Source organism: Aegilops tauschii, chromosome 2, assembly GCF_002575655.3.
Source record: "Aegilops tauschii subsp. strangulata cultivar AL8/78 chromosome 2, Aet v6.0, whole genome shotgun sequence".
Lineage (NCBI taxonomy): Eukaryota > Viridiplantae > Streptophyta > Magnoliopsida > Poales > Poaceae > Aegilops > Aegilops tauschii.
The window spans coordinates 223,725,220-223,869,398 of NC_053036.3; the positions used below are offsets into that span (position 1 = coordinate 223,725,220).

General features: G+C 48.1%; 1 long non-coding RNA gene across 7 annotated transcripts; it reads right to left on the reverse strand.

Annotated features, from left to right (window-relative positions):
* Positions 1-58,252: 58,252 nt before the first annotated feature.
* On the reverse strand, positions 58,253-107,584 carry LOC109761839 (uncharacterized). 7 transcript variants are annotated; one of them, XR_012202336.1, is made up of 3 exons: positions 106,759-107,584; positions 106,531-106,646; positions 58,253-59,001 (listed from the first exon to the last, which is right to left on the reverse strand). It is a non-coding gene; the product is annotated as an uncharacterized lncRNA (long non-coding RNA). The 7 variants fall into 7 exon arrangements; XR_012202335.1 differs by lacking the exon at positions 58,253-59,001 and adding an exon at positions 63,948-64,671; XR_002232604.4 differs by lacking the exon at positions 58,253-59,001 and adding an exon at positions 68,595-68,853.
* Between the last annotated feature and the right edge of the window lie 36,595 nt (positions 107,585-144,179).

The following is a 144,179-nucleotide window of genomic DNA, read 5'->3' on the forward strand; positions in this document are numbered from 1 at the left end:
GCGTTGCACGGAACATCAAGATGCATTTATACGAGCTGTTCATCTCGTGGGAGACAAAGATAAACGAGGGAATGCCTTATCTGCAAATATGGAGAGGGGTGCGAGTATCTTTTTACAAAATTGCCATAGTTTGCTTTCTATCCATCAGATATAAATTGGACCGTCTTTATTGCAGGATGGCGTGCACACCATCATCACCAACTCGGTTTTTTATAATTTTTCTTATTAATTTGTTTGTTTCACCCTCTGACTGGTGGGACCCAAAGTACTACGTGGAGAGGGGTAAGGTGACTAAGCCTGCATTATTTCTGTACTACCAATACTGCTTGAAATCCCAAAAGACCTTACCACCAAAGCCACATGACACGATTATGACATAAATCCCAATGACTCGCACGCAAAAAAACACGGCATGCTTGTCACACGAATGCAGGAATGTATAAAAGGTTATTTTCCTCTCGTTGAACATAATAGGAGGGTGGTCTAGCTGGTTAGCCTCTTCACTCATCAAACTTGAGGTCTCGGGTTGGATAACTACACTTGAGCATAATTTTGTTTTTGTTTGACTTCTTACTTCCACCCAATGGCAGGTAGGCCCCGCATGACAGAGAGAGAAAGTGATCTGGGGCGGTGCTAGGAGGATTCTCTGTCGGTGTACAAAAGAAGGGGCGCACCTTTGTACCCCTTTACTTGTGCACGGACAGTCAGAGCCGCGCCCACGGCCGCACCAAGCAGAACAGGGGAGGTGAACCGAGGTAAAACCGAAGCCCAAGACAGCCAGAGCAGCGCCAAGGGCGAGACCACAAAAGAGCAAAGAGACGAAGCAGGTTCCCCCGGCAAGACCCTTGCCAGGGCAGCCTCCGCGGCCCCGGCAAGGCCCTTGTCGGGGCGGCTCGTCCAACACCAGCGGAGCGCACCACCCTTGAGCCCACGGTCTCCAACACCATCAACAACGTTGGGCCAGGGCTCGGGAGGCACCTCCATGGTGGCATGCAGATCTTTGTGAAGACAAGGAATATTCAAGATCAGATGAGGATTAAAAGACAACGATTGTCGGCAAGATCCTTGCCGAGGGGAGCCACAAGACCTCCGGAAAGATCCTTGCCGGGGACAACAGCACGCCACGGCGACGCCCTTGCCGGGCCACCCGGCAAGGCCCTCGCCAAGGGCGCCAGCAGGGCCACCTCCAGGCCCGCACCAGCCAAGTCTCCACCGCCGTTCGCATCCAGCTGCCAGCCCAACCAGCTGGGCAGGCACCTGCGTGGCAACATGCAGCTCCCAGGCCAACTCAGCAAGCGCCTGCGTGGCGGCATGCAGATCTTCATGAAGACTTTGCCACCGCGCCACCTCAGCTGCCTGCCTGCCTACATGGCGCTGCATGCATCGCTGACCAGGGTGCGTGTCGAAGCAAGGAAGAGCGGCGATGGACGGGACGGGCCTCGTTCTCGTCCCCAATAAAGCAAGGGGACACCTAAGCGATGCATTAAATGCGTCTTGTCCTGTAACACGAGTGATAAGCTCGTAGCACTGTATGCCATTCCACCTCCTGTGTGCCACTGTGGCAGCCCCTTTCGACTATAAAAGGAGGCCCATGGCGTACTGGAGAAGGATTCGGCTCTTTGGAACGCCCCAGCCACCGTGGCTAGTTGGAAGGCTCAAGAACACTCAATACATCCACCAAAGCAGGACTAGGGTTTTACGCATCCTCGCGGCCCGAACCTGGGTAAATGATCCTTGTGCTGATTACTAATCCTGGTCTTCTTGCAACCCTGCACCCCGGCAACCGTAGTAGGGATTCTTGTGATCTCATAGGTGTCTTTTCCCACTAACATCTTTGGCGCGCTAGGTAGGGGGTGCGCAATTGTGAGAATCTGGTCTAGTAGTTAGCCTAGCGTTTCTTCATCGCCATGGCTCCCAAGAAGAAGACGGCCACGGCGATCGGCTCGTCAGGGGCCGAATGACCCGTGCCAGTACGGGCGAGCAGCGGCCCGGTCACAGACAGAACCCGAGCCGCGGTCCATGAGCACCAGAATCGCCCTGGCTGTCAGAGCCTGGCGAGCGGCGCCGTTCGCGTGCCAGGCGACGGGCCGCACATCACCAAGTCTCAAGATGGGGCTGGGCACCCCGTGGGCTCCGCGGGCCCTCCAGGAGTGTCGTTGTGCCACCCGCGGGCGGCGCAGCAACCTCCAAGATGCCCACGCCGGCGATCACTGCGCGCTCTTCCCATGGTGTGTGCGACGAGCAGCGTCACCACGCCAGTGACCCTGGGCACCGCCGTGCGAAGAGCCCTGTGCATCATCCGCGGGATGAAGGAGTTCAGCATGCCCGCTGAAGTGCTGGAGAAAATGGCGCGCAGCCGCTGGTCATGATGGAGCTCCTTCTAATGTGGTTAGAAGTCGAAGCGCGCCATGGTCCACGCAGCTATCGCCGCCACCCATGCCAGCAGAAGCTTTGGCGCGCGCGCAGCTGCTCCTCGACTTTCCTCCTGCTGCGGAGAAGCTCGACAAGTGGAGGGCCACCATCCGGAGCCTCGTCGCCATCGCCAACAAAGACGATCCGCGACCGGCAGGACCCTCGGGCCGGCGCTCCACCGAGCCACCACATGCCAGCGCTGGGAGGACCGGGGGTGCTGCGGTCATGGTGCACTGACCTCCTCCTCGCCAGCCGCCGTGGACGTCGGCCCGTCGTGACGACGCTTGTGATAACATCTTTGTAGCGTCATCCGACACACGGACCCACCGCGACCAGCGCCAAGTTCTTCGAGAACAAGCTCACGAAGACGCGGACCCACCGAGACCCGCTATGGACCACCCAGCACCGGGGGGCTCCGGCGGCCTACCTTACGACGTGGGCTGCCCGGCCTTTACCTGCGAGCTGCGATAGTTGCAGTGGCCGTCCCACCGCACGTTCAAGCCCGACGTCGGCGAGAAGTACACTGGCAAGACCCATCCGTGCGATGTAGGCTGCCGGAGCTCGCGATGACAAGGTGCTTGCCAATTATTTCCCGCTGGCACTGAAGCCCAATGTTATGTCTTGGTTGATGCACTTGCCGGTGGAATCCATTTCATCTTGGTCGGATCTGTGCCATGAGTTCGTTGGCGCCATCACAGGAGGCCACCAAGCTCATGGCCAGGCCAGTGATCTGCATATCATTCCCAAGAAGGAAGGGGAAACCCTGCGCAAGTACATCCAGAGGTTCAGCCGGGTGCAGTACAACATCCCCGACGTTCATCCCGCCGCTGTGATCAGCGCGTTCCATCAGAACGTGTGCAACCGCAAGATGCGCGAAGAGCTGGCGATGACCAAGGTTAAGGATGTGGCCGAACTCTACGTTCTCGCCGATAGATGCGCCCAGGCTGAAGAGGGAAGGAAGTACCCCGGCGAAGAAGCCAGCGCGGAAACCGACTCTACCGATGAAGACGCCGCTGCCCCGACGAAGAAGGGCCGGCGTCGCAACAGGAAACGCAAGGGCAAGGCCGTACTTGCCGTTGAAGGGTCTGACGACACCGTCGCCGCCAAGAAGGTCAAGGCAGACGGCCCCGACAAGGAGATTGCCAGGTGCGCCGCCTGCCGGGCCTTAGCAGCTGCCGACAAGCCAGGGGGCTCCGGCGAGCAGTACTGCAAGATCCACCGCACCAAGGGCCACGACCTCCAGAACTGCCAGCAAGTCGAGCTGCTTGCCGAAAAGCAAAAGGCCGAGTATGAAAGGCGGGACAAGGAAAAAGGTCAGGACGGTGCCGAAGGATCCGGCAAGAAGCGTGGCGGCCAAGGAAGCCGCCCCGACAAGGACAACCAGCGAGAGAGGCCCGCCCGGGGCCGTAATAAGAAACAAGAAGACGATGATCACGACAAGGACGACGAGTCATGTGAGCAAGAATTCCAGAAGGCTACGGAGGCCATATGCGTCGATGGTGGCGCCTCGCTGCATACTTCTCGCCGCCAGCTCAAGCAGTGGGTGCGTGAGATTACAGCAGCGGAGCCGTCGTTCGACGCTTAGAAGCCACTGAAGTGGTCCAGCACACCCCTCATCTTTGACGCCGAGGACCACCCTGACTGCACAACCGCGGTTGGGTGTTTGCCATTGTTGGTCTCACCAACGATATGCAACCGCTAGGTGAACAAGATGTTGGTCGACGGCGGAGCCGGCCTGAACTTGATCTCGCCCGTCGTGATCAAAAGGTTGCAAATTCCTGATGGAGACCTCGAGGAAACGGGCAGGTTTCAAGGGGTCAATCCGGGGAGGAGCCAGCTGAAGGGGAAGGTCACACTGCCCGTGACGTTTGGAGGAGAGTTGAACTACAGGACGGAGAGGATCGTCTTCGACGTGGCCAAGATACCCTTGCCCTACAACGGGTTCCTCGGCCGCCCGGCACTAGCCAAGTTCATGGCGGCGTCACACTACGCCTACAAACATGCTAAAGATGCCCGGGCCGTTGACCATCATCTCCGTCCCCTCCGACAAGAAGGACGCGCTGATTTGCGCCAACCAACTCTACCGGGAAGTAGTTGCAGCAGCTGCCGTCAAGGCACTTGCTCCTGCCGCTGAAGGCCAGGCCGGGAGGGAAGAAGAAGCTCGGCAAGACCTCTCGCATCCACTCCAGCAAGCACACCTCCTCGGAGTATTGCGCTACCGTCGAGGACGCGCCAGAGAGCTCTACCGGCAAGAGCAAGAAGTCCAGAGCCGAGCCACCGCAGACCAAGAAGGTGTCCGTCAGGGAGGATGGCACGGGAGGGGCCTTCACCATAGGCTCCACCCTCGACAGCAAATAGGAAGGCGCGCTCGTCACCTTCCTGCGGGCGAATGTCGACGTGTTTGCGTGGCAAGCATCCGACATCCCCGGTGTTTCCAGGGAGGTGATTCAGCACCACCTAGCTGTCTGCCCTCATGCGCGGCCCGTCAAGCAGAGGGTCAGAAAGCAGGCTCTGGAGAGGCAGGAGTTCATCACAGAGGAGATCAGGAAGTTGGAACCAGCAGGTTTGGTGAGAGGAGTGCTCCACCCGACGTGGTTGGCCAATCCGGTAGTGGTGCGCAAGGCAAATGGGAAGTGCAGGTTGTGTATTGATTACACAGATATCAATAAGGCTTGTCCTAAGGACCCCTTCCCGTTGCCGCGCAATGACCGGATTGTTGACTCCACGACGGGGTGTGATCTGTTGTCATTCCTCGACGCCTACTCGGGCTACCACCAAATCTTCATGACAAGAGAGGATGAAGAGAAGACAACATTCATCACCCCATGTGGTACGTATTGGTTTTTACGGATGCCTTTCGGGTTGAAGAGTGCTAGCTCTACGTTTGTAAGAGCGGTCCAAATTGGTTTTGAACCTCAGCTCCATAAAAATATGGAAGCATACATGGATGAAATAGTGGTCAAAACCAAGGACGGGGCAACTCTTGTGCAAGATCTGGAAGAGACATTTTCCAACCTGCGCAAGATCAACCTTAAGCTAAACCCTGAGAAGTGTGTCTTCATCGTTCCGTCCGGCACTTTGTGTCGCAACGCGGCATCGAGGCAAACCCAGACAAAATCAAAGCTATTGAGCAGATTGAGGCGCCCAAGCGGATCAAAGATGTGTGTCGGCTCACCGGCTGCGTCGCCGCCATGAGCCGATTCATCTACAAGTCTGCCGAGCGTGCCCTCCCCTTTTTCAAAATCTTGAAGAAGGCAGGCCCAATGGAGTGGACCCCAGAAGCCAAGGCGGCGTTGCAGGATCAGAAGAAATACCTTTCCTCCACGCCAATACTGGTTGCGCCTAAACCACAAGAGCCGTTGCTGCTGTATCTACCAGCGACGAATCAAGTGGTCAACGCCGCACTGGTGGCACAGAGGGAGGTCGACAAGGAGGCAGTGGTGAAGGCAGAACCAGCGGATGGCCAGCCAAAGATCCCCCCGGCAGGGCCTGGTGCCGGCAAGGCAAGGCCCCCGGCAGAGTCTGATGCCACCAAGGCAGTGCCCGCGCAGTCAAGTGAGGTGGTGCACAAGAAGAAGATGATGCAGCACCCGGTTTACTTTGTCAGCTCCCTCTTGCAGGGGGCTAGGTCGAGGTACTCCAGTGTGCAGAAATTGCTCTTCGGCCTCCTTATGGCCTCGAGGAAGCTACGTCATTACTTCCAAGCCCACGAGATCACTGTCGTCACCTGCCTCCCATTGTAACGAATACTGCATAACCCAGATGCGACCGGAAGGATTGTGGAATGGGCCCTGGAGTTTTCAAGTTTTGGGTTGAAGTTTGAAAGTACCTCGACAATCCAGAGCAGAGTCTTGGCGGAGTTCATTGCAGAATGGACCTCAATGCCCGACGAAGAAATCCAGGAGACCATTCTCCCCGGTAAAGAAGCAGACTGCGACTGGAGCATGTACTTTGATGGGGCTTTCTCGCTGCAAGGCGCCGATGCCGGTGTGCTGCTTGTCGCACCCACCGGAGAGCACCTCAAGTATGTGATCCAGATGCACTTTCCTAGTGACATGTCCACAGACAACACTGCTGAGTATGAGGGGCTCCTTGCCGGTCTCAGAATCGCGGCAGACCTCGGGGTGAAGAAGCTCATCGTCAGGGGTGACTCGCAGCTTGTCGTCAAGCAAGTCAACAAGGATTACCAGAGCCCATTGATGGAGGCCTACATAGATGAAGTGAGGAAGCTGGAGGAGCGCTTTGACGGTATCCAAGTGGAGCACGTTCCCTGAGCGGAGAACGACATCGCCGATTACCTGTCGAAGCGTACCTCATTCAAGCTACCTGTGGAACCATACCTTTTTGCTCCGGTTAATGCAGCCATCCGTCGAACCATCAATAGGGCAAAACAAGCGGAGGAAATCAGGTCCCGGCAAGTACTTTTCCGCCGAGCCCCCTAGGACTGCCGGCAAGGATGTTGCCGAGCACACTGAGCCTGCCCAAGAGCAACTGGCTCTGGCAGGGCGTCAAGCCCTGGCCGTGTAGACAGCCGCTCCCATGGCAGAAGAGATGCCTTTGGTCCTTGCCGTCGAGCCCCAAGCTCCGGCATGGGTGCAGCATACCGTCCGATTACTCCAAACGGGGGAGCTTCCTGAGGAGCAGGAAGAAGCGGAAAAAGTAGCTCGTCGGTCTGCCCTGTACCAGTTCGTCGATGACGTCCTGTACAGGAGGAGGCCGAATGGTGTGAAATTGAAGTGCATCCCCCGGGAGGAAGGACTGGAGCTATTGGCGGAGATACATGGAGGCATATGTGGCTCCCACATAGGGTCGAGGGCCCTTGCTGGCAAGGCATTCCGGCAAGGTTTCTTCTGGCCCACCGCCCTCCAGGATGCGACGACACTAGTAACCAAGTGTGAAGCGTGTTAGTTCCATTCAAAGAAGCTTCATCAACCAGCTCAAGCCCTTCGAACAATCCCTCTCTCCTCGCCATTCACGGTCTGGGGGCTCGATGTACTGGGCCCCTTCCCCCGTGCTGTCGGGGGCTTTGAGTACTTGTACGTTGCAATCGACAAGTTCACAACATGGCCGGAAGTGGAAGCAGCGAGAAAGGTGACAGCACAGTCAGCCGTCAAGTTCTTCAAGGGACTGGTCTGCCGCTTTGGTGTGCCAAGTAGAACTATCACTGACAATGGCACGCAGTTCATGAGCCACACCTTCATGCAGTACGTTCGAGACCTCGGCAGCAAGGTCTGTTTTGCTTCCGTGGCACACCCCCGGAGCAACGGCCAAGCGGAGAGGGCGAATGCTGAAGTGTTGCGAGGCCTGAGAATGAAGACCTTTGACAGGATGGACAAGAGCGGAAGGCACTGGATTGATGAGTTGTCGGCGGTTCTTTGGTCGATCAGGACAACGCCAAATCGAGCCACCGGTCAGACACCCTTTGCCCTTGTATATGGGGCAGAGGCGTTTCTCCCCACGGAACTCATATACGGGTCACCTCGAGTGCTCGCTTATGATGAGCTTGAGCAAGGGCAGTTGCGGCAAGATGACGCAATGCTCCTTGAGGAAGATCGTCTTCGGGCGGCTGTGAGAGCAGCATGCTACCAGCAAGCCTTGCACCGCTACCATAGCCGCAAGGTTCATGCCCGAAGCTTTGAGGAAGGCGACCTTGTTCTTCGGCGCGTTCAGTTGGCCAACAATACAAACAAGTTGACACCAAAGTGGGAAGGCCCTTATCGGGTAATACGAGTCACCAGGCCCGGCGCAGTCCGCTTGGAGACCGACGATGTTGTCCCAGTGAGTAATTCCTGGAACATCAAGCATCTTCGCAAGTTTTACCAATAAGGCGTGGCTTGCGCCCCCCCCGGCAAGCCACCTTTTGTACAGCTTTGCCGGCAAGGCATGTAACCCTCTGTACAAAGCCAGGAGCAGACCCTGAGCATAAATAAACGAAGCACTAGCACCCTAAGTTATAGCATGCATGCTAGGTTGAGTCTCTTCCTCGGTTAGGGTTGATAGTGCTTAGCGGCGACTAACCCCTAGCCTAGAGGTCGGGTGTGCGTCTTTTCTGTTTTGTTTGGTTCGCAGGGCACTTCTGCTGAGCCACTTGGGAAAAGGAGAACGAACTGACGCTCCGACCCTGGCAAGGCAAGGCTGCCGGGGGCTAAAGATGCAAGGATCCAACCACGGTGAGCCAAGGTTGCCGGGGGCTGCGCATTCAGATAATTTTTCCATCCCCCTGTTGTACGTTTCCGTATGGAACTGGGACATGTGAAGCCTCATTTATGTCTTAAAACCACCGTGCTCCCTTTTTCCATGTACCTGAGAGTTACTTCCTGGGTCGGAATTTGGTAGTAGTTGTGGTGGCGAAGAAATGAACGAGGAGCCTAACTTACTTCGCCCCTGCCTCCGCCAAAAGCGCGAGAACGGTCGGCCGAAGAAGAGAAACGGCAAGGCCTGTTGCCGGGCGATAACGTTTATTATGAAAATAACAAGGATTCATCCTTGGCATGGGCCTCACCCACGCACGAAAGAACCCGGCAATCACCCTTTTTCATTAAAAACGTCCCATACAGCTACAGTTCATACAGAAAGAAAAACATGAACAAGGGGGATTAATAGCTTTAAACTTAACAAGGCCCGAAAGCTTACAGATTAAAAAAGAGATGAGATGCCCGTGATCCCTTTCTTGTCCCTCTTCTCAGGAGGCAGGTCAAGGGAGGCGGAATGGCAAAAGGGGCGCCTAGGCGAACTATGAGTAGCAGAAAGCACCAAGAGAACACCTCGGTGGCCGCCCACGGATGGGCCGGTGATGACGGTGCCGGGAAAGGAGCTGGAAGACTAGGCGGCAGGTTGCTGAACACGCGACGAAGGCGTCGGTGTCCGTGTACTCCGAGTTGACAGCCTTGCCGCCCGTCCTCTTCCTCTTCCACAGCCCCCCGACGCCAGCCGCCCAAGGAGACGGCCCCGAGAAGTTCAAGGAGCTGGCCCCTCCCTCGGCAAAACTCCGCCGGAGGAGCGGCCAGGTGCAGATGCTGCTGCTGCCGCATCCGCCCAGGCGCGGGGCGTCCGACGTCTCGTCGGACTCGTCCCCGCCATCTGCCCCGCTGTCCTCCTCGTCACTTTCGCTCGAGTAAGAGCTTCACCGGAATCTCCGTCAGAAGAGCTCTCCACATAGCACTTCAGGCGAGTTCCAAGATCCCCGAAGACCTTGACGGAGAGCAGGCCGTCCTCCATTAATTTGAACTAGAGGACGAGCCCCGCCGTCAGGCTATGGATGCGAGCGAATGTATTCCATCCACGGCGGAGGTACATGACCCGAGGAGCCGGGAAGTCGACGTTGACACTTTCGTTTAGAATTTAGGCATTATTTTTCCCCTTGCTTCCGAAAAAAGAGTCAAGAAACACTAATGGCAACCCTTCGAGTCGACGAAATTCATAAAATTCTCCGCATGGAGTATTAGGTGTAAAAATTTGGATATTCGTAGACGAAGAATAAGTAATCTTGTCTTGGGATTCTGTCCATTGATAGAATAAAAAATGACAAGAGACTTTTTTCCTGAACCCCCATTCCCACAGCCCCTGATGTGCAATCTGAGGGTCTGGGGCGGGTCATGCTCCATCTCCCGAGCAAACGGGGTGGGAAGACGAAGACGGCGACGCGGAGGCTGGCGCAGCCTGATAAAGGATTCGTGAGGCTGGTCTCCAACATGGCCCTCCATCGGGAAAGGCATCATTTGCGGGGGCGAAGCCGACACGCCGCCCCGTCCTCCTCTTCCCCGGGCACCACGACCTCGCCCATGGCCTCGCCCCTCCCCCTTCCCCTCGCGGCTGGCTCCACCACCGCGAGCTCAGGAGGAGGAGGGACGCGTTGTTGAGCGGCGACCCTTGCCGCCACCGTCGAGGAACCGGGGTTCCCCTTCTCCATGGCAGATGAGAGGAAGAAGCAGAAGCAGGAGGAGATAGAAGATAGAAGAGTGTGGAGTGCCATCCCCCCCTTTTCTCTCCTTATAAAGGGTCAGGGTCGGGGCTCGGTCGCACCGCACAGCCAATCCAGCCATTGGGGCGCCGGGAATCGGGACCGACCCGCTGCCACAACTAGCGATGGCCCGGCCGCCTCCACAGCTCGCCACCTACATGAAGGACGCGTGGCGAGCGTGTAGGGTCTAAAGGACGGGTGAGGCGACCGTTCCCTGCACCGTGATCAGGGGGCGTGGGCGCCTTAAAGACTGCGACCCAAGTCCATCTAGTAAATGAGCCGCGCCTCCACGCCTCCCTCTTTTTACGGGGAAGGCGCGAGCCGCCTCTATAGCATGATGTGACGCATGCATGCAAGAAGCGCCCCATGAATGCCGCCCACCTCATGCGCACCCCTCCACGTCGCGCATTCGACGCGGGTCGTGGGGAAGCGCAGCAGACGGAAAATTACCGCGGTAAAAACCGCCCCTCCTACCCACGCACCGTTTTGGGCCTGGCCCAACAACGTGTTGCGCTTATGTGTGGCCCAGGCCCGGGGGCTCCTGTCGGTGTACAAAAGAAGGGGCGCACCTTTGTACCCCATTACCTGTGTACGGACAGTCGGAGCCGCGCCCACGGCCGCACCAAGCAGAACAGGGGAGGTGAACCTAGGTAAAACCGAAGCCCAAGACAGCTAGAGCAACGCCAAGGCTGAGACCACAAAAGAGAAGAGAGACAAAGCAGGTTCCCCCGGCAAGACCCTTGTCGGGGCAGCCTCCGCGGCCCCGGCAAGGCCCTTGTCGGGGCGGCTCGTCCAACACTAGCGGAGCGCACCACCCTTGAGCCCACGGTCTCCAACTGAAGGAAATATGCCCTAGAGGCAATAATAAAGTTATTATTTATTTCCTTATATCATGATAAATGTTTATTATTCATGCTAGAATTGTATTAACCGGAAACATAATACATGTGTGAATACATAGACAAACAGAGTGTCACTAGTATGCCTCTACTTGACTAGCTCGTTGATCAAAGATGGTTATGTTTCCTAGCCATAGACATGAGTTGTCATTTGATTAACGGGATCACATCATTAGGAGAATGATGTGATTGACTTGACCCATTTCGTTAGCTTAGCACTCGATCGTTTAGTATGTTGCTATTGCTTTCTTCATGAATTATACATGTTCCTATGACTATGAGACTATGCAACTCCCGTTTACCAGAGGAACACTTTGTGTGCTACCAAACATCACAATGTAACTGGGTGATTATAAACATGCACTACAGGTGTCTCCAAAGGTACTTGTTGGGTTGGCGTATTTCGAGATTAGGATTTGTCACTCCGATTGTCGGAGTGGTATCTCTGGGCCCACTCAGTAATACACATCACTATAAGCCTTGCAAGCATTGTGACTAATGAGTTAGTTGCGGGATGATGTATTACGGAACGAGTAAAGAGACTTACCGGTAACGAGATTGAACTAGGTATCGAGATATCGACGATCAAATCTCGGGCAAGTAACATACCGATGACAAACGGAACAACGTATGTTGTTATGCGGTCTGACCGATAAAGATCTTCATAGAATATGTGGGAACCAATATGAGCATCCAGGTTCCACTATTGGTTATTGACCGGAGAGGTGTCTCGGTCATGTCTACATAGTTCTCGAACCCGTAGGGTCCGCACGCTTAACGTTACGATGACAGTTATATTATGAGTTTATATGTTTTGATGTACCGAAGTTTGTTCGGAGTCCCGGATGTGATCACGAACATGACGAGGAGTCTCGAAATGGTCGAGACATAAAGATTGATATATTGGAAGCCTATGTTTGGACATCGGAAGTGTTCCGGGTGAAATCGGGATTTTTCCGGAGTACCGGGAGGTTCCCGGAACCCCCCGGTAACTTAATGGGCCTTAGTGGGCCTAGGTGGAAGAGAGGAGAGGAGGCCAGGGCAAGGCCGCACGCCCCTTCCCCCCCAATCCGAATAGGACAAGGAGAGGGGGCGGCGCCCCCCCCCCCCTCTTTCCTTCCTCCCCTCCACCTCTTCCCCCTCTCTCTCCTAGTCCAACATGGAAAAGGGGGGAGTCCTACTCCCGGTAGGAGTAGGACTCCTCCTGGCGCGCCTCTCCCCTTGGCCGGCCGAACCCTCCCTTGCTCCTTTATATACGGGGGCAGGGGGGCGCCTCTAGACACACAATTGATCATTGATCTCTTAGCCGTGTGCGGTGCCCCCTCCACCATATTACACCTCGATAATATCGTAGCGATGCTTAGGCGAAGCCCTGCGTCGGTAGAATATCAACATTGTCACCACGCCATCGTGCGAACGAAACTCTCCCTCAACACTTGGCTGGATCGCAGTTCGAGGGACGTCATCGAGCTGAACGTGTGCTGAACTCGGAGGTGCCGTGCGTTCGGTACTTGATCGGTCGGATCGTGAAGACGTACGACTACATCAACCGCGTTGTGTTAAAGCTTCCACTTTCGGTCTACGAGGGTACGTGGACAACACTCTCCCCTCTCGTTGCTATGCATCACCATGATCTTGCGTGTGCGTAGAATTTTTTTGAAATTACTTCGTTCCCCAACAGTGGCATCCGAGCCTGGTTTTATGCGTTGATGTTATATGCACGAGTAGTACACAAGTGAGTTGTGGGCGATATAAGTCATACTTCTTACTAGCATGTCATATTTTGGTTCGGCGGTATTGTGAGATGAAGCGGCCCGGACCGACATTACGCGTACGCTTACGCGAGACTGGTTTCATCGTTGCGAGCACTCGTTACTTAAAGGTGACTGGCGGGTGTCTGTCTCTCTCACTTTAGTTGAACCGAGTGTGGCTACGCCCGGTCCTTGCGAAGGTTAAAATAGCACCAACTTGACAAACTATCGTTGTGGTTCTGATGCGTAGGTAAGAATGGTTCTTGCTAAGCCCGTAGCAACCACGTAAAACTTGCAACAACAAAGTAGAGGACGTCTAACTTGTTTTTGCAGGGCATGTTGTGATGTGATATGGTCAAGACATGATGCTATATTTTATTGTATGAGATGATCATGTTTTGTAACCGAGTTATCGGCAACTGGCAGGAGCCATATGGTTGTCGCTTTATTGTATGCAATGCAATCGCCATGTAATTGTTTTACTTTATCACTAAGCGGTAGCGATAGTCGTAAAAGCAATAGTTGGCGAGACAACAACGATGCTACGATGGAGATCAAGGTGTCGCGCCGGTGACGATGGTGATCATGACGGTGCTTCGGAGATGGAGATCACAAGCACAAGATGATGATGGCCATATCATATCACTTATATTGATTGCATGTGATGTTTATCTTTTATGCATCTTATCTTGCTTTGATTGACGGTAGCCTTATAAGATGATCTCTCACTAAAATTTCAAGATAAAAGTGTTCTCCCTGAGTATGCACCGTTGCCAAAGTTCGTCGTGCCCAGACACCACGTGATGATCGGGTGTGATAAGCTCTACGTCCATCTACAACGGGTGCAAGCCAGTTTTGCACACGCAGAATACTCAGGTTAAACTTGACGAGCCTAGCATATGCAGATAAGGCCTCGGAACACTGAGACCGAAAGGTCGAGCATGAGTCATATAGTAGATATGATCAACATAGTGATGTTCACCATTGAAAACTACTCCATTTCACGTGATGATCGGTTATGGTTTACTTGATTTGGTTCACGTAATCACTTAGATGATTAGAGGGATGTCTATCTAAGTGGGAGTTCTTAAGTAATATGATTAAAAGAACTTAAATTTATCATGAACTTAGTACCTGATAGTATCTTGCTTGTCTATGTTAATTGTAGATAGATGGCCCGTGCTGTTGTTCCGTTGAATTTTAATGCGTTCCTTGAGAAAGCAAAGTTGAAAGATGATGGTAGCAATTACACGGACTGGGTCCGTAACTTGAGGATTATCCTCATTGCTGCACACAAGAATTACGTCCTGGAAGCACCGCTGGGTGCCAGGCCTGCTGCAAGAGCAACACCAGAAGTTATGAACGTCTGGCAGAGCAAAGCTGATGACTACTCAATAGTTCAGTGTGCCATGCTTTATGGCTTAGAACCGGGTCTTCAACGACGTTTTGAACGTCATGGAGCATATGAGATGTTCCAGGAGTTGAAGTTAATATTTCAAGCAAATGCCCGGATTGAGAGATATGAAGTCTCCAATAAGTTCTACAGCTGCAAGATGGAAGAGAATAGTTCTGTCAGTGAGCATATACTCAAAATGTCTGGGTATAATAATCACTTGATTCAACTGGGAGTTAATCTTCCGGATGATAGCGTCATTGACAGAATTCTTCAATCACTGCCACCAAGCTACAAGAGCTTCGTGATGAACTATAACATGCAAGGGATGAATAAGACAATTCCCGAGCTCTTCGCAATGCTAAAGGCATCGGAGGTAGAAATAAAAAAGGAGCATCACGTGTTGATGGTCAATAAGACCACTAGTTTCAAGAAAAAGGGCAAAGGGAAGAAAAAGGGGAACTTCAAGAAGAACATCAAGCAAGTTGTTGTTCAGGAGAAGAAACCCAAATCTGGACCTAAGCCTGAGACTGAGTGCTTCTACTACAAGAAGACTGGTCACTGGAAGCGGAACTGCCCCAAGTATTTGGCGGATAAGAAGGATGGCAAGGTGAACAAAGGTATATGTGATATACTTTTTATTGATGTGTACCTTACCAGAGCTCGCAGTAGCACCTGGGTATTTGATACTGGTTCTGTTGCTAATATTTGCAACTCAAAACAGGGACTACGGATTAAGCGAACACTGGCCAAGGACGAGGTGACGATGCGCGTGGGAAACGGTTCCAAAGTCGATGTGATCGCCGTCGGCACGCTACCTCTACATCTACCTTCGGGATTAGTATTAGACCTAAATAATTGTTATTTGGTGCCAGCGTTGAGCATGCACATTATATCTGGATCTTGTTTGATGCGAGACGGTTATTCATTTAAATCAGAGAATAATGGTTGTTCTATTTATATGAGTAATATCTTTTATGGTCATGCACCCTTGAAGAGTGGTCTATTTTTAATGAATCTCGGTAGTAGTGACACACATATTCATAATGTCGAAGCCAAAAGATGCAGAGTTGATAATGATAGTGCAACTTATTTGTGGCACTGCCGTTTAGGTCATATCGGTGTAAAGCGCATGAAGAAACTCCATAATGATGGACTTTTGGAATCACTTGATTATGAATCACATGGTACTTGCGAACCGTGTCTCATGGGCAAGATGACTAAAACACCGTTCTCCGGAACTATGGAGAGAGCAACTGATTTATTGGAAATCATACATACAGATGTATGTGGTCTGATGAATATTGAGGCTCGTAGCGGATATCGTTATTTTCTCACCTTCACAGATGATTTGAGCAGATATGGGTATATCTACTTAATGAAACATAAGTCTGAAACATTTGAAAAGTTCAAAGAATTTCAGAGCGAAGTTGAAAATCATCGTAACAAGAAAATAAAGTTTCTACGATCAGATCGTGGAGGAGAATATTTGAGTTACGAGTTTGGCCTACATTTGAAACAATGCGGAATAGTTTCGCAACTCACGCCACCCGGAACACCACAGCGTAATGGTGTGTCCGGACGTTGTAATCGTACTTTACTAGATATGGTGCGATCTATGATGTCTCTTACTGATTTACCGCTATTGTTTTGGGGTTATGCTTTAGAGACGGCTGTATTCACTCTAAATAGGGCACCATCGAAATCCGTTGAGATGACGCCTTATGAACTATGGTTTGGCAAGAAACCAAAGTTGTCGTTTCTTAAAGTTTGGGGCTGCGATGCTTATGTGAAGAAGCTTCAACCTGATAAGCTCGAACCTAAATCCGAGAAATGTGTATTCATAGGATACCCAAAGGAGACTGTTGGGTACACCTTCTATCATAGATTCGAAGGCAAGACATTCGTTGGTAAGAATGGATCCTTTCTAGAGAAGGAGTTTCTCTCGAAAGAAGTGAGTGGGAGGAAAGTAGAACTTGATGTGGTAACTGTACCTGCACCCTTATTGGAAAGTAGATCATCACAGAAACCAGTTTCTGTGACAACTACAGCAATTAGTGACGATGTTAATGATAATGATCATGAAACTTCAGATCAAGTTATTACTGAACCTCGTAGGTCAACTAGATTAAGATCCGCACCAGAGTGGTACAGTAATCCTGTTCTGGAGGTTATGTTACTAGACCATGACGAACCTACGAACGATGAAGAAGCGATGGTGAGCCCAGATTCCGCAAAATGGCTTGAGGCCATGAAATCCGAGATGGGATCCATGTATGAAAACAAAGTATGGACTTTGGTTGACTTGCCCGATGATCGGCAAGCTATTGAAAATAAATGGATCTTCAAGAAGAAGACTGACGCTAACGGTAATGTTACTGTCTATAAAGCTCGACTTGTTGCGAAAGGTTTTCGACAAGTTCAAGGGATTGACTACGATGAGACCTTCTCACCCGTAGCGATGCTCAAGTCTGTCCGAATCATGTTAGCAATTGCCGCATTTTATGATTATGAAATTTGGCAAATGGATGTCAAAACTGCATTCCTGAATGGATTTCTGGAAGAAGAGTTGTATATGATGCAACCGGAAGGTTTTGTCGATCCAAAGGGAGCTAACAAAGTGTGCAAGCTCTAGCGATCCATTTATGGACTGGTGCAAGCCTCTCGGAGTTGGAATAAACGCTTTGATAGTGTGATCAAAGCATTTGGTTTTATACAGACTTTTGGAGAAGCCTGTATTTACAAGAAAGTGAGTGGGAGCTCAGTAGCATTTCTGATATTATATGTGGATGACATATTGCTAATTGGAAATGATATAGAATTTCTGGATAGCATAAAGGGATACTTGAATAAGAGTTTTTCAATGAAAGACCTCGGTGAAGCTACATATATATTAGGCATCAAGATCTATAGAGATAGATTAAGACGCTTAATTGGACTTTCACAAAGCACATACCTTGACAAAGTTTTGAAGAAGTTCAAAATGGATCAAGCAAAGAAAGGGTTCTTGCCTGTACTACAAGGTGTGAGATTGAGTAAGACTCAATGCCCAACCACTGCAGAAGATAGAGAGAAGATGAAAGATGTTCCCTATGCTTCAGCCATAGGCTCTATCATGTATGCAATGTTGTGTACCAGACCTGATGTGTGCCTTGCTATAAGTTTAGCAGGGAGGTACCAAAGTAATCCAGGAGTGGATCACTGGACAGCGGTCAAGAACATCCTGAAATACCTGAAAAGGACTAAGGATATGTTTCTCGTTTATGGAGGTGACAAAGAGCTCATCGTAAATGGTTACGTTGATGCAAGCTTTGACACTGATCCGGACGATTCTAAATCGCAAACCGGATACGTGTTTACATTGAACGGTGGAGCTGTCAGTTGGTGCAGTTCTAAGCAAAGTGTCGTGGCGGGTTCTACGTGTGAAGCGGAGTACATAGCTGCTTCGGAAGCAGCAAATGAAGGAGTCTGGATGAAGGAGTCCATATCCGATCTAGGTGTCATACCTAGTGCATCGGGACCAATGAAAATCTTTTGTGACAATACTGGTGCAATTGCCTTAGCAAAGGAATCCAGATTTCACAAGAGAACCAAGCACATCAAAAGACGCTTCAATTCCATCCGAGATTTCGTCCAGGTGGGAGACATAGAAATTTGCAAGATACATACGGATCTGAATGTTGCAGACCCGTTGACTAAGCCTCTTCCACGAGCAAAACATGATCAGCACCAAGACTCCATGGGTGTAAGAATCATTACTGTGTAATCTAGATTATTGATTCTAGTGCAAGTGGGAGACTGGAGGAAATATTCCCTAGAGGCAATAATAAAGTTATTATTTATTTCCTTATATCATGATAAATGTTTATTATTCATGCTAGAATTGTATTAACCGGAAACATAATACATGTGTGAATACATAGACAAACAGAGTGTCACTAGTATGCCTCTACTTGACTAGCTCGTTGATCAAAGATGGTTATGTTTCTAGCCATAGACATGAGACATGAGTTGTCATTTGATTAACGGGATCACATCATTAGGAGAATGATGTGATTGACTTGACCCATTTCGTTAGCTTAGCACTCGATCGTTTAGTATGTTGCTATTGCTTCCTTCATGACTTATACATGTTCCTATGACTATGAGATTATGCAACTCCCGTTTACCAGAGGAACACTTTGTGTGCTACCAAACGTCACAACGTAACTGGGTGATTATAAAGGTGCTCTACAGGTGTCTCCAAAGGTACTTGTTGGGTTGGCGTATTTCGAGATTAGGATTTGTCACTCCGATTGTCGGAGAGGTATCTCTGGGCCCACTCAGTAATACACATCACTATAAGCCTTGTAAGCATTGTGACTAATGAGTTAGTTGCGGGATGATGTATTACGGAACGAGTAAAGAGACTTGCCGGTAACGAGATTGAACTAGGTATCGAGATACCGACGATCGAATCTCGGGCAAGTAACAAACCGATGACAAAGGGAACAACGTATGTTGTTATGCGGTCTGACCGATAAAGATCTTCGTAGAATATGTGGGAACCAATATGAGCATCCAGGTTCCACTATTGGTTATTGACCGGAGAGGTGTATCGGTCATGTCTACATAGTTCTCGAACCCGTAGGGTCCGCACGCTTAACGTTACGATGACAGTTATATTATGAGTTTATATGTTTTGATGTACCGAAGGTTGTTCGGAGTCCCGGATGTGATCACGACATGACGAGGAGTCTCGAAATTGTCGAGACATAAAGATTGATATATTGGAAGCCTATGTTTGGACATCGGAAGTGTTCCGGGTGAAATCGGGATTCTTCCGGAGTACTGGGAGGTTACCGGAACCCCCCGGTAACATAATGGGCCTTAGTGGGCCTAGGTGGAAGAGAGGAGAGGAGGCCAGGGCAAGGCCGCACGCCCCTTCCCCCCCCCCAATCCGAATAGGACAAGGAGAGGGGGCGGCGCCCCCCCCTTTCCTTCCTCCCCTCCACCTCTTCCCCCTCTCTCTCCTAGTCCAACATGGAAAAGGGGGGAGTCCTACTCCCGGTAGGAGTAGGACTCCTCCTGGCGCGCCTCTCCCCTTGGCCGGCCGAACCCCCCCTTGCTCCTTTATATACGGGGGCAGGGGGGCACCTCTAGACACACAATTGATCATTGATCTCTTAGCCGTGTGCGGTGCCCCCTCCACCATATTACACCTCGATAATATCGTAGCGGTGCTTAGGCGAAGCCCTGCGTCGGTAGAACATCAACATTGTCACCAGGCCGTCGTGCTGACGAAACTCTCCCTCAACACTCGGCTGGATCGGAGTTCGAGGGACGTCATCGAGCTGAACGTGTGCTGAACTCGGAGGTGTCGTGCGTTCGGTACTTGATCGGTTGGATCATGGAGACGTACGACTACATCAACCGCGTTGTGTTAACGCTTCCGCTTTCGGTCTACGAGGGTACATGGACAACACTCTCCCCTCTCGTTGCTATGCATCACCATGATCTTGCGTGTGCGTAGAATTTTTTTGAAATTACTTCGTTCCCCAACACCAACACCATCAACAACATTGGGCCAGGGCTCGGGAGGCACATCCATGGTGGCATGCAGATCTTTGTGAAGACAAGGAATATTCAAGATCAGATGAGGATTAAAAGACAATGATTGTCGGCAAGATCCTTGCCGAGGGGAGCCACAAGACCTCCGGAAAGATCCTTGCCGGGGACAACAGCACGCCACGGCGAGGCCCTTGCCGGGCCACCCGGCAAGGCCCTCGCCAAGGGCGCCAGCAGGGCCACCTCCAGGCCCGCACCAGCCAAGTCTCCACCGCCGTTCGCATGCAGCTGCCAGCCCAACCAGCTGGGCAGGCACCTGCATGGCAACAGGCAGCTCCCAGGCCAACTCAGCAAGCGCCTGCGTGGCGGCATGCAGATCTTCATGAAGACTTTGCCACCGCGCCACCTCAGCTGCCTGCCTGCCTACATGGCGCCGCATGCATCGCTGACCAGGGTGCGTGTTGAAGCAAGGAAGAGCGGCGACGGACGGGACGGGCCTCATTCTCGTCCCCAATAAAGCAAGGGGACACCTAAGCGATGCATTAAATGCGTCTTGTCCTGTAACACGAGTGATAAGCTCGTAGCACTGTACGACATTCCACCTCCTATGTGCCACTGTGGCAGCCCCTTTCGACTATAAAAGGAGGCCCATGGCGTACTGGAGAAGGATTCGGCTCTTTGGAACGCCCCAGCCACCGTGGCTAGTTGGAAGGATCAAGAACACTCAATACATCCACCAAAGCAGGACCAGGGTTTTACGCATCCTCGCGGCCCGAACATGGGTAAACGATGCTTGTGCTGATTACTAATCCTGCTCTTCTTGCAACCGTGCGCCCCGGCAACCGTAGTAGGGATTCTTGTGATCCCATAGGTGTCGTTTCCCACCGACATTCTTAGACTGGTCAAAATGGATGGATACGGAGCTATAGATCTCGTAGTGACCATATAATCACCTCATCACGTATACGCTGCAGCCTCGGCGCTTGTTTTCTAGGGTTTGCACTCTTCACACTCTCTCTCCAGTGTATATATATACACGCTAGAGCCACAGCGCATGTAGTTGCTCTCTTCACACTCTCTCCCCTCTCCAGATCTAAATAAGACTTTGTTGGCCTCTCTCTCTCCCCTCACTGCTGGTCAAAAAGCCGGCAGGATCCGTCCGCCGGGAAGGGAAGGAGGCTTAACGTTGTCGACATCGGCGAGGGAGGGAATCCACCACCAGCGCAGCTGTTGTCTTTCACCCAGCGGCTGCGCGGGAGGGCCTCCGATCCCTTCTTCCTCTCCGCCGTACATAGTGTGGGCCGAACGGCCTCCGGTCGCCCACCGAACCACACCCCAAGAACCTTAAGGTATAATTTACTTATTCCACATGCATTGCTCTAGCTGCATGTGGGCCTTTCCGCTTCTCCACTCGGATCTAGGTGTTGGATCAAACAGGAAAGTAGTGGGGAAATTTGTATAGCATGAATCTAGGACATGGTTCAAAGAGGAAAGGAATGGGGGAAAGTAGTGGGGAAAGTTGTATATCATGAATCTAGGACGTGGTTCAAAAAGGAAAGGAAGGGGGGAAAGTAGTGGGGAATATTGTATAGCATGAATCTAAGACGTGGTTCAAAGAGGAAAGGAATGGGGGAACGTAGTGGGTAAAGTTGTATAGCATGAATCTAGGACGTGGTTCAAAGAGGAAATGAAGGGGGGAAAGTACTAGTACAGACTGGCTATCCAGCACCTACGTTGGTCGAAAAGGGAAAACACTGACAAATACAGTACGCACATCTGTAATGAATTGATCTTTTTGTTTCGGGGGACAAGGCTGTAGAGTTTGAGCATGACTAGATTTGCTACGCTCACATAGGGAAAGGTGTCTAAAGATAAAAAAACTGGGACCAACACAAATATGCTCCTTGGTTGTTTGTTCTTTGTTGCATAAGATTGTGCATCACCCCTTCATACATCGGTAGATGCACATGGTGCTGGTGCGTCCACTATCCCGTGCAACACTTTAGCTGTTGTTAATCTAAGGCCCTGTTTGGTTAAAAAGTCCCTAGTCCCTACCTGCTTGGTTCCAGGGACTAAACATGGACTAGAGGTTATTAAATAACATGCTAAAAGACCATGTTACCCCTAGTAATGAACTAATAGAGACAAGGTGCGATGCGAGCCAGGGGCAACTGTAGGAAAAAGTCCCCAAAAGATTCTCCCTCGGGGTCTTCTTTCTTTAGTCCCAAATGCCAACTTTTAGCCCCTAAAAGTCCCTCTTGTTTGGTTTAGATGGAACTGACACGGACTTTTTTTTATTCCCTACACCAAAAAGTCTCTGTAAAAAGACACCCTCTAATAATGCCGCTGGAAAATTGATGCAATGCCACAGTTAAAAGCAAATTACATGTTTAACAAATTTTATTGTTAATATAATCTCTCTGTTAATATTAATCAATGCCACCGTTTGAGAAATTCTACTGTCTTGCTTTCTTTCCCATTTAGATAAGTTAGATGCTTCTAATTGTTGGCTTCTGTGTCATCCACCGTTATTGACCACTAGTTGTTTACTTTGCACCTCTGTGTAAACAGGGTTATCTACTTCACCTCGTTGCTATTGTGACCTTTTGTTGCACTGCACAAAACACTTTTGTTTTAGGAGTGTTTTGTGCAGTTCAACCAAAATGTCACACCAACAATGTTGCAATATTGCTTGATCTTAGTGGAACTGCACAAGAGGAGATCTTACTTCCTATCCGTGTTGGCAAATTTGGTTCAGATATTCTTCTTGTGAGTTGTTTGAATTCCGCGTCATGAGAGGTTAGTACTAGCTTTCTTTCACATGATTGTCCAGTGTGCTTTCATATGTTGTGCTACTTGTACGGTAATGTTGCTTGATTTTAGTGAATTGCACTAATGGAGACAAGAATTCCAATCTGTATGTGCACCGTAATATCCCATTGAGGTAAGATAAGGATATTTCACAACTGTTGGCCTGTATTTTGACACTTTCATCAGAAAATTAATGTCGTTGTTTAGTGCTATACTTGTGCTCCCTAATTAACATGCCAAATCTTACATTGAAGGCGAAGCTTGTCTATTATTGAACAAAGTGATGAAGGGGAAAAACAAGTAGAAGAAAAACAAAAATCAACTCCCGGTGCTGTAATGAACCACTGGAACTGTGATGACACAAGTAATGATATAGTTTTGCATCTTAATTTATTGCTATGGCTAGAACGAGCTATTGTTTTGCCACTGATTTGATGCCATTCTTAATGTAATATGTAATTATCTCTACTTGTGCAAACAGGGATCTTGTTTGAAGGTACCATATATTTTAGTGGAACTGCACAAGAAGATGTTGGAAACATTAAACTAATCGAGGATTATATAGTAAGCATGGCAACCACAGTAGATAAAACAGATGGTTCCAGAGAAGTGCTTTATCTGTATGCTCTACACAATAAGCCTCCTGACAAAGGTTGGTACTCGCCCACGGGTTTCATCCATATGATTGAGCTTTGTCATCTCTATTGGTGTTGTGATACTATTTAGATACTGTCATGGGAAACTGGTATTGTCCTTGAGAAGTGCTTCATCTGTGATGTTTTAAATATTTCCTTTCCTTTTTTCCGAGCAAACAGAGATGCTAGCATTTAGTTTTCCTCTTGTCTTTGCATAGTGGGATCATCTTCCTCTGAAGCAGAATACGGAGTACGTGAAGTGACTAGTTTCGATTATGCCAGGATGAAGAAGCCATGTCTATCTTCTCATCAAAAGGAGCAGTTGAAGGATGGTTACATTACTCCCCACAAGACCAAACTAACTTTAGCTCAAAAGGACTGAGAGATCTCCATCTTTTTGCTGTGATGCGCAAGTACAATGTTGTTCTAGGATTCTTTCCGGTGAGTCCATTTTTTAAAAGTGTGCTCTACATGGACCATGTAGGTGCCTGTTTAAATTGTCAATTCATAGTACAGTTTGCTTTATACTAATCACTTTTTTGTATTTGTGCAAACAGGGGTGCTCAGCTTGATTTCAATGGGAACTGCACAAAATGTTTATGAATACATCGAATCATTCATTACCACCACAAGAAAGGAGGTGTCGATACGTTCAAGGCCTTGCAACATATAAGGGCGAAATCATACAAGCTACGCGCGAATTTGGTTGATTTTGGTGGAACTGCACAAAAAGAACAGCTGGTTTATTTAGCACGAGGTGCCATGTCAATGTCCGAACTGATGGCAAACCCTGCCCATTCCACAATCGTAGGCATTTGATATTTTGGAATGGGAAAACCTTGTCAAAGTTTGCTCATTGACGCACAAAAACAACAAGCATTTGACATTTTGGAATGGGACAACCTTGTCAAATTTTACTCATTGATGTTAGCAAGAAGACATGCGTCTGATATTTTCGAATGAGACGCCCATTGCTGTCAGCAGCGTTGATCTAATTTTATTTATTGTTTAGTTGTGAAGTAAATATTGGCTCTAAAATGTGAATCGCTGAGATGCATAATCATTGATTGTTTTGAATGTTCTCTATGAATTGCCAGGCATGTGTGCTTGATTGCAATGTACAGGAAGGCTAAAAAGCAGCTCAAACTCTTTGTACTCCCTCTATTCCTTTTTACTTTGCATATTAGATTTCTTTCAAGTCAGTTGATTTTACATTGTGAATGTTCATACTTTTTTCTAAAAGATTGGCCAAAGTAGAGATACTTTGACTGCAGACAAAACTTTTATGCAGACTAAAAAGGACTGGATGGAGTACATGTGAAACTGCTGCAAACGAGGTGATCACCCTGGGAATAATCCTAGTACGTATTGTTTTGCATGTTCATCCAATGCCAGTGATACAAGAATTCGAACTAATCGAACTAAATTCATACCTACACGGTCGGATTTTATATAAACATGCCGGATTTCATTACATTTCATACATTCTTCAACTAAAAAGGGGTGCGTTGGAGGTATAATTAATTAACCGAATCTACCCACCTTTGTCTGGCTCAGCCAAACAGAACCTTCTTCTCCAGCGGACTGAACTTCAGTGACTTAACTGCAGGTGCAGTTGTGTAACCAACATGTGGCCCAGATGCTTATTGGGCCCATGTGTCAGTGACCCAACTGCACCAGCAGTTAAGTAACTGAAGCATCGTCCTTCTCCAACATAGCTCTCCGACTCCACGTCGCCGCCAAGAAGCTAATCGGCCGTCAATGGTCAACCCACCTAGCTTGGCTTCAACCGGAGGGTAGCAGCGGTGGCCTTACTTGGAACCGAGCAGCAGCGACCTACCGTGTTCTACTCTTCCTCGTTTTTTGTCTGGCGCGGCCTCGTTGGCAGCGGGGCGGGCCCTCAACGGAGCCGGCGATGTCCTCTATCTCGTTGCCGGCAGGGCGGCGCCTCGGCGGAGCGCGGGAAATCCTCCCCCTCATTGCCGGCAGGGTAGGGCCTCGGCTGAGCCGGCGCTGCCCTCTGCCTCGTTGTTGGCACCGCGGGGCCACGGCGAGGCAGGGCCTCGTCGACGCCAGTGGAGTGGAGACTCGTCGGAGCCGGCATTGTCCTCTGGCTCGTTGTTGGCGGGGCGGGGCCTCGGTGGAGCAGGGCCTCGGCGGAGCCGGCGGTGTCCTCTGCCATGTTGTTGGCAGGGTGGGGCCACGGCAGAGCCGGCGGTGTCCTCTGTCTCGTTGTTGGCGCCGCGGGGCCTGGGTGGAGCAGGGCCTCGTCGACGCCAGCGGAGTGGGGACTCGATGGAGTCGGCATTGTCCTCTGCCTCGTCCTCGGTCTCGCCAAACAGCGCCTCGCCCACTTCATCACCCTCTTTGTAGGAGGCCGGAGCCTCCGCCACCCGTATGCTTGTACCGCCAGCGCTCGAGGCGGCCCTCACAGGCGAAGCAGTATGAGTCGAGCAGCACCTCCTTCTCCGCCCGCTCCGCGGTGATCTGCTCCTCTGCCTGCAGGTGCTCCTGGAGAAGATGGTGGTTGTAGGCGCCGTTGGCCTGCACTTCCCGGAACTGCTCCTGATGCTTTTGCCTCACCGTGTCCATGTATTGGGCACGGGCCTCGCCGATGGTCATGGTGCAATGCACCGGCGAGGATGGCGCGGAGGAGGGGATTGGCGCCGGATCATCGACTACCATGTTCTCCATTGGGACATCGTCGTCCTCCGGCTACCTGCCGGCCAAGAAGTCAGCAGCAATGGCTGCCATCTCCTTGCGGTCCTTCGTTCTCCCGTCCCGAAGAGCGCTGGAGCTCGAGGAAGCTATGGTGGGCAATAGTGGTGTGGACAGGAGGAAGGGAACGGAGGCGGATGACTACGGCTATGGCCGGCGCAGCAGTTTATATAGCAATGGTGGGCGGCGGTGCGACGGACGTGTGGCACCGGAGTAGCCGCCTCGGCAACCACGTATCATTAATGTGGGCGGTAGACGGACGGACGGACGACACTTGTATCTTTTGAAGGCGGAGCAATCGCCTGCGCCGGGAAGCGGGGCGGGCAGCGCTGACCGTTTCGGGCGGAAAGCGCGCGCGCGCGAGGGAGGCGGTCTGGGTGGGCCAGGGCATTCAGACACGTGGTTGGCACTGGGTCGGTCCAGCAGCCAGACATGCTGGCTCGGCAGCGAGCTCACCGAGTTGAGCGACGACAATCAGACGATGGATGTAGCTTCCAACCAGGAGCCGACGCCACTGTCCAAGCCAGTTCATGCCATGTTCACCATAGAGCAGGTGCGGCCGCACTTCGACGCCCTAATGGCGGAAGAGCTACCAGCGTAGGAGGACCTGTGCTTCAACCTCCGTCTCGTCAACGAGCACCGGTGAACAAGCAAACGACAATGCCGTCGCGGACATGTGGCCCTATGATCTTGGCTTCCCGAATGAGCAACGGGCGCTGTATCAGACCATCCGTAGGGCCCGCGAGGCCCTCTTCGTTGTCCTTCGAGTTGTTGCGCTCGCCGTGGCACTGTCGTCTCAAGCTGTCAACATGGTCAATAGACATGAGGAATGAGGAGATGACTTTACTTGGAGAGGATGACAGTGGGGACCCACCAGGGCCATAGCCGCACGTTCGCAAGTGCCTCCTTATTATATACTACAACTGTAATTTTTTTGCTTCCTCCTGGTTTCCTGACATCACGGTCCCACACCATTGTCAACCTATGTAGTCAATAAATGAGAGAATTGCGCAAGGAGCGGCCGACATCTGGGACCAAGCAGCTCGAACAGTATTTGCGTTTTTGAGGTGTGAGCACTGCAGAGTTTTTCTTGAGCGATGTTTTCGTTTTTTAGACAAGAGCGATGTTTTCGTTGTTGGTCAGAGAAGAGCAGGGTATTAACTGGGCGGGTTGTGGCCCGTCTAGCCCCGGCCAGATATCCAGCCCAGATATTAATGTTTTTCAAGCTGAAAATGGCTAGCCCAGCTATACTTTTTTTGAGGAATACGCAGGCAAGGTCAACTTGTTATTCTTCGCCCCGCTGGGCTGTAAATCTTCCCAAGGAGGGATGTCTTAGGCTTAACAAGAAAATGGGCTTTAAGAAATAATAAATGGGATGTAATTATAAAAACTGGGCTGTAACTATAAATAAATGCACCAAACATGTATTTAGTATATAAAATATTATTTTTGGATTTTGAAAATTTTAATTTCATTAATTGTTGCGCGCGCAATGTTTCGTTCGAGTTTTACGTAAGACAAATTTGTATTGAAATTGTATTTAATCTGACTAGAAATTTAGGGATAAAAATATTTCGGATCTCATCAAAATGTGGGAAATTTTATTGAATTCTGTTTTGAACGGTTGGTTGAAATTATTAATCGTTGTCCTAGCTAGAAAATTGGGCTGTACTTTTAACAAACTGTAAATGGGCTGTAGTAAATTCCATTAGAATTCAAAAATGGGTTGTACATTCTTACAAATCTCAAATGGGCTATAAGTTCTCTGCCACACATTTGTGGGCCTACTAAGTTGACGCATCCCCTAAAAAAATTTGACGCGTATGCAAGGCTCTATCAACTTATAGTCAACACACGGTTCTAGCAACAGTGGCCGTTGGATGTCCATCCAACGGATGTCGTGCTTCTTCTTCAATCCTGGATAGTCTAGCTTCATTCGCCCAAAAAATGATTCCTCCCCTGACATCTGGGGTGCACCATTTCAGAGGCTGACCTGTGGTCCTACTAAGTTGACGCGTACCAAGGGCTTTGTCAACTTAGTCAATATAAACGATTCTAGCTGTAGTGACCGTACGATGTCCATCCAATGGCTGTCGTGCTTCTTCAACCTCTGGTCTTCTTGCTCCAGCTGCCCACTGCAGCGCCGGTCGTGCCGCCTGCTCCTGCCTCCCGTGGCCGGCTATGCTGCCGCGGAGGCCTCACAACCCCCTACTACTCCCACCGCTGGCCAGGCCCTGCGGCGACGGTAGCCTCACACCGCAACCGAACCAGTGAACCCTCGTACTCCTCTCCACGTGGGCATCCATTGTCGTGTCTTCCCCGGCTCCGCGTCGTTCCCTTCCTAGGCCTCGCCGTCATCCACCGCCTTGGTGCTGTCGACGCGACGTGGTCAATGTGGTTAACGAAGGACTTCCATCGGAAGAGTACTATATGTGGAGAGGCTGACAGCTGGGTCCATGGCCGCTGCAAGGAAGTGCCTCCTTATTACGCGGAAAATAATGATTCCTCCACCTGACAGAAGGGACCCGTCGGACGGGCCACCGTATTTCGCGAAAGAAACGTTTCCCCCCCTGACTGCTAGGACCCACAAGCTACATCTTCGCACGCGATGAAGTGCGTCCATATTATGGGGAAAAAATGATTCGCCCCCCTGACTGCTGGGACCCACTAGCTACATCTTCGCACGCAAGGAAGTGCCTGACAGTCGGGACCCACCTGGTCGAAGCGTACGTAGCATTGTCATTCTGGTCACGAACGTGTACATACATACTGGTCGATGTAGAGGTGCACACATGTCATAGTAGAGGCGCGCACATAGCATGTACACGTACGTACAGCGGCCAGGGTGCAAGAAAGAAAATACGGCCACATACGTACATACGGGCGGGGTCTCAAACACATACTCACGCATACTTACGGACATGGCTCGTGTACATGGCTGGGTCGGAACGGAGAAGTTGCGCCGTTGTCGTGTTCATGGGGAGGCAACCGGCTGGGTCGGAACGGAATGCGTCATCGTGTTCATCGGGAGCCAACCGGCTTGGACGGAACAACAGATGGAAATGAGGCCTAGCGTACCGCAGAACGGAGGAAACAGCCTTGTGTTCGACAGGACATGGCCGAAACGGGATCCTGTTCATCGGGAGGGGTTTGGCGTACCGCGAAACGGAGGAAATGGACCTCCTACGGTCAAAACGGGGTCCTGTTGATCGGGAGGGGTGTGGCATATCGCAAAACTGAGTAAACGGACTTGTGTTGGAGTGCTACGGTCGAAACGAGGGTCCTGTTCATCGGGAGGGGTGTGGCGTACCGCAAAATGGGACTCCACGGGATACTGTTCATCTCCACCGTTGACTGCCTCCACGGGCTACTGTTCATCCTTCGTCGACTACCTCCACGGGCTCCTGTTCATCCACCGTCGACTTCCTCCAGCCTATACTTGCGACCGTTCATCCACGGGCTCCTGTTCATCCAGCCTCCACCGCTCCTCCACCGGCTACTGTTCAGCCAGCCCTCTCCACAGGGTCATGCTCAACCACCCCTCCATGGGCTCCTGTTCATCCAGCCCTCCACCGGCTACTGTTTAACCAGCCCTCCACCGGCTACTGTTGAACCAGCCCTCCATGGGGTCCTATTCATCCAGCCCTACACGGGGTCATGTCCATCCACCGGCTTGATCGATCGGGGTACTGTTCATCCAGCGGCAACGGCCTCTACTACCACGGGGTTCTGTTCATCCAACCCCCCACCGGGAACTGTTCATCAAAACCCCCTCAACAACGCTCACTGTTCATCCAAGGAAGGATTTAGCAGTGTTCGATCGGGTTTAGTTAGCAGCAGTAGCGAAGGAATCACACGGGTTTAGTTAACAGCAAGGGATCGATCGATCGCTCGAGTTCAGTAACGCGTAGCCTGCAGTGCAATCGCTCAGGTTCAGTTAGAGGCCAACACCTTGCTCGGGTTTTGTTAGAGCCCAACACCTCGCACACATGCGCGTACGTACGAGAGAAAAGCGCATCGCTCGGCCCCCGACCACCCACCGTAAGCGGGAACTCCCCGATATTTTCCTCACCCTCGCTTCTACCATGGTTTTTCCGTCATGGACGGCCCAAAGAATGTCATGCAGCTGCATCTCCGGCCCGCCCAGGACGAAAAGCCCATTTACTGTCATGATTTTTTGTCATAGAAGTAGGACCCCACCACATCTATTATGATACCGGGTTTTTTCACAATTATCGTCATAGAAGTGTCATAAGTATGACAGAAAAAAATTCGTTCGGCCCAAAATGTCACGGATGTGTCTTTTTTTGTAGTGTGCACTTATGATTGGAACTCTAGCAAGCATCCACAACTACTAAAGATCATTAAGGTAAAACCCAACCATAGCATTAAAGTATCGAGTCCCCTTTCTCCCATATGCAACAACCCCCTTACTCGGGTTTATACTTTTTCACTCAAGCAACCGACTATAAGCGAATCATGAATGTATTGCTACACCCTACAACGGGGGAATCCTTCACGTGTGCGCGGCACGGAAGGCACCATAGGATAGCACAAAAATAAAACATACAACTCAAACCAATCTAGATCATCAATCAACCCAAAAACAAAAGAAATCTACTCAAAACATCATAGGATGGCAACACATCATTGGATCATAATATGCGGCATAAAGCACCATGTTCAAGTAGGGGATTACAGTGGGGTGCGGGATAGTGGACCGCATAAAAGAGATGAAGATGGTGATGAAGAAGGTGATGTTGATGAAGATGATCACCGCGGTGATGGTTCCCCCGGTGGAACTCCGGCGCCACCAAAAGAGAGGGGGAGAGAGTCTCCCCCTTCTGCTTCCTCCTCCATGGCCTCCCCCCTAGACGGCCAGAGGTTCTCCCTCTGGTCCTTGGCCTCCATGGTGATGATGGCCCCCTCCGGGATCCTCCTCCATGGCCTCTGGTGATGATGGCCCCCTCTAGAAGGGTGCCAGTGAGGGCCTAGAATGGTTTTTTGTGTCTACGGATGCTTGCGGTGGCGGAACTTCCAATCAGGCTTATTTCAAGGGGTTTTGGTCTTTATAGAAATTTTTTGCGTCGATCTCACGTCAAGGGGGTCCATGAGGAAGCGACAAGGTAGGAGCACCCTCCCGGGGGGTAGGGCGCGCCCCTACCATGTCGTCTCCTCCGGACTCTTCTAGTCGAACTCTTGTGCTTCGGGGTTCTGTTTTGGTCAATAAAAAATCACCATAAATTTTCAGCCCATTCCGAGAACTTTTATTTTTGCACAAAAAATGACACCACGGTAGTTCTGCTGAAAACAACGTCAGTCCGGGTTAGTTCTAATCAAATCATACCAAAACCATATAAAATTGTTGTAAACATGGCATGAATACTTCATAAATTATAAATTCGTCGGAGGCGTATCAGCATCCCCAAGCTTAATTCCTGCTCGTCCTCGAGTAGGTAAATGATAAAATAAATAATTTATGAAGTGTTAATGCTAGCATAGTGCGTAAATTTCATCAATGATAGTACCAAACACTTTTTCTAGCATTATTCTTTATCATAAATAGTAGATCATCTCATAAAAACTCCCATGATCAAGTATCAGGCTATTCACATGTTAAAGTATAGACCATAAAGTTTCTTGAAAACTAACAAACCATGTTCTCAGTCATCAAACAATTGCGATTCGTCTTATTCTCAGGACAGGTCTATGTAAGAGGTTTGATTTATAAAATTCCACATACTCAACTATCATATAGTCTTCCATGATTGCTAACACTCAAAGCATATTTTTAGAACAAATACCATCCGTCGAACACAGAGAAAGATAGGGGCTTAATGTTTCGCCTCCCAACTTACTTATCATATAGATAATTGTCAACAATAATAATTCATGGTCAAATATATTTGAATGACCATATATGCTTAGATCTTTCCCCATCACATGATGCTTGCACACTAAAGAGTAGGTTGGAATGAGAAGGAATATTACTGACTCTTGCATAAAAGTAAAAGATAGGCCCTTCGGAGAGGGAAGCAGGGATTTGCAGGGTGCCAGAGCTTGAAGCTTTTAAAACAGAGATGAAAATAATTTTGAGAGGTACGCTTTCATTGTCAACATAAAAACTAGGAGTTCTCACCATCTTCCATGCTAGACACATTATAGGCAGTTCCCAAGCAGAAAGGTAATTTTTTTTACTCCCCCTCCACCAACAATCACACTCCACGGCTGATCCAAAACAACGGGTACCGTCCATACCAACAACAGTCCTGGGGGAGTTTGTTTACATTATTTGCGATTTTGTTTATGATCTTTTGATCATAGTACTGAGCATCCCCATTACCATCCACTCTCTCGTGAATGATAAGTGAATAAACACTCATCGTGACAATAACCCACCTAGCATGGAAGATACTGACAACCCCTAGTCGCTACATGAGCGATTCGGGCATACAAAACAGATTATTATTTGAAGGTTTAGAGTTTGGCACATACAAATTTACTTGGAACGGCAGGTAAATACCGCATATAGGTAGATATGGTGGACACTCATGGCATGAAATGGGGTTTAAGGGTTTTGGTTGCACAAGTAGTATCTCTACTCAGTACAAAATTTTGGCTAGCAAAAGATCCTAAGCAAGCACCACATGTTAGAGGATCCATAACAATATAACTTCTATGCAAATATACCCAAACATAACTCATTACGTTGTCTTCCTATTCCAACTTCAACTAATGTTCTCAAGTTTGAAAATAATTAATGGGGCTCACAGTCATAGAAGATGTCCAAGATAGTATATTTATATGTGAAATCTCTCTTTCTTCAATATTCTTTAATGAATTTTTCAAGTGAACAATGTTGTGTCTGCTAACTTTCAATAAATTTTACCACCTATACTTCTCGTATGTGAAGTCATTACTCCGCATGGGATAATCATATGAAGCATATATAATTTCAAACATATGATATTCAATTCATTCAACCATTTTCTCATAGGATATAAGTGAAGCACGAGAGTAAATGACAAAACTACTGCAGAAAGATATAAGTGAAGATCAATGAGTAATTAAATAGTTAAATAGACATGCAAGGGCTCTCAATTATTCAAAATTTCAGATCCAATGATTTTATTCAAACAACTAGTAAATGAAAATACGCTCCAAGAAAAACACATATCATGTGACGAATAAAAATCTAGCTCCAAGTAAGGTATACCGATAGTTTTGATGACGAAAGAGGGGATGCCTTCTAGGGCATCCCCAAGGTTAGGCGCTTGAGTCTTCCTTGAATATTACCTTGGGGTTCCTTGGGCAGCCCCAAGCTTAGGGTCTTTCTACTCCTTATTCTCCTCATATCCATGTCTCACTCAAAACTTGAAAACTTCAATCACACAAAACTTAACGAAACTTTGGTTCTATAAAAATGAGATACATAATTTTTCTCACACAATGCCTACTGTACCATATCATTTCTCCAATTTATATTGAGCAATATAAGCCATAGAAACTAGAAAACAAGCAAACTATGCATTGAAAACAGAATCTGTCAGAAACAGAATAGTCTGTAATGATCTAAACAACCACCATATTCTGCAACTCTAAAAATTCTGAACAATTAGGATAACATAGAAAATTTGTATATCAATCATGTGTCAAAAATTTAGATCAAAAGCATATTACAGTGAATTTTCAAAATTCCTGGACTTAGAGCAAAAGTTTCTGTTTTTGCACAGAATTAAGTCAAGTATCGTCGACACTATCCCCAAGGCTTTACTTGGCACTTTATTGAAACAAAAGCTATAAAACAGCAACTACAGTAGCTTAATCATGTGAACACACAAAAACAGTAGGCATATATATTGGGTTGTCTCCCAACAAGCGATTTTCTTTAATGACTTTTTAGCTAGGCTTGACATTTTAATGATACTCTTCCAAACCCAATTCCGACTATAATTTTATTCATACTCTAAAAGATATAAGTGATGTTCATAGAGCATTCTACAATTAACATATATTGACCAATATCCAAGCTCAAAATATATAAGTGAAGCACACGAAGCATTCTATAAAGCCATACTCAAAAGATGTAAGTGAAGCACAAAGAGCATTCTATAAAGCCACACTCTAAAGATTTAAGTGAAGCGCATGAAGCATTCTATAAATAAATGAAGGACTATCTCATACTACTATGGTGCATAAAGGAAAATAAACACAAAAGACGCATATCATGTGAACAAAACAAAAAACCGAGGTATACCGATAATTGTTGAAAAAGAAATATGGGATGCCAACCGGGGCATCCCCAAGCTTAGATGCTTGAGTATACTTGAAAATTTTACTTGGGGTGCCTTGGGCATCCCCAAGATTTAACTCTTGCCTCTCTTTATTCTTCTCATATTGATAACTCCTCGATCTTCGAACACTTCATCCATACAAAACTTAACCAAACCCTGGTGAGATCCGTTAGTATGATTAAGCAAATCACTACCTTTAGATACTGTTGTAAACTCATTCCAATTTCATGTTAGCATTATATATACTGTATTCCAGCTTCACCATGGTTCATACCCCCCCGATACTACCCATAGATTCATCAAAATAAGTAACAAGACATAGAAAACAGAATCTGTCAAAAACAGGGTAGTCTGTAGTAATCTGGAAACTTCATATACTTCTGTAACTCGAAAAATTCTAAAAAGTTAGGACAACCTAAATTTTTTGAATAACAGTACTGTGTAAAAATTTCATAAACTTTTGACATTCCAGTACAAAATGTAAATTCACGCACTATGGCAAAAGTTTCTGTTTTTGCACTGCACATAGCAAACAAGCAATCCAATCATCCTAAAACCAAAACTTGGCACATTGTTTTGATAATACAATGGATATATACAAGGGGATAATTATTTTTGAGAAATTTCCATGAAAAATTCTACATTGTTTCCATGAGCATGGACAAAAGTGGTCAAGGTCGACCCTCACTTCTCGAATGCATAACCTTCCAATCACTTCTCTTTTTGAAAAAGTTTTTAGGCATAAGAGGCAAGTAATATTTTTGGTATTTCCCTATTTGAAATATTTTTTTTTCACCCACAACTAAATAAAAAAACAAAAGGGAAAACAAAATTTACTCAGTGAAGAAAGCATACAAGCACACACGAGAATATCAACCCAACGCTATTGCTCCCCGGCAACGGCGCCAGAAAAGTGCTTGATAATCCCCAAGTGCAAGGAATCATCGTAGCAATTTCCAAAGATGGAAGTGATAAGTATGGAGTGTCGAACCCACATGGATCTAAAGGTAAGATCAATATTCTCTCAAGTCCTATCTGCCACTGATACAACTCTACCTATACCGAGCGTTTGCTTTCATCTAGAAACGAGAAATAAAACTATGTTCTTGGTATGAACAGGATAGCTTTTGATGTCGCTTGAAGCTACGTCGGTATTTCCCCAAAGAGGAAGGGATGATGCAGCACATCGGCGGTAGGTATTTCCCTCAAATATGAAACCAAGGTTATCGAACCAGTAGGAAAACCAAGCAACACAACATAAACTGCTGCTGCACACAGATAAGAAAATCCTCGCAACCCGACATGTGAAAGGGATTGTCAATCCCTTCCGGGGTACGGCGCCTCAAGATAGGCAAAAAGGACGTGAGATAAAATTGTAGTAGATTGGAAGATAGATCGCAAATAAAATAAATAGAAATAAAATGCAGCAATGTATTTTTGTATTTTTTGGTTTAATAGATCTGAAAATAAATGCAAGGAAAAAGTAAATCGCAAAGGCAAATATGAGAAAGAGATCCGGGGGCCGTAGGTTTCACTAGTGGCTTCTCTCGAGAAAATAGCAAATGGTGGGTGAACAAATTACTGTTGGGCAATTGATAGAACTTCAAATAATCATGTCGATATCCAGGCAATGATCATTATATAGGCATCATGTCCAAGATTAGTAGACCGACTCCTGCTTGCATCTACTACTATTACTCCACACATCGATCGCTATCCAGCATGCATCTAGTGTATTAAGTTCATGGAAAAACGGAGCAATGCAATAAGAACGATGACATGATGTAGACAAGATCTATCTATGTAGAGATAGACCCCATCGTTTTATCCTTAGTAGCAACGATACATACGTGTCGTTTCCCTTTCTGTCACTGGGATCAAGCACCGTAAGATCGAACCCACTACAAAGCACCTCTTCCCATTGCAAGATAAATAGATCAAGTTTGCCTAACAAAACCCAAATATCGGAGAAGTAATACGAGGCTATATATAAGAGATCATCCATAAAAGAGATCAAAGGAACTCAAATACTTTCATGGATATAAAAAGATATAACTGGTCATAAACTCAACGTTCATCAGATCCCGCAAAAGAATTACATCATATGGATCTCCAAGAGACCGTTGTATTGAGAATTCAGCGAGAGAGAGGAAGCCATCTAGCTACTAACTACGGACCCGAAGGTCTACAAAGAACTACTCACGCATCATCGAAGAGGCACCAATGGAGGTGGTGAACCCCTTCCGAGATGGTGTCTAGATTAGATCTGGTGATTCTGGAATCTGCGGCGGCTGGATGTATATTTCATTGACTCCCCTAGGGTTTCTGGAATATTGGGGTATTTATAGAGCAAAGAGGCGGTATGTGGGGCACCCGAGGTGGGCATAACACACCCGGGCGCGCTTGGGCCTCCTGGCGTGCCCTGGTGGGTTATGCCCTCCTCGAGGCATCCCCAGCGTTGCGAGGGCCCATTATGTTCCTTCTAGTAAAAAAACCTCTGTGGAGTTCCGTTGTGTTTGGACTCCGTCTGATATTGATTTCCTATGATGTAAAAAACATGCAGAAAACAACAATTGGCACTTGGCACTATGTCAATAGGTTAGTACCAAAAAATGATATAAAATGACTATAAAATGATTATAAACATCCAAGATTGATAATATAACTGCATGGAACAATAAAAAATTATAGATACGTTGGAGACGTATCAGCATCCCCAAGCTTAACTCCTACTCGTCCTCGAGTAGGTAAGTGATAAAAACAGAATTTTTGACGTGGAATGCTGCCTATCATGTCATATCATATTCTTTTCTTTATAGCATGGACAATTGGACTTTTATGTGATTCAAAGCAATAGTCTAGTTTTGACATGATAATTTAGATACTCAAGCTTATCAACAGGCAATCATGTCTTTCAAAATATCAATGCTAAAATAAGTTATCCCTAACCCATCATGCTCAACCATTGATCCATTCATGAAACACATTGGCATATTAGCTACACCCAATACTCACGTACGATCATATTACCTCTTAGTTGGTGCTTTTATAAGAGAATACGGAGACTCAAATTCGAAATAAAAATTGCATAAAGTAAAAAGAAAGGCCCTTTGCAGAGGGAAGTAGGGATTTGTAGAGGTGCTAGAGCTCAAAGCGAAAAACTTAGAGATAAAAAACATTTTGGGAGGTGTATCCATCCCACCAACGAAAATGACTTAGAGTTCCCAACACTTTCCATGCTAAATATATCATAGGCGGTTCCCAAACCGAAAATAAAGTTTATTCTTTTTTCCACCATACTTTCACTTTCAATGGCTAGTCGTATCCACGGTTGCCCTCCATACCAACACTTTCCAAGGAATTTATTATTTGACAACATCAAGTAAATTCGTTTTTTCATTTCCGGACTGGGCATCCCTAAGACCTTTGCCTTACTCTCGTGCAATGACAAGTGAATAAACACTCATCGTGGGAATAACACATCCAGCATGAAAAATATTAGCCACCCCTCACTGCTCTGCGAGCGAAACGAACACACAAAAGGGAGGTTTATTTGAAAATTAGAGATGGCACATGCAAATTTGCTTAGAATGGCAAAAGAATACCGCATATAGGTAGATATAATGGACTCATGTGGCAAAACTGGTTTAATGGATTTTGGATGCACAAGTAGAGATCATACTTAGTGCAAAATGAAGGGTAGCAAAATATTGTGAAGCGACCAATCCAACAAATGAATAATCTCATAAGCAAGCATTTGCATAAATAACACCGAATAATGCACCACAAGTTGGATATAATTTCATTGCATGACTATTAACTTTCGTGCTTGCATAGGGAATCACAAACCTTAACACCAATATTCTTACTAAAGCATAATTACTCATCAACCTAACTCACATATCACATCATCATTTCTCAAAACTATGACTAAGTATCAGGTTTATTTTGTCCAATGATCTTCATCAAAGATTTTATTATATCCTTCTTGGATATCTATCACTTTGGGACTAATTTTCATGTGTTGCTTTTCATAAGCTCAAACAAATATAAGTGAAGATCATGAGCATAATGTTTCTTTCTCTCAAAATAATTTAAGTGAAGCAAGAGAAAAATTCTTGAAAATGTACTAACTCTCAAATAAATCTAAGTGAAGCAAGAGAGCATTTCTTCAAAAATACTAAAGCACACTGTGCTCAAAAAGATATAAGTGAAGCACTAGAGCAAGTCCATAGCTCATAAAAATTTAAGTGAAGCATAGAGAGCAATTCTAACAAGTCATGACATAATTTTGGCTCTCCCAAATAGGTGTGTCCAGCAAAGGATCAAGACTTAAAACACAAAATAAAACAAGCAAAGACTTATATCATACAAGACGCTCCAAGCAAAACACATATTATGTGACGAATAAAAATATAGCTTTGAATAAAATACCGATGGTCGTTAGAAAAAGAGGGGATGCCACTCGGGGGCATCCCCAAGCTTAGTTGGTTGCTCATTTTTCGATAATAGTTTGGGATGCCGGGGCATACCCATGCTTAGGCTCTTCTATCCTTTATTCCTTCATCCATCGTAAGATAACCCAAAACATGAAACTTCAATCACACAAAACTCAACAAAACCTCTGTGAGATCCGTTAGTAAAATAGAGCAAACCACTACTATAAGTACTGTACCAAACCAATTCATATTTTTTTTTGCATTATAACTACTGTATTACAACTTTTCTATGGCAAAAATTCATAAAATAAAACCATAGAGCCATCAAAATAAGCACACAACGCAAAGAAAACAGAATCTGTCAAAACAGAACAGTCTGTAGCAATCTGACTATTTCGAAAACCTTTTGAACTCCGAAAATTCTGAAAAAAATAGGAAGACCTGGGTAATTTGTATATTAATCTTCTGCAAAAAGAATCAGGGCAAAATCACTTTCTGGTAAAAAATTAGAATTGGTTCCGTGAGTGCAAAAGTTTCTATTTTTCCGCAAGATCAAAGAACTATCACCCAAGAAGATCCTATCGGTTCTACTTGGCACAAACACTAATTAAAAAACAAAAAAACACTATCATAACAGTAGAATAATTGTGCTAACACTCAAGAACAGAAAGCAAAAAGCAAACATAAATTTTATTCATTGGGTTGCCTCCCAACAAGCGCTATAGTTTTACGCCCTTAGCTAGGCGTAAAGCAAGGATCTAAGTTTTGTCATCTTTGTTTCGAGATCTATAAGATGCCCTCATGATTAATTCATATGGTGGACTAATTCTTGTTCTAGGAAAGTGTTCCATACCCTTCCTAACAGGAAATTGGAACTTAATATTACCTTCTTTCATATCAATCACGGCACCGATAGTGCGTAAAAACGGTCTACAAAGAATAATTGGACAACACGGATTGCAATCAATATCAAGAACAATAAAATCTATGGGCACATAATTCCTATTTGCAATAATAAGAACATCATTAATTCTTCCCATAGGCCTTTTAATAGTAGAATCCTCCAAGTGCAAATTTAAAGAACATTCTTCAAAATCGATAAAGCCAAGCACATCACATAAAGATTTCGGAATTGTAGAAACACTAACACCCAAGTCATACAAAGCAAAACATTCATAATTTTTAATCTTGACTTTGATAGTAGGTTCCCACTCATCATGCAATTTTCTAGGAATTGAAACTTCTAATTCCAATTTTTCTTCAAAAGCTTTCATCATAGCATCAGCAATATGTTTAGTAAAAGCTTTATTTTGTTCGTAAGCATGGGGTGAATTTATCATGGATTGCAACAAAGAAATACAATCAATCAAAGAGCAACTATCATAAGTAAAGTCTTTGTAATCCAAAAGAGTGGGCACATCACTAGCTAAAGTTTTGACCTCTTCAAACCCACTTTTATCAATTTTCTCAACAAGATTTCCACCCTCCGAAATATCAGAACACCTTCTAGCTAAAGTTGACTCTTCTCCAGTCCCTTTTTCATCAATCTTAACTTTACTAAACAAGGAATCAATAGAAGAAACACCAATCCTTTTAAGATCTTCATCACTTTTATCCTCTAACGAGATTGGTTTAGCGGCCATTTGATTTACTAAGGTAGCTTGTGCATCGGATATTTTTCCTAGCAAACTTTCAGCAAAATCATACTTAGATTGGAGGTTGCACACTTCTCTACTAATATCATCAAGTTGTTTTGTAATAGCATCTAGCACAATGGAGTGCTCCTTAAGTTCTTCACTAAAATATTTATTATGCTCAATTTTTTTAGTCATATATTCCTTAGTACTCTTCTCAATTTCAAGCAAAATATTTGGCTAAGGAACATCATAATATTTTGTTTGAGGCATCATGACTATGCAAACAGCAACACACACAAAAACAGATCCGGCAAGAAAACGGCGAACGGAAAAGAGAGGCGAATAAAACGGCAAATTTTGTGAAGTGGGGGAGAGGAAAACGAGAGGCAAATGGCAAATAATGTAAATTGCGAGGAGATGAGATTTGTGATTAGGAACCTGGTATATGTTGAAGATCCTCCCTGGCAATAGCGCCAGAAATTCCTTTTGATGTCGGTTGAAGCTACGTCGTTATTTCCCCAAAGAGGAAGGGATGATGCAGCACAGCGGCGGTAGGTATTTGCCTCAGATATGAAACCAAGGTTATCGAACCAATAGGAGAACCAAGCAACACAACGTAAATAGCTCATACACACAGATAACAAATCCTCGCAACCTGACGTGCTAAAGGGGATGTCAATCCCTTCCGGGGTATGGCGCCTCAACATAGGCAAAAGGACGTGAGATAAAATTATAGTAGATTGAAAGATAGATCGCAAATAAAATAAATAGAAATAAAACGCAGCAAGATATTTTTGCATTTTTGGTTTAATCGATCTGAAAATAAATGCAAGGAAAAAGTAGATCGCAAAGGCAAATATATGAGAAAGAGACCCGGGGGCCGTAGATTTCACTAGTGGCTTCTCTCGAGAAAATAGCAAACGGTGGGTGAACAAATTACTGTTGGGCAATTGATAGAGCTTCAAATAATCATGACGATATCCAGGCAATGATCATTATATAGGCATCACGTCCAAGATTAATAGACCGACTCCTGCCTGCATCTACTACTATTACTCCACACATCGACCGCTATCCAGCATGCATCTAGTGTATTAAGTTAATGGGAAAATGGAGTAATGCAATAAGAACAATGACATGATGTAGACAAGATCTATCTATGTCGAGATAGACCCCATCGTTTTATCCTTAGTAGCAACGATACATACGTGTCGTTTCCCTTTCTGTCACTAGGATCAAGCACTGTAAGATCGAACCCACTACAAAGCACCTCTTCCCATTGCCAGATAAATAGATCAAGTTGGCCAAACAAAACCCAAATATCGGAGAAGAAATACGAGGCTATAACAGATCATGCATAAAAAAGATCAAAGGAACTCAAATACTTTCATGGACATAAAAAAATATAACTGATCATAAACTCAAAGTTCATCAGATCCCAACAAACACACCGCAAAAGAATTACATCATATGGATCTCCAAGAGACCATTGTATTGAGAATTCAGCGAGAGAAAGGAAGCCATCTAGCTACTAACTATGGACCCGAAGGTCTACAAAGAACTACTCACGCATCATCGGAGAGGCACTAATGGAGGTGGTGAACCCCATCCGAGATGGTTTCTATATTGGATCTGGTGGTTCTGGACTCTGCGGCGGTTGGATGAATATTTTGTCGACTCCCCTAGGGTTCTTCAATATTGGGATATTTATAAAGCAAAGAGGCGGTCCGCGGGGCACCCAAGGTGGGCACAACCCACCAAGGCGCGCCTAGGCCTCCTGGCGCGCCCTGGGGCTTGTGCCCTCCTCGAGGCACCACCCAGGCACAGCCAGGGCCCATTATGTTCCTTCTGGTCCAGAAAAATCTCCATGGAGTTTTGTTCCATTTGGACTCCATTTGATATTGATTTGCTGCGATGTAAAAAACATGCAGAAAACAGCAACTGGCACTTGGCACTATGTCAATAGGTTAGTACCAAAAAATGACACAAATGACTATAAAATGATTATAAAACATCCAAGACTGATAATATAATATCATGGAACAGTCAAAAATTATAGATACGTTGAAGACGTATCAGCTTTGCATGATATCGGAGAACTAAAATATATAAAAATAGGTGTTGTTATTATAAAGTTAGAATATATTACTATATATTATAGATAGCGAGTGTGGAATAATGATGGGTCGGTGTGTGGAATTATCCTAGGCAACTGTTAACAAGATCGGTAGTCGTCATTGCAATTTCATATGAGCGAGAGGCATAAGCTAACATACTTTCTCTTCTTGGATAATATGCACTTATGATTGGAACTCTAGCAAGCATCCGCAACTACTAAAGATCATTAAGGTAAAACCCAACCATAGCATCAAAGTATCAAGTCCCCTTTTTTCCCATACGCAACAACCCCCTTACTCGGGTTTATGCATCTGTCACTCAAGAAACCCACTATAAGCGAATCATGAATGTATTGCAACACCCTACAGCGGGGGGAGTCCTTCACGTGTGCGCGACACGGAAAGCACCATAGGACAGCACTGAAATAAAACATACAACTCAAACCAATGTAGATCATCAATCATCCCAAAGACGAAATAAATCTACTCAAAACATCAGAGGATGGCAACACATTATTGGATCATAATATGTGGCATAAAGCACCATGTTCAGGTAGGGGATTACAGCGGGGTGCGGGAGAGTGGAACGCGTAAAAGAGATGAGGATGGTGATGAAGAAGGTGATGTTGATGAAGACGATCACCGCGGCGATGGTTCCCCCGGTGGCACTCCGGCGCCACCGAAAGAGAGGGGGAGAGATCCTCCCCCTTGTGCTTCCTCCTCCACGGCCTCCCCCCTAGATGGGGAGAGGTTCTCTCTCTGGGCCTGGGCCTCGATGGTGATGATGGCGCCCTCCGGGATCCTCCTCCATAGCCTCCGGTGATGATGGGCCCCTCTGGTAGGGTGCCAGAGTGGGCCTAGATTGGTTTTTCATGGCTACAGAGGCTTGCGGCGGCGGAACTTCCGATCTAGGTTTATTTCTGGGGTTTTTGGTATTTATAGGAATTTTTTACGTCGGTCTCACGTCAAGGGGGTCCACGAGGCAGCGACAAGGTAGGAGCACCCTCTCGGGGGGTAGGGCGTTCCCCATACCTTGTCGTCGCCTTGGGAATCTTCTGGTCCAACTCTTGTGCTTCGGGGTTCTCTTTTGGTCCATAAAAAATCACCATAAATTTTCAGCCCATTCCGAGAACTTCTATTTCTGCACAAAAAATGACACCATGGTAGTTCTGCTGAAAACAACGTCAGTCCGGGTTAGTTCTAATCAGATCATACCAAAACCATATAAAATTGTTGTAAGCATGGCATGAATACTTCAGAAATCACAAATACGTCGGAGGCGTACCAATGCTCTCCTATACAATTTGCCCTCTTGCCGGGATGAATACTGACGGTACAATCTCAGATGTTCTTTGGAATACAATATACGCCATCTTTGAAGGATTTATCTTTGATGTTAAGGATATGTTTCTAAACATTTTGAAGGACTCTACTGAGTATCCGAAAACCCTGAAAGTCTATGCCCCATGCCACTACAAAAAAAAGACACATCCGTGACAGTTTGGCCCGAACAATTTTTTTTCTGTCATGCTTATGACACTTCTATGATGATAATTGTGACAAAAATACGTATCATCATAGATGTGGTGGGTCCTACTTCTATGACAAAAAATCATGATAGAAAATGGGCTTTTTGTCCTTGGCCGGCCGCCAACGCACCTGCATGACATTCTTTGGGCCACCCATGATGGAAAAAATCGTGGTAGAAGCGCGGGCAAGGAAAATTTTGGGTAGTTTCTAGTTATGGTGGGTGGTCAGGGCCGAGCGATGCACGGTGGGATTGTGTGTTTCTCTCATACACGTACGCGCGTGTGTGTGAGGCGTTGGGCTCTAACTGAACCCGAGCGATTGCACTAGCTACGTTACTGAACCGGAACGATCGATCCTGGCTGTTAACTGAACCCAAGAGATTCCTTCGCTACTGCTGCTAAATGAAGCCGATCAAACCTGCCTCTTGATAAACAGTGACCATTGTTGGGGGTTGGATGAACAGTTCCCGGTGGGAGTTGGATGAACAAGACCCCTTGGTAGTAGTAGGCCCTTGCCGCTGGATGAACAGGACCCCGACTGAGGAGCCGCCACACCCGAGCCGGTTGGGGGTGGATGAACAGGAGCCCGTGGAGGGCTAGTTGAACAGTAGCCGCTGGAGGCTGGATGAACAGGATCTCGTGGATGAACAGCAGCTGGTGGAGGCTGGAGGAGCTTGACGGTGGATGAGCAGTAGCAGGTGGAGGCTGGAGGAAGTCGATGGTGGATGAACAGTAGGCCGTGGAGGCTGGAGCGAGGCACTAGACGGTGGATGAACAGTAGCCCGTGCAGTCCTGTTTTGCGGTACGCCACACCTCTCGAGGTAGCACACCGCATCTCTTTCTTCACATGGAACCGTGATGATGCCGCCGCTCCCTAACATCTTGAGGACGTTGTAACCGTGGTGGGTCACTGCCATAAACTTGGCCAAGGCTGGATATCCAAGGATGGCGTTGTAGAGCAGGCGGATGTGGGCGACGTCAAAGTCGATGAGCTCGGTGCGGTAGTTATCACGCTGGCCGAAGGTGACAGGGAGGCGGACCTGCCCTATCGGGGTGGTGGAGCCGTCGATCACCCCTGAGAAGGGCTTGGTAGGCTGCAGCTGAACGTATGGCACTTGGAGGCTGTCGAATTTCTCGACGGACAGGACATTGGGCCCAGCGCCGCCGTCGATGAGGGTCTTGGTGACTTGGACGTTGCTAATGACGGGCGAGCAGAGCATCGGGAGGGCGCCGGCTATTGCCGCACACTTGAGCTGGTCTGACGAGCTGAAGGTGATGGCGCACTTGGACCACCTGAGCGGGCGCGTGGCCTCGAGCCTGGGAAGGGCCGCGTTCACCTCACGGGCAAACTTCTTGAAGAAGCGCTGTGAGGATGGGGCTTGAGCGCCACCAAAGATGCAGGCGATGGCACGAGGCTCATGGAAGCCCCCATCCCCCTCGTCCTGATGATGGTCGTCGTTATTCCTTGGCAGTGGCGGCAGTGGAGGAAGCCCGACATTGCCCTGAGGGTGATCCTCACGAGGCTGGTCTCTCCAGGCGCCCTCAAGAGGCTGGTCCTGCCAGCGGTCCTCACGAGGCCGGCCGCGCCACTCCTGGCGTGGGCCGCGGTCATCCGAGCATCCTCCATCTCGTCCTCCTCCTCGGCCGTAGCGCCGGTCGTTACGCTCAGGGCGTCGACCGAAGCGCCTATCATGGATGGCCCTGAGCTCCTGGCAGTCGTTGTTGTATTGGCTCTGAACATTGTGGAAGGTGCAAAACGGGCGGTTGGCCTTGGACGACTCGGGGTGGTCGCGGCCGTGCTTCGTTTCTAGCTCCGCTGCAAGCACGGCAGCCCCCTTGCACTTCACGTCCTTGACCTTGGCCTTCTTGTCTTCCTGGTCGGCAGCTGGGAGCTCGAGGAGGGAAAGGCGCCCTTCCATGTTGAACATCTCCAGGGCCGTGCACAACTCCTCGTGGATGGCGAGCTCTTCCTTCATCTTGACGTCGCGGACGCCATCGGAAAACGGGGAGATGATGGCTTCGTCTGTCCCCTTGGCGATCTTGAGGCGAACATTGTTGAAGCGCTGGAGGTACTTCTACAGAGTTTCCCCTGGCTGCTGCTTGATGCGTCGCAAGTCACCCGTGGCCGGCGGGCGGTCGCGAGTGCCCTGGAAGTTGGCGACGAAACGCTCGCGCAACTCGCCCCAGGAGGAGATCGATCCCGCGGGCAGGTTCAGGAGCCACGAGCGCATGCCGTCTTTGAGGGCCATGGGAAACCAGTTCGCCATAACCTTCTCGTCACCGCTGGCTACCTTGATGCTCAGCTCGTAAAGCTGCAAGAACTCAGTAGGGTTGGGGGTGCCGTCGTAGCGCAGAGGCAGGTCCGGCTTGAACTTGCCGGGCCAGACGATGTTGCGCAGCTCGAGAATGAAGGCGCGGCAACCTACTGTGGTCACCGGAGCCCGTCGCAGAGGCGGAGCCTGGTCTTGATGTCCGCGCGCCAGCGCGGCAGGCGGCGCGCGATCTTGGCACTATGGTGCTGGGAGCGCATGAGCATTTTCTTGCGGCCGAGGGCTTCTAGGCAGCTTCCTTCTTCGTGCGCGGGTGCCCGGCGTGGAGTGTCACGCCATGGGGCCGCGCGTCTTGGTGCGAGGGCAGCGTCTTGACGCGGAGGTGGTGGAGGCGCTCCGTGGGCGACATCGCCCGCATCTGGAGGTGGTCGAGGTAGCAAAAGGGACGGGGCAGGAGAACCCCTAGCAGCGCTGACGAGCTCGACGATATGGTCGAGCCAGTCGTCGACCGGACGGTAGCGCCGGAGCTCACGCGCCATGAGCAACGCAGCCTGCGCATCCGTGGGCGCGCGTCAGGTTGGGACGACGAGCCGGCCGGAGTCAGCGACGGGGTGGCGGTGCGCCCGTCCCGCCGCACAGAAGGATGCAGTGATAAAGCTTGCTGCTCGTTCCCTGTCGGGCTAGTGGAGGCGTTGGCAGCAGGTGATGGAGAATGGCGGGGAGGTCTGCAGACGGGCGCCGTCTGAGCGACGCGAGCGGCGAGGGCGGCCCGACGCTCGGCACGGGCCCGGCGAGCGTCAGCCATGGATCTGGTGGAGCAGTGGAGCGTGGATCGACAGAAGAAAGGCTTCAGCGCACCCCTACCTCGCGCGCCAAACATTAGATTCTGGGTTCCGGCAAACCCTTGAGGTTTGAACACTTGGGTGCGCACGAAGATCTCTCTCTCTCTCTAGCTCGCTCTCGCGACGATCTCAAGGCTTAACTCTTCGAACCCAAAGAGCAAGTGACACGAGGGTTTATACTGGTTCGGGCCACCGTCGCGGTGTAATACCCTACTCCAGTGTGGTGTGGTGGATTTCCTTGCAGGCTGAGGATGAACAAGTACAAGGGAAGAACAGCCTCCTGAGGAGAGGTGTTCTTGAGCTCGGTCAGTTTGTGTGGTGGCCTCGGCGGAATGGATCCAGTCCAAGATGAGATGCCTCCCACGGTGGTGGCTAGTCCAATTTATACAGGCCCGGGTACTCTTCCCAAATATTAGGTGGGAAGGGATCCCACAATGTCCAATTTGAAGGGGGGCAACTAGTACAAGTTATCCTGACAAAAGGTGGTCTTTGCCTGCCAAAGGCTCTGGTGGTGACGCCATCGTGGGCTCCGTGGTGACCTCCGTCCTGTCATCCTACTGGTCTTGGTCTCGTTGCGCCAATATGGAAACCTTTGCCTGATGCCTCGGGACTCCTCGCCTGCGCTTTCCCCTTTAGCACCAAAGAGGTAATGAGTACTCTGCGCCCGCCTGGCCTTGGTCGTCATGGCTCACGTCACGAGCACCTCGCGAGGTGCCCCTAGCCTTGATATCTCCGCTCCTCGTGAGCCCGCCTAGGGGGCTGCCCCTGAGGAGGTCTTGTGTCATCCGCCTCGCGAGGGTCTTGAGTGGTTGTTGATGAAGATGGGTCATACCAGGCCGCTGGATGAGCCACGCCCTGGGCCGCAGGCATGCAAGTGTGGTTAACCCCGTTCCCAGGACGCCGACAAAAACGACTTGCGTGTCGACTTGTGACTCGATGTAAAATTCATTACTAGTTGTAGTAGTTGGATTATAGAGATCAGGTTGCTGGCTTGGCGTCCCAGTGTGACAAACAAGATGGAGTTCCTAGATGGTCATCGGAGTTGGAGCTGACCTGGAAGAACATGCATGAAGGAGCCATACTATTTCACAATATATGTTTATTTGTGATCGTTATGCTTCTTGTTTTCTATGCATGTTAGAATGGTAGAAAGATCCCTCGTTAATATCAAGCAATTTTCCATTCCCAATGTTGCACCTTGGCATGTCAAGTACGGCTAGTAGTGGGCTCTTAAATATGGGGAGCTGCTAGGTGTCCTTGAACTGAAGGGTTCGTGTCGGACACGGAACTACACTGCATCAGGTTAACTTGACAAGGCTATCAAAACGGTTTTGGGCCTTGTGGCAAAGACGGTTGGGGGCCGGGGTATGTGATACCTTCCCGACTGACAGGAGTCGTATAGAGATATGATTAGGAAGGTGTTTCTTACAAGATAGGCATGTTGTCTAGCAGTGATGCTAAAGCTCACTAGTCGCATGTGCTAGTCGGATCCTAAATCACTGAGAGTTTGCGGAGGGATGCCAACTTTAGTGGGAGTGCTTATATTTAAGGCTTGAATTACTCTACATAATCACTTTGCTTAGTGATTGCATATTTTTCTGTTGTAGATCAACGGCACCACCTGCTCAAGCCAACTTTGCATTGAAATGAATTCTGGAAAAGGATAAACTAAATGGAACAAACTTTACCACCTGGTATAGAAATCTGAGAATTGTTCTCAAGCATGATAAAAAGGAACATGTTCTTGATGATCCACTTCCAGAGGAACCTGCCGATAATGCTAATGCGACAACTAAGAATGCCTACCAAAAACTCGTTGATGAATCAACAGAGATCAGCTGTCTGGTGCTGGCTTGTATGGAGCCCGATTTGCAACAGCATTTCGAAAATGTTCAGGATTACGATATGATCGAGAGTCTCAAGAGCATGTTTCAGACACAGGCTAGGACCGAAAGGTTCAATGTCTGGCGATCCTTGATGGATTGCAAGCTGAAGGAAGGTGATCCATTGAGCCCACATGTGATTAAGATGACCGGATATGTGTAAGATTTGGATCGGTTGGGCTTCCCGCTCTTGGACGAGCTGGCTACTGATGTTGTTCTGGGTTCTCTTCCACCCCGCTATGGGACGTTCATCTCGAACTATCATATGCATGGCATGGATAAGAAGCTCACTAAATTGCATGGGATGCTCAAAGTGGCAGAGCAAGATATTAAGAAAGGCACGCAACAAGTGTTTATGGTGCAGAAATCGCCCAAGTTCAAGAAGAGTTTTTCGGATTCAGGGTTCCGCAGACCCTTGAGAGGTTCGAACTCTGGGGTGCGTCTGAAGAACTCGTCCTCCCCGGTTTGCCTACTCGCTAATCTCAATGCCTAGCTCGATGAACTTGGTGTAGAAGGGACACAACAGTATATCCTATTTCAGGCCACCTTGCGGTGTAATACCCTAATCTAGCTTTGTCGTGGATTGCCTCGAGGGGCTGAGGATGAACTAGTACAATGGTAGAACAGCCTCAGGAGATGATGTGTTCTTGTGCTCGATGAGCTGGTGGGTATGAGGATGATCTGAATGATCCGTCCCTCTCTATGGTGGTGGCTAAGTCCAATTTATAGTGGCCTTGGTCCTCTTCCCAAATGTAAGTCGGGAAGGTATCCCACAATGGCCAAATTTGAAGGGGGACAGCCAGTACATGGTATCCTGACAAAAGTAGTATTTGCCTGCAAAAGCCTCTGGTCGTGATGCCGTGGTGGGTTCGGCGATGACCTCCGTCCTGCCATCCTGGCGGTCTTGGCCTTGTTGCACCAAAATGGAAACCTTTGGCTGATTCCTCGGGACTCCACGCATGCGCTTGTCTCCTTAGCGCAAAAGACGAAACTGGTACACTGCGCCTGCTGGCGCCCGCCTGGCCTTGATCATCATGGCTCACGTCACCTGAACCTCGCGAGGTGACCCTTGCGTAGAAATCTCCGCTCTGCATGAGCCAGCCTGAGGAGGCCGTCCCTCGAGGAGGTGTTGGTGTTGTCCGCCTCGCGAGGCTTGGCCCCTCATGAGGGTCTTGGGTTGTTGATCCTGAAGTTGGGCCGTACCAGGCCGCCGATGGAGCCACATCATTGTCGGCAGGTAGGCAAGTCTGGGCACCCCCGGTCCCAGGACACCGACAGTAGCCCCCGGGCCCAAGGCGCGCTCGAACTTGGCTTCCACGCGAAGCCAAGGGGCAAGTGCGGAGCGCCGCAGGCTCTAACCGCCTGCGGCCTCGGTTGACGCATGGAGATTGATGAGACATGTGTGTCTCCGCTTCCCCACTCCGCCTCAGTAACTATTCAAGTTGACGAGACTCTGCTGCATGCAGTGGAAAACCATCATTGCGTGCGATCGTCAAGGCCGGCGGTTGGCCTCCTTCTGGCTATAAATAAGGAGAGGACGGAGCCCCCTTTGCTCATTTCCATCTTCTCGCCGCCCGCTCCTTCTTCTTCCTCTTCGCTTTAGCACCCATGGCGCCGACGAGAAGGGGAAGGACCCGGCTCGCCGCCGCCAAAGAGAGGGGGAGGCCACCCCCGTAAGTATGTCGTGACCCCTGCGGTGGCTCCTTGGGGGCGCGGGCGCACTCCCTCAGGGGCCGGCATCGCCCTGGGCGGCCGTGGTGGTGCTTCTTCTCGTGGTGGGAGCCGCCAAGGGCGAGGCAGCCCCTGCGACGAGGGGAGGTGCGCCATAGTTGCCCGGCCTGCTCGGCCGCGGTTCCACTTGGCAGAGGTGCTCCCGGAGTTTGTGGTGTGGATGGAGAGGCCGGCCGGAACCTGGCTTCCACTCCCTCGCTTCTTCACGAATGAGCTACCAGTCGCGGCGCTTGACGGCCTCTTGCTGCAGGCCGATGGCTGCTGCAGCAAGGCTTTGTGGGTTGGGGTTGAAGTCACCGTTGCTAGGAGCGTGTCCCTGGCCCGCGGCTGACGGCCGTTTGCCCGCGCGCGCGGCCTGAGTAGGAGGTGCACCATCCACTTCAGGTTCGATGGCCTCACGACCCTCTACGTGAGTATGTTCGGGGAAGACGGCGGTCGTGCGAGGTGCTGCTCTGAAGACGGTGTCAGCGACGATGTGCTTGGCCTTGACGACAGCCGCGGGGACGCCGAGGGTGAGCTTGCCCTTGGCGACGGTCGCGCTTCCTTCAGCAGTGGCGGATCCTCCTCAGGCGAGAGCACAAGCAGCGGCAGTTACGATCAGCCGCCATGTCGTCGGGCCCGTATCGGGGAAGGTGGTGGGTCGTCTGGCCGCCATGCTCTAGTGAAGTGGAAGGAATGCTCAGACTGAGCCCAGGGGCCACCAGAGCCACGCCTCGGGAGCTGCTACAGTCGTGTGGGCTGCTTCTTTTGTTTAGCCTTTCCTTTCCCCTGCGTCTCGGAAAAAGTAGAGGGCCCTACCGGGGCTTGTAATGAACCATAGTACTTATGCTACTATGCTATGTTTATTGTTCTGATGTTATGCTATGATGTTCATGTTCCGAGAAGGTGTGGTAGGACAATTTAGCGTGATGTACTCATGTTAGCCTCCCACCTCGCGAGGGTGAATCCTTCAGCATCTAGTGAGGCCCCCTTGCTGCCGACTCAGGAGCCGTTGGCCTCAGGAGACATCATAAAGCTGCAGAATTGTTAGGAAATTTGTTGGGTGTCCTGTTCTTCCTCACGTGAGCCCTCAGGCATGGGATAGTTGTGGCTTAGTGCATTGCGTCGCGGTACCTAGGGGGCACGGACTTAAGAGGGTGCAAAAATCACGAGCTCATTCGAGGGAGCCTCATGAGGATTCGGTACGCTAAAGCACTGGGGTGACCGGGCTTTGGTGAGGTGTGCTCGCGGCGTGGGAGAGCTCAACGCACTACAAAAAAAGACACATCCGTGACCTTTTGGGCTGAACGAATTTTTTGTCATGCTTATGACACTTCTATGACGATAATTGTGACAAAACCCGGTATCATCATAGATGTGGTGGGCTCCTACTTCTATGACAAAAAAATCATGACAGAAAATGGGCTTTTTATCCTGGGCGGGCCGGAGACGCAGCTGCATGACATTCTTTGGGCCGTCCATGACGGAAAAAACCATGGTAGAAGCGAGGGCGAGGAAAATACCGGGGGAGTTCCCGGTTACGGTGGGTGGTTGGGGGCTGAGCGATGCGCGTTTCTCTCATACGTACGCGCGTGTGTGCGAGGCGTTGGGCTCTAACTAAACCCGAGCGAGGCGTTGGGCTCTAACTGAACTCGAGCGATCGATCGATCCCTTGCTGTTAACTAAACACGAGTGATTCCTTCGTTACTGCTGCTAACTGAAATCGATCGAACCTACAGCCTCTAGATGAAGAGTGAGCATTGCTGGGGGGGTTTGGATGAATAGTTCTTGGTGGGGGGTTGGATGTACAAGACCACGTGGTAGTAGAAGCCGTTGCCGCTGGATGAACAGGGCCGATCGAGTCGGTTGGGGGTGGATGAACAGGACCCCATGGAGGGCTGGATGAACAGGACGACCCCGTGGAGGGCTGGTTGAACAGTAGCCGGTGGAGGGCTGGATGAATAGTAGCCCGTGGAGGGGTGGTTGAACAGGACCCTGTGGTGAGGGCTGGTTGAACAGTAGCCGGTGGAGGAGCGCGCGGTGGAGGCTGGATGAACAGGAGCCCGTGGATGAACAGTCGCAGGTGGAGGCTGGAGGAGGTCGATGGTGGATGAACAGTAGCCCGTGGAGGCTGGAGGAGGTCGACGGTGGAGATGAACAGTATCCCGTGGAGTCCCGTTCTGCGGTACGCTACACCCCTCCCAATGAACAGGACCCCCATTTCGATCGTAGCGCTCCAACACAAGTACGTTTCCTCCGTTTTGCGGTATGCCACACCCCTCCCGATCATCAGGACCCCGTTTCGACCGTAGGAGGTCCGTTTCCTCCATTTTGCGGTACGCTAGACCCCTCCTGATGAACAGGATCCTGTTTCGACCGTGGCCGGTTGAGCACAAGGCTGTTTCCTCCGTTCTGCGGTACGCCAGGCCTCGTTTCCATCGGCTGTTCTGTCCAACCGGTTGGCTCCCGATGAACAGCACGCGTTCCGTTTCCTCCCGATGAACATGACGCATTCCGTTGCCTCCCCATGAACACGACGATGACGTAGTTTCTCCATTCTGACCCAGCCATGTACACGAGCCCTGGTCATATGTATGCGCGAGTAGGCGTTCGAGACTCCGCCCGTATGTACATACGTGGCCGTATTTACTTTCTTGCACCCTGGCCGCTGTACGTACTTGTACATGCGCGCCTCTACTACGACACGTGCCCTTCCTTACACGGCCACGGTTCATCGCTGCAGCCTGCAGACAGACCAATCGTATGTACGTACATGTTCGCGACCAGAATGACAACGCTACATACGGTTTGACAAGGTGGGTCCCGACTGTCAGGCACTTCCTTGCGTGCGAAGATGTAGCTGGTGGGTCCCAGCTGTCGAGGGGAAATGTTTTTTTCGTGAAATACGTTGGCCCATCCGGTGGGTACCTGTTGTAAGGTGGAGGAATCATTATTTTCCGCATAATAAGGAGGCACTTCCTTGCTTCGGTCGTGGACCCAGCTGTCAGCCTCTCCACGTACAGTACTCTTCTGATGGAAGTCGTTCCTTGACCACGTTGACCACGCTGCGCCGAGAGCACCAGGGCGGTGGACGACGGCGAGGCCTAGGAAGGGGACGACGCGGAGCCGTGGAAGACCCGGTAGTGGATGCCCACGCGGAGAGGAGTACGAGGGTTCACTAGTTCGGTTGCGGTGTGAGGCTGTCGTCGCTGCAGAATAATAGGGGGTGTGGGTGAGTAGAGGGATGACCTGGCCTGTGGTGGGAGTAGTAGGGGTGGTGAAGCCTCCGCGGCAACACAGCCGGCCACGGCAGGCAGTAGCAGGCGGCACGACCGGCGCTGCTTTGGGCGGCCGGAGCAAGAAGACCAGAGGTTGAAGAAGCACGACAGCCGTTGGATGGACATCGTACGGTCACTGCAGCTAGAATCGTTTATATTGACTAAGTTGACAAAGCCCTTGGTATGCGTCAACTTAGTAGGCCCACAGGTCAGCCTCCGGAATGGTGCGCCCGAGATGTCAGGGGGAGGAATCATTTTTTGGGCGGCTGAAGCTAGAATATCCGAGATTGAAGAAGAAGCACGACATCCGTTGGATGGACATCCAACGGCCACTTCTGCTAGAACCGTGTGTTGATTATAAGTTGACAAAGCCTTGCATATGCGTCAACTTAGTTTTTTTAGGGGACGCGTCAACTTATTAGGCCCACAAGTGTGTGGCAGGGAACATATAGCCCATTTGCGTTTTGTAAGAATGTACAACCCATTTTTGAATTCTAATGCAATTTACTACAGCCCATTTACAGTTTTTTAAAAGTACAGCACATTTTCTAGCTAGGACAACGATTAATAATTTCAACCAACCATTCAAAACAAAATTCAATAAAATTTCCCACATTTTGATGGGATCCGAAATATTTTTATCCCGAAATTTCTAGTCAGATTAAATACAATTTCAATATAAATTCGTATTACGTAAAAATTCAACAAAACATTGCGCGCGCAACAATTAATGAAATTAAAATTTTCAAAATCAAAAATTAATATTTTATAAACTAATTATGTGTTGGTTGCATTTTTTTATAGTTACTGTCCAGTTTTTATAATTACATCCAATTTATTATTTCTTAAAGCCCATTTCTTGTTAAGCCTAATGCATCCCTCCTAGGAAAGATTTGCAGCCCAGCGGGGCGGAGAATAACAAATTGACCTTGCCTGGGTATTGCTCAAAAAAAGTATAGCTGGGCTAGCCATTTTTAGCTTGAAAAAAATTAATATCTGGGCTGGATATCTGGCCTGGGCTAGACGGGCTACAGCCCGCCCAGTTAATACCCTGCTCTCCTCTGAACAACAACAAAATCATCGCTCAAGAAAAACACTGTAGTGCTCACACCTAAAAGACACAAATACTTCTTGAGCTACTTGGTTCCAGCTGTCGGCCGCTCCTTGTGCAATTTTCTCATTTATTGACTACATAGGTTGACAATGGTGTGGGACCGTGATGTCAAGAAACTAGGAGGAAGCAAAAAAAATAGTTGTACATAATAAGGAGGCACTTGCGTACGTACGGCTATGGCCCTAGTGGGTCCCTACTATCATCTAGTCAAAATAAAGTCATCTCCTGCATCCTCATGTTCGTTGACCATTTTTACAATGCGCTGCTCCACAACGAGCGCAGCAACTCGAAGGACGACGGAGAGGGCCTCACGGGCCCTACGGATGGTCTGATGCAGCGCCCGCTGCTCCTTCAGGAAGCCAGGATCATCAGACACCTATGAGAACCTTAGACAGACTGAGACGGCATGAAACGGTAAGGCCGCGCTTGGGAGCTCTTGTTTATTTCACACATGTATTAAGATGCAAGTGTAATTTACTCGTCATTGGAAACAATGCATAAAATACAGTCGTAATGAAACCGAGGGCCCGAGGTCTGTAACGAAAACTGGCGTGTTACGCGTATAATTTGAGAGACGAGTGTATATTTTACTAGGCGAAATCGACCAACCAAGCGCTTCGCCCGAGACCATCCTAAAACAATGCGACTGATTCATTTTAGCATAGACATTATATTAGCATCGTGTGTATGAAATTCGGTACTGACCTTTCTTGACCAAGATTTGAACAACTCGCGAGGAGGACTTGAAAGAAATCCCAACACATATATGAAAATCCATGATCTCCTTTTGTGCAGTTCCACCAAAATTAAGCAAAGTCACCGGTGTGACATTCAAGTTGAACTGCACAAAACACTCTTAAAACAAAAGTGTTTCGCGTAGCGAAGCAAAATGTCGCAATAACAACAAGTTGAATAGACATCCTTGTTTTAACAGGGGCAAAAAGGAATCAATTACTAGCCAATAAAGGAGGATGAAACATGCGGCCACAAAAATGGTAATCCCGCCAATACCTAACAAGTGTTGAAGTTTTTAACTAAGATTCAGTAGTTAATTCTGAGAGTGGCATTGCTTAATTTTACCAGCGGCATTAGATTAACAAAAAGCATAAACAGTTCCAGGGGAGAGTCGGCGTAACAACACCATGTGCTTCCATCTACTTATAAAGGGGGTGATGTAGAGTTTGTTGCAACAAAGCAACAAGCATCATGTCTGGGTTGGTACCATTTTTGTTCACTACTTAATGGGAAAAGAGAACAATACAATAGCTTCAATTCAACATCTATTTAAAACAATACCAATACAAGTAGCACAGCATCTCAAAACACACTGCACGATCATGTGGATGAAGGCAAGTACAAAACTTTCATGACGCACACACGATGAGCTACGAATCTGCCAACACGAATAGGAAATCCAATCTCGTTTTGTGCAGTTGCACTGAAATCAAGCAACATCGCCGGTGTGACATTGAAGTTTGCTATAGCAACAAGTTGAATAGATATCTCTGTTTTAACAGAGGAAAAAAGGAAACAATTACTGGCCAATAAAGGAGGATGAAACAAACGGCGACAAAAGAAGCATCTAACTTATCTTGATGGAAAACAAAGTAGGATAGTAGCATTTCTAAAACGGTTGCATTGATTCGTATTACCGGAGACATTCTCTTAAAACAACATTCATTAAGAATGTAATTTACTTTTAATAGTGGAATTGCTTCAATTTTCCAGCAGCATTCTTAGATTAGCAACAACAAAATAGTTGTATGGGACATGGGACATGGGACATGCCAGCACCATGTGCATCCACACGTATAAATGGGTGATGCAGAGTATGTAGCCAAGCAGCATATCTGCGTTGGTCCCAGATTTGTTCTCTTTGAACCTTTTTCCTATGTGAGGGCAGGAAATCTAGTCCTGCACAAACTACCCGACCCCCCAGTTTCTTTCCCTTTTCAACAAAGAGATCGGTTCCTTAAAGATGTGTGTACTGGATTACCCCCTTTTTCCCTTTTCGACCAACAAAGCGGCTAGATAGCCAGTCTATACTACTTTCCCTCCCTCCTTTCCTCATTGAACCATGTCCTAGATTCATGCAACACCCCACCGCACCCTTCTTTCCTCTTTGAACCAAGACCTAGATTCGACTACAGAATCGAAAAAGATCTGCATGCAGCTAGAGCAATGACGGTTTCAAAGAAACTTATACCTTAGGGTCGTCGGGATGTGGCTAGGCGTGCAGCGGGAGGCCGGATCTGCCCACACTACGTACGTCAGCGAGGAAGAAGGGGTCGGTGGCCCTCCCGTACAAGCGCTGGGTGAAAGAGAACAGCGCAGCCGGTAGTGGATTGCCTCCCTCGCCGAAGGCGATAGAGTGAACGCTGCACCTCCTCCCCTTCCCGGTAAGACAGGATCCGGACGCCTCCTTCACCAGCTGTGATGGGGGAGAGAGAGACAAAGGCCAACGCAGTCTTGTCTAGATCTGGTGAAGAGGGTGAGAGACTGTGAATATAGCAAACCCTAGCAAAGGAACGCTGAGCCTCCAGCGTGTATATGTATATGTAGTGCGGCAATAGTGTGGAGAGTGCAAACCCTAGCGAACAGGCGCTGAGGCTCCAGCTTATATAGTGTATATACTGTATTATGGACTGAGCTTCGGTGCCTTAACTGCACCAGCCTTTGGCTGTCGCCAGCCACCTTTTGGGCCCACCTGTCATACACCCAAAGGCAGGTGCACTAAGTCAATGAAGTTGCGTCCATATAGTACTCGTGTATACTACTAATATATAGTGGAGTGGTTTTCTTATTCTCTCCATAACAATAGTTTTAAATTGTGTAAGTACGAAACGAAACTCTTTATTTAATGTGCCAGTGAAGAAAACTACTACTTCCGATGAACTAACGATCCACGCATCCTGGTCGCATTCCTGTCCTTCACGTGTGGTACACTACCCTCCCTTAAGTGAACAACCACACATGCGCCAAATTATCGGAAACGTGTGAGAGTGTGTACAAATAAAGAATTTTAATTTCAATTGTTGGAAAGGTTTGAGAGTATGTACAGTTTGCCCTCTCTCAATAATTGGTTTGTTGTGTTCGGCCTAAACTTGGTCAAACTTTACAAAGTTTGACTTCAGTCAAATCTAATATGCAGAGTAAATAAAAATGGAGGGCTACTACGTCCATCCATGTTTTTAGTCCACACCATTTTTTAATCAAAGTTAATAGCTGGAAAAATAAAAATACAGGGGAGCTGAAGACAAAGTTGTGAGAAGGCTTAGAAATCAATACAAAACTTATGCTCTTAGTACCAACGTCGATCCTTCTTCGAGGAAACATTTGGTTCATAGCCAATTGTGTGATAAAATTGCACCAACGTGAAAGACCACTGCATCTCCAACGCAACCAAGGTGAACTGATGAAGGATATCATCTGTGTGGGTAACAAGCAAAGAGCACTGATGGAAGACAGCTTGTTTTTCATGGAAAATCGATCAGCTTCACCAGCCGATGCAACCATGAGGCGCAACCATGAGAATCGATAGGTCATCGTGGTGATGCATCATCCATTTGGCATCAAGTTTGGGTGAGGCACCTATGAAGTTCGACAAATCCTCACTGTGGTCTGTTTCTTCTCAGTAATCAAGCTCGAGGAAGGAAGAAGCACGTGGCAGAGGATAGTGAGGCGGAACAACAATGGCCGTCGAATTTTGTGTAGCTCCACTAAAATTGACGAAGACATGCTTGAGTATGGAGATACGCATCGCTGCTTGCAAAAATATAAAAAAAGGGATATAGTGTTGTTACTTTGTTTTGGCAGTTGTACAAGATTAACAGCGACATCTCAATTGTCAATAAGAATTAATGAAAAGTACACCAACAAACTGAAGCATCATGATTATCTTGATGGGAATAAAACCAGTATATCCGAGAAAAAAACATTTCTTCATTTAACTAGTGATAGTACTATTAGATTAGCAGCAGCAATAGGAGCATATGGACAATAACCGCACAACCACCATGTAGTTTTTGTTGAAACAACATGTATACCTCCACCGAGGCATAAACCAGGACAACTTTTCGAGTGGCATTTCCTCTATAATAGTAGGTGATGTTGGACCAGCCGACGAACCCTAGCTACTGTACATGGGGAGCTGGGGAGTAGTTGCATACAAGAAAACCCGTATGCAGCGAACTAGGGAGCTGGACCAGTACAAGAAGTTATACCTCGGGTGGGTGAGATGTCGCTTAGGCGGGCGGGCGGGATCTGCCCACACGACGACAGCGAACAAGGGCACGGAGGACCTTCGTCAGCGCCAGCGCCGACTCTGAGAGGACAGTGCGCATCGGCTTCCTCCATCGCCGACGGTGACAACGTCAACGCTGCACCTCCGCACCTCCCGTAGCAGACAGGATTCGGCCGGATCTGTGACCACCGGTGAGGAGAGAGATAGAGTGGACACTGTCATCTTGTTTTGGTATGGAGAAGGTGAGAGAGCGAGAGGCGAGAAACCCTATCAAACAAGAGGCTATATATACAATGTAGTAAAAAAATCTCTCCATAGCAGTGGTTTTAAATAGAATACGCGCATTCCCGAAAACTGGCTGACAATTTTTTTCAGCGTACTAAGAAACAAAACTTGATCAAATACACGCCCCTGCTTCCAGATCACGAGATTCGTCGCGCAGACACACATAGACATAGACATGCATATCCGTGTTTACGTAAAATTCCATCTCCATCTACATCTCCATCTCCAATCATATTTGTCCAACTGGCACATTATTTACGTTGTTAATTATATAAGCAACAATATTAACGTACAACATCTCTTGTTTGTTGGCGTCCGGACTACTGCCACACCCACTCCTGACCAACCCGAACCCTCTTCATCACCCGCGCGTGCTTCCCGCCCGAAACGGTCAGTGCCGCATTCATGCCCGGCCAGAGCGAAAGCGACCTCTCACTGGCGCCGGCATTGAAGCGGCGCGCCGGCCGAGAGAGTGTCACCCGCGCCGCTTCCCGGTGCACGTGACTGCTCCGCGTTCAAAGGTCACAATAGCTGGCCACAACATGCATGTTAAAAGTTCTTGGGAGTCCGTGCTATAGCTAGCTGTCCTCCCCCAACTCGCCAATCTCTTCCAGTAGTGCTAGTACTCCATAGCGCGATCCATCGACAAGAAGGCGGGAAAGTTATCGTACTCCAAGGTTGCCCCATTACAACATTCCATCAAATACAAAGGAAAACTAACACGCGTGCTGATGCATCTCAATGATTCACAGATGATAGCCAATATTTACTTCACAACTAAAGAAAAAAGTTGTGAGAGCTTGTACAAAAGAAAAACTACTGATGGGGTCACTACGACTTAAACCCTAAACCCTAAGCATGATTTAATTTCCTGGCTAGGTAGAACCTGTCGAAGGAAATACGGTTGGCACCCTCAGATCATACGATGCTTTTGTGCAGTTCCACTAAAATCGAGTTGAGCATCGCTGATGGCAAAGATATTGAAGAAGTGTGATTAGAATAATAGTACTAACATAAACTCATCACAAATAGAAGCCGGTAGAAGTAGAGAAAGATCGACATGGAGATGGAGCTACGTGGGGTGCTGCGGTAGTGGAGCAAGCCGGCTCCAAAAGGAAGATGTACCTGGGACGTCGGGCTGTAGCTAGAAGGGCGGTTGGGAGGCGGCATCACCCCATACCGCGGGGACCCTCGATTGGGACGCACCGACTATGGGTTTTCTCCCTCGCCGATGTCGACCGCGTGTATGCAGAACATCGTTCCCTTCCCCCAACGTCGTTCTATGCTTGTGAAGAGAGCAACCCAAGCAAGCAGGCTTGTAGCTTAGGCTCCTGCTAGTGTATATATAGTGGTTTTCTTTTTCTCTCCATATCAACCATTTTATATTGCGTACGTGTCATTGAAGAGTGAAATGATGGTTGCTTCTTTCGACTAACTTACTATGTGATTTGACTGCTCCTTAGTGGCCTCTACATGTACTCCCCGTACGTGTACGACCGTTCCTGAGTCTCAGTTGTACTTATCTCTATTTTCTTGCATGACATGTAGACAGGATGCGCATAGAGGAATTTAGTTACTACACATTGTTACGTAGTACTACTAGTACCTACTCCCTCCTTCCGGTTCACTACTCGTACTCCCTCCGTCCTGGCTTATTGGTCCCCTTTGTACTCAATTCATGGGCTCGTTTTCCTCAAGAAATTGTCTTTACCAACGTACTAAAATCGGGAATGCATGCGTGAACAACGAATGATTAAGCCTTGCATGCAACGTTTTGACAAAGCATGCATGTCTGAGCACACGATGGAACACACATGGTCATGCTCAAGTGCTCAACCTACATGTGCATGCACACACATACTCAGCCAGGGTGAGCTAGTGACCGTATAAACACCGGAAAATGAATATATTGAGCACAATGAGTGTATTATGAAGTCTACTGGCCGTATTTTTACAAATATATAGTGACAGACAGTTTATTTATCTCGTTTGAAATTAAGCCATATTAACCAGAAAGGAGGCAGTCTGGACCAGCATTACTTTGTTGTGTCCCGTCAAATTGTCAAACGAGGAGAAGCTTGGAGGGGACGCAGCTTTGGTGCCTTAAAGGCACTTGCTGTTGTGTCACTAACATGTGGGCAGACACCTGTTTGGCCCACATGTCATGGACACAAAGGCACCAAAGCATAGTCGGCTTGCAGTACGGGAGAAGCTTGCGCGCGGTGGCTCACAGGACTAGGAGAAACTTTTGACTAACGCAAGCTCTGCCTCGCTCACGCGGTGGACGTGCAAAAGTTAATTCAGTGTAAGATTTCTAGAAGCATAAACTATACTAGTACTATTATTGTTCGACTTCCCGAAGAGGCGAACAGCCATGCGCAAAGTTTACTAGTACTAGTACTACTACTATAGAGGTATGTACTACTACTAGGAACTGGATGGAGGAGCGTCTGCAATCTTATTTTATTTTGAAATGTGATAAGGCAATCTTCAACACATTTGGTTATCTTCGAGGGTTCTCGCATGTGATAATTGAAGTTGATTGCATGGAACACTCGCCACAATTCTCGCTTAATTCTGGCTCATACCCTGTTACAAATAGGAGCGCTCGGTAATATTTTCCCTTTTTTTGTTATTCGGCATGTAAACAGGTCAGCAAACCTTGCGGCGCATCTTTGTGCGAACCGTGCTTGCTGCACTTTGAATGTGGCCGAGAGCTGGCTTGATGAAACACCTCGCTTCCTTCTTTTTTGCGGGGTACCTCGCTTCCTAGTGGCCAGTCTCTTGGCTGATCGTCCTAAGAATTATTATATATGAATAAAGCTCTCTCATTTACCCTCAAAAAAGATTAAGCCACATTAACCGGAAAGGAGGGAGTATGGAGTAGCACTACTTTTTGGTGTGTCCCGTCAACTCGCAGAACTAGGAGAAGCTTGCAGGACAAGGTGAAGCTCGCTTACGCCTTTTGACTAATGCAACCTACCCTCGCCCAGGCAGTGGACATGCAGCAGTTCATTCGGTGTCAGATTGCCAGAGGCATACACTGTAGTACCCAACATGCGGAGTACCATCATTGTTCGCCTTCACGAAGAGGCGAAGAGCCAAGCACAAGGTTTAGTTGTACGAGTAGTACTACTACTAGAACAGCATGGTGGAGCATCTGTACTATTATTTTATTTTAATCTCTGATAAAGTACACATTTATTCGGGAGAAGGGCGGAAAACGATTGCCCAATGGTAGTGTTAAAAAACATCGAACATGTAATGATGATATCGATCAGCAATGCTCGAATATATCTTGGCCTCCGTGCGAGCCTGTCTGTGTGTTCTTGCTCCTCGACTCTCTCAAGGAATGGCGGGTTCGCCATTTTGCCATCAATTGAGATCGGTTTGCTCACACTCAGGTCCCACATGTCAGTGATATGCCAAGAGTAAGTGCATTGACCGACTGGCCATACGCTTACTTGGTTTTGCACCTTCATACTACTCCTCCCTCCATCATAGTTTACAGGGCGCGCTTCATTCTGATGCATTTATCTACATGCATTTCCGCCACCACAGAGACTTTAGATGTGTTTGGTTTAATGCTCAATTAATTAGGGCGTGGTAACCGCAATCAAGTCCACAATTTTCTCTCGATGTACTACAGAGTGGAGTAAGTGCATGCATGTGTGTACCCGGGGTGGAAGCACTGCATGCATGTGTGTACGCATTATTTCCTCTAGTAATAGACGCCGTTCTATAACTACCAATGCTATTTTTCAGGCTGATCACTAGTCGCCTTGGTCCCAGAGATTGTTCTTCTTTTTTGAAGCGCACTCTACAAACAGTGGCAGAGGGAATAGTATGAGCGGATTCAAAGAAGAGTGTATTGATGGTTGCTTCTTCCGAGCAACTTACAGTGGGAAAGGTGGGGCTTATGATTTGACTGCTCATTACTACTCACTCTTAGTGCGGTGCAACAACCGGGCTGAGTCTCCCATGCAGTTGTGCACTACTCCCTCCGTTCTTAAATATACTATGGAGTATTTGTCTTTCTTGAGATTTCAACGAGTGACTACATACGAAGCATAATGAGTGAATCTACACTCTAAAATATGTCCATTTGAAATTTGTAAAAAGACAAATATTTAGGAACGGAGGAAGTATAATTTTGTGCATGGCACATGGACCCGGATGCTGAAGAGGCTTCTGGCAATGCTATCAACCTTCCAGCATTTGTTTACATAATTGACGTACTATACAAATAATTTTACAGCGACAAGAAATTGTACAATGCTCTGAGCTTTCAGCTTTTGTTTCGTGTGTCTTGCCATCCATGCTCTTTCGGAAACAATAAAAAACTAACTTCCTTGCTAATGCATCTCAATGATTAGCAGATCAGAGCTAATATTTGCAGCACAACTGAAGACAAAGTTGTTAGAAGGTCTTAGATTAAAATCGATCCATGCTTTCATTGGCAGCAATGTCCCCCTAGCTATGTCTAAATCAACAAGGCATGTTGGGAAAAAAGTAGCTGTCTGGAGCATGCAACATTCTGATCATTTTGTGCAGTTCCACTAAAATAGAGCTGAGTGTCCCTGTTCCAAAGATATTAAGTGTGGTTACAATAATGGAGGACTGTTGATTAAACAATAAACATCACAAATAGAAGCCGGTCACCTTTGTAGTCTCTGTTAAGACTAACTAGTTGGAGAAGATTAAGCAAATAGTTGGAGAAGATTAGGCTCGGAGTTGAATGAGGAGGATAGAGCAAAACCAATCTCCCTTTGTGCAGTCGCACTGAAATGTAGAGACGTTGCCCGTGTGACATTTTACTACAACTGCACAAAACACTCTTAAGAAAAAGTGATTTGTGCAGTTCACCAAAAGGTCACAATAGCAACGAGGTGAAATGGATAGCCCTGTTTGCAAAAAAGAGGTAGAAAGGAAACAATTACTGGCCAATAACAGTTGATGAGACGACGACAAAAATGAAGCATAATCCTTGTCCTAAGGGAAGATAACAACACGGTTGTGTTTGTCTAAAACGGTGTGAGGACGAGATTGCAATATGGAATGTACGCCGGACGAGCTATGTTTTGGGCAAAGAACTATGGAAGATCCACATGCAAGATTTTCCACATGCAGCGACGTGGGAAGACGGGCATTGCAGCAAGGCCAGAGGGGATACCTGGGAGTCGTCAGGATATAACTAGGAGAGCGCTAGAGGGCGGGATCTGCCCATACTGCGGCAGCGAGCAGGTGGCCTCGGCCCTACCGCGCCAGAGCTTGGTCAGAGAGAATGGCGGGTACCGCAGATCGGGATGTGCTGCCTCGGCGCCATCGAACGGAGAAACGATGCACATCCTCCCTTTCCGCCGGCGGACGGGATGCGCCGAATCAGTGACCAACGGTGAGAGAGAGAGAGGCCACCGCCGCCTTGTGTGAGATACTATGAAGAGAGACAGACCCAGGCAGGCAGGCTCCATTGTATATAGTGGAGCGGACTACCTTTTTCTCCATAAAAAATTGTTTTATATTCTGTGTGCGTGCCATTGAGCGATATAACTTTATTTAAAAATAACGCGCCAATGCATCAAGTCGAACTTTGTTTCGTGCACGCGTGGTACACGACCTCCGTAGGTAAACAACCGCTACACACGTTCAAATTAGCACGTGGGCTTCCATTTCATACAGAAATTAGCTCCACCGTGTACCCGCGTGGGTGTGGCTGGGCACGAAGCGTGAGTACTTGCACCTAGGGGTTGTGTGAGAAATATACAAACATAGAGAGACATAGTGTGTGGGTTCATGAGTGTTTTTTTTCTAGGGGGTTTGAGAAATAGACAAGCAATATATGTGGATGATATTTCAATCAAAAAATGTAACATATGCAATGTGTGTGAAATAGAGTCCTGGATATATCATATATATATAGAGGGGGCGATCCACGAGAAGAGAGTGGAGGTATCATCGGGTTGAGGTATCCATAGAATCGAAGAGAGGGATGATGTGTGTGTGCGTGTGTGTGTGTGCGCGCGATCGATAGAGTGCCATCGAATTTGTGTGCCCACGTCAAAGATATAGGGTGACTGGCCTACTGGAACATGAGAGGGGACAAGTGTAGTTTGTCTTTGTGGCATGGATACCTACCTACAGCGCTCGACTATCGGTGTGTGGTGGGGGTGGGGTGGGGGAGACCTAATTAACTATAGAGGTACAATGACTGGTATATGTGTGGAGGAAGAGAGAGGCCTACCTTATGTATTGAGGGAGATCGATCAGCATCCATGCATATGTGTAGGATAGGAATAAGGTTGGGAAAGAGACAAAGCTAGAGTGTTGGAGGGGGTGGTGGTGGTGTTGCTTCTAACAAATGGTGGGAGAGGCTACAAACGGAGGGCACGGCTGCAATACCAATAAGAGAGGGGATGGCTACATGTCTGCGCACGTGCGTGTGAGAGACGGGACAAGAGGCATGCACGAATGATGAGGGGGGACGATATGGCTGTGGTAAGCAGATGTAACTACATAGATAGATCAATCGTCCTTTTTCAGAGAGAGGAGAGACATAACTTGTGAGGTACGTCGATCGATGGGTGGGGGAAAATAGTTAAATTCGACCTAGGTATATGTAGGGAGATCGATCGGCATACATGCATGTATGTGCTACAAGCAAATAAGGCCCGGGGAGAAGGATAGAGAGAGAGGGATGCATCTAGGAGGTGGTGCGAGAGGCATACTATATCGAGGGGAAAGGAGTGTGCGAGTACGAGATCGATGAAAAGAGGGTTGGGAGTGAGGCATGGACGGTGAGAAGAGAAGAGGGAAAGCTTGTGTCTGTGGTAGGCACACCTGGCTAGAGAGGCATATCGATCGATGTGTGCCATAAAGAAGGAGCTGGGGGCCTACACACACCGTGGGTCAACGACCTAAAGTGAAAAGACGAATTTGTGCGATGGAGCTAGAGAATGCTGAGGGAGGGTCAGAGGGATGCAGGCGTGTGCATGCATGAGATAAAGTTAGCGCTAGCTACAAAGATAAGGGGATTGTGTGGGTGGAAAAGACGAATAGAGATCATAATTCATTATAAAAAAGTGAGTTTGGATATTTGAAGAATTTATCATAGTGTTTTAAACCGACGCATGCGTGAATATATATAACGGTGATACACATGGTGTGGTTATGAACATGTTATACTACATATAATATATTTTATCTCTACTCTTATAAAAAACAAAGTTGTTGATGATGGTGTGCCTGCCATCCAGCAATATAGGCCGTCCGATTTATATCTGACGGATAGGAAGGAAACTATGGCAATTTTGAAAAAAGATACCCACACCCCTCTCCACATTTGCAAATAAGGCCTCCCTTGATCATCTTGATGTTCCGTGGAACGCATGGGCATCTTGCTAGTATTACATATAATATATAGAACATTGATTATAATTTGGGCTAATGTGTGGCTTTTGCAGGTCAAGGCTAAATACTTGTCATAATGTAGGGGGCGGGGCACTATACTTTGAGTGAGAAACACGGTGTACGTATGGAACATGGTTTAGATTATGAATATATAGTTAGTACATCAAAGGTACTATTATTTGGAATCAACATCAAGTGTATTCAAAAACTAGAATTTGAGTTCATATAGTAAACATAGTTCATATCTATCTCTATAGTAAACATGTGGTGTGTTGTTAAAGTAATACACGAATGATGGTTGAAGTTGGCAACAATCATGATTGTAGATTCTTATTGAAATGGAGAAACGAATTCAAATTTAGTTCAAATTGCAGCAGTAGTATAGACATTTGGAATGCACTAAAATATTGGTATGAGTAGGTTACATGCATTATACAGCCAACGAAAAAATTTAATTGGACATAACATGTTGGTATGAGTAGCTTTGAATAGCATTTGTATAGTAAAACGGGACAAGGCTCTCTCTTTGTGTGGGGTGAATAGTTTTATTTTTTCATTTTTTTTTCATTGAGGGAAGTGTGAAGTGATTTGGTACGTACAAGTACAATATTACACGTTAGGCTTATCCCTAATATTCAACTCGCGCCTTGTTATATCCAGAAAATTCAGATATCGTGCACCCAAAACTGGCGCCTTCACAACCTACGCCTTGCTATCCCGATATTACAACGCGTGCGAAAACTCCCTCCAACTGCCAAATTCCGACACGCGAAATCCCCCATCTAACCCTAAGCCAAAAGGTCCGCTAGTTTGTCGGGACCCCGATTCTAAGTCACACCGATCTAGCATGTAACACCTCATATCACTTTGCAGCCTCACGCACGGTACTCCCACGGGTGTCGCCTTACCATGGCCCGGGACCGTTTGCGCCTTTTGGCTCACGTATATGACAATGTCGCTAGCATCCATATGACAGAGAACCCGGGCCGACATGGCTAGTCGTGAACCCAAAGCGGCACTAACGTATGTGGACAGGCATACATGAATCAACATTGAACGTGTCGGTCAGCAGCGTGTGAATCCGGGCTGTAGCACTGGGCTAACAGGACTCCGGGAACCCGGGCTGTAGCAGGCTAGGCAGGACTCCGGATGTCACCGCGTGACATTTCCCCGAAGGGACAGACACAGGAACGATGTGAAACACATGCCGGCCAGTCAAGTGTCCAGAGCAGTAGTGCTGGGCTAGCAGGACTCCGGTGAACCGGGCTGTAGCGGACTACTATGGCTCAAGGAGGCACTAGACTACATTTCCCCATAAGAGAGGCTGCCAAGGATAAACCACTAGATTGTCGGATCCCACACATAGCAATACACGTTACACGTACGCATAACATGCAAGTATGTGTTGTACAACATGGCATCACAACATAACGCGAACTCATATAGATAAAAGGCCCAGAAGAGCCACATAGCATTAAGTACAAACAGGGGTCACATGACCCATCATTCAGAGCATACAAGCAACGGAAGCATTACATGTCTGAGTACAGACAACTACAAAGAAAAAGGCTGAGAAGCCTGACTATCTACAAGACCCTCCCAAGGGTTCAAGATCGTAGCTGAGGTACAAGCTACTCGTCGAAGTCCAAGCGGAACTACTAGTAAGACTGAAGTCTCTGCTGCAAAAACATAATTAAAGCAACATGAGTACAAAGGTACTCAGCAAGACTTACATCAGATCCTATCATACATGCATTTGTATCAAGAAGGTAGTGTGGGGTTTAGTTGCAGCAAGCCAGCTTTGACTCAGTGGCTATCCTGTTCTACGACTACGAGAAACTTCTTTGAGGTAAGAAGGCGCACACGAGTCCACTAATCACCACCTCAATACACCACTATGGATTCATTCCCGTCTCACCACGAGAAGCCATCCATAGCACTCACACTTATCTTGAGCATTTTAGAGTATCCACTTCAAGTTGTCTATGTACCACGTAAGCATCCAAGAAGTCCATAACCGAGGACACGGCTATTCGAATAGATCATGATAACCCTGCAGGGGTGTACTGCGTCACACACGCTCTCGCCACTTACCGCCATGTACACGTCATGTACCTCGGCAACCTTCAAGCGGAAGCCTGGCGAGGGTGTCGGCCACGACCTGACTAACCACGCAAGACTCTAGTCCAGGTTTATCGCCTATTCGGGTTCCATCCGCAAGGAGATCCGGCCGGGGTGTCGCTCACGGCCCCAAACGATGTGTGCAGGGTTCCCGAGCCCACCATCCGGGTGCCACTCAGTACACCAGGCCACGTGTGCCTAGTCTGTCCCAAGCCCACCCTGCCGGGTGCCACTCGGTAGAAAAATAGCACCACCTACAAACACCAGAAACTAGTTGCAACTCCTGGACAGAGACCAAGTTGGTTAATAAGTCGAGAGGGGTCGAGTTACCGGAACCCAATGTGTGGTAGTAGCTAGTCATTGGACAACTTACACAGAACTCGGTTCTTAAGGACGGTCCCAATGAGACAACCCACCATGTACTCCTACATGGCCTCTCACCGCTACCTTTACCAAATCGTGTTCACACGCTTAACTCTCGGCACCAGAACATATCGTAACACTCCAATTCATTCCCAATGAACCAGACCTGACACAACTCTAAGCAATAGCAGGCAAGGCATGGTAGGAACACAACATGGCTCACTCAACTCCTACACATGCTAGTGGGTTTCAACTATTTACTGTGGCAATGACAGGTCATGCAGAGGAATGGGTTCAACTGCCGCAGCATAAAGTAGCAGTTGAATCGTTGTTGTCCTAATGCAGTAAAAGAGAGCAGGAGCGAGAGAGTAGGTTTGTATCGGAATGAACAAAGGGGGTTTGCTTGCCTGGTAGATCAACAGGGTGGCACTGCTCCTCAGACAGGTACTCTGGAACACTCTCCGGAGCAGGACCTATCGAGAGGGAACGGTGTCGACAGTCAAAACACAATCATATGCAACAATATGATGCATGAATATGGCATGAATATGTGATGTATTTGAGCCAATGCATTTAGCATTCAACTTGGAAGAGATCCATTTGAACCAAAGGTTCAAATGCAACTCTAATTTAAGTCCTTATATATGCCATTTATATGTTTTCACTTATACAGTAGGTATAAGTTGGTTTGTCATGCATGAAACTAGTACAGATGGATAGATTGCATTTTTCTGATAATTTTTCATATATAAATTATTTAAATCTGAGCTACGGTTGAATTTCTATGAATTTTAGAAGTTTTGTACATTTTCTGGAATTTCCTGGTTTAATTTTCAATCCAGAAAAGGGGTATATTGCGTCAGCACTGCGTCATCATTACGTCAGCGGGTCAACGGTGCTGACCAAGTCAAACCTGACGTGTGGGGTCCACACGTCAGTGACACAGGGTTAAACAGAGGGTTGGTTTATCCTAATTACAGTGTTAGTGGCGCTGGGGCCCACTGGTCAGTGTCAGGGGTTAGGTTAGGTGGTGATTAGCACTAAGCTAATCACCTGACAGGCCGGACCCACGTGGCAGGCTCAGGCGACAGGGCTCGTCGCCGGCGACCACTGGCCACGGCGGAGTCCCCACTAGAAGCCACGGGAGCGGCGCCTGGGGGCACCAGGAGGTTGCCCGCGCTCCCGCGCATCCAGGGGAGCCCGTGAGAGGCTGCGGGGGCGGCGGATCTCGCCGGAGCGGAGCTCACGGCGGCGGCCGGAGCTCGGGCTCGAGCGGCTGCGGGGCTACGGAGCACGAGGAAGCGAGCGGGGAGGCACTACAGCCTCCTGGCGTCACCATGAACACGGTGACGCGTGTGGTTGCGGGCTGCAGTGGCTTGAGCGACGGCGGCGACATGGACGGCGGCGAGGAGCTACGGCCGTGGAGGAAACGGCGGCTACGACGCGGGAACGACGGGGAGAAGAGGGGGAAACGGGGAGGTGCTCACGGCGATCACGCAGAGCAGCACAACGGGCTCAGGGGAGACCTGGTGACGGCGAATCGACGGCGGCAGACGGCGGAGCCCGAGGAGGAAGACGATGGCGATGGCGGCGCTCCAGGGCCTCCCGAGGCGTGTGGCTCGACGGAGAGGTAGCCCGCGACGTGGCGGAGCTTCTGGGCGTGCCGGGGAGGCGAGGGGGTGGCGGTGGCTACGGCAACGGTGGCCGGTGGCGACGGCAGCGCTCGGCCGTGAGAGAGAGAGCGAGGGGGAAGAGAGAATGGGCACGGGAGAGAGCGAGAGAGGTGCGGGGCGGCGCGTGGCGTCGTTCGGGCGATCCAGGCGACGAGGGGAGAAGCAGGAGGTGGCGCGCATGCGCGCGGGCGGCGAGCGCGTGCCCCTGTCCTCCTGGCGCGAGGAAGGGGACGACTGGCACTGGCCAGTCAGCTGGGCCGGCCTGCTGGGCCAGGCCAGGCCGCACAGTGCCAGGCCGCAGGTAAGCTCCCTTTTCCTATTTCTTTTTCTTTCCTAATTTTCTGACATTTGTTTGGTTTAATAAAAATACTAAACCATTTTATTTACTTAAGCCAATTTTTATAGGGGCTAGTGGTATTATTTCAGAACTCCTCAACAAATGGCATAATTTTTGGACAATATTATATATATAACAATATATATCCAAAGCAAATAATTACTGCATTAATTCCAAATGCCCAACATAAATATTTATGGTCTCCTAAAAATATTGGTTTGGTTTTTATCTCTGTCCAATATTTTCAGAGAGCAACATGAACATTTTCTTGGACCCTTTTGGAGCAATTTTTATCTGGGTCATTTCCAGAAATGATTCTGAGGGTTTCACAGATCCCCATTTCAAATTTAAATGAAATTTAGACATGATGCACACATGACTAGCTAGTCTAGGTCATACCAGAACTAGGGACGTGACATAGTTCAAATCGGTGGGCGTACTTTTGTAACACACCCTACATTTTGGACAAGCGCGTCCCTAAGTCATGGTTCGCCCCTCCCATCGCCTCCTTTTCGCCATTTGAAATCCTAGGCCACCATAACCTCTCCGCTCTAGCCGCAAAACCCCACTCTCCTCCATCCGCCACCTCACCGCTGCCCAGCCGCAGCCTCTTCTCTGACGACGCCGTCCACCGCAACAGCTCGACATCCCTCGTCCACCTCCCCGGATGAGGATCCATCGTCCATCTCGTCGTCCCGCTGGTTCAGCCGCCCCGTCCTCCACCTCCAAGGAGCTGCTCCGACAATCGCCTCGTCTATCGCGGCTGCTCCATCCCCACAGCTCCGCCTTAACTTGCTCCACTGGAACCGCAGCATCCTCACCGACTCCTCGGAAGAAGCTGAGGCCTACTCGGCGCCACCAAAGAGGTTGTACACTCATCGCATCGCACCTTCTCCTTAACTCGACCTCCCGGCACCGACGGTGCTCCATCCTGCACCCCCATGGAGCAGCTACCTCGAAGCCGGCGCGGCGGGCGATATCTCCACGGCGGCTCTCCCCCAGTGCGTGGCCCCTTCGGCGGCAGCATCCATACCAGCCAGATTTGCTGCTGCGCCGGCTCTCGCTCGCTCGCTCACGCTGCTGCTCCGGCTCTCGCTCGCGCTGCTGCTGGTGCTCCGACTCTCACTCGTGCTGTTGCTGCTGCTCTCCCCCTCGCTCGTGCTGCTGCTCTGCTCCGATTTAGCTACACTTCAGTCGACTAAATCGACTTTTGGGTCAGTCGATTTTCAGGGGGTGGGAGGGCTCGCTAGAGTTAAGGAAGAACCACCCGCAGCAGGAAGGGGGCTCGCCAGAGAGGAACCCCACTATCTATCTTAGGGTTCAGGGTGGGGGGCGGATCGGCGATGGAGAGTTGTTTCGGAGCGGCGGGGCGACGGCGGACCGGCGGTGGGGAGTTGTTTTGGGGCGGCGAGGCGGCACGGGGGCCGGCGGTACGACCGGTGGTGGCTGGCGGCTCAGGGGTGCTGGTTGGATATGAACTGCAGGCCCTCCCTAAACTACATGTCAAGTGCCTCTCTGCTACCATTGCGTTCAGTTTCGACAGTAACATTCAGATTCCACAGTAAATTTGAGTTTCAATAGTTAAGTTCAGAGTCAATAGTTTTTACCTCATCTGTTGTAGTCAGGTGGTTTTCGGTGATGTAAATTTTACATCTATTTTACATCATCTATTTGAGATGCTATTAGAATCCCACTTGAGATTAAGGATGTATGTCTTGTGCTGCTTCAACCTTGACGTCTTACGGCTCACCGGAGGTGCTCCAACGACAGAACGATCCTTCACAATAGAGCAGTGCCCTAGACGCCGTCTACAGATTCCTCAGATCTTCCTCCTCACCTACGACAGCCACCTCTGCCTCAACTTCTTCAGCGACCAACCCAATGATGCTGAGGTCGACATGGCTACAGCAAAGAGGTTCTACACTTGTTACATCACTTATTACTCTACATTCATGTCGATCCATTAGGGCTATTTTGGTTCAAGGGAAAAACATAACAATAGGAAATTTCCTATGGCACTCTACTATTCAATTATTCATGCATTTTGTTGAAAGGAATGGAGCAAAACATCCACCTGGACCTACTTTTCAAAATCCTATGCATGAAAACAAGACCAAGTGCATTAGTGGCTGAATAACATTCCAACTGTACACACTTTCATATGGTTTCACTTTATTTTGGCCATGTTTCTTTGCATTCCTCTGCTCTTCCAATTCCTGTGAACCAAACACCCAAGTTGATAGAAACCCTGTGTTTAAAAATGCTCTATTTACCATGTGCATTCCTATCTTTTCCAGTGTTTTTCCTATCCCCGCGTTTTTAGAATCATGCAAGTCAAATGAGCCCTTACAGAATTACTTCAGTTACAGGTAGGTGCCGAAGGAAACTTTGTGTGGTTTGTCCTGCTCCTGCCGTGACGTTGTCTAGCTCACCTGAGCTGCTCCATCGACAGAAGCATCCACCAAACCAGACATCACGAATCTTGACCATCTTTCGCCGCCTCAGACCTCCTTCCCTGCCGCCGGCACCCACCACAACGGCATCACCATCATCGACTTAGCAGATGAACCTGAGGGGTACACGGGTCCACAAGAGAGGTCGCACACTTTTGTTTCTGCTTATGTCATGCATTGCTTAAATTACCTGCTAATTTATCATCTTGTGCACCTCTTAGACTCCATGTCAGGTCCAAATTAATGTTCAAACTTGAGTTCTAAATTTGTTGTCGGGCACATATCGAGGCAGCAATGAATAGTATCTCTGTCTAATATCTGGTTCACCTAGGGTATGCCTACGTTGTTCATCTTGGGTGGGAAACAAATAGTAAAGCAATCATCATCTGTCTTTTTATTAAATTAAAGCAATCATCAGTCTGCTATCATTATTTTTGGATCCGTCCACTGGTTGTTACCATCACTCTAGATTTCCGCATGCTCTCCTTAAATAATCTCACCATATTTTTTTCGTATGCATGTCAGATATTGTACACAGTCATGCTGAACATGTAGAGAAAAAGAGAAAAGTTTTGCACGACAATACAATGTCACGCAGACATCGCTCCATGGTGGGTTCAATGGCAAACCCTCCCCCCTCTCCAGATTGTAATCCAGGGGAAGATATCTGTTTTGAGGCGGATTCAGACGCATCTGACCACTCCTATGTACCCCCAAGGTGTTTGCTCTACCTTGGCATGAAGATGTTAGTCATATCATGCATGTGTTGCCTTGCAGTACCTACTTTTGACATCATATATGTCATCTGCTTAGTTTAAACATGTTCTGTAATGGCACCTATTTAGTTTCTATATCATATATGGGAATTATGCAGTCTCATGTCTTTTAGCCAGCCATATGATATGTGAAATGTGCAATGCCATCCTGTTTAACCAAGCATCATATATTTGAATGATATCTTGCCCATCCTTTTCTTCATTACATTTCCATTTGTCGACAATGTTTGTACACTAAACTACTCTTCTTGTGAATCAGCCATTTGGGTGGGAGATGGAAAAATCTGGAGTGAAAACAAGGCCTTCAGAGCAGACAATGCTACCTGTCGAAGCAGATCTCTTGTTGGGTCCCGATAGCTCCTTAGAGATGGATTCAGAGACAGATGACCAGTCCTATTCCCTCACCGAGGTGTATGCTCTAACTTGGCACGGTTATACTACTCATATCATGCATATGGTGTCTTGCATTGCATACTTTAGACATCATATACACAATATTCAACACCATGTTCTTAGTTCAGACATCATACCGACTGCCCTCTGTTTAGCATATATCTACTCTTATAAAAAAACAGAGTTGGTGTTGATGGTGTGCCTGCCATCCTGCCATATAGGCCGTCCGATTTATATCTGACGGGTAGGAAGGAAACTATGGCAATTTTGCAAAAAGATATGCACACCCCTCTCCACATTTGCAAATAAGGCCTTCCCTCGTTCATCCTTTTCTCTCAAGATAAACTACTCATATAAATGCATCTTTGATGTTCTGTGCAATGCATGGGCATCTTGCTAGTAAATCACATATGTGAATTAAAACATGCGATCCTGGTTACTTAGATAACATGTATGTGAATTATGTCATGCGAACCTGTTTAGTTATTCATCATATCTTTGAATTATGTTATCCTATGCTATCCAGTTTAGATAGACATCATAGATGTGAAATTATGTTATGCTATCCGTTTTAGTTAAAAAAATATACATGTCAACTATTTCATGCCCGCTTTTTTCCAAACTATCTATTGCATCTGTCTCTCATACAATGTCTGTACATTCAACTATTTTTCCTGTTTATCAGCCATTTGAATTGGAGCGGGTGATGCCAGTATCTAGCGGAGTAAAAACACAATCTTTAAATAAAAGAGTGCTACCTCTTGGTGGAGATAGCACCCCGGTTGTAAATGCACAAGAACCAACCCTACCACACATAACCCAGACTCTCTCAGATTGTACCCCTACTGCGATGGACAGAGAACCAGCTTCACCCAATCTAACCCCAACCCCAGCAGATAGTAACCCAGTTCATGTTGACACAGCACCATCTCCTCCACAGAGCTCCCAAACAAGAGCAGTTAGTAAGGCAGCTCCAGTGCCCAAAGGGCCAGTACTACCACGGCGAACCCCAACTCCACCAGTTAGTACGCCTATTCCTGTAGAGGAAGCACAACCAGCCAATCATAGTTTAGCATCTATCGCATTTGATATTGTTAAATCCTATGTGCGTATCTTCCCATCTTGGAAATATTATACTGAAGATGAAGGAACATGCCAGTTGCAGGTGTTTGTCCAGGAGTTATGTGTAAGTAATGTTATTCATGGCAATTACTTTGCGTTGTCCCATATATTCTACCTCCATGATGGTTATAATACAACAAATTTTCCCATTTTTCTCTATAGAGAAGGACCGATTTGGAAACTCAGGATGAGGTAACATGTGCTAATATCTCTGCTATCTAAAAGAATGCTTGGTGGCGGTATCGGAATTACATGAAGAAAACGTATTTCACTGGCAAAGAAAATCATCAAATTCCCTTACGTTCTCCTAAGACACATTTACTGGACGATGACTGGGAACGCCTTGTTCTGTACTGGTTCCGGACCAAGAATGTGGTAAGGTCTATGAGCTCATTTACTATTTTAAAGTACTATATTCTTGCGTCTTACTGTACTCTGTTCATGTAGAACAAGTGCTTAAACCTGAAGAACAACTGTTCTAATTTAAGATTCCATTGCTATCGTGCATACAGCTTTGCTATTGTATCACTGTATTTACTCATACAAACTTAATTTTTAAATTGAAGGATCCAATCGAAACTCCAATGGCACAGCAGGTATGCTCACGCATGTTTCTTTAACAGGTTTGCTCTTATCAATAGCTCTGTTGACCTCAATTTCAATTGTCTACACATTTGACTTCTCATATCATACACATTACTAGCATCACAACAGAGCCAATAGTGTTGTTGTACATGTAGACCCGTGGTACCCATCTGAAATCTTGTTGTGCCATGTAGTTTCCCACGCTTTGTATTCTTTCACTTCTGCTTTGTCTTGAACTGATATGATTTGAACCGTGTCTCTATTTTGATTTGGCAAGACAATGCAGTAACCATAGGACATAGATATATGTTTGTTTGATGCTTTTATTATGTACTAGTACTTGGCAATAGAAGACTTGGTAGTTTAATCATGTCCACCTTACTAATGAACTGGTTCACCGAAATGAGTTTCATATACTAGTACATGCTAAACATGTTATGTGTCTGCTTGTTTCTTCTTTTAGAATGCTGACAGAATATTGGGGAAGACTCCCTTATTAAGCAATGGTAAAGGAAGTAATGTAGATAAGGTTCAAGATAGTGAGACATCCTTGTTGGTCTCCAACAAAGCTGATAAAACAGCTAAGGAAGACTATCTTGAAGATAGTGAGACAACCCCAAAGTCCTGTCTTGGTTTAGTGTTGAGTTACTAGCCACTACCGCTTGCACAAGCTATTCAAACTCAATGTCTGAATCAGTTCGGTTTCTTGAGTCTCAGTAACAAGCTAAAAGACATTGATCAGCTGTGCTGCGACAAGAAGCTGAAGGACTGCGGAAGTCCCTGGAGCATTCAGATGCATACTTTCTGGTGCAACAGCAAGCGTTGGAGGATTTTAGCGCCAAACAGGACAAAGCTAATAAGCTTGTTAAGGTTATTGCCAGCATGGTGGATACCCAGGATAACGTTTCTTGAGCTCTTCTAAAGTTGTTTCAGTTATGCTCTTATTTTGCTGCCGCGTTTATTTGCACTGGTGGCCAGTTTTGACGGCCAGTGTATGTAATATGCTGCTTTGTTCCCTATATTTGCACTGGTGGCAAACTTTGATGCCCAGTGGATGTAATATGTGTAATAGCTGTAATAGCCTAGCGTTAGTTGCTTGCTTATTTATTTCCTTATTGTATCTGTTTAGTTGTTTCCTTGTAGTCACTGCAGTTCTTTTTCCGCGTTTTTCTAGTGGCCATAATAACCTATTTTTGGTAACTAGGCCACAATAATCATGGCAACCCATGGACTATTGTAACCATGGGCCTCGTATGGGCCGTAGGATCCATGGGCCTTCTACGGGCCGTTGGATCCATGGGCCTTCTACGGGCCGTAGGACCCATGGACTTTCTACGGGCCGTATGATCCATGGGCCTTCTACGGGCCGTCGGATCCATTGGTCTTCTACAGGCTGTAGGATACATGGGCCTTAAACGGGGTGTATCATCATTTCGCCAAACATGGGCCGTACTATTCGTGGACCATAACGGGCCGTTAATAAGCCGTATTTGATAACGCTATGAAAACAGCCGAATGTAACCACGGGCTGAATTTGGCCCAAAACGGAATAGGCCAGTAGCGGACCGTAGCTAACTTAATTCTAGAAATGAGCCCAAGGATAAATGGGCCCTTAGAAGGCCGAAAGTTAACACGGGCTGGAAACGGCCGATGGAATAATGGGTCGTTAATGGGTATAAAGCGATACACTGTTCATGATGTGCCAGTTTCATCTCGGGCCTTTAATGGGCCGGAAGTTACAACAGGCTCGAATCATATTGGACGGCCTAGATGAAGCTACTGGGCTTAATTCCGATAGGCCGTAACGGGCTGGGAGTTAGCAGGCCGTAAATGGGTGATATACGAACAAGCCGTTAACAGGCTTTCCGTGGGCCAGCCTTTTCACTGGAATGGGCCTCTGTTGGGCCATGCCACGTGTCGACGTATCATAGGCGCCTCCTGTTCAATGAGTGGATGACATCTGTCCCAACGGTGAGCCAACCTGTGTTTCCTCTGGCCAATGAGAATTTTACACGTGAAAAATCCCCATTGGTCCGGGCTGTTAACGGGTTATCGGATCCAAAACCGGACCTGATAGCTTAACGGCGACCTATTATTGTGGATGCCACGTGTCGGTCACCCTTGACGAAAGTACTTCTATGACGCACGATTTATCGTCATGGAAGTGGACACTTCCGTGATGATAATTTTGGTAATGTCATGGAACACTTCTATGACAGCACAGGTATGACTATCTTTGATTCTGTCATAAAATCGTCATGGATGTACATGCATGACAGAAAACGTGACCTACTATGACAAACACGTATCATCACGAAAGTGTATTTTTTTTAGTGACGCAAGCGCACACTTGCCCAGCCCCCGCGTGAGACGCACGAGGACGAGTGATGGGCAACTGCCGCTCTCCCTGGTCCGAAACAAAAAGGCGAGCGGAGCAAAAGGAGAAAAACCCAACTTGGCAATCGAGAAACGCTAGGACTCCAATCCATTAAAAGGTTGCAAACCAGCTACAAAAAGCAAGCAAATGAACAGCCGCGTCTAGCACCTAGTCTAGTCTTCTCACCAGCGCGGAGCTAAGTGTTGCCACTAGGACATGGGAGGGAGCCCCCGAGGCCCGAGGGCTGCACTCCGGAGACTCCGAGGCATGTACAGCCCCACTCATTATTACGTGAGAGTGTCACGAGCGGAGACCTTCACAGGCACTGGGCCTTGCTTCATGGGTAGACCTTCCGGAGGTGCTGGATGTTCCAGGCGTTCTGGATGGAGACCCGTCCTGCATCTCCAGGCGCGCGGCACCAGGCCTATTGACGCGGGCAATCCTAAACGGGCCCTCCCACATGGGCGAGAGCTTATACAGCCCCTTCCTGGAGAGCACCCGCCTCAGGACGAGATCGCCCACCTCGAGGATCCTGGAGAGGACACTGCAGAAGTGGTACCGCCGCAGCGCCTGCTGGTACCTTGTCGCTCGGAGCGAGCCTTGACGGCGGCGTTCCTCCCCCAGCACGAGGTCCATCCCCCGCGTGGTGTCCTGACGTGCCTCGTCAAACGCCAAGACCCGCGGGGAGCGATGCTTGACATCGTGAGGGAGAACCGCTTCGGCTCTGTGGATGAGGAAGAACGGGGTCTCGCCCGTCGGCTTGGTGGCGGTGGTGCGGATCGACCACAGCACGGACTAGAGCTCGTTGAGCAAGCCCCTGCCGCAAGCCTCGAGCTTCTTCTTGAAAGTTCTTGTCCTGAGGCCTCTCAGGACCTCCGCGTTGGCGCGCTCAGCTTGGCCGGTGCTTCTGGGGTGTGCCACTAAGGTGTAGCATATCTGCGTTCAAGGTTAGCACAATAAGTTTTGAAGAGGTTGATAGTGAACTGTGAGCCGTTGTTAGTGATGATACGATTAGGGACCCTGAAGCGGCTCACGAGGCCCTTGATGAACTCGACTACCGAGCCGGCCTGGATGGTGCGGACAGCTTGCACTTCCGTCCACTTGGTGAACTTGTCGATGGTGATGTAGAGGTAGCGGTAACCCCGGGCGCCCATGGGAACGGTCCCAAGATGTCCAGCCCCCAGGCCGCGAACGGCCATGTGAGCGAGATGGTCTGGAGGCCCTGTGCGGGCTGGTGGATCTGCTTGGCGTGGAACAGGCAGGCCAAGCATGACTTCACCAGCTCGGCAGCGTCGTTGACCGCCGTAGGCCAGTAGAACCCGCTGCGAAATATTTTTCCCACGAGGGTGCGTGATGAAGAGTGGTGCCTGCAGTCCCCGCCATGTATGTCCGCCAGCAGGCCACGTCCCTGCTCCCTGGAAATGCATCACAAGGAGATGTTATTTGGGCACCTCCAATAGAGCTCACCACCGCGGACGCAGTACGCTGTAGCCTGTCATGCCACCCACTCCGCATCTTCCTCCTTCTCTGGTAGGGTGCCCCGCAGCAGGTACGCCTTGAACTCCTCGGTCCAACATCCCTCCTGAGGTTCCAGCGCAAGAAGGAGGCGAGCTCCTGAGGTTGGTGTCGCTGTCAAAACCGGCGGATCTCGGGTAGGGGGTCCGAACTGTGCGTCTAAGGCGGATGGTAACAGGAGGCGGGGGACACGATGTTTACCCAGGTTCGGGCCCTCTCGATGGAGGTAATACCCTACTTCCTACTTGATTGATCTTGATGATATGAGTATTACAAGAGTTGATCTACCACGAGATCGTAGAGGCTAAACCCTAGAGGCTAGCCTATGGAATGATTGTTGTTGTCCTATGGACTAAACCCTCCGGTTTATATAGACACCGGAGGGGGCTAGGGTTACACAGTCGGTTACAAGGGAGGAGATCTACATATCCGTATTGCCAAGCTTGCCATCCACACCAAGGAGAGTCCCATCCGGACACGGGTCGAAGTCTTCAATCTTGTATCTTCATAGTCCAACAGTCCGGCCAAGGGATACAGTCCGACTGTCCGAGGGCGCCCTAATCCAGGACTCCCTCAATAGCCCCTGAACCAGGCTTCAATGACGATGAGTCCGGCGCGTAGATTGTCTTCGGCATTGCAAGGCGGGTTCTTCCTCCGCATACTTCATAGAAGATTTTGAACACAAGGATAGTGTCCGGCTCTGCAAAACAAATTCCACATACCACCGTAGAGAGAATAATATTTCCACAAATCTAATCTGCTGACACATTCTGCAGCATGACATCACACCACGGCCCAGTCATTATTCGAGCCGTTTTTCATAACCAGCCACTGCACATATCGCGAGGCGGTTTTCTTGGCACGTCTTGTCGAAGCAAAGATCGTGTCCCCTTATTACGGGATTCTCATCAATACGGGTGTGGGTAACCCAACCACACCATTAATTACGACGCTTGGGGAATAAGCGAGTTTACCAGGTAGGTGGGGAGGCGCATAGCTTCTTCCGCCCTTATAAAGGGACAAGGATTCCCCCCTTTCACCCACACCTTCTTCCTCCTTGCTCATCCATTCCTGCGCACTCGAGCTCTAGCACCCAAGTTTGCATTTTTCTCCTCAAACCACTCCAAGCATGTCCGGAGCGGGAGGCAAGTGGATGGTCTCCTCCGTTACGGAGGAGGACATCACAAAGCTGCGGGGAGCCGGATATCTGGCCGCGGATATCGCACACCGGCTGCCAGATGCGGGGCAGATCATCCCTACTCCAGAACCCCATGAGAGGGTTGTTTTTCTTACCCACTTTGTCCGCAGACTGGGATTTCTCCTCCACCCGTTTGTCCGCGGGCTCATGTTCTACTATGGGCTGGACTTTCATGATTTGGCCCCCAATTTCATCCTCAACATCTCGGCGTTTATCGTCGTGTGCGAGGCCTTCCTCCGCATCAAGCCCCACTTCGGCCTATGGCTGAAGACCTTCAATGTTAAACCGAAGGTGGTGGTCGGCCAGCAAGCGGAGTGCAGAGGCGCCATGGTGGGAAAAATGCCCAACGTCACCTGGCTCGAAGGCTCCTATGTGGAGACATAAAGGGGTGGCAATCAGGGTGGTTCTACGTCACCGAGCCGCGCGACACCAACTGGGTGGCGCCCCCGAATTTTGACCCGGAATGCCCATGCGGCTCACCTCCTGGAAAGAGAAGGGCATGTCCTGGGGTTCCTCGGTAGAGCTGACCGGGCTCCAGACATGCATCAAAAACATGATGAGCAAGAAAATCAAGCTCGTCAACGTGGTCCAAGTCATGCTCTTCCGCCGGATCCTCCCGTGTCAAAGACGGGCATTCAATTTGTGGGAGATCGACCCGGCCGAGCACCAGACGCTGCGAGAGCTCTTCGACACGACGCACAAGGACGTCTGGAAGGTGCTATTCAAGGGTGCCGAGGTACCTCCTCCCCTCACCGAGGACCGCGGACTCAGCGCAAAGTGCCCTGCCAATCCGGTAAGTCTTTTACATCTCATAAGATGTTCTTTTCCCCAGTATAACCACGCGCGGGATCTAAGCCTCCACGCCATTTAACAGGACTGGGTAGCAACAGCGGAGCAAATCGATTGTCTGGCTCCCCTGCCCGAAGATCCGGCAGATGCTCTCCTAACGGAGATGCTGGTTCCGGCGCCTTATGAGGTGCCGGAGAAGAAGGCCAAGAAGAAGGCCACGGGGACCAGGAAGGGTCTCTGGCGCAAGGTTATATCAGACTCATCGTCCGAAAACACCGACGCGCACTCCTCCCACGAAAACAAGGAGGAAGAAGAGGAAAGTTCTCCCCCTCAGCCGGGGGAGACAAGAAAAGGAAGGCCGCCCCGGCTGGGGCGGCCGATGGGTCCAAGAAGGGAAGGACCCTCCTTCCGGACAACTCCACAACCGCCGCCTACAGCGACGACGAGTGGCTGCCCAGGGATAAGCCCCTGGCGAAGTCGTAAGTATCCGGATACCATAGTAATTCTTGGTACATCTTATCGTACTGTTTCTTATCACGCCGCACATGATTATGCAGCCCATCCCGAGCCCCCATCGACGTATCTTCGTCAGATGATTCTCTGGGCCCGTCGGATATGAACAGCGATTCACTCCCGACCGCCTCCTCCGCCCGCCCTACGGACGACGCCGAGGTGTTGTCTCAAAGGGGACTGAACCAAGGGGAGACAGTTCCGAAGGCGCTTCAAGGCGACATTCCTGGTGCTGGCCGCACGAGGGGCAAGACTCCTCTGGGCCCTAACGCCGGGAGCAGCAAGTCTAGCCCCAAGCCGAATACGACGCCGGAACCTCCAGTGGTTCCGGATTCTATCAAGCAACCCCTCGCTAAGGGGAGCAAGCCGTCTGTGCCGATGGCCTCTGTCCATCCAGAGGCATCCAAGAGCGGACTGACTGAAGCCTGTGCCAGCCTCCTAACAGGCTTTGAGGTAAGTAACCAGATTATAAGAGAATGTTACCGCATAGACAGTAGCCCCTGATGCTCTGTTTGGCGTTCACGAAGAAATGCCGAATAGAGGATCAAATAATAACCGCAGGAGTCTAATCGGAATATGTCTATGAGCATATGCAGGCTTCACTGCTAGCCGCTGCCGCACGTACTGCGGAGGTCGCCGCACTGAAGCGGGACCTTGAGTGGTCCCAGGAAGAGCTTGGCCTTACCAATAGGCAGCTCGAAGAGAACAAAGGTAAGTGATACCCCGTCTGCATATTATAAAAAATTTGGTTTTAGAATAATAGGATCGTCATGAATTTCGCTAGGGGCCACGACCGAAGTGGCGTCCTTGCAGAAGGCGCTATCCAAGGCCGAAGACAAAGCGGCCAAGGAGCGCATCGAGCGAGAAAAGCAAGAAGCCCGAGTAGGCGAGGTGCAGCAAGAGCTCCAGGCTCTCGCCAAAAAACACGAGTCCTTGAAGCTTGACTCTAAGACACAAGGGTCCGAGCTTGCGAAGGCCCTCGAAAGCGCACAACATGCCAAGGCCGAAGCCCAAAAGGCCCTCTGGGAAATTGAGGCGATTAAGAAGATAGCGGCAGGGAAGGCATTCATTATGCAAAGCAAGCATGTGAAGGAAACTTTCTTTTTACTTACCCAAGTTCGGAGCTCTCCAGGAGCGTCCGCAGATCTACCCCGCAGTGTGTCAGATGCCGCGGAGTTCTACCGGGCCGAGGAGGGGAGCTCGACGGAGAAGTTGTTCTGGTCTCAGTAACTGGGACCGAACACCCAATGCCCTTGAGCGACCAGTTGAAGCAACTGGTCGAGCTTCACAAAGCGGCCGAACAGGCCATGAGGGTCTTATAGTCTGGATGTGGCCTAGCGAGCCCCTGCCTAGTAGCTACTTCGGTCTGGTGAGGCGGCTTGTGAATGCCTGCCCACGGTTTGAAGTCATAAAGCGGTCCGTCTGCATCGAGGGTGCGCGCAGGGCTTTTGCCCGGGCGAAGGTGCACTGGGCGAAGCTGGATGCTGAAAAGCTGGTGAAGGAGGGGCCGCCGGAGGGCAAGGAGCATCGCCACCCCGAAAAGTGTTATGAAAGTGTCCTGGAGGATGCTCGCCTTGTGGCGGAGGAATGTGCTAAGGATGTAATATTTGAATAAATGTACTCATGTGATCCTGTAATATGAAACGAGTTCATTTGCGCTATGCAACGCTTGTGAATTTAAAATATTACCTTCTGTGCGGCCGTTTATAAAATCTGAGAGTTGGCCAGTCGTCGGCTTTTGCCCCCATGTAACTAGTACTGAGGTGTTCGGGATAAATCTGAGCACTCTTTATCCCAATTTTGGGTCCTTCGAGGGAGGTGTTCAGCGCAACGAACCAGACAATCGGACTATAAGGCTTTATCACTCTCACTTAGCCATCGAAGTCTACGATTTTAAATTTTGGCGAATCCCCTAGTATTTCGGAAGGCCGAATTTGGGGCGCTATATACGCCTAAGGTGGGCAACGCCGACTCCTCGCCCGAAGCGGAAATAGTCTTTAGGGACTTGAGACCTCTTGAACAGCGACCAACTCTCGCCTTATCATGGCAGTCAGTTTTCGGCTTTCTCTACTGAGGTGCTCGTCCGGAAGAACCGGGACACAATCGCAGTAGTTCTCCCAGTGCTACCTTAGCCGATATTGCGGAACGTAAGGTACCAAAACATGGGAGCCGCGCTAACCCAACTATTGACCCAAGACATGATTCAGAGCTGATGCATATAGTGCTATAAGTTCGGGGAGCCGCACTATCGAAAGTGTTCGGACTTCTCACGTCGTGTTTATGGGGTATACTGAAGCCCCTAGCGTACTGGTCGTACCAGAATGTACCTGTGTAATTTGTCGTAAATAAGCAGACAAGGAAAAAAAGAAGGGGAATGCAATAATAGACTAACTCTATGCATTGTTATTAAATAATACGTCGAAGCGTACAGATACAAGTAGTGCAATAAGCAAAAAATAGGACTTTTGACATGTCCTATCCAAGGGCAAGCTGCGTATGGGTATTTAAAATAGGTATTTCAATCGTTATCAGAGACCACCTGGGGATTCCCTTGTACGTCTTAGCTTCTTGCCTCCTTGGTATTTTGTTCCCGTAATGCGTCCAGCAATCAGACAGCCGAGAAGGCTTCCAGAGAATAAGGTCCTGAAAGAGAGAAAATGATAAAGGTGTACAGCCCCTGGGGCGGTTGAGCCGCATTGTGGGGCGTGTCCTGGCCATGCCCCCGCCTATGCCTATGGTATTTTTAGTGCGTAATTATGTACGCGCGGCACAGATTTCGTCGTTTGACCGGGACTAGGACGGAGGCCGAATTGCTAGGCGAGCTCTGAACGTGCCAGGCGATCCTGTTGCAGGTTACTCCGGACTCGCTTGAAGGTGTCCGGGGTCTTTATCGCCGAATTGGCGGTTTGCCTTAAAAGGCTGCTTTGTGCTTCTGCTGCGAGGGCCGCAGTGTGCTCCTCCGTGTGGAGCGAGCGTTCTGTGTTTCCATTGACAGTTATAACCCCCCGAGGTCCTGGCATTTTGAGCTTGAGGTATGCATAATGCGGTACCGCATTGAATCTGGAAAATGCGGTTCGTCCAAGCAGTGCGTGATAGCCACTGCGGAACGGGACGATATCGAAGACTAACTCCTCGCTTCGGAAGTTGTCCGGAGATCCGAAGACCACTTCCAGTGTGATTGAGCCCGTGCAGCAGGCCTCTACACCTGGGATGACACCTTTAAAGGTGGTTTTAGTGGGTTTGATCCTCGAGGGGTCTATACCCATTTTGCGCACTGTATCCTGATAAAGCAGGTTCAGGTTGCTGCCACCGTCCATAAGGACTCGGGTGAGGTGAAATCCGTCAGTGATGGGATCAAGGACCAATGCGGCAGAACCGCCATGACGGATACTAGTGGGGTGGTCCCTACGATCGAAAGTGATCGGGCAAGAAGACCATGGGTTGAAATTTGGGGCGACTGGCTCCATCGCATAGACGTCCCTTAGTGCACGCTTCCGTTCCCTCTTGGGAATATGGGTTGCGTATATCATGTTCACCGTTTTCACTTGGGGAGGAAATTTCTTCTGTCCTCCTGTGTTCGGCGGCCGGGACTCCTCCTCATCGTCGCTATGCAGCCCCTTTTCCTTGTTTTCGATATTCAACTTGCCGGCCTGCTTGAACACCCAGCATTCTCTGTTGGTGTGATTGGCCGGCTTATCGAGGGTGTCGTGAATTTGACACGAGCGATCGAGTATGCGGTCCAAACTGGACGGGCCCGGGTTGCTTCTTTTGAACGGCTTCTTCCGCTGACCAGATTTAGAGCCACTGAATCCGGCATTGACTGACGTGTCTTCGGCGTTGTCACCGTTGTTACGGCGCTTGTGTCTGTTGCGACGTGGTCTGCCGTTACTATATTTGGCATCTGAATTGCCATGACTTCTTGATGTGTTGTTGCTGCGAGCCAGCCAGCTGTCCTCGCCCGCACAAAAGCGGGTCATGAGTTTCGTGAGGGCTGCCATAGACTTCGACTTCTCCTGGCCGAGGTGCCGGGCGAGCCACTCGTCACGGATGTTATGCTTAAATGCCGCTAAGGGCTCTGCATCCGAACAGTCGACAATTTGGTTTTTCTTAGTTAGGAACCTGGTCCAGAATTTCCTGGCCGATTCCCCTGGCTGCTGAATTATATGGCTCAAGTTATCAGCATCCGGTGGTCGCACATAAGTGCCCTGGAAGTTGTCAAGGAATGCATCTTCCAAATCCTCCCAACTGCCAATGGAGTCTGCTGGCAAGCTATTCAGCCAATGCCGAGCTGGTCCTTTGAGTTTTAGTGGGAGGTACTTGATGGCATGTAGATCATCACCGCGAGCCATGTGGATGTGGAGGAGGAAATCCTCGATCCATACCGCGGGATCTGTTGTACCATTATATGATTCAATGTTTACGGGTTTAAAACCCTCTGGGAATTCGTGATCCATTACTTCATCAGTAAAGCATAGGGGGTGTGCGGCACCTCTGTGCCGGGCTATATCACGACGCAGTTCATACGAGTCTTGTCTGCTGTATTTGGCCCGGCCGGATTTGCTTTTAGTATATCCGGCGTGACGATGATCGTCCCGTGTTGGGGCGCGCCCCCATGATCCGTAGATCGATCTTGCATGTTTTGCTTTGTTTTCCAATATGTCTCGCAGGTCCCGCATGTTGCCCTGGGCCTTGGTATTTTTGTTTGAATGGCGGCGGGGTGCAGGCTGGACTTCGGGCTGATATGCCTCTCTGTCTCGGCCACGAGGTGGCCGATCAGCCGCATCATACGCTGGTGATGTAGGTTTCAATGCTTCCTCCTCGAGTTGGGGTAGCAACCTGCGCTTTGGGTAACTCTTGGTTGGGCGCTCGAGTTCGTATTCCTTGGCCGCCAGGACTTCAGTCCATCTATCCGCTAGCAGATCTTGATCAGCTCGAAGCTGTTGTTGCTTTCTTCAGGTTGTTTGCTGTGGCTATGAGCCGGCGTTTGAAGCGCTCCTGCTCGATGGGATCCTCAGGCACGATAAATTCTTCGTCGCCGAGGCTCACCTCGTCTTCGGAGAGAGGCTTGTAATTGTCATCCTCTGATTCTCCGTTTGCTTCCTGTTCCGGAGGCCTAGCTTGTTCATCCTCTTGCTCGAGGTCTGGCTGGAGGGGATTGTCGTCGTCTTCGGCACTATCCGGAGCGTTATTGTCTCTTGTGCCAGTATCGTTCCTTTTGCGATGGCGGGACTTAGAGCGGCGCCGCTGACGTCGGTGCTTGGATTGCTTCTTGGAGGGATTATCCTCCGTTGTCTTATCGCCATCGCCTTCTTTGGGGGTGTCCACCCTGTATATATCATATGATGAGGTGGCAGTCCAGTGCCCTGTGGGCGGTGGTTCCTGTTCGTCTCCTGCATCGTCATCGATACCGTCGATGTCTTCGGAGCCGAAATCGAGCATGTCGGTTAAATCGTCGACAGTGGCTACTATGTGGGTGGTGGGAGGGGAGCGAATTTCTTTGTCGTCCGCATCCCATTCTAGCCGGACATAGTTTGGCCAAGGGTCTCCTGACAAAGAGAGAGACCTCAATGAGTTTAGCACGTCGCCCAGTGGTGAGTGCTGAAAGATATCCACGGAGGAAAACTCCATGATCGGTTCCCAATCAGATTCGATAGGCACGGACGCAGACGGTTCGGAGCCCGTGGCCGGGGACGAATCCAAATGTCCGGCAACACGGGTCTCATAAGAGGTGAAGTCAGTATTCGGCTCTATCGCCGCTAAGTGTGCGGCCTCCGTGGCGGGGTCCATCCACCCGTCCTCAGATGGCGCAATTTGTTCCGGATTGAGGGACGGAGTAGTTGCAGGTGTGATCTCCCGAACACTGTCCGACGACTGTGACACCCCAAGATTTTTGACCTTGTTTTTATTAATTAAAACTTTGCCAGGAAATAAAACTTTTCCATTTATCTTGATTTAACCTTTTGATGTTATGGGTTTTAACCCCCAAGTGAAAACTCCCCAAGAGTATCATTGGACATATATGCTCTCTCTATAAAACAATTCTTTATCAGTGGATTTAATTGCAAGATTGTTTTCTCAGAGCTTTATTCTTTAAAAAAATGATTTCTTTTGATTTGAAGCCTGTTTTGCACTACAACCATTTGACAAATGCATTTAAAATTTCCACCAAAATTTGGGGATGTCATGTGATGTCTCCACATCACTTTTATGCAAAAATATCTTTTTGTCACCAGAGATTTTGAGCTCTACACCAACTTTTCCCAATCTGGTCCAGTAGGCATTTTTGCACTACAACCTACTTAAATATTTCTTTAAAAATTCTTCCAAGTGTTTGAAGATGTCAGTGGATGCATACAATTCATCTTCATGCAAAAACCTAGTGTTGTCCTTTGGAAAATTTGAGTGAATCAACCTCTTTTTCATTCCGGTCCAGTTTGAGGATTTGTACTGCAACCCTATTTTATTTTGCTCTAGTGACCCTGAGCTTTTTCCTGCTTGTAGCCCTCCCTACCAAACCCTTAAGTCCAGGAGATTGGACCCATTGGAGGATTTTAAGTGCATGCAATGAGACCTTTTTCCTTCTGTCCAAAACTGGAGTTTTGCAAAACTTGCACTAACAAGTTTCTGGTTTTGCCCAAATGATCTTACCATCATCTTCTACATATAAAGAGGCCCTGATCTGGAGATTTTGGCCACTCCAAGAATTGCCTAAGTGCACTTGGCATTCTGTCGAACAGTTGGTGTGCACAGTCTGTTTTGGCTTGAGCTTTTAGTTTGCACGGTGGACTTGATCCCCTGACCTAGCAATCTTGTCCACTGAGCTCCTAGCTATCTCTATCCTAGTCCTGTTTTTTGCCAGCCTCACCCTCGCGCTCTAGGCCGCCCTGGCGTTTCGTCGAGCAGGTTCCGTGCGTGCTCTGGGCGCGCCCAGAGCGCACGTTTTGCACGCGCGCGCACTGAGCCGCCGCGTCGCACTGCCGCACTCGACGCGACCCGTCCCTGGCCCCTGCTCGCTTGCTGAACCGCGCACTACGCTCGCCCACTCTCCACGCCACCCCTGGCTCCCTGCAGCGCCGCTGGCAGAGCGTTTGGCGGCACGCCGGCGTCAGCAGCGAACCTCTGCCATGGACGGCGCCGCCCAAGCCACCCCAGCGCGCCAGCTGCCCCTATGAATAGCTCAAGCTTATCCCGAAGCTCGTCGGCACGCGCTCGTCGCCGCCACGTCGCCCTACAGCTACAGCACGGCTGTCGCCGGCGATCTTATCCTCAGCCGCCGCGGTCCAACCTCGAGCGCCTATTTAAGGGATCCCCGAACTCGTTCAAGACCTCAGGCGACCTCAGACTTTTCCCCTAGTTCTTCCCAAGCAGTGGATTGGCCCGGAGAGACCCCCTTCCCCAACTCCGGCCGGTTCGACCGCCGCCGAGCTCCGGTGCAATACGTCGCAGCCAGCCACTCTCCCGCCCAACCAACGCCACCAATCGCTTCCTCTTGCCCTTGCGGAGCTGCCCAGCAACTCAACCTCGATCGGAGACCACCGGAGCCCAAAAACCACTCCACTCCCGTAGCCCCCTCCGCCGCGGAGCTCGCCGCCGGCAACTTCTTCCACCACCGACAACCTAGCGACCACCGAGAGGACCGCTCCGGTCTAGCGGGTCCATCCCTGCCCTCAGGTGCCCTCGAGGAGCCTCCGCTCGTCGCCGGCGATTGCCGGAGTCCCGCTCCCGTCGGGCAAAGAAGAGGAGGGAGAGGGAAGAACGGTCAAACCTGACCAGTGGGCCCTCTGGACCCACTGTCAGTGGCCCGCGCGCCGTCTTCTCTGTTTTAAGTGAAGGCGCAGACGTCCTGAGTACGTTTCCTCTGCTGCGAAAGCGTATTCTCTCCCGAGCGTTTTCTTTTTCTGGTTTTTTTTAAACAGAAGTTTGACTGATCTTTGACTGACTATAACTTTTAAAATAAAACTCCAAATGAGTTGATTCTTTTTCCTACCTCTCTCAAATTTCATCTAGTTTATTTTAAGATTTATTTCAAAAATATTTGAGACAACTTTTGATACTGTGTTTGAAATATTTGTTGTTTGAATATTTCTCAACATAGGATTTTGGAGAAAAGGGAAAGCTTCCCAAAAGTGCATCCCTTGCATACTCTTGAAGGCAAGCATTTCTGAACTCTGGCATAATATTTTGTGTGATGTTTTGATACGGTTACAACACCACTTTGACTTGGAGCATACGTCATTCTTATGTAACGGTAAAGTCACATGCATGATTGCATATTGGAGATTTTTTTTCCTTACTGTTGTAAATGGATATGCTGGTGACAATGATCATCCTCGTGAGCTTCTCATGTATACCGGAAGGAAGCCGGGAAAGTCGTGGTCTTGGGTAGACACGAGCTTGTCCCTAGTTCCTCGTTGGGACGAGTGTGTCCGGTATGGCATGATGAGTTTTGGTGAACGGTGTTTCTGTCTGTCACTGGTAATATTTGTTTTGGTTAAGCTAATCATTCGGAGAATTCTTGGACCACCTGAGTCGGTCATGGGTCAAGTCTTGTTTAGTAGCTTCCACTTCTTGTTTTGTACTACCACCGGTCCCTGCCGCGGGTAGGGTACGGTTCAGTAAGTTGTCAACCCCTTACCAAGGCACACACTGTACAGAGAGGCCATGGTGGAAGATACTGGATGCATCCGGTAGGCATGCCACCTGGTCCGGGGGCATGGGTGTTTCCGGTTGGGACCGAGAGGGGGGCACCCCTTAGAGCGCGCGTATATAAATTTGATCCCATGCTACGTCGAGGTTGTAGCCTCCCCACTTAGAGTTTTGCTTGACGGGTGTCGTGGGTGATTCCAGACACCGGTAAGTTAAGCTGGTGTGTGCAGGTCAGGCGTGTTTTCAATTAAAAGGCCGTAGACGGAATTAGTCTCGATGGACTAAGTAAATCCGTTACTCGTGGGTAAGGAGTACACCCTCTGCAGAGGATTTATCCATTCGGATAGCCATGTTCATGAGTAAGGACTACAGTCTAAGATGGATCATAGTAACGGTATTCGGATGGAGAACGGATTAATTAGAATCATAGTAACCGTATTCGGATGGAGAACGGATTAATTAGAATCATAGTAACGGTATTCGGATGGAGAACGGATTAATTAGAATCATAGTAAGGGTATTCGGATGGAGAACGGCTTAATTAGAATCTAGTGACGGTCTTCGGATGAAGAAACGGGTATACCAAAACTTTGTTTATGATCTATGTCATGTGAGGATTGCGATTTATTTTTATCGTGGACTAACCAGTTCCTTATTTGAATTATTGAGTATCCCTGGGATGGTTCTACCTCCTGGACATTCACTATGATTATTCTTATATAAGCCCTTTATGTGGTGTCGCTCAGACGCCCGACTGCGGCATGCTTGTTGATTATTTATCTTTTATAAGCCCTTTATGTGGTGTCGCTCAGACGCCCGACTGCGGCATGCTTGTTGTTTATTTATCTTTTATAAGCCCTTTATGTGGTGTCGCTCAGACGCCCGACTGCGGCATTGTTAATTTTTTTTGCAACCTTTCGAGGAGTCCTTTCAGACACTCGGTCAGTGCATTTTATTTCTACCCCCGTATTGCATGTTCATTTTTTCTCTGCATACGAGCATCACAGACTTTCGTGGCAGACGTTGTGATCATAATTATTTCGGAGCATGATTGTCCCTTATTATATTATACCCGTGTTCTTAATGTTTGCGAGTACATTCAAACGTACTCACTGGCTTGTCCCTGGCTATTGTCTTGGCCAGATTCCTTGCTTGGAGATAAGCATCGCGATGACAGCCCCGGAACCTACGCTACGACGATAGCAGCCTCGCGAAGATAGGAGTTATCCTGGTCAGCTGTTCTTGTGGGAAATGGAGTCCCATAGACGCAGGTGTACCTCAAATCGCTTCCGCCTTCGACCCCTAGAACCCAAGTGTTGTACTCCCCGGCCACAATGGTCTTGTACTACATATTTTGTACCTTGCTTGGAATTCTTGTATCAAGTTGGTGCCTCATCAGCTAACAGAAATCCTGGGGCTGGTGAGGACAAAGGCCATTTCCTGGGAAATTGATATCCCGAAAATCCGGTCGTGACAACGATAGAGCTAAGTCATGCTCGTCGTGATTGTGCGGCGCACTTGACATGGGCTCGAATCCGACGAAGATCAAGTCTCCGCGGATGTCGGCAGTATAGTTCAAGTTTCCAAACCTGACCTGATGGCCAGGGGCATAGCTCTCGATCTGCTCCAGATGGCCAAGCAAGTTGGCCCGCAGTACGAAGCCGCCGAATACGAAGATCTGTCCGGGGAAGAAAACCTCACCCTAGATCGCATCGTTGCCGATGATCGAAGGAGCCATCTAGCCTTATGGTGACGGCACAGTGAAACTGTCAATGAAAGCACCAATGTCGGTGTCAAAACCGGCGGATCTCGGGTAGGGGGTCCCGAACTGTGCGTCTAAGGCGGATGGTAACAGGAGGCGGGGGCCACAATGTTTACCCAGGTTCGGGCCCTCTCGATGGAGGTAATACCCTACTTCCTGCTTGATTGATCTTGATGATATGAGTATTACAAGAGTTGATCTACCACGAGATCGTAGAGGCTAAACCCTAGAAGCTAGCCTATGGTATGATTGTTGTTGTCCTATGGACTAAACCCTCCAGTTTATATAGACACCGGAGGGGGCTAGGGTTACACAGAGTCGGTTACAAGGGAGGAGATCTACATATCCGTATTGCCAAGCTTGCCTTCCACGCCAAGGAGAGTCCCATCCGGACACGGGTCGAAGTCTTCAATCTTGTATCTTCATAGTCCAACAGTCCGGCCAAGGGATACAGTTCGGCTGTCCGAGGACCCCCTAATCCAGGACTCCCTCAGTTGGGCCACAAGCCGGGGAGCCCGACGGAGGGGCCTGAGGGAGGTTCTCGCGAGGCGTTGCTGGTTCTGCTGAGGGCAGAGCTGCAGACGGCTTGAAGAGCCGCTCCTCAAAGACACGAGGCTCTTGAGGCAGCCGCCGTGACGCCCTCTTGGCGATATTGTCTGCTTCCTTGTTTGTGTCGCGCTGCACATGCTGCAGTTCCAGACCCAAGAATTGTTTTTCAATTTTGCGTAACTCCGCAAGGTATGCCTCCATGTGCTCGTCCTTCGGCTCGTATACTTTGTTGGAGAAGTTGACGAGGAGCTGAGAGTCGCCCTTGATGGTGAGGTGCTTCACTCCCAAGGCTGTTGCAACACTGAGACCGGCAATCAAGCCTTCGTACTCCACGATGTTGTTGGAGACCTTCTCGCCCTGCTAGAAGCACAGCTGCACGGTGTAGTAAAGCTTGTCCTGGGTGGGCGAGATGAGCACGGCTCCAGGCCCCGCGCCCTGATGTGTGAAGGCGCCATCGAAGTACATGACCCAACCGTCTGGCGCCTCACTTCTAGGTGAGAGTGGGCGGTCCTCGCCTGCTTCGGGGCTGGGAATGTCGGTCCATTCCGCCATGACGTTGGCGAGCGCGGCTCCCTTGATGACTCTGGTTGTGCTGAACTCCAACTGGAATGTCTGCAGCTCGATGTTCCATGCTGCGACTCTCCCCGCGGCATTGGGGCTCTGGAGTACTCTCTCAAGTGGGTAAGCCGAGACGACTTTGATGGGATGGCCCTGGAAGTAGTGGAGCAGCTTGCGGGAGGCAACAAGGAGCGCGAGCAGGAGCTTTTGTGGCATGGGGTAGTGATACGTCTCCAACGTATCTATAATTTTTGATTGCTCCATGCTATTATATATATTCTGTTTTGGATGTTTAATGGGCTTTATTATACACTTGGAGCCTATTCGATGTAACTCTTTTTCGGTGTGTTTGTTGAGATCCGATGAATTGTGCGTTTATAATCAAGATTATCTATGAACAATATTTGAATCTTCTCTGAATTATTTTATGTATGATTGGTTATCTTTGCAAGTCTCTTCGAATTATCAGTTCGGTTTGGCCTACTAGATCGATCTTTCTTGCAATGGGAGAAGTGCTTAGCTTTGGGTTCAATCATGCGGTGCTCGATCCCAGCGACAGTAGGGGAAACGACACGTATTGTATTGTTGGCATCGAGAATAGAAAGATGGGGTTTATATCATATTGCTTGAGTTTATCCCTCTACATCATGTCATCTTGCCTAATGCGTTACTCTGTTCTTATGAACTTAATACTCTAGATGCATGCTGGATAGCGGTCGATGTGTGGAGTAATAGTAGTAGATGCAGGCAGGAGTCGGTCTACTCGTCGCGGACGTGATACCTATAAACATGATCATGCCTAGATATTCTCATAATTATGCACTATTCTACCAATTGCTCGACAGTAATTTGTTCACCCACTGTAATACTTCTGATATCTTGAGAGAAGCTACTAGTGAAACCTATGGCCCCTGGGTCTATTCTCCATCATATTAATTTCCCGACAACTAGCTATTTCTGGCACCGTTTCTTTGCAATCTTTACTTTTAATCTTTATCATAAAAATACCAAAAATATTATCTTATCATCTCTATCAGATCTCACTTTTGCAAGTGGGCGTGAAGGGATTGACAACCCCTTTATCGCGTTGGTTGCAAGGTTATTATTTGTTTGTGTAGGTACGAGGGACTTGCGTGTGGCCTCCTACTGAATTGATACCTTGGTTCTCAAAAACTGAGGCAAATACTTACTCTACTTTGTTGCATCACCCTTTCGTCTCCAAGTGAAAATCAATGCATGCTCAAGAGGTAGCAAGAAGGATTTCTGGCGCCGTTGCCGGGGAGTCTACGCACAAGTCAAGACATACCAAATACCCATCACAAACTCTTATCCCTCGCACTACATTATTTGCCATTTGCCTCTCATTTTCCTCTCCCCCACTTCACATTTGCCGTTTTATTCGCCTTCTTTTTCGTTTGCCTTTTTCTCCCCAGATCTATTGTTTGCTTGTGTTATCATGTGCCTTCTTTTTGCTTGCATCTTTGCTTGCTAAAAATCTATTGATATGGATCCACTTAAAGTGTTCTACTTGGATCATCTTCAATCCTTATGCGCTCGTGCTGAAACCCTAACTAGCCTAGTTGATGGAAAATCTTTAGATGAGCATGCTCATTTTGTGCATCATCGTTTGTCTGAAAAGGGGAAGATCTTATGGTATCAACTAAATAGTTTGCTATGTTATGCTTGGAATCTTTTTGAAATTTATGATTTTACTTGTTGCTCTAAGAACCCTAAAAAACACCTTCCCTACCTATGTGAGTTTAATAATAATGAAATCTTATCTTCTTATGGAAAAGGTGTTTATAGTTACTATGATATCGAACAAATTGAAGAATTTGTCATTTTTAAGGGTGCTCATGAAGTTGCTTCTTTGATTGAAAAGTATGATATTACTCTCTACAAATCTGAAAATTCCGACATACTTAAATATTGCTATGAAAACTATGCTCATAATGCCTATGTTAAGGAATTTATTGAGAGAATGACTGTTGCTTTGGAAGAAAATAATGATATGCACGAATCTATAGATAATTATGATTCCGATGATTTGATTGAAATATCCCTTGATGAACATGATGCTTGCTATTCTTATGGCCACGATGCCAATATTCATGGAGATGAATTTGCTATAATTCCTTATGTTAAACATGAGATTATTGCTATTGCACCCATACTTGATAGTTCCTTGAATCAAAAGCATGATTGCAATGATTTTACTATAAATTCTATTGATGTCAATTATGCTAATAATATGCAAAACCCTAAGCTTGGGGATGCTAGTTTTGCTATGTCTACTACTTGTTGCAATGATCATGATTGGGGTGATTCTTCTTATGATCTTGAAAATTTATTTAAGCCCCATGAATATGAGATTGATAATAGTGTTTGCAATAATATTGAGAGTGGGTTTGGAAGAGTGTCAACTTTAGATCCCACATATTTGGATAATGTTCAATCTTATGAAGTTTTTGATAAAAATGGGTTTGAAGAGGTTATGACTTTAGTTAATGATAGTCCCACTATTGTGGAAGAGTCAACTTTGCATGCATGTGGATCATGTAGAGAAAATTTTATGTGAGAGCTATATTGTTGAATTTGAATATGATCCCACATGTAATTATTATGAGAGAGGAAAATATGGTTGTAGAAATTTTCATGTTACTAAATTACCTCTCGTTATGTTAAGATTGTTATTGTTTCCCACTTCTTTCTTGCATATGCTAGTTTTTGCTTGTCTTGATAATTTATTTTCCTATAAGATGCCTATGCATAGAAAGTATGTTAGACTTAGATGTGTTTTTTATATGCTATATGATTCTCTCTTTGTGATTCAATTCTTGTCTTTCGTGTGAGCATCATTAAAATTATCATTGCCTAGCTAGGGGCGTTAAATGATAGCGCTTGTTGGGAGGCAACCCAATTTTATTTTAATTTCTTGATTTTTTGTTCTGTTTAGGAATAAATATTTGATCTAGCCTCTGGTTAGATGTGGTTTTATTTTTTAATTAGTGTTTGTGCCAAGTTAAACCTATAGGATCTTCTTGGACGATAGTTATTTGATCTTGCTGAAAATTCCAGAAACTTTGTGTTCATGAAAACAATTGTTAAAAATCACTAGAATGTGATAAAATACTTATTCCAATGCAGTAGATCAATAAACAAATTATCCAGGTCGTCCTATTTTGGTAGATTTTTCTGAGTTCCAGAAGTTTGCGTTTGATACAGATTACTACACACTGTTCTGTTTTTGATAAATTCTGTATTTCGTGTGCTGTTTGCTTATTTTGATGAATCTATGGCTAGTAATGGAGTTTATGAACCATAGAGAAGTTGGAATACAGTAGGTTTAACACTAATATAAATAAAGAATGAGTTCATTACAGTATCTTGAAGTGTTGTTTTCTTTTCTTTCGCTAACGGAGCTCACGAGATTTTCTGTTAAGTTTTGTGTTGTGAAGTTTTCAAGTTTTGGGTAAAGATTTGATGGATTATGGAACAAGGAGTGGCAAGAGCCTAAGCTTGGGGATGCCCAAGGCACCCCAACGTAAAATCCAAGGACACCAAAAAGTTTAAGCTTGGGGATGCCCCGGAAGGCATCCCCTCTTTTGTCTTCGTCCATCGGTAACTTTACTTGGAGCTATATTTTTATTCACCACATGATATGCGTTTTGCTTGGAGCGTCTTGTATGATTTGAGTCTTTGCTTTTTAGTTCACCACAATCATCCTTTCTGTACGCACCTTTTGAGAGAGACACACATTATTCAAAATTTATTAGAATACTCTATGTGCTTCACTTATATCTTTTGAGCTAAACAATTTTGCTCTAGTGCTTCACTTATATCTTTTAGAGCACGGTGGTGGTTATATTTTATAGAAATTATTGATCTCTTATGCTTCACTTATATTATTTTGAGAGTCCTTTATAACAGCATGGTAATTTGCTTTGGTTATAAAATTAGTCCTAATATGATAGGCATCCAAGATAAAACCTATAAAGTGCATTGAATACTAAGAGAAGTTTGATAGTTGATAATTGTTTTGAGATATGAAGATGGTGATATTAGAGTCATGCTAGTTGAGTAGTTGTGAATTTGAGAAATACTTGTTCTAAAGTTTGTGATTCTCGTAACATGCACGTATGGTGAAGCGTTATGTGATGAAGTCGGAGCATGATTTATTTATTGATTGTTATCCTTATGAGTGGCGGTCGGGGATGAGCGATGGTCTTTTCCTACCAATCCATCCCCTTAGGAGCATGCGCGTAGTACTTCGTTTCAATAACTAATAGATTTTTGCAATAAGTATGTGAGTTCTTTATGACTAATGTTGAGTCCATGGATTATACGGACTCTCAACCTTCCACCATTGCTAGCCTCTCTAATACCGCACACCTTTTGCTGGTATCATATACCCACCATATATCTTCCTCAAAACAGCCACCATACCTACCTATTATGGCAGTTCCATAGCCATTCCGAGATATATTGCCATGCAACTTACCACCGTTCCGTATATTGTGACACGCTTCATCATTGTCATATTGCTTTGCATGATCATGTAGTTGACAACGTATTTGTGGCAAAGCCACCTTTATAATTCTTTCATACATGTCACTCTTGATTCATTGCATATCCCGGTACACCGCCGGAGGCATTCACATAGAGTCATATTTTGTTCTAAGTATCGAGTTGTAATTCTTGAGTTGTAAGTAAATAAAAGTGTGATGATCATCATTATTAGAGCATTGTCCCATTAAACATATAAAGCCTCCTAGAGTACCCGCCGATCCAGCGCCATCCCTCGCGCGCAACGATCTGCCTCGTCCGTTTTACCTCCATGTAAAGTTTTTGGTCCTTTTTAACTGGCTGTCAAACATCTCACCGTCTGTTTTTCTTCACGTTGTGCCTTTCCAGTTGGGTGGATGACGCCTGGGCCAGCCATCTGGGTGGGTCCATGTTGCGGTGTTCATTGCTGATTGAGTTTGGGTGAAAAAAGGGGTGGATCGTGTTGTTGTGCGCGGTGAAAAGCCCACTCCCTCGTCCCACCTCTTCTCGAGCCCCACGTCGTGCGGTGAAAACCCTAGCCCAATCCCTGGTCCCTCCTCTCCTCGAGCCCCGCCTCCCCTTCTCCATGCTCGCCACCACCACCGTGCCGCCTCCTCCCCTTCGTGTTTCTCCTCCTCCCGCATAGGATCCATGGCTCCATGGCGGCTGCTGGCTCGGGGGAGCGGCCGATGCGGGGTCGGTTGGATCGAGGCGGGGAGCGGCGGATGCGGCATCGGCGGCGGCACGAGAAGTGCGGCGGTGGCGGCGTCGACCTCAGAAGAGGCGAAAGGAGCGGTGGTGGCGACGTCGAGCTGCGAAGAGGCGCCGCTCAGACGCGATATCATGGAGGCGGGAGCGGCTGCTTCGGGCCTCGATCTGGGAGGGTACGAGGTAGGGAAGGGCGACATCGTCGCCGTCACAACGCGTGGAGCCTGAGCCCTCGATGATGGGCGGTGACAAGGCCCCGCGACCGCGACAGGGAGCTCCTTATCCCCCATCTCCAGCGGCGGCGGCGGGGGCTCAGTCCCCCGCGCCGGGGACGACGACGACGACTTGGACAAGACCGTCGCCTCTTTCGCGCTCTCCTCCTCCAGCCGCGATGTTCGCCCCTCTCACCCACCTCCCTTCACGCCTCGTTCGTTCCCCTAGGGTTTACCCTGTCATCGGCCTGCAACGTCGGGTCTATTGCCTGGCTGTTGAAATAAGTTCACGGTCTTTGTTGGTATTCCTGTGGCAGCTCACAGCTTATTGTCGGATTTGTTGATTGTGCGAAAAGTAGGTTTGAAATGACTATTTATGTTAACGCTGCAAGTTCGTAGGACTAGGGATGTTGACCCTTGGTGAGTGTTTGTTGTGCTGAGGCTAACTATTGGATTGAGTGGTCAATTGGTGATGAGCTTGATCACTTTTTTGGTGCAATTTGAGGGTAATACTTATATCTCCTTAGCAATGAATTTGAGAAGAAATTGCTTTATTTAACTCCCTTGGGGGGACATATTATGATGCTATAATGTTATAATCCCCAAATATTAGGCAGACAGACAGTGCATAAATGCTTACTTGTGTTAGAACCTTGAGCGATTGTTAATTTCCCTAGAGTGCTTGCCACGCTGATTGGAAATTCGAGGTCGCTGCAGTCATCGGCGCCTCCTCCGTCGCGAGAGGCCAAGGGCGAGAGGAAGGAGGCATCATCAGCTCTAGAAGGATCAGTAGCCCTCCTCGTCAACTGCATATGCCGAGGTCGCTGCTGGTGCTGCCGACTCTGCACCAGCCTCCTTCATCTCCCAGCCAAGGCCAACTCAACCCCTCAAGAAGAGCAGGGATGCTCTCTCTCTACACCCAGCGTCCACACAATCAGATCGACATGGTTGAGCTCCTCCATGAACCGATTTCTTACCTTGCTGGTTGTGTCATATGGCAGTCAACATTTGCTTGATGAATGTTTCAGTTTTACTACCGCTGCACCTTCCCACCATGAGCTCGGCCTTCAGCCGTCACCGACACTGACTGTTTATTCTTGCTCCTTTCTCTAATTCATTTATATATTTCATGGGTAGGGTTTGGATGGCCTAATGAGAGCAGCCCAGTAGCTGTACCTCTGCAACTTCGCCAATGTATATAGTCATCAGTACCATCTCTTTACCGCACTTTTTACATTACATTTTTTGAGTTGTTTGATTCATTTTCTTTTCCAACTGAATCAACTCTCCAGGTGGACGCATAGCTCTCTATAAGAAGATCAATCATTGATGACTTGCCGATTTACAAGGCACGTAAAAATATATACTTTCTGTGTTCTTTGGATCAACTAATGTGAGGTCGTTTCCTCTTATTTCATTGTTCTTACCGCTGCATATAAGTCTTCATGCATCTGAACCACTAAAAATTGCAGGAGAAAACAGATTGCGGGGATATGAGGCTATTGGTTTTTATTCCTTCATGAGGTATTTCTGAGTTGGTTCACTCTGAAAAAAGGTGCGTTGACGGTTTGATTTTTGCATCTGCAGCAAGTCAGATTTTTCCTACTGGGGAGCATCAACCTTCTCCCCCCCCCCCCCTGATCGCTACTTTGTTGGCACATGCTTTCTAGAATGTATTGTCTGATTGTATCCCTTGTTATGAGATAGGTACTAGCTAGAACACCCCTTTTAATGATGTATTTCATGGTATACATACATTGTGATGGAAGCATTACTTGGCTTGCCTTTTGTGTCACTCACTCATTTTTTATGATGTATCTCATGGTATACATACATTGTGATGGAGCATTAGTTGGCTTACCTTTTGTGTCAGCTCACTCATTGACGAATTTTTCAGTTTTGGTGTTTTTGCCTTTCTGTGGCCTCTTGGTTCATGAGTATGTTCATATTGATGCCTCTTGGTTCATGAGTATGTTCATATTGATGAATTATAGTGATATAAGTAGGGATGCAATAAATATTTGTAGGTTGCTTGCCAAATGAACCTCCTGTGTGGACCATTTGCTGCTTTGTGTTATTAGGAAATTTGGTTGCAATATTCATATAGAGAAATATGATTGACAAGTTCCAATATGGTGCTCAAGCTGAAAATGATATTTGAAACTACATGATGTATGAGGATGTTGTAATTTCATAATTTGGCCCTCCGTCCGAAAATACTTGTCATCAAAATGGATAAAAAGGGATGTATCTAGAACTAAAATACGTCTAGATACATCTTCTTTTATCCATTTTGATGACAAGTATTTCCGGACGGAGGGAGTACTAATTATATATGTATAGACACACACACACACACACACTACAACCTGAACAATATATGTGCTGCCTTTAGTAAAATGTACTGGCTGGATGTTCTAGAGTTGGAGCAGAAGGGTTGAACAAAAGCTAATCGATCTTATTATAGTCATCGGTGTAGTGGTTTCGAACTTCAAAGAAATGGGAATGGTTTGATTGCACTCTTTAGAACAGTTTCTTTCTTTTCATAATATTTAAAATTTGTTCCTTGGTGAATGTGGAGACTTAATGGCAAGTTAATTCTTTCACGCATAAATTTACAAATTTAGAATTTTCTTTCACATGGGGCTTGGCTGGTTTACGTTTAATTTTGCGCTACCGTTCCTCATTTTTTGAAGGGTCTGAATAAAGGAACGGTTCTAGCGACAAGTAGACAACGACTAACCCGAACTGTCGGGCTACAAATGCACTTCACACCTCATTTGTTCCCCTAGGGTTTACCCGGTCATCCACCTGCAACGTCGGGTCTGTAGCTTAGCTGTTGAAATTAGTCCACGGTCTGTGTTGGTATTCCTGTGGCAGCTCACAGCTTATTGTTGGATTTGTTGATTGTGCGAAAAGTAGGTTCGAAATGACTGTTTATGTTAACGCTGCAAGTTCATGGGACTAGGGATGTTGACCTTTGGTGAGTGTTTGTTGTGCTGAGGCTAACATTGGATTGAGTGGTCAAATTGGTGATTAGCTTGATCACTTTTTGGGTTCAGTTTGAGGGTAATATTTATATCTCCTTAGCAATGAATTTGAGAAGAAATTGCTTTATTTAACTCACTTGGAGGAACATATTATAATGTTATAATGTTATAATCCCCAAACAGAAGGCAGACATACAGTGCATAAATGCTTTCTGGTGTTAGAACCTTGAGTGATTGTTAATTTGCCTAGGGTGCTTGCCACGCTGACAGAAAATTTAGACCAATCATTATCTGACAAAGATGAAGTAGATTGCTGGTTTTATTCTTGTTCATTCATGATTTTCCTTTTTGATACTTGCCTTGCACACAATGTATGCCCTTCATGTTTAGTAGCTTTGCTTGTATTTCTGCGGTTATACCAACTTAATGTTGAACCTTTTCTCTTTCTCTTTTCGGCAATACAGGCTTTCCATAAGGTGGTCCGCAGCTGGGCCTCAAAGAAATTCATGACTGGATGGTAAGTCGTTCTACTAACTATAAAACCCACAAAAAAAGTCATGTGAAACGGATGGTAGAGCTGTATGATATTGCCAGCATTCAAATTCAGTGATTATCGATTAGGAAATAATTTAGGCAGATTTTGTCATAAGATTGCCAGGAGCATAGCTAAATAGTTTGGATAGGGACTCGGTGTGATATCTACTCTGGTTCTGGGTCTTATCTCTTTCTTTGAAAAGAATCAACATAAGAGATCAAGGGAATATCAAATAGGTCATGCTTGGTGCATCATTATGTATTATTCAACAACTAGAATGGGTGGCATGAACCCAGAGGATGTGTGACCATATTTTCCCCAGTTGCCAACCCGTAAGCCACAATTGACAGGGGATTTTGGAAATCCAAGTATTTTCAGTTAACTTCAGCATTCAGACAATTATGCTCCTCTAAAATAACTAGGAGCTTCTAATTGGACCCTTCAAGCAATGGTGTTGTTAATATAATATATTAGTTATTATATTATGTTACTAGAGTATTAGAATAACCTCTTGATATATGTGTTTATATGATTTTTCTCACATTTAGTGCAAAAATATTGATGGCCAAGCACTATATTGTGCATAAATAAAAATTCCAGTTTTTCTTTTCGTGGTTGCAGCAGTTTTTCTGTACCAATAGTGTGACATTACACTACTCTTCACTTTCATTGGCCACAGAACACTAAATAAGTTGGCAACGGATACCCTGTGGTCTACCATTATCATTATGTGTGCATTTTGGATCTATTGGATGTATGAATGTAATGCTAATCGACATTTACTGATGCAAAGGTATGTTATATTTGTAATACAAAATGATTCTTATTTGTACCTCCAACAGTTCTTCTTATATTTCTATTTGTAATATGAAATGATTCTTATTTGTGGTCTGGAGTCTGGTTGTGTTTGAACAAAGTCGGTCAGAATGATATAGTTGTTTTTTCAAGTTCGTTATATTCATTTTTCCAGAATAGTGATTATTTATTAGTTCACACAGTACATAGTACCACAGACCGTTGCAGGGATGTACATATATATGGTGATGTTTCACTACAATCTAAGTGTTTCAGTTCGTATTTAGCAGGATCACATGTTGACCAATGACACTTTGTTTTCTCACTAATCCTGTATACTCAAGAACTTGAATATTGTGTTTGCTGTGAGTTATTGACACTTCCTTGATTTTTGCAACTCAGGAGTGAAGATGGCCTTCCTTTGGTAGCCGTAGTGAATGAATTTTCTTCTAATTCAGGCCATGGTTGATACCGCTTGGTGGCTGGATCTGCCATGGAGTGGCTACCATGGGCCAACAAGAGCTCCACAAGAGGGCCAAATTGTTGTTCTTTCCCAGATCATCTAAATCAGATGGATGGGCTCCAAACTCCCAGTGCCATTTGTCACTTTTGTGTTTGAATTTTTACTCGAGTGCCTTTGGACATATGGTACTATGGAGAGGTGACATTAGCACAATTGATGGTTGCTTCTCCTCTCCTGTCGACTAAATCTCCTTCCTCTATATGTCAACATATCAACAAAACAAGAGATCTCTAATATCATTGTTTTATGGAGTTCACATATTGTTGAAGATTTTTGCTGACATGGAATAGTGAGTTTGTGACTATACATTCTTGTCCTATATGTGAATTGAAGATATACTGTCCTGTCTCTATGTGAATGCAAATATCCAGGTATGTACGCAAGTCCTAACTTTTATTTACATATTTATTTATGAAATGCATGCAAGCAAGTCACATCTTACAGACCATTGCTTACTTATAGGTAAATCTAATGAGTCATAAATTAACCGGTTGGAGATCGGTAGACAGTCAAGTCTATTGATAACTGGAGTTTAGAGCTCAAAATCCTTCTAACTTTTCTACTAATTGTATTTTCTTGACAGCTTTCAGAGAAGAACAAGTACTGTTAGTCATTCTCTGACATGTATAATACAATTTTGAAGATGTGAATGGATGTATTCATTTAGTAGAGTATTACTAGATGATGATTTCTTTTCTTCGTAGTCAACTGGTGTATATCCTGATATGTTTAGTTTGTTCCCAAATTAATTTGTAGAGTAGCTTGATCAATTGTACAGTCTCTCGGTGTATTAGTACTATGTTTTTTGGGCAGCTGGTAGAAATCAGTTTGTCATGACATGTGAAAATGAGTTTATTTACCTTCACTGTTGCTTTTATTAGCTAAAAAAATGTTTGTGAAATAGTTAGTTAGGCATCACAGTGAAGCTTGGCAAAGGGACTTATGTTGAGGCCTGCAAGGCAGGAAGCACTATATGTAAAGTGGTGCCCTCTCATGGATACTCATTTGTCAACTAATACATGACCATACTAGAGAAGCACACGCCTCGCACACATAAGGACCCTAACATATTCTAAATGTGTATGTGGACGATCTTTAAATACCTGGATGATTATTACTCCCTCCGTCCCATAATATAAGAACGTTTTTCGAGCTAACATAGTTTAAAAAATGTTCTTATATTGTGGGACAGAGGGAGTATTTAACACAAGATCAAGCAGTGCCCCATAGCACAAATTGCTATTGTTTGTGTTGAGTAGAAAAATTCATTCATTAGTTATGGGGCATCAAGAAGAGCAAACATCAATGCGGTGAGACATACCTGTTCCATATAACCATCTGGAAAGTAGTGAATCCTTTCACGTTGGCAAGGCACTGTGATCAACAGCCTAGCTCAAGCATGTCATAGCTCCTTGTATAATGCGTCGTTAGAACTCCCTGCACAAAGAATTCATTATGTGAACAAAGCATACAATTCAAGGGGCCTTCCACCTTAATTTATAGCGGCGGATTTTAACAGTTGGTCATGAGTTAATTTAACCAGTATTACCATCTAAACTGGTACTGCATGCAAGGATCAGGGATCCGCCACTCGCCTGATGAGGTAGCACCAATTTACAATGGCGGCTGCTATGAAATCATCCACCACTACCAGCACAGGCAACGCAAAGCAGCAAACGCAACTACAACTCCGCGTGACCAAGGTGACCACAGCAGGTCCTCAACGTGGCAACGGAACCAGCGCCGACGATATCACAGCAGCGGCGATGTTGCGACCCAAACAAGCACAACATCATCGAGGCAGCGGCACTGCCATAGTATTGCATCCCTCACCACGCAGCAGCGCCGTCGTCGATGGCTCCATTGACGCTTCATTGCAGAGCCGCCGTCCTCGACTTGTCGTGTCATTGGCATCAACGCTCGCTTCATTGCAGCACTGATGGCGAGCGTCGCCGACCTCAACTTGCCATGCCGCTGGCAGTAGCGCCCGCTCTTCATTGCAGCCCTCACGGAGCTCCATTGCAGCTCCGGACGCCGTGGTGCCGGGCTCCATCGCAGCCCCGGAAGAGCTCCATTGCAGCTCCGGGTGCCGTGGTGCCGAGCTCCATTGTAGCCCCGGCCGCCGACGCCCACAGTATCCCGTTGTCAGCCGGCGTCCATACTCTCATCTCTGCAGGCTCGCAGCAGAGGCATTGAGCTTCGCAGCAACATAATCCAGCCATGGGTCGCTCCCTCTGCCTCACTTTCTCTTAGGACGTGCATAGAGGCCATCGATTTGGATGCATCGCTAGCAGATCGGGGAGGTAAGAGGGGCTTGAGGGAGGGAGAAACAGAGGAAGGGAAGAGGGAGGAGGGGCTTGGGGGAATTTGTGGCTGTCTGTTTCTTGGCTGGAGATAAGAGAAAGGGAGGGCGGTGTGAGGACCCCACAGAGGCACGTGGCGCACAAACAAGGCGGCTGGTGAAGAGCTATATATTTGTTTCCAAGTTAATCCCGTGGGCTATTTTGTTAACCATATAGCAAGTACCAGTACAACATTTCCAATACGTTTAGGTATTTCGTGTAATGATTTAATTCATTTTCTATCTCCCCCAAATAATTGTTTATAAATCGATGCACTATTCACCAACCGATGTCTCTGTACAGGTGGTCTTCTTGGTATAATCCTTGTTTCCACTGAGATAATTTCTTCTATATACAGTTATTTTAGTATCATAAATCATTCGGTGGATTATGAAAGTTTTCCATTTACAATATAAGCATAAGATTTTATTTCTCAAAATATAGGAGTTGCATGGACCACACCACCCTGTTCTATTTCATCAAAGAAACAAGAGTTTTACAGCGGGTAAGAGGCCAAGGTGCGCATAACTATAAGTAGCTGAAGATAAAAACACATTGTGATCATCCAACACCGAATTTGAGAATTTGAGGTTCACTAAATTGAGCATTTGTTTCTTCATTGGACAGGTCGGAATTCGCAAACATCCAAATGGGAAGGAAAAGATAATGTATCAGTCAAACTATCAAAACTAGAATTTCTCTCTGTCCTTTTGTTTTCATCGAGGCACAACAAAAATGCCAAACCAGCAATCTAGACAACAATATTAATGTTCGTAGACTGCGAAAGATCATCCACAGCACCACCACACCTAATCACTACTATGTGTGCCATATGATGGAAACATTTGCTACAGACGGCAAAAGGATGGTAACCCTTTGCAATTACTTTGTTCTGTTTCAGTGACATCGTATAAAATGATATACTAACTAACCTTTACTGTCATTTTTAGTACTTTGGGGTTCCCTTTTCTAAGAGCTCCCATTCCCCCACACATGGATGCTGACCATGGTGAACTGCCAATCACTACTATAGACGGAACTACCGCTGTCACAGCCTGCTTTATCAAGGGTGTTGACAAAAGGGTCACCATCACTAGAGGCTGGAGCGACTTCTTCCGTCAGGCGCACATGGAGAAAGGTCAAGCATATGCTTTCGTCTTCAAATGCACTTTCAAGGGACTGCACCTGATCGTCTACTCAATATAAGCAAGTTGCTTGAGCCCCTTGTTATATAACTTAGCATTAGTATAGATGCCTACTAAGACTTCTATGTTTATCATCATTTTGAATCTTATGTAATCACCTAAGGCCATCCTCTGCATTTAACTGTCGGTCATTTGCTGCTTAGACTGATGTGTGGCATGCCTTTGAAACGGCTATGCTAAAAGAAATATAATCTTTTGCCTTCAAATGCACGTCCAAAGGCCTATGCATAATTGTCTATCACTATCGCTTGCTTGCTGCATGCAATATCATGAGTTATGCTTTGGAAGCAGCATTACTTTAAAAAAATGTTTCTTTGTCTATTGCATGTTCTCTGCTCATTGCAGGTATGCAAGCTTTGCTTTTTGAAACTCTTGGTGTAAAGAAAAATATTTTTGTTTCCCCTATCAAGAATATTAGCTCTAATAAGTCTAGATGTATGCCAATTGAAAAGGCTCTTATGCGTTTATTTTCATATGTTTCACTCTGTATCTACATATTTCAATGCACACTCTTTCCATACTTGGCTGCTGCTCGGCCTTTGCGCCATGGGCGCAACGGGTCATCTAGTGTGAGGAAAGGATGATGGAGACTATGATTCCCCCATAAGTCAGGATGAGACTCCGGACGAAAAAAAAATGAAAAGAAAAAAAGAGGCCAAAAAAAAGAGAAGGCCCAAAAAAATGAATGAGAGAAAAAGAGAGAAGGGACAATGTTACTATCCTTTTTCCACACTTGTGCTTCAAAGTAGCACCATGATATTCATGATAGAGAGTCTCATATGTTGTCACTTTCATATACTAGTGGGAATTTTACATTATAGAACTTGGCTTGTATATTCCAATGATGGGCTTCCTCAAAATGCCCTAGGTCTTCGTGAGCAAGCGAGTTGGATCCACACCCACTTAGTTTCTTTTGTTGAGCTTTCATACACTTATAGCTCTAGTGCATCCATTGCATGGCAATCCCTACTCACTCACATTGATATCTATTGATGGGCATCTCCATAGCCCATTGATACGCCTAGTTGATGTGAGACTATCTTCTCCTTTTTGTCTTCTCCACAACCACCATTCTATTCCACGTATAGTGTTATGTCCATGGCTCACGCTCACGTATTGCGTGAAAGTTGAAAAAGTTTGAGAACATCAAAAGTATGAAACAATTGCTTGGCTTGTCATCGGGGTTGTGCATGATTTAAATACTTTGTGTGGTGAAGATATAGCATAGCCAGACTATATGATTTTGTAGGGATAACTTTCTTTGGCCATGTTATTTTGAGAAGACATGTTTGCTTTGTTAGTATGCTTGAAGTGTTATTATTTTCATGTCAATATTAAACTTTTATTTTAAATCTTTCGGATCTGAACATTCATGCCTCAATAAAGTGAAATTACATTGAAGAATATGCTAAGTAGCATTCCACATCAAAAATTCTGTTTTTATCATTTACCTACTCGAGCACGAGCAGGAATTAAGCTTTGGGATGCTTGATACGTCTCCAACGTATCTATAATTTTTGATTGCTCCATGCTATTATATATTCTGTTTTGGATGTTTACTGGGCTTTATTATACACTTTTATATTATTTTTAGCACTAACCTATTAACCCTAGGCCCAGTACAAATTGCTGTTTTTTTGCCTATTTCAGTGTTTCGCAGAAAAGGAATATCAAACGGAGTCCAAACGGAATGAAACCTTCGGGAGAGTTATTTTTGGAACAAATGCGATCCAGGGGACTTGGAGTGGACGTCAAGAAATCACCGAGGAGGCCACGAGGCAGGGGGGCGCACCTATCCCCCTGGGCGCGCCCTCCACCCTCGTGGGCCCCTCGAGGCTCCACCGACCTAATTCTTCCTCCTATATATACCTACGTACCCCGAAACCATCGAGGAGCACCACAAAAACCTAATTCCACCGCCGCAACCTTCTATACCTGTGAGATCCCATCTTGGGGCCTTTGCCGGCGCTCCGCCGGAGGGGGCATCGATCACAAAGGGCTTCTACATCAACACCATAGCCTCTCCGATGATGTATGAGTAGTTTACCATAGACCTTCGGGTCCATAGTTATTAGCTAGATGGCTTCTTCTCTCTCTTTGGATCTCAATACAAAGTTCTCCTCGATCTTCTTGGAGATCTATTCGATGTAACTCTTTTTTCGGTGTGTTCGTCGAGATCCGATGAATTGTGGGTTTATGATCAAGATTATCTGTGAACAATATTTGAATCTTCTCTGAATTATTTTATGTATGATTGGTTATCTTTGCAAGTCTCTTCGAATTATTAGTTTGGTTTGGCCTACTAGATTGATCTTTCTTGCAATGGGAGAAGTGCTTAGCTTTCAATCATGCGGTGCTCGATCCCAGTGATAGTAGGGGAAACGACACGTATTGTATTGTTGCCATCGAGGATAAAAAGATGGGGTTTATATCATATTGCTTGAGTTTATCCCTCTTCATCATGTCATCGTGCCTAATGCGTTACTCTGTTCTTATGAACTTAATACTCTAGATGCATGCTGGATAGCGGTCGATGTGTGGAGTAATAGTAGTAGATCCAGGCAGGAGTCGGTCTACTTGTCGCGGACGTGATGCCTATATACACGATCATGCCTAGATATTCTCATAATTATGCACTATTCTATCAATTGCTCGACAGTAATTTGTTCACCCACCGTAATACTTATGCTATCTTGAGAGAAGCCACTAGTGAAACCTATCGCCCCCGGGTCTATTCTCCATCATATTAATCTCCCGACAACTAGCTATTTCTGGCACCGTTTATTTTGCTATCTTTACTTTTAATCTTTATCATAAAAATACCAAAAATATTATATTATCATCTCTATTAGATCTCACTTTTGCAAGTGGCCGTGAAGGGATTGACAACCCCTTTATCGCATTGGTTGCAAGGTTCTTATTTGTTTGTGTAGGTACGAGGGACTTGCGTGTGGCCTCCTACTGGATTGATACCTTGGTTCTCAAAAACTGAGGGAAATACTTACGCTACTTTGCTGCATCACTGTTTCCTCTTCAAGGGAAAACCAACGCATGCTCAAGAGGTAGCAGGTAGCGTGCCCGTGCGTCATGCAATACTGTGCTGACGAAGTACACCGGGTGCTCGGCGAGGGCAGGAGCGTTGATGGGGTCTTGTACCTACTGAGTTTGGGGACCTGAAGACCTTGGCCGCTTGCGGGGGTAGCCAGGGCCTCAGGAGCACCACGTCGTGGGCCCTGGTCATCTGCTGGTACCGCCGAGGCCTCAGGAGCACCGTCCTGAAGCTGCGTTGTCTTGTCCTGTCGCGGGGCGTTGCCCGGCGATCCCTTGGCCTGGTGCTCCTCCCGGACCGCCACCAGCACTGCACTGGCGGAGTGTGGCGTGGAGGCCAGGTAAAGCCCCAGGGGCTCAAGAGGGCGCGGCGCCACCATCACTGGCGGGCTGGTGAGGTACCTCTTGAGGTCTTGAAATGCTGCGTCAGCCTCCAGAGTCCACTTGAATTGCCCCTTCTTTTTCATCAGCTTGAAGAACGGGAGGGCGCGTTCTCCCAACTTGCAGATGAAGCGCCCCAATGAGGTCACGCAACCTGCCAGCTTCTGCATTTCCTTGAGAGTCTATGGCGGGCTCATCCTTTCTATGGCCTTGACCTTCTCTGGGTTTGCCTCGATTCCCCTGTGTGACACCAGAAAACCAAGCAGCTACCCCGGAGGGAACGCCAAACAAGCATTTCTCTGGGTTGAGCCGCAGATCCATCGCACGCGGATTGGCAAATGTTTCCTCTAGGTCCTCGATAAGGGTCCTTGCCTCTCGAGACTTCACTACTATGTCGTCGACATATGCCACGACATTCCTCCCGAGTTGCTGGCCCAGGGCGAAGTGCATCATTCGCTGGAAGGTTGCCCCAGCGTTGCGCAGGCCGAATGGCATGCAGGTGTAGTAGTACACCCCGCAGGGGGTCAGGAAGGCCGTCTTCTCAACATCTTGTACCGCCATCTTGATTTGATGATAACCCAAGAAGGCGTCCAGGAAGCACAACAAGTCACACTCGGCGGTGGAGTCGACGATCTGATCAATGCGCGGGAGCAGAAAGGGGTCTTGAGGGCAGGCCTTATTGAGGTTGGTGAAGTCGACGCACATGCGCTCCTTCTTGCCTTTCTTGGGGATGACGACCGGGTTCGCCAACCATTCCGAGTACCTCACCTCCCAAATCACACTAGTATCATGCAGCTTGCGGGTTTCTTGGAAAATGAACGAGTGCTTCTCTGTGGACTGCCATCGCGCCTTCTGCTTCACTGGTCGCGCGTTAGGGCACACCCTCAGGTGATGCTCGATTATTCCCCTCGGGATCCCAACTAGGTCCTTGGGCTCCCACGCGAACACCCCTTTGTTTGCGCGCAAGAAGTCGACCAACACCTTTTCCTGCTCTAGAGGAAGGTTGGCGCCTATGGTGAAGGGGGCACCCAATGTTCCATCTTCATCGACCGGCACCTACTTCGTTTCGGCCTGATCTTGAGAGAACAACTGCTTCTTCTTTGCTGGCGGGCTCATGGGACCTCTGGGGCCCCTTCTTTAGCCGGGCGCACCGCTGTCGCGGCCCTGAAGGCGAGCTTGAGGGCTGCCAGGGCTTCCTTGGTGTCTCCGGCCACGGTGAGGATGCCGCTGCTCCCCGGCATCTTCATCAGGTTGTAGGCAGGGTGAGTTGCCACCATGAACTTGGCCAGGGCTGGGTACCCAAGGATGGCGTTGTACGGGAGGCTGATGCGGGCGATGTCGAAGTCGATGAGCTCGGTGCGGTAGTTGTTGCGGGTGCCGAAGGTGACGGGGAGGCGGATCTGCCCCAGGGGGCTGGTGGAGCCATCGACAACCCCAGAGAAAGGCTTGGTGGGGCGGAGCTGGCCATGCAGTATGTGAAGCAGGCCGAAAGCCTCCACGGAGAGTACATTAAGGCAGGCTCCACCATCGATGAGGGTCTTGGTAACCGCCATGTTGCAGATTGTGGGGGTGCGGAGTATCGGGAGCGCGCCTGCGCCCGCGGTGGTCGTTGGGTGGTCCCTTGAGTCGAACGTGAGGTCGCCCTTTGGCGCCGCCCACCCCAAAGCGGCTCCCTGCTGCACGCGGGCGGCGCCCATTTGGCAGAAGAACTGCTTGACGTGGAGGTCCAAGGGCGGCGCCTGTGAGCCGCTGAGGAGGGCTGCGATGGCATGGGGCGCGGGTGCCGCGAAGAGGCCGCACAGCTACTCCCAGGAGGCCACGGAAGATCCCGGTAGGCTGAGCAGCTAGGCGCGCGATAGCCAACGAGGTCCATGGGAAACCAGTTGGCCATGACCTTGTCGTTGCCACCAGCCACCGAAATGGCCTCCTCTTACGCCTGAGGAAAGGGTGGCGGGTTTGACGCACCGTCGTAGCGAGGCGGCATCTCTGGCCTAAACTTGGGCGGCCACTGCACTTGTCGTAAGGCGGGGGTGAAGGCCTGGAGGCCCACGGCGCCTCCGTGCACGCCCGTCGATCCAGCCGGAGCGGCGGCGCCTACCATGAGAGCCGAACGGAGGGACGAGCAGACAGAGAGGCGGAGCGGGCGGAGAGGCAAGGCTTCAACGCACCCCTACCTAGCGCGCCAAATGTCAGATTCTGTGTTCCGTAGACCCTTGAGAGGTTTGAACTCTAGGGTGCGTGCGAAGAACTCATCCTCCCCGGTGTACCTACTCGCTAATCTCAATGCCTAGCTCGACGAACTGGATGTAGATGGGACACAGTAGTTTATCCTGGTTCGAGCCACCTTGCGGTGTAATACCCTACTCCAGCTTTGTGGTGGATTGCCTCGAGGGGCTGAGGATGAACTAGTACAGAACAGCCTCAGGAGGTGAGGTGTTCTTGTGCTCGATGAGCTGGTGGGTGCGAGGATAATCTGAATGATCTGTCCCTCTATATGGTGGTGGCTAAGTCCTATTTATAGTGGCCTTGGTCCTCTTCCCAAATGTAAGGCGGGAAGGGATCCCACAATGTCCAAATTTGAAGGGGGACAGCCAGTACATGCTACCTGACAAAAGTAGTCTTCGCCTGCAAAAGCCTCTGGTCGTGACGCCGTGGTGGGCTCAGCGATGACCTCCATTCTGCCGTCCTGGCGGTCTTGGTCTTGTTGCACCGAAATGGAAACATTTGGCTGATTCCTCGGGACTCCGCGCCTGAGCTTGTCTCCTTAGTGCAAAAGAGGAAACTGGTACACTGCGCCCGCTGGTGCCCGCCTGGCCTTGATCGTTATAGCTCACGTCACTTGAACCTTGCGAGGTGATCCTTGCATAAAAATCTCCCCTCCTCGGGAGTCAGCCTGAGGAGGCCATCCCTCGAGGAGGTCTTGGTGTCGTCCGCCTCGCGAGGCTTGGCCCCTCACGAGGGTCTTGGGTTGTTGATCCTGAAGCTGGGCCCAACCAGGCCGCCGATGGAGCCATGTCATGGGTCGCAGGCAAGCAAGTCTGGGCACCCCCGGTCTTAGGACGCCGACGGAGTTGGTCCAAGAAAAAGGCTAAGGCAAAGGGCATGGAGACAGTAACCTCCGCCGCTGTACCGAAGTATGGACAGGATTCGAAGACCATTTGCTATCATCGCAAGGAGACCGGTCACTAGAAGAGGAACTATAGCAAGTGGCTTGCAGAGCATGGCAAGAAGGCCGGAAATGCTTCTTCAGGCAAAGGTACACTTGTTGCATATGTTATAGACATTTACCTTGCTGACATACCTAGTCACTCTTGGGTATTTGATACCGAATCAGTTGTTCATAGTTGCAACTCGATGCAGGGGCTGGTAAGAACTGGGCGTGTGGCACAAGGGGAGATTGACAGCAGGGTCAACAATAAAGCAAGAGTTGCTGCGTTGGAGGTTGGCACGATGTAGCTCCAGCTTCCTTCTGGATTTATTTTGGAATTGAATAATCGTTATTACATTCCTGCATTTAGTCGGGAACATTATTTCTACCTCAGGTTTGATGAGTGAGGGTTATGAATTCAATTTAAAGGACAATGGTTGTTCGTTTTATTTGAGTGGTATGTTCCATGGCTATGCACCCATTGTTGATGGGCTATTTATATTGAATCTGGAACAAGAACCAGTCTATAATGTGAATGTCAAGAGGCATAAGCCTAATGAGATAAATCCGACATACTTCTGGCATTGCCAGCTTGGACACATTAGTTTGAAATGAATGCAGAAGCTCCATGATGATGGGCTCCTAACTTCGTCCGACTTCGGGTCGTTCAAGACATGTGAATCATGCTTGCTTGGCAAGATGACTAAGTCTCCTTTTGCAAAGAGTTGTGAGAGGGCATCCGAGCTGTTGGATCTTATACACAGTGACATGCGTGGTCCAACGAGCACAACCGCCAGAGGTGGCTATCAGTACTTCGTGACTATTACCGACGACTTGAGTAGATATTGGTATATCTATATGATGAGGCACAAGTCAGAAACTTTTGAAAAGTTCAAAGAGTTTCAGAACGAGTTTGAGAATCAGCTCGACAAGACTATAAAGCTTCTACGATCTGATCGTGGAGGTGAGTACATGAGCCAAGTGTTCGATGATCATCTGAAAAGCCTAGGTATAGTACCTCAGCTCAGAACAGAGGAATAGGACCTTATTGGACATGGTCTGGTCTATGATGAGCAAATCGGATTTACCCTTGTCATTTTGGGGATATGCTCTAGAAACTACAACTTTCACACTTAACAGGGTACCATCAAAATCCGTAGACAAGACACCACATGAGATGTGGATCGGGAAGAGTCCCAGTTTGTCTTTTCTAAAGATTTGGGGTTGTGAAGCATTTGTCAAGCGACTTATGTCAGACAACCTTACACCCAAGTCAGATAAATGCATATTCATGGGATATCCGACGGAAACCTTGGGATATAGCTTGTACAACTGGGAGGAGAACAAAGTGTTTGTTGCTCGGAACGGGGTTTTCCTTGAGAAAGTTTTCCTCAGTCGGGAGGCCAGTGGGAGGACGGTCTGAGTCGAGCAAATTCAAGGACCACTCGGGGACGGCTCGGCTGGTGATGAGATCATACCGAAGTTAGTCAGGGAACCCGTAGTGGAAGCGGCACCGGAACCACGAAGGTCGGAAAGATTGCGTAGAGTGCGTGATGTATTGTTGCTAGAAAGCAACGAGCCCGCCACATATGCGGAAGCGATGGTGAGCCCAGATTCCAAGGCATGGCTGGAGGCCATAAGATCCGAGTTAAAGTCCATGGATGAGAATCAAGGCTCAGACTTGGTTGATCCGCCGCCTGGTGTAACAGCCATTGGTTGCAAATGGGTCTTTAAGAAAAAAACTGATGTGGATGGAAATGTTCAGATCCACAAAGCTCGGCTTGTCGCTAAGGGTTATGGACAAGTTCAAGGAATTGACTATGACGAGACTTACTCGCCGGTAGCGATGCTGAAGTCGGTGAGGATCGTACTAGCTATAGCTGCATATTTCGATTACGAGATAAGGCAGATGGATGTCAAGACGGCTTTCCTTCACGGAAAGTTAACCGAGGATGCGTATATGATACAGCCTGAGGATTTTGTTGATCCGACTAGCGCTAGTAAGGTATGCAAGCTCAAGAGATCCATTTATGGGTTGAGGCAAGCAGCTCAGAGCTGGAATATTCGTTTTGAGGAGGTCTTCAGTGGTCTCGGTTTCATCGAAAGCGAAGAGGACGCTTGTTTATACAAGAAGTTAAGTGGGAGCTCGATAGTGTTTTTGATCTTGTATGTGGATGACATACTACTGATTGGAAATGATGTTTTGATGTTGAACTCGGTCAAGGAATCATTGAATGGCAAGTTTTCAATGAAGGACCTTGGTGAGGCAGTTTACATTTTGGGCATCAAGATCTATAGAGATAGATCGAGGAGGCTGCTCAGCTTGAGCCAGAGCATGTACATAGATAAATTGTTGAAGTGGTTCAACATGAGTGAGGCCAAGAAAGGGTTCTTGCCTATCTCACATGGTATAAGGCTAAGCGAGACTCAGAGTCCTTCCACATATGATGAGCGAAGCAGGATGAGTCGGATTCCGTATGCCTCGGCAATTGGATCCATCATGTATGCCATGATATGTACACAGCCTAATGTTGCTTTTGCAATAACCCTAACAAGTAGTTACCAGGCCAACCCAGGTGAGAGTCACTGGGCAGTAGTAAAGACTATTTTGAAGTACCTGAAAAGGACTAAAGAGATGTTCCTAGTTTATGGAGGTGAGGAAGAGCTCATCGTAAGGGGTTACGCCGATGCTAATTTCCAAACCGACAGAGATGATTGTCGATCACAGTACGGATTCGTGTACGTCATGAACGGAGGAGCAATGAGCTGGATGAGTTCCAAGCAAGATAAAGTGGCCGATTCTACCACAGAAGCCAAATACATTGCGGCTTGTGAAGATGCAAAGGAAGGTGTTTGGATCCGGAACTTTCTGGATGATCTTGGTATTTTCCCAGCCGCGGTAAAACCGTTGGACCTTTATTGTGATAATTCTGGTGCCATCGCACAAGCCAAGGAGCCGAGGAATCACCACAAGGTCAGATACATAGATCAGAAATAACACCCGATTCCAAAGATCGTAAAGAATGGTGATGTATAATTATGCAAAATTTACACGGATACAAATGTTGCAGATTCATTGACTAAGCCGCTTCCACAACCCAATCGTGAGGGGCACGTTAGAGCTATGGGCATCCGATGTCTATTTGATTGACTCTAGTGCAAGTGGGAGACTGTTGGAGATATGCCCTAGAGGCAAACATGTATGATGATATTTCCTATGTTTTTAAGAATAAAGATAGTCCTTGGACATTATCAATGACGTATATCAGCAAGTACGTGACTTGTTTGTGGGACTATGCATTGTATAATTATTGTCCTAAAAGGTCCCTAGTCGTAAGGGCTGTGTGGACACGCAGTCGACTAGACAAGCATATGACACGGTTGATGGCTTGGTCTCAGTAGCCATGGAGCATTGGATGCTAACCGGATAATATGGACTTGGAAGGATCTGGTTGGATTCGACATAGTTAGATCTGAGTTGAGATAAGGTCCGAGTCGGACAGACCCAACTATGAGACGTAGTGATATGTCATATGTGAGTCTCTAGTACAACATATGTTCTATCTCCTAAGACCTGAGCTCATGTACTCGGGATGGTGATACCTGCTTTGGGCCAACCAAACGCTACTCCGAGACTGGGTAGTTACAAAGGTAGGTGTCAAGCTTGTCTGGACCCATGCTACGAGACATGGTCAAGCAAGATGGAATTTGCCCCTCCGATCACGAGAGATATACTCTGGGCCCCTCGTGTGATCCGACCAGGATAAGCATGGCCATGCAACAAGGATTATGAGATAATCTGGTTTGTGGTCGACATCACTGGAACAAGAAAGAGGTCGGGCTATCACAAGGATGACAGACTCTCCTTGAGCCCGACAACATGTATCGTGTGGCAAAAGGAATGGAAGTTTGATTAGGTTCGCCAACCGGCTTCATTGTCTCCTTGGTGGTCAGCACGCCTTGCTAGAGGCCGCTACTAGCCGAGCAGGACAGAGGTGATCTGACCTGCGACCAAGCCGACTTGAACCTAAGGGGTCGCGCGCTTAAGGGAAGGAACCTGTGAGGCCGGATCGGACTCCACGAGTCAGATGTGATCCTACTCGAACTCGGATCCCGCTCGAACAGATTTTGGGATTTAGGTTCCGTGCGAGGCCCAAGTGTTGAGCCCGCGACAGACGCCTATATAAATGGAGGTGCGGCACACTCATTTGGTTGATCGCATCGGCGTTGTCACTAGGGTTTGCATCTGTTGCGAATAGCCACTTCCACTCGTCCATTAGAGGCGGTGCACTTGGGTCGCTCTGGCGAACCTGTATGTGAGATCCGACGACCGGCTGTTCGAGGGAGATCGGACGAGGAGGAGACAATCCACGCGGAGGCGCTGCCCAAACTCTTCTTCCGCTGCACGACACTGCGCGTCTAGTGGTAACGATCTGGGATCCATCTCCCGTAGCATGTTCTTGGTTCTTCTGCACGTAGGAATTTTTAATTTGCAGTCGACGCACCCTATCGTAGAACCCAACATGTCGATGCTAGTAAGCACAGCTAAGCTAGGCGAGCAAATTCCAACACCAAAGGTAAAGAAAATCACAGCTCCTTCTACCTAGCAAAGTGCTCCACGAGCTGATGTTCTGAAAGAAAAGGTTGCTCAATTTGTTCCCAGTTTGACACAACCATTGGTGCCTATGCCTCCAACCAAGCAAAATCCAGTGCAAACTGCTCCTGTTGCACAGACCGATGTCCAAACTGATGCTCCTCATTATTTCAATCACGTGTTCATCATGAAGCTTGACAAATTTGTGGAAAACTTATTCGATGGTGAAGTAGCATCTTTACCGATCCCTCCTGAAGTCCTTACTCAAGCTTCTGATCTTGTTCAAGATATGAGAGAAGATTCTGTTGAGATCAATTCCCGCACTGCCCGACTTAATGATCTTGACAACCGAATCAAAGCTACAACTTCCAAGTTTGTCATCAAGCAACTTGAAGAATCATACATGGATGTGAATTGAGCTTTGACTATCCTTCGAGACCGAAGATTGGGATTTCTTTCATATCGGGATAATATTGTTTGAAATGTCTGCCTTGATCATGAAGAACAAGGCACTAGCTATAATGATCTTGTCAAACGACATGTTGATCAATCTGCTCATGTCACATCCTAGCTAGTTCATGCATTAGAGTGTTGCATCATGTCTACTTTTCACAGAAAGTTGAAATGGGGATGACAGAAACCCCCAGCACCCCCCTGAACACAACTAGGGTTTACTAAAATCATTTTCAATGAACCTGAAATGCCCTTCATAAATGTTCACCATCTTTGGTCCTGGCTAAACCCTCTGCCAAAAATGGTTTCATATTTTTGGAGGCTATTCTGGATTTTTGCACCAAGCCATAAGTATTTGCATTTGGGCAATTTAAATCCTATAAATATTTTAAAATGCCCAAATAATCTTGAAGGTATTTTTAGGCTGTTGAGAATATTTTCAAATGTGCCTCTGAATATTTCCAGGTTTTTCCTAAATGGAATAGTATTTCTACTATTTCAAAACACAGAACAGAAACAAATAAAAAGAAAAACAGAAAGCAGAGAGAGAATCTTACCTGGCAGCCCACTGGCCGGCCCAGCACTGTGCTGGCCCGCGCCAGTCAGCTGCTTCCTCCCGCCAGAGCAGGCAGAGAGGTGACGCCGGCATGCGCGAGCTCGCCACGGCACCACCTGCTTGCCGCTTCGCCCGTGGACGAGCTGGACGACCTCCACGTCGCGCCCCCGAGCCCCTGGACACCTCCATTCGCCCTCTGCACCTCTCCCTCGCCTCCCTCCACCATGGCCGACGCAGCCGCTGCCACCTCGCCGACGTAGCCGTAGCCACCGCCGTCTCCACGTCACCTGACCCTGTCCAGCAGCTCCTCCGTCGCCTTCTCCTTCGAGCAGGTCGGGCCCCGAGCGCCCGCTTGCCCCGAAGCCACTGCTCCGACCTCGCCTTCACCGCCCACCGCCGGAGATCCCCTTCGCCGTCACCACCGCAGCAGTTCATCCCCGACAGCGCCGCCTAGCTCATCGTCTTTGCCGTGAGCTTCTGCCCCTTCCCCTTCCTCTCATTCTTGCTGCCGCCCTCTGCCTCGACCGCAACAAGCAGCACCGCACGCGCCGCCGCCGAGCTCGTCGCCGACGATGCTCCGGCCACCCAACGGGCACGCCACCATGCCCAACGACTTCACCTCGTCACGTAGGCCATGTAGGACCTGGCCTTGAGCCTCCAAGAGCACCACAACGACAGGTCCGACCTCACCCGTACCCTGGCAGCCGCACAGCTCGTCGCCGACGTCATTTCCGACGACCCCGAGCTTCACCTCCACCACCAATCAACGCGGGTTGCTCCCAGCTACGCGTAGGTGCCCTCCGCCGCCCCTTTGGTCGCCGGAGGAGGAATCCCGCAGCCTTCGCCGCGTCTGGACGTCGCCGGCGGCTAAACGCCGGCGAGTCAGCGTGGTTTGACCACGGGTTTGACTCCCCAGAGTCACTGACAGTGGGGCCCGCCTGCTAATTAACCTGAGTTAGAGTTAAATTAATTCTAATTAGTTTAGCTAACTAACAGTGACACTGACACAGGGGACCCACACGTCAGGTTTGACCTGGACCGCCCCGTTGACCGCTGACGTCATCATGACACACTGCTGACGTAATAAACAATTTGATTACTGAAATTATTTCTATACAGGAAATTCCAGAAAATATCACAAACTTCAAAAAATCATAGAAAATAATCTATAGCTCAGAATGAAAAGATTTATATATGAAAAATGATCAGAAAAATCCATTCTATCCATCTGTACTGGTTTCATGCATGTTTAAGCAAATTAACCTGCTGTTTAATGCAGAACAAGATAAAGCACTAATAAGGGCCATTTATGAACTTGGAATTTGAATCTTTGATTCAAAATAGTCCAAACCCATCTGGTCTTAGTTGCATTAGCCCAATACATCCATTCTGCCATGTCTCATGCATGCATCATATTGTTGCACTTTGCTTGGTGTTGATTGTGCTTCGATGTGTTCTTCGTGGTAGGTTCTGCCTCCGAGGATATTCACGAGTATCCAACTGAAGGGCAATATTCCACCACCACTCCGTCAGGCAAGCAACCCATTGATCATTTCGATACAAACCCATCTTCTCGCTTCTTCTCTCATTTACTGCATTAAAACAACGCGATTCAAACTGCTGTGTGTTGCGGTAGTTGAACCCACTTTCCTTTGCATGACCTGTCATTGCCACAGTAACTAGATGAAACCCACTAGCATGTGTAGGAGTTGATTGAGCCATGTTGTGTTCCTACAATGCTATGCTTGCTACGCTTAGAGTCGTGTCAGGCCTGGCTCATCAGGGTGATGAACTAGAGTGAAAGCATGTGTCAGTAATGAGAGTGAGGTGTTGAATATGTTTTGGTAAAGGTATCGATGAGAGGCCATGTAGGAGTACATGGTGGGTTGTTTCATTGAGACCATCCCTAAGAACTGAGATCTGTATGCGTGATTTAAGATTCAGCTACTACCACGCATTGGGCCCGAAACCAATGGACCCCCTCGGCTTCTTAATCACCCTTGTCCTCTGTCCAGGAGTTGCACGTAGTTTCTGGTGTTTGCAGTAAGCTGGAGGCCGTGGACAGCGCTGACCCGAGGGGTGGGCTGTGATGCGGTAGGCTCGTGGCCCGGTGTACCGAGTCGCCCGTTTGGTGTCTCGGGAACCCTGCACACATCGTTCGGGGCCGTATGTGGAAACCACGGCCGGACTCCCTGCGGATGGAACCTGAATAGGCGATAAACCTGGACTAGAGACTCGAGTGTTTAGGTAGGCTGTGGCCGACACCCACATTGGGCTTCCGCTTGAAGGTTGCCGAGTACATGTCGTGTAACGACGGTAAGTGGTGAGAGCGTGTGTGACGAAGTACACCCCTGCAGGGCATAAAACTATTCGAATAGCCGCGTCCGCGATAAAGGACTACTTGGTCGCTTATGCAGTTCATAGACAAGTAGATGGATACTACTAAAAGCCTCAAGTTAAGTGTGAGTACCGCGGATGGCTCTCTCGTGGGATGACGAGGGAGGATCCACGGTGGAGTATTGAGATGGTGATTAGTGGACTCGTGTGCGAAAACTATTTTACAAGTGGTGTCTCGTAGGATAGCTTAGCCAAGAGTCAAAGCTGGCTTGCTGCAATAACCCCACTACCTTCTTGAGAATGTACATGTATAGTAGGATCTGCTGTAAGACTTGCTGAGTACCTTTGTACTCATGTTGCTTCAATTACTGTTTTCAGACGGCAACACCGCCCCTTCCGATGGGTTCTATGTAGATCTCGACGATGACGAGTGACTTGCCACCCAGGTGGTGATCTAAGCTTGTGAAGGGCCTGCGTAGATAGACAGGCTTCGTCAAGCCTTCTTTCTTTCTAGTGTCTGTACCCAGACAAGTTGCTTCCGCATGTGCTTGTATGATTGTATGACTTGAGTGTCGGGTCATGTGACCCCTATCTGTATGAACATGTTATGTATGGCTCTCCGGAGCCCTTTAAATAAAGTACTTTGAGTTGTAGAGTTTTGTTGTGATGCCATGTTGTATTTACACATATCGAGCATATTGTGTGTATGATTGAAATGCTTGGTATGTGTGGGATCCGACAATCTAGTTGTTTATCCTTGGCAGCCTCTCTTATGGGGAAATGTAGTCTAGTGCCTCCTTGAGCCATAGTAGTCCGCTACAGCCCGGTTCAGCGGAGTCCTGCTAGCCCAGCACTACTGCTCTGGACACTTGACTGGCCGGCATGTGTTTCACATCGTTCCTGTGTCTGTCCCTTCGGGGAAATGTCACGCGGTGACATCCGGAGTCCTGCCTAGCCTGCTACAGCCTGGGTTCCCGGAGTCCTGTTAGCCCAGTGCTACAGCCCGGATTTACACGCTGCTGACCGACACGTTCGATGTTGATTCATGTATGCCTGTCCCCATATGTTAGTGCCGCTTTGGGTTCACGACTAGACATGTCGGCCCGGGTTCTCTCTCATATGGATGCTAGCGACATTGTCATATACGTGAGCCAAAAGGCGCAAACGGTCCCGGGCCATGGTAAGGCGACACCCGTGGGAGTACCGTGCGTGAGGCCGCAAAGTGATATGAGGTGTTACAGGCTAGATCGGTGTGACTTAGAATCGGGGTCCTGACAGCGTTGGTATTAGAGCCAGGCTGCCTGTAGGTGCGTTAAGCCAAACTGGTCGATGTCGAGTCTAGAAATGCTTTAGTTATATGTAGGGGGATTGATTGTGGGGGGGAACGTAAGGCGCTTTTACTCCTTTACCTTATGCCCTCCAATCTGAGTCATTCTTTTCTCATTCTACGTGGGTTAAGGACTAGGCTCTCTTCTCTCTATCAGGTTCACGTGTTACTAATCCGTAGTAACTTATAGGATTGTTGGTTCCATGCTTCATTTCAGTTTCTACTACCTTTAGTATGTTGTCGGTTGAACCAGAACCTTGATATGATGTTGTTGAGTGGTTTTGCAAACTGTTGCGAATGTCTCAAATCTTCTTCCGAGCATTTACAGCCGTTATGCTGTCCGAATTCTCCTAGATATTCTAATGCCTTTGCATTATTTCGTGCTTTCAGATGGCCACCCGTTCCCAGAATCAAGTGGTTCGTCTGACCCGGTGCCTCGATGTACCTAGTCACACGGCCATGCTGGTCCGAGTGATGGCTGAGACAGGCTATCGATGGTATCCCGAGTATACGTCGAGGAGCAGTTTCGAGACTTTAATCAAAGTCAATATCTTTGCACAGTCAGGATTTACCCTTCCTATCCTGGATCCACTGAACCCCTCCATGGCTCTTATGGACTTGGGGTTACCATCGAGATGTCCGTGCAGGACGAACCTTACTCGATGATGACTATCATACGAGCCAGAACTGCCTTGCTTCAGAACACTGACTTTCGCTATATGCCCATGAGTATTCACTACTCCGCACCACCACCGAGATGCTTGAGGACAAGGACCGTGAGAATCGTGCCTTGCGAATGGAGCTCTTTAATGCTCGTTCTGATCACTGGGCCACTCTGACACGGTTTGCACCTGCCGTGCAGGCTGGGTATATGGACATGAGGGACTTGTACCCCGTGCGGTCTGGTCTGCCAGATTGTATGGAATGGCGTGATGTAGGAGGCATCACCCCTCCTCGTGGACCCCGTCTGCCACCGTTTGTTGGACCAAGGCCACACCCGAGTCCTTATGGACCGCAAGCTCCACAGGACCGACTGTTTCCAGATGATCATGTTCAGCTCCCAGGACATGGTGGTGATTTCTATGAAGATTACTACGGAGACGTCTGAGTTGGTAGTAGTTTCACTAGTATTGTAACAGTTGTATTCCCCACAGTCCTGCGTGTCTTGTGGGATACGACTTGGTGTGTATCACGTTTCGGAGGTGTAGAAAAATAATGTATAGGAGCTTGGAATGCCTCTGATGAGATGTATCGTCTTTCATCGTAGCTGTACTCCAGCCTGGACTTGTACTAAACTATGTATGGTGTGTATGACCGTTGGTATATGTATGTCAGTTGCTATATTACCATGTCATACTGATGATCATCTCTGCATTCCGTGTTATCCATTACATTCCGCATTTCCCTGCCAAGATTTAGCCATCCTTGTCTAAACCGTTGTCTTGTTTCTCCTAGGATGGTCAACACCCGCAACAACCCTGCTGTCCAGGCGCAGGGTGAAGCCAATGCAGTTAGGGGGGAGAATCTGCCTCAACCGCCTTCTCTGGCCGAAGTCATGCTGGAGGCGGAAAGAAACAAGCGTGAGACTAACCGCTTGCTAGAGCGAATTGAGCAGAATACTGGACGCCATCAGAGGATCGACTTGGTGTCCATCAATGACTTTATCAAGTTGTACCCACCGAAGTTTAACCATTCCGTCGAGCCCCTCGATGCGGATGATTGGCTTCGCAGCATCACCCATAAGCTACGTTCTGCCAATGTAGCCGAAGCTGATAAGGTTACCTACGCTGCCTATCACCTCGAAGGCCCAGCTAGCCTTTGGTGGGAAAACTTTGAGGCTATGCGCCCAGCCGGCCAAATCACTACTTGGGCTGAATTCAGTGAGGCTTTTCGTGAGCATCACATTCCGGAGGGTCTCATAGATCGTAAGCGGGAAGAATTCTGCAACTTCACCCAAGGCAGACTGACTGTGGATGCATACAGCCGTGAATTTGGAAATTTAGCACGCTATGCTCCTGAAGAGGTATCCACCGATGCCAAGAAGCAGGCAAGGTTCCGCAAGGGACTTAGCCCCGAGCTTCGCCGTGATCTTCGTCTGCACGAGTGCACCTCTTTCCAGAAATTGGTCAATAAGGCCATCAGTGCTGAGACAGGTCAGACTGACTATGATGCTTCACGCAAGCACTCTCGCGATTTTGGTTCCTCATCCGGCTCCGGATCTCAGAAGCGCCGGGTCTGGATTCCAAACACTGCTCTGCCACCTAGGTTCACTCTGAGGCCATCCTTTGAGGCGCCTCGCCCCAACCTGCAGTATGCACCGCCCAAGGTCTATGGTGGCCCCGCTGCTAATGCTGCTCCACGCCCCAATGTTGTGACATGCTTCAAGTGTGGAGAAACGGGTCACTATTTGCGCGAGTGCCCCCGGAACAACCCCAATCAACCTGGACAGTCCGTTGGCCGTGGTAAGCCAGCAGGAAAAACTTACTACGCCAAGCCAGCCACCACTGCACGTGGCCATGTCAACTACGTTTCAGCTGAAGAAACTCATGAGGATCCGAACGTCGTCCTTGGTATGCTCCTTTCTAATTGCCATCCGGCAACTGTTCTTTTTGATACTAGAGCATCTCATTCATTTATCTCTGAGAGCTATGCTCGATTGCACAACACCACATTTGGTGACATGCCCACCTCCATGGAAATTCAAACTCCTGGTTCTAGATGGCAAACCTCTAGGATAAGCCATGGAAATGAAATTCTTGTCGACAGATTGGTCTTCCTTGCATCACTAATAGCTCTCAAGTCCTCGGACATAAACATCATCTTGGGTATGGACTGGATGTCAGCCCATTATGCTAAGATTGATTGCTCTACTAGAACTTTTCAACTCACCCATCCGTCGGGCAAGACAGTCAATGTTTTGACCCGAGTGTCTAAGCGTCAGCTTTACTCATTAAATGCCAACCCTCTTCCAGACCTTGAAGATGTTCCGGTAGTCCGTGACTTTCCGGATGTCTTTCCAGAAGAACTGCCAGGTATTCCACCTGACAGGGATGTTGAGTTCGTGATAGACCTTGTTCCAGGAACCGTCCCAATCTCTAGAAGACCTTATAAGATGGCACCCCTAGATCTAGCCGAGCTTAAGAAACAACTCGATGAGTCCTTGAAAAAGGGTTTCATCCTTCCTAGTTCTTCTCCGTGGGCTTGCCCCGTCCTCTTCGTCAAGAAGAAGGATGGTACGGATCGGATGGTTGTAGATTACCGACCTGTCAACCTAGTCACTATCAAGAACAAGTATCCGCTCCCCAGGATCAACGACCTGTATGATCAGCTCGCTGGATCCTCAGTCTTCTCTAAAATGGATTTGAGGTTGGGCTACCATCAAATCAAAATCAAGAACGGGGACATTCCTAAAACGGCCTTTGTCACTCGTTATGGCCAATACGAGTACACCATCATGTCTTTCGGTTTAACCAATGCTCCAGCCACCTTCTCTCGGTTTATGAACTCGATCTTCATGGAGTATTTGGATAAATTCGTCGTGGTATACCTCGATGATATACTCATCTACTCCAAGAATGAGGAAGAACATGCCGAGCATCTAAGACTAGTATTGACGAAACTTCGAGAGCATCGCCTTTATGCTAAATTCTCTAAGTGTGAATTCTGGTTGCCAGAAGTGACCTATCTAGGCCATGTAATATCTGGTAAGGGTATTGCTGTCAATCCCGAGCGAGTTCAAGCCGTCCTTGACGGGACTCCACCTGAATCGGCCAAGCAAGTTCGGAGTTTCCTTGGCTTAGCGAGCTACTGTCGCCGCTTCGTCGAGAATTTCTCCAAGGTTGCTAAACCTCTAACTGAACTCCTCAAGAAAGATAAAAAGTTCGAGTGGACACCACAGTGCGAGTTCAGCTTCCAGGAACTGAAAAGACGCCTGACATCTGCTCCCGTACTCATACCACCAGATTTTTCTAAGGACTTTGTTATCTATTGCGACGCCTCGCGACAAGGACTAGGTTGCATACTCATGCAAGATCGTCATGTGATTGCCTACGCTTCCCGACAGTTGCGTCCACATGAGGATAATTATCCCACACATGATCTAGAGCTTGCAGCCGTAGTCCATGCACTCAAACATGGTGACATTACCTTCTCGGTAACCGTTGCGAGATTTTCACCGATCACCACAGTCTGAAATACATCTTCACCCAACCGGATTTGAATCTCAGGCAAAGACGTTGGGTCGAGCTGATCACAGATTACGACTTAGGAATAACTTACACCCCGGGCAAAGCCAACGTCATGGCTGATGCGCTAAGTCGTAAATCTTATTGTAACAACTTGATGTTCAACAAAGTCAACCACTTCTCCACGAGGAATTTCGTAAGCTTAACCTTCACATTGTTCCTTGAGGATTTCAATCCACCCTGGTGGCGAAACCTACCCTTGCGGATCAGATCATCAAAGCTCAGAAGGTAGATCCGGGAGTCTCCCGTATTAAGAGAAACATCAAGAAAGGAGTTGCGGATTGTTTCTCCGTTGATGACCAAGGTGTTGTGTTCTTTGGAGACCGTCTAGTGATTCCCAAGGTGCGAAACCTGAGGCGTTTGATCCTTAAGGAAGCTCACGAATCTCCTCTCACCATTCATCCCGGTAGTACTAAAATATATCAAGACCTACGCCAGAGGTTTTGGTGGACTAGGATGAAGAGAGAAATTGCTCAATACATTTCTAATTGCGACGTCTGTCGTCGTGTTAAAGCAGAGCATCAACGGCCTGCTGGCATCCTTCAACCTTTGGCTATTCCTGAATGCAAATGGGATAAAGTCGGTATGGATTTCATTACCGGGTTTCCCAGGACCAAGAGAGGGAATAATGCTATCTTCGTTGTTGTCGATCGTCTTTCCGTATGGATTTCATTACCGGGTTTCCCAGGACCAAGAGAGGGAATAATGCTATCTTCGTTGTTGTCGATCGTCTTTCCAAAGTAGCCCACTTCCTACCTGTTCATGAGAGTATAACCGCGAGCCAGCTAGCTGACTTGTACATCTCCCGAATAGTGTCTCTTCATGGTGTTCCATTGGAAATTAACTCAGACCGTGGAAGTCTCTTCACCTCTCGATTTTGGGAAAGTTTCCAAAATGCTATGGGAACTCGTCTCTCCTTTAGCACCGCCTTCCACCCTCAATCAAGTGGTCAGGTAGAACGAGTTAATCAAATTCTGGAGGATATACTCCGAGCTTCTGTCATCTCTTTCGGCATGGATTGGGAGAAATGCCTTCCATTCACCGAGTTCGCTTATAACAATAGTTATCAAGCTAGCTTGGGCAAAGCTCCTTTCGAGGTTCTCTATGGACGAAAATGTCGAACGCCTCTTAACTGGTCAGAAACCGGGGAAAGACAACTCTTTGGCCCGGATATGATTCAGGAAACAGAAGAGCAGGTTCGCATTATTCGTGAGAAATTGAAAACAACCCAATCTCGCCAAAAGAGCCATTATGACCGCAAACATAAGGCTATGAATTTTTAGGTTGACGAGAAGGCTTACCTTCGGGTTACTCCTTTAAAGGGAACCCATCGATTCGCTATCAAAGGAAAATTGGCTCCTCGTTACATTGGACCCTTTCGCATTCTTGCCAAGCGAGGAGAAGTTGCCTACCAATTGGAACTACCTCCGCATCTTTCCAAGGTTCATGACGTCTTCCACGTTTCTCAACTCAGGCGTTGCTTCTCGGATCCTATCCGTGGAGTGGACCACGAAACGCTTGATCTCCAAGATAATCTCACATATCGGGAATATCCCGTTAGAATCCTTGATCAAGCCGAGCGTACCACTCGACGCCAAAACATCAAGTTTCTCAAGGTTCAATGGTCACACCATTCCGAGAAAGAAGCTACTTGGGAAAGGGAGGATCGTCTTCGACTTGAGTACCCCACCTTCTTCCCAACGGATCCTAAATCTCGGGACGAGATTCTTTTGAGTGGGGGTGAGTTGTCACATCCTAGCTAGTTCATGCATTAGAGTGTTGCATCATGTCTACTTTTCACAGAAAGTTGAAATGGGGATGACAGAAACCCCCAGCACCCCCCTGAATACAACTAGGGTTTAATAAAATCCTTTTCAATGAACCCGAAATGCCCTGCATAAATGTTCACCATCTTTGGTCCTGGCTAAACCCTCTGCCAAAAATGGTTTCATATTTTTGGAGGCTATTCTGGATTTTTGCACCAAGCCATAAGTATTTGCATTTGGGCAATTTAAATCCTATAAATATTTTAAAGTGCCCAAATAATCTTGAAGGTATTTTTAGGCTGTTGAGAATATTTTCAAATGTGCCTCTGAATATTTTCAGGTTTTTCCTAAATGGAATAGTATTTATACTATTTCAAAACACAGAACAGAAACAAATAAAAAGAAAAACAGAAAGCAGAGAGAGAATCTTACCTGGCAGCCCACTGGCCGGCCCAGCACTGTGGTGGCCCGCGCCAGTCAGCTGCTTCCTCCCGCCAGAGCAGGCAGAGAGGTGACGCCGGCGTGCGCGAGCTCGCCACGGCGCCACCTGCTTGCCGCTTCGCCCGTGGACGAGCTGGACGACCTCCACGTCGCGCCCACGAGCCCCTGGACACCTCCATTCGCCCCCTGCACCTCTCCCTCGCCTCCCTCCACCATGGCCGACGCAGCCGCTGCCACCTCGCCGACGTAGCCGTAGCCACCGCCGTCTTCGCGTCACCTGACCCTGTCCTGCAGCTCCGCCGTCACCTTCTCCTTCGAGCAGGTCGGGCCCCGAGCGCCCGCTTGCCCCGAAGCCACTGCTCCGACCTCGCCTTCACCGCCCACCGCCGGAGATCCCCTTCGCCGTCACCACCGCAGCAGTTCATCCCCGACAGCGCCGCCTAGCTCATCGTCTTTGCCGTGAGCTTCTTCCCCTTCCCCTTCCTCTCATTCTTGCTGCCGCCCTCTGCCTCGACCGCAACAAGTAGCACCGCACGCGCCACCGCCGAGCTCGTCGCCGACGACGCTCCGGCCACCCAACGGGCACGCCACCATGCCCAACGAGTTCACCTCGTCACGTAGGCCACGTAGGACCTGGCCTTGAGCCTCCAAGAGCACCACAACGATGGGTCCGACCTCACCCGTACCCTGGCAGCCGCACAGCTCATCGCCGGCGTCATTTCCGGCGACCCCGAGCTTCACCTCCACCACCAATCAACGCGGGTTGCTCCCAGCTACGCGTAGGTGCCCTCCGCCGCCCCTTTGGTTGCCGGAGGAGGAATCCCGCAGCCTCCGCCGCGTCTGGACGTCGCCGGCGGCTAAACGCCGGCGAGTCAGCGTGGTTTGACCACGGGTTTGACTCCCCAGAGTCACTGACAGTGGGGCCCGCATGCTAATTAACCTGAGTTAGAGTTAAATTAATTCTAATTAGTTTAGCTAACTAACAGTGACACTGACACAGGTGACCCACACGTCAGGTTTGACCTGGACCGCCCCGTTGACCGCTGATGTCATCATGACACACCACTGACGTAATAAACAATTTGATTACTGGAATTATTTCTATACAGGAAATTCCAGAAAATATCACAAACTTCAAAAAATCATAGAAAATAATCTATAGCTCAGAATGAAAAGATTTATATATGAAAAATGATCAGAAAAAACCATTCTATCCATCTGTACTGGTTTCATGCATGTTTAAGCAAATTAACCTGCTGTTTAATGCAGAACAAGATAAAGCACTAATAAGGGCCATTTATGAACTTGGAATTTGAATCTTTGATTCAAAATAGTCCAAACCCATCTGGTCTTAGTTGCATTAGCACAATACATCCATTCTGCCATGTCTCATGCATGCATCATATTGTTGCACTTTGCTTGGTGTTGATTGTGCTTCGATGTGTTCTTCGTGGTAGGTTCTGCCTCCGAGGATATTCATGAGTATCCAACTGAAGGGCAGTATTCCACCACCACTCCGTCAGGCAAGCAACCCATTGATCATTTTGATACAAACCCATCTTCTCGCTTCTGCTCTCATTTACTGCATTAAGACAACGCGATTCAAACTGTTGTGTGTTGCGGTAGTTGAACCCACTTTCCTTTGGATGACCTGTCATTGCCACAGTAACTAGATGAAACCCACTAGCATGTGTAGGAGTTGATTGAGCCATGTTGTGTTCCTACAATGCTATGCTTGCTACGCTTAGAGTCGTGTCAGGTCTGGCTCATCAGGGTGATGAACTAGAGTGAAAGCATGTGTCGGTAATGAGAGTGAGGTGTTGAATATGTTTTGGTAAAGGTATCGATGAGAGGCCATGTAGGAGTACATGGTGGGTTGTTTCATTGAGACCATCCCTAAGAACTGAGATCTGTATGCGTGATTTAAGATTCAGCTACTACCACGCATTGGGCCCGAAACCAATGGACCCCCTCGGCTTCTTAATCACCCTTGTTCTCTGTCCAGGAGTTGCATGTAGTTTCTGGTGTTTGTAGTAAGCTGGAGGCCGTGGACAGCGCTGACCCGAGGGGTGGGCTGTGATGCGGTAGGCTCGTGGCCCGGTGTACCGAGTCGCCCGTTTGGTGTCTCGGGAACCCTGCACACATCGTTCGGGGCCGTATGTGGAAACCTCGGCCGGACTCCCTGCGGATGGAACCTGAATAGGCGATAAACCTGGACTAGAGACTCGAGTGTTTAGGTAGGCTGTGGCCGACACCCACGTTGGGCTTCCGCTTGAAGGTTGCCGAGTACATGTCGTGTAACGACGGTAAGTGGTGAGAGCGTGTGTGACGAAGTACACCCCTGCAGGGTAAAAAACTATTCGAATAGCCGCGTCCGCGGTAAAGGACTACTTGGTCGCTTATTCAGTTCATAGACAAGTAGATGGATACTACCAAAAGCCTCAAGATAAGTGTGAGTACCACGGATGGCTCTCTCGTGGGATGACGAGGGAGGATCCACGGTGGAGTATTGAGATGGTGATTAGTGGACTCGTGTGCGAAAACTATTTTACAAGTGGTGTCTCATAGGATAGCTTAGCCAAGAGTCAAAGCTGGCTTGCTGCAATAACCCCACTACCTTCTTGAGAATGTACATGTATAGTAGGATCTGTTGTAAGACTTGCTGAGTACCTTTGTACTCATGTTGCTTCAATTACTGTTTTCAGACGGCAACACCGCCCCTTCCGATGGGTTCTATGTAGATCTCGACGATGACGAGTGACTTGCCACCCAGGTGGTGATCTAAGCTTGTGAAGGGCCTGCGTAGATAGACAGGCTTCGTCAAGCCTTCTTTCTTTCTAGTGTCTGTACCCAGACAAGTTGCTTCCGCATGTGCTTGTATGATTGTATGACTTGAGTGTCGGGTCATGTGACCCCTATCGGTATGAACATGTTATGTATGGCTCTCCGGAGCCCTTTAAATAAAGTACTTTGAGTTGTAGAGTTTTGTTGTGATGCCATGTTGTATTTACACATATCGAGCATATTGTGTGTATGATTGAAATGCTTGGTATGTGTGGGATCCGACAATCTAGTTGTTTATCCTTGGCAGCCTCTCTTATGGGGAAATGTAGTCTAGTGCCTCCTTGAGCCATAGTAGTCCGCTACAGCCCGGTTCACCGGAGTCCTGCTAGCCCAGCACTACTGCTCTGGACACTTGACTGGCCGGCATGTGTTTCACATCGTTCCTGTGTCTGTCCCTTCGGGGAAATGTCACGCGGTGACATCCGGAGTCCTGCCTAGCCTGCTACAGCCCGGGTTCCCGGAGTCCTGTTAGCCCAGTGCTACAGCCGGATTCACACGCGTTCGATGTTGATTCATGTATGCCTGTCCCCATATGTTAGTGCCGCTTTGGGTTCACGACTAGCCATGTCGGCCCGGGTTCTCTGTCATATGGATGCTAGCGACATTGTCATATACGTGAGCCAAAAGGCGCAAACGGTCCCGGGCCATGGTAAGGCGACACCCGTGGGAGTACCGTGCGTGAGGCCGCAAAGTGATATGAGGTGTTACAGGCTAGATCGGTGTGACTTAGAATCGGGGTCCTGACAGCGTTGGTATCAGAGCCAGGCTGCCTGTAGGTGCGTTAAGCCAAACTGGTCGATGTCGAGTCTAGAAATGCTTTAGTTATATGTAGGGGGATTGATTGTGGGAGGGAACGTAAGGCGCTTTTACTCCTTTACCTTATGCCCTCCGATTTGAGTCATTCTCTTCTCATTCTACGTGGGTTAAGGACTAGGCTCTCTTCTCTCTATCAGGTTCACGTGTTACTAATCCGTAGTAACTTATAGGGTTGTTGGTTCCATGCTTCAGTTCAGTTTCTACTACCTTTAGTATGTTGTCGGTTGAACCAGAACCTTGATATGATGTTGTTGAGTGGTTTTGCAAACTGTTGCGAATGTCTAAAATCTTCTTCCGAGCATTTACAGCCGTTATGCTGTCCGAATTCTCCTAGAAATTCTAATGCCTTTGCATTATTTCGTGCTTTCAGATGGCCACCCGTTCCCAGAATCAAGTGGTTCGTCTGACCCGGTGCCTCGATGTACCTGGTCACACGGCCATGCTGGTCCGAGTGATGGTTGAGACAGGCTATCGATGGTATCCCGAGTATACCGTCGAGGAGCAGTTTCGAGACTTTAATCAAAGTCAATATCTTTGCACAGTCAGGATTTACCCTTCCTATCCTGGATCCACTGAACCCCTCCATTGCTGTTATGGACTTGGGGTTACCATCGAGATGTCCGTGCAGGACGCAGCTTACTCGATGATGACTATCATACGAGCCAGAACTGCCTTGCTTCAGAACACTGACTTCCGCTATATGCCAACATCACTCCCTGGGGCACAAGGGTACTATCAGGCTATGTACTGTGATCCTACCCATGAGGATTCACTACTCCGCACCACCACCGAGATGCTTGAGGACAAGGACCGTGAGAATTGTGCCTTGCGAATGGAGCTCTTTAATGCTCGTTTCTATCACTGGGCCACTCTGACACGGTTTGCACCTGCCGTGCAGGCTGGGTATATGGACATGAGGGACTTGTACCCCGTGCGGTCTGGTCTGCCAGATTGTATGGAATGGCGTGATGTAGGAGGCATCACCCCTCCTCGTGGACCCCGTCTGCCACCGTTTGTTGGACCAAGGCCACACCCGAGTCCTTATGGACCGCAAGCTCCACAGGACCGACTGTTTCCAGATGATCATGTTCAGCTCCCAGGACATGGTGGTGATTTCTATGAAGATTACTACGGAGACGTCTGAGTTGGTAGTAGTTTCACTAGTATTGTAACAGTTGTATTCCCCACAGTCCTGCGTGTCTTGTGGGATACGACTTGGTGTGTATCACGTTTCGGAGGTGTAGAAAAATAATGTATAGGAGCTTGGAATGCCTCTGATGAGATGTATCGTCTTTCATCGTAGCTGTACTCCAGCCTGGACTTGTACTAAACTATGTATGGTGTGTATGACCGTTGGTATATGTATGTCAGTTGCTATATTACCATGTCATACTGATGATCATCTCTGCATTCCGTGTTATCCATTACATTCCGCATTTCCCTGCCAAGATTTAGCCATCCTTGTCTAAACCGTTGTCTTGTTTCTCCTAGGATGGTCAACACCCGCAACAACCCTGCTGTCCAGGCGCAGGGTCAAGCCAATGCAGTTAGGGGGGAGAATCTGCCTCAACCGCCTTCTCTGGCCGAAGTCATGCTAGAGGCGGAAAGAAACAAGCGTGAGACTAACCGCTTGCTAGAGCGAATTGAGCAGAATACTGCACGCCATCAGAGGAACGACTTGGTGTCCATCAATGACTTTATCAAGTTGTATCCCCCGAAGTTTAACCATTCCGTCGAGCCCCTCGATGCGGATGATTAGCTTTGCAGCATCACCCATAAGCTATGTTCTGCCAACGTAGCCGAAGCTGATAAGGTTACCTATGCTACCTATCACCTCGAAGGCCCTGCTAGCCTTTGGTGGGAAAACTTTGAGGCTATGCGCCCAGCCGGCCAAATCACTACTTGGGCTGAATTCAGTGAGGCTTTCCATGATCATCACATTCCGGAGGGTCTCATAGATCGTAAGCGGGAAAAATTCTGCAACTTCACCCAAGGCAGACTGACTGTGGATGCATACAGCCGTGAGTTTGGAAATTTAGCACGTTATGCTCCTGAAGAGGTATCCACCGATGCCAAGAAGCAGGCAAGGTTCCGCAAGGGACTTAGCCCCGAGCTTCACCGTGATCTTTGTCTGCACGAGTGCACCTCTTTCCAGAAATTGGTCAAGAAGGCCATCAGTGCTGAGACAGGTCAGACTGACTATGACGCTTCACGCAAGCACTCTCGCGATTTTGGTTCCTCATCCGGCTCCGGATCTCAGAAGCGCCGGGTCTGGATTCCAAACACTGCTCTGCCACCTAGGTTCACTCCGAGGCCATCCTTTGAGGCGCCTCGCCCCAACCAGTAGTATGCACCGCCCAAGGTCTATGGTGGCCCCGCTGCTAATGCTGCTCCACGCCCCAATGTTGTGACATGCTTCAAGTGTGGAGAAACGGGTCACTATTTGCGCGAGTGCCCCCGGAACAACCCCAATCAAACTGGACAGTCCGTTGGCCGTGGTAAGCCAGCAGGAAAAACTTACTACGCCAAGCCAGCCACCACTGCACGTGGCCATGTCAACTACGTTTCAGCTGAAGAAACTCATGAGGATCCCAACGTCGTCCTTGGTACGCTCCTTGTTAACTGCCATCCGGCAACTGTTCTTTTCGATACTGGAGCATCTCATTCATTTATCTCTGAGAGCTATGCTCGATTGCACAACACCACATTTAGTGACATGCCCACCTCCATGGAAATTCAAACTCCTGGTTCTAGGTGGCAAACCTCTAGGATAAGCCATGGAAATGAAATTCTTGTCGACAGATTGGTCTTCCTTGCATCACTAATAGCTCTCAAGTCCTCGGACATAAACATCATCTTGGGTATGGACTGGATGTCAGCCCATTATGCTAAGATTGATTGATCTACTAGAACTGTTCAACTCACCCATCCGTCGCGCAAGACAGTCAATGTTTTGACCCGAGTGTCTAAGCGTCAGCTTTACTCATTAAATGCCAACCCTCTTCCAGACCTTGAAGATGTTTCGGTAGTCCGTGACTTTCCGGATGTCTTTCCAGAAGAACTGCCAGGTATTCCACCTGACAGGGATGTCGAGTTCGTGATAGACCTTGTTCCAGGAACCGTCCCAATCTCTAGAAGACCTTATAAGATGGCACCCCTAGAGCTAGCCGAGCTTAAGAAACAACTCGATGAGTCCTTGAAAAAGGGTTTCATCCGTCCTAGTTCTTCTCCGTGGGCTTGCCCCGTCCTCTTCGTCAAGAAGAAGGATGGTACGTATCGGATGGTTGTAGATTACCGACCTGTCAACCTAGTCACTATCAAGAACAAGTATCTGCTCCCCAGGATCAACGACCTGTATGATCAGCTCGCTGGATCCTCAGTCTTCTCTAAAATGGATTTGAGGTTGGGCTACCATCAAATCAAAATCAAGAACGGGGACATTCCTAAAACGGCCTTTGTCACTCGTTATGGCCAATACGAGTACACCGTCATGTCTTTCGGTTTAACCAATGCTCCAGCCACCTTCTCTCGGTTTATGAACTCGATCTTCATGGAGTATTTGGATAAATTCGTCGTGGTATACCTCGATGATATACTCATCTACTCCAAGAATGAGGAAGAACATGCCGAGCATCGAAGACTAGTATTGACGAAACTTCGAGAGCATCGCCTTTATGCTAAATTCTCTAAGTGTGAATTCTGGTTGCCAGAAGTGACCTATCTAGGCCATGTAATCTCTGGTAAGGGTATTGCTGTCAATCCCGAGCGAGTTCAAGCCGTCCTTGACGGGACTCCACCTGAATTGGTCTAGCAAGTTCGGAGTTTCCTTGGCTTAGCGAGCTACTGTCGCCGCTTCATCATGAATTTCTCCAAAGGTTGCTAAACCTCTAATTGAACTCCTCAAGAAAGATAAAAAGTTCGAGTCGACACCACAGTGCGAGTTCAGCTTCCAGGAACTGAAAAGACGCCTGACATCTGCTCCCGTACTCATACCACCAGATTTTCCTAAGGACTTTGTTATCTATTGCGACGCCTCGCGACAAGGACTAGGTTGCATACTCATGCAAGATCGTCATGTGATTGCCTACGCTTCCCGACAGTTGCGTCCACATGAGGATAATTATCCCACACATGATCTAGAGCTTGCAGCCGTAGTCCATGCACTCAAACATGGTGACATTACCTTCTCGGTAACCGTTGCGAGATTTTCACCGATCACCAAAGTCTGAAATACATCTTCACCCAACCGGATTTGAATCTCAGGCAAAGACGTTGGGTCGAGCTGATCACAGATTACGACTTAGGAATAACTTACACACCGGGCAAAGCCAACGTCATGGCTGATGCGCTAAGTCGTAAATCTTATTGTAACAACTTGATGTTACAACAAAGTCAACCACTTCTCGACGAGGAATTTCGTAAGCTTAACCTTCACATTGTTCCTCGAGGATTTCTATCCACCCTGGTGGCGAAACCTACCCTTACGGATCAGATCATCAAAGCTCAGAAGGTAGATCCGGGAATCTCCCATATTAAGAGAAACATCAAGAAAGGAGTTGCGGATTGTTTCTCCGTTGATGACCAAGGTGTTGTGTTCTTTGGAGACCGTCTAGTGATTCCCAAGGTACGCAACCTGAGGCGTTTGATCCTTAAGGAAGCCCACGAATCTCCTCTCACCATTCATCCTGGTAGTACTAAAATGTATCAAGACCTACGCCAGAGGTTTTGGTGGACTAGGATGAAGAGAGAAATTGCTCAATACATTGCTAATTGCGACGTCTGTCGTCGTGTTAAAGCAGAGCATCAACGGCCTGCTGGCACCCTTCAACCTTTGGCTATTCCTGAATGGAAATGGGATAAAGTCGGTATGGATTTCATTACCGGGTTTCCCAGGACCAAGAGAGGGAATAATGCTATCTTCGTTGTTGTCGATCGTCTTTCCGTATGGATTTCATTACCGGGTTTCCCAGGACCAAGAGAGGGAATAATGCTATCTTCGTTGTTGTCGATCGTCTTTCCAAAGTAGCCCACTTCCTACCTGTTCGTGAGAGTATAACCGCGAGCCAGCTAGCTGACTTGTACATCTCCCGAATAGTGTCTCTTCATGGTGTTCCATTGGAAATTAACTCAGACCGTGGAAATCTCTTCACCTCTCGATTTTGGGAAAGTTTCCAAAATGCTATGGGAACTCGTCTCTCCTTTAGCACCGCCTTCCACCCTCATTCAAGTGGTCAGGTAGAACGAGTTAATCAAATTCTGGAGGATATGCTCCGAGCTTCTGTCATCTCTTTCGGCATGGATTGGGAGAAATGCCTTCCATTCGCCGAGTTCGCTTATAACAATAGTTATCAAGCTAGCTTGGGCAAAGCTCCTTTCGAGGTTCTCTATGGACGAAAATGTCGAACGCCTCTTAACTGGTCAGAAACCGGGGAAAGACAACTCTTTGGCCCGGATATGATTCAGGAAGCAGAAGAGCAGGTTCGCATTATTTGTGAGAAATTGAAAACAGCCCAATCTCGCCAAAAGAGCCATTATGACCGCAAACATAAGGCTATGAATTTTTAGGTTGACGAGAAGGCTTACCTTCGGGTTACTCCTTTAAAGGGAACCCATCGATTCGGTATCAAAGGAAAATTGGCTCCTCGTTACATTGGACCCTTTCGCATTCTTGCCAAGCGAGGAGAAGTTGCCTACCAATTGGAACTACCTCCGCATCTTTCCAAGGTTCATGACGTCTTCCACGTTTCTCAACTCAGGCGTTGCTTCTCGGATCCTATCCGTGGAGTGGACCACGAAACGCTTGATCTCCAAGATAATCTCACATATCGGGAATATCCCGTTAGAATCCTTGATCAAGCCGAGCGTACCACTCGACGCCAAAACATCAAGTTTCTCAAGGTTCAATGGTCACACCATTCCGAGAAAGAAGCTACTTGGGAAAGGGAGGATCGTCTTCGACTTGAGTACCCCACCTTCTTCCCAACGGATCCTAAATCTCGGGACGGGATTCTTTTGAGTGGGGGTGAGTTGTCACATCCTAGCTAGTTCATGCATTAGAGTGTTGCATCATGTCTACTTTTCACAGAAAGTTGAAATGGGGATGACAGAAACCCCCAGCACCCCCCTGAACACAACTAGGGTTTAATAAAATCCTTTTCAATGAACCCGAAATGCCCTTCATAAATGTTCACCATCTTTGGTCCTAGCTAAACCCTCTGCCAAAAATGGTTTCATATTTTTGGAGGCTATTCTGGATTTTTGCACCAAGCCATAAGTATTTGCATTTGGGCAATTTAAATCCTATAAATATTTTAAAGTGCTCAAATAATCTTGAATGTATTTTTAGGTTGTTGAGAATATTTTCAAATGTGCCTCTCAATATTTTCAGGTTTTTCCTAAATGGAATAGTATTTCTACTATTTCAAAACACAGAACAGAAACAAATAAAAAGAAAAACAGAAAGCAGAGAGAGAATCTTACCTGGCAGCCCACTGGCCGGCCCAGCACTGTGGTGGCCCGCGCCAGTCAGCTGCTTCCTCCCGCCAGAGCAGGCAGAGAGGTGACACCGGCGTGCGCGAGCTCGCCACGGCACCACCTGCTTGCCGCTTCTCCCGTGGACGAGCTGGACGACCTCCACGTCGCGCCCCCGAGCCCCTGGACACCTCCATTCGCCCCTGCACCTCTCCCTCGCCTCCCTCCACCATGGCCGACGCAGCCGCTGCCACCTCGCCGACGTAGCCGTAGCCACCGCCGTCTCCGCGTCACCTGACCCTGTCCTGCAGCTCCGCCGTCGCCTTCTCCTTCGAGCAGGTCGGGCCCCGAGCGCCGGCTTGCCCCGAAGCCACTGCTCCGACCTCGCCTTCACCGCCCACCACCGAAGATCCCCTTCGCCGTCACCACCGCAGCAGTTCATCCCCGACAGCGCCGCCTAGCTCATCGTCTTTGCCGTGAGCTTCTGCCCCTTCCCCTTCCTCGACCGCAACAAGCAGCACCGCACGCGCCACCGCCGAGCTCGTCGCCGATGATGCTCCGGCCACCCAACGGGCACGCCACCATGCCCAACGAGTTCACCTCGTCACGTAGGCCACGTAGGACCTGGCCTTGAGCCTCCAAGAGCACCACAACGACGGGTCCGACCTCACCCATACCCCGGCAGCCGCACAGCTCGTCGCCGGCGACCCCGAGCTTCACCTCCACCACCAATCAACGCGGGTTGCTCCCAGCTACGCGTAGGTGCCCTCCGCCGCCCCTTTGGTCGCCGGAGGAGGAATCCCGCAGCCTCCGCCGCGTCTGGACGTCGCCGGCGGCTAAACGCCGGCGAGTCAGCGTGGTTTGACCACGGGTTTGACTCCCAAGAGTCACTGACAGTGGGGCCCGCCTGCTAATTAACCTGAGTTAGAGTTAAATTAATTCTAATTAGTTTAGCTAACTAACAGTGACACCGACACAGGGGACCCACACGTCAGGTTTGACCTGGACCGCCCCGTTGACCGCTGACGTCATCATGACACACCGCTGACGTAATAAACAATTTGATTACTGAAATTATTTCTATACAGGAAATTCCAGAAAATATCACAAACTTCAAAAAATCATAGAAAATAATCTATAGCTCAGAATGAAAAGATTTATATATGAAAAATGATCAGAAAAATCCATTCTATCCATCTGTACTGGTTTCATGCATGTTTAAGCAAATTAACCTGATGTTTAATGCAGAACAAGATAAAGCACTAATAAGGGCCATTTATGAACTTGGAATTTGAATCTTTGATTCAAAATAGTCCAAACCCATCTGGTCTTAGTTGCATTAGCCCAATACATCCATTCTGCCATGTCTCATGCATGCATCATATTGTTGCACTTTGCTTGGTGTTGATTGTGCTTCGATGTGTTCTTCGTGGTAGGTTCTGCCTCCGAGGATATTCACGAGTATCCAACTGAAGGGCAGTATTCCACCACCACTCCGTCAGGCAAGCAACCCATTGATCATTTCGATACAAACCCATCTTCTCACTTCTGCTCTCATTTACTGCATTAAGACAACGCGATTCAAACTGCTGTGTGTTGCGGTAGTTGAACCCACTTTCCTTTGCATGACCTGTCATTGCCACAGTAACTAGATGAAACCCACTAGCATGTGTAGGAGTTGATTGAGCCATGTTGTGTTCCTACAATGCTATGCTTGCTACGCTTAGAGTCGTGTCAGGTCTGGCTCATCAAGGTGATGAACTAGAGTGAAAGCATGTGTCGGTAATGAGAGTGAGGTGTTGAATACGTTTTGGTAAAGGTATCGATGAGAGGCCATGTAGGAGTACATGGTGGGTTGTTTCATTGAGACCGTCCCTAAGAACTGAGATCTGTATGCGTGATTTAAGATTCAGCTACTACCACGCATTGGGCCCGAAACCAATGGACCCCCTTGGCTTCTTAATCACGCTTGTCCTCTGTCCAGGAGTTGCACGTAGTTTCTGGTGTTTGTAGTAAGGTGGAGGCCGTGGACAGCGCTGACCCGAGGGGTGGGCTGTGATGCGGTAGGCTCGTGGCCTGGTGTACCGAGTCGCCCGTTTGGTGTCTCGGGAACCCTGCACACATCGTTCGGGGCCGTATGTGGAAACCTCGGCCGGACTCCCTGCGGATGGAACCTGAATAGGCGATAAACCTGGACTAGAGACTCGAGTGTTTAGGTAGGCTGTGGCCGACACCCACGTTGGGCTTCCGCTTGAAGGTTGCCGAGTACATGTCGTGTAACGACGGTAAGTGGTGAGAGCGTGTGTGACGAAGTACACCCCTGCAGGGTATAAAACTATTCGAATAGCCGCGTCCGCGGTAAAGGACTACTTGGTCGCTTATTCAGTTCATAGACAAGTAGATGGATAGTACTAAAAGCCTCAAGATAAGTGTGAGTACCACGGATGGCTCTCTCATTGGATGACGAGGGACGATCCACGGTGGAGTATTGAGATGGTGATTAGTGGACTCGTGTGCGAAAACTATTTTACAAGTGGTGTCTCGTAGGATAGCTTAGCCAAGAGTCAAAGCTGGCTTGCTGCAATAACCCAACTACCTTCTTGAGAATGTACATGTATAGTAGGATCTGTTGTAAGACTTGCTGAGTACCTTTGTACTCATGTTGCTTCAATTACTATTTTCAGACGGCAACACCGCCCCTTCCGATGGGTTCTATGTAGATCTCGATGATGACGAGTGACTTGCCACCCAGGTGGTGATCTAAGCTTGTGAAGGGCCTACGTAGATAGACAAGTAGAAAGACAGGCTTCGTCAAGCCTTCTTTCTTTCTAGTGTCTGTACCCAGACAAGTTGCTTCCGCATGTGCTTGTATGATTGTATGACTTGAGTGTCGGGTCATGTGACCCCTATTTGTATGAACTTGTTATGTATGGCTCTCCAGAGCCCTTTAAATAAAGTACTTTGAGTTGTAGAGTTTTGTTGTGATGCCATGTTGTA